We start from the raw sequence: 127,794 nt of genomic DNA on the forward strand, positions 1-127,794 counted from the left end.
TGGTGACCTTTGAGAGCGCAGTTTCCGTGGAATGAAGGGGACGGAAGCCAGACTGGAGGGGGTCGAGGAGAGAGTTGTTGTTGAGGAATTCGAGGCAGCGCGTGTAGACAACTCGTTCAAGAAGTTTGGAAAGGAATGGTAGGAGGGATATGGGGCGACAGTTAGAAGGTGAGGTGGGGTCAAGAGAGGGTTTTTTTAGGATGGGAGAGACATGGGCATGTTTGAAGGCAGAGGGGTTTGAAGGCAGAGGCAGTTGTCCCATGGGGGGGCTCACAGTCTTCATCCCCATTTTACAGATGAGGGAACTGAGGCTCAGAGAAGTGAAGTGACTTGCCCAAGGTCACACAGCTGACATGCGGCAGAGTCGGCATTCGAACCCCTGACCTCTGACTCCAAACCCCGGGCTCTTTCCACTGAGCCACGATGCTTCTCTGTGACTTCTACACTGTGAGCCCACTGTTGGGTAGGGACCGTCTCTAGATGTTGCCAACTTGGATTTCCCAAGCGCTTAGTCCAGTGCTCTGCACACGGTAATCGCTCAATAAATACGATTCCTTGTTTGAATAAACAGGCCGCCGCTTCAGGCCCGCCTGGTCAACAGGCCGCCGCGCATGCGCACTCTGCCACCGCCTCAGGCCCGCTTCATCGCAGGCCACCGCGCATGCGCACGCTGCCGCTGCCGGCCCGCCTCGGCAACAGGCCGCCGCGCATGCGCACTCCGCCTCCTCCTCCGGCCCGCTTCATCGACAGGCCGCCGCGCATGCGCACTCCGCCGCCGCCGCTTCAGGCCCACCTCCTCAACAGTCCTCTTCTACACTGTGAGCCCGCTGCTGGGTAGGGCCCGTCTCTATATGTTGCCAACTTGTACTTCCCAAACGCTTAGTCCAGTGCTCTGCATACGGTAAGCGCTCAATAAAGACGATTGAATGAATGAACAGGCCGACGCCGCTACAGGCCCGCCTCACCGACGGCCGCCGCGCATGCGCACTCCGCCTCCTCCTCAGGCCCGCTTCATCGACAGGCCGCCGCGCATGCGCGCTCCGCCGCCGCCCCTTCAGGCCCCCCTCCTCAACAGGCCTCTACACTGTAAGCCCGCTGTTGGGTAGGGACCGTCTCTATATGTTGCCAACTTGGACTTCCCAAGCGCTTGGTCCAGTGCTCTGCACACAGTAAGCGCTCAATAAAGACGATTGAATGAACATGCCGCCGCGCATGCGCGCTCTGCCGCCGCCGCCTCAGGCCCGCTTCGAAAGGCCGCCGCGCATGCGCACTCCGCCGCCGCCTCTTCAGGCCCCCCTCAACAGGCCTCTTCTAGACTGTGAGCCTGCTGTTGGGTAGGGCCCGTCTCTGTATGTTGCCAACTTGTACTTACTAAGCGCTTAGTACAGTGCTCTGCACACAGTAAGCGCTCAATAGATACGATTGAATGAATGCACAGGCCGTCGCCGCTACAGGCCCGCCTCATCGACGGCCACCGCGCATGCGCACGCCGCTGCCTCAGGCCAACTTCAGCGACGGGCCTCCGCGCATGCGCACGCCGCCGCCCCAGGCCCGCCTCAGCGACAGCTCGCCGCGCATGCGCACTCTGCCGCCTCCTCAGGCCCGCTTCACCGACAGGCCGCCGCTTCAGGCCCCCCTCCTCAACAGGCCTCTTCTACACTCTGAGCCCGCTGTTGGGTAGGGACTGTCTCTATATGTTGCCAATTTGTACTTCCCAAGCGCTTAGTACAGCGCTCTGCACATAGTAAGCGCTCAATGAATACGATTGATGATGATGACAAAGATGATTGAATGAATGAACAGGCCGCCGCGCATGCGCACTCTGCCGCCGCCGCCTCAGGCCCGCTTCATCGACAGCCCGCCGCGCATGCGCACTACGCCGCCGCCGCTTCAGGTCCCTCCTCAACAGGCCTCTTCTAGACTGTGAGCCCGCTGTTGGGTAGGGCCCGTCTCTATAGGTTGCCAACTTGGACTTCCCAAGCGCTTAGTCCGGTGCTCTGCACACAGTAAGCGCTCAATAGATACGACTGAATGAATGAACAGGCCGGCGCGCATGCGCACTCCGCCGCCGCTGCTTCAGGCCCGCTTCATCAGCAGGCCTCCGCGCATGCGCACTGCGCCCCCGCCGCCTCAGGCCCGCTTCCTCGACAGGCCTCCGCGCGTGCGCACTCTGCCGCTTCCGCTTCCGGCCCGCCTCGGCCACAGCCCGCCGCGCATGCGCGCTCCGCCGCCGCCGCTTCAGGCCCGCCTCCTCCACAGGCCTCTTCTACACTCTGAGCCCGCCGTTGGGTAGGGACCGTCTCTCTGTGTTGCCAACTTGTCCTTCCCAAGCGCTTAGTCCAGTGCTCCGCACGCGGTAAGCGCCCAATCGAGACGACCGAGCGAATCGGGGAGGGGGACCGGAAGTCGCCCCGCCCCGGCGCCCTACGTCACTTCCGCTCCCGCCCCCTCCGCCACTTCCGCTTCCGCCTCCGCTCCCTCCGCCTGCGGGGCCCCGCGCTCCGCTCCCGGGCCCCACCCGACCCCCCCCCCCGGCCGGAGAGGTGAGCGGTACGTATTTGCTATTCCGTTTATTTTATTTCGTTAATAGGTTTCGTTTCGTCGTCTGTCTCCCCTTTAATAATAATAATGACATTTATCGAGCCCTTACTCTGTGCAAAGCACTGTTCTAATAATATAATAATAATAATGGCATTTATTAAGCACTTACTATGTGCAAAGCACTGTTCTAAGCGCTGGGGAGGTTACAAGGCGATCAGGCGGTCCCACGGGGGGCTTACAGTCTTCACCCCCATTTTACAGACGAGGAAACTGAGGCCCAGAGAAGTGAAGCGGCTCGCCCAAAGTCACCCAGCTAGGTAGCAGAGCCGGGATTTGAACCCACGACCTCGGGCTCCAAAGCCCGGGCTCTTTCCACTGAGCCACGCTGTTGGGTCTCTAGGTGTTGCCGACTTGGACTTCCCAAGCGCTTAGGACAGTGCTCTGCACATAGTAGGCGCTCAGTAAATACGATTGAATGAATGAGTGAGTGGGAAACACAGTCCCTGGGGAGGAGAAATGGGATCCGGCAGGGGAAGAAGATTAGGTAAGAGGGAGGCCAGGGACAGGGATTGTCTCTCTCTGTTGCTGAATTGTACTTTATAAGCGCTTAGTACAGTGTTCGGCACACAGTAAGCGCTCAATAAATACGATTGAATGAATGGGAAACAGTTCCTGGGGAGGAGAAATGGGATCCCGCAGGGGAAGAAATTAAAGTAAAGAGGGAGGCCAGGGACACGGATTTGTCTCTCTCTGTTGCTGAATTGTACTTTCCAGGCGCTTAGTCCAGTGCTCGGCACACAGTAAGCGCTCAATAAATGCGAATGAATGAATGAATGAGTGGGAAACGCAGTCCCTGGGGAGGAGAAACGGGATCCCGCAGGGGAAGAAGGTAAAGTAAGAGGGAGGCCAGGGACAGGGATTGTCTCTCTGTGTTACTGAATTGTACTTTACAAGCGCTTGGTACAGTGCTCGGCACACAGTAAGCGCTCAATAAATATGATTGAATGATTGGGGGAAACAGTCCCTGGGGAGGAGAAATGGGATCCCGCAGGGGAAGAAGGTAAAGAGGGAGGCCAGGGACAGGGATTTGTCTCTCTCTGTTGCTGAATTGTACTTTCCAAGCGCTTAGTCCAGTGCTCGGCACACAGTAAGCGCTCAATAAATACGATTGAATGAATGGGAAACAGTTCCTGGGGAGGAGAAATGGGATCCCGCAGGGGAATAAATTAAAGTAAAGAGGGAGGCCAGGGACACGGATTTGTCTCTCTCTGTTGCTGAATTGTACTTTCCAGGCGCTTAGTCCAGTGCTCGGCACACAGTAAGCGCTCAATAAATGCGAATGAATGAATGAATGAGTGGGAAACGCAGTCCCTGGGGAGGAGAAATGGGATCCCGCAGGGGAAGAAGATAAGGTAAGAGGGAGGCCAGGGATAAGGATTGTCTCTCTCTGTTGCTGAATTATACTTTACAAGCGCTTAGTCCAGTGCTCGGCACACAGTAAGCGCTCAATAAATGCGATTGAATGAATGATTGGGAAACACAGTCCCTGGGGAGGAGAAATGGGATCCCGCAGGGGAAGAAGATAAAGTAAGAAGGAGGCCAGGGACAGGGATTGTCCCTCTCTGTTGCTGAATTGTACTTTTCAAGCGCTTGGTGCAGTGCTCGGCACGCAGTGAGCGCTCAGTAAATACGGTTGAATGAATGAATGAATGAAAGAGCAGGAAGAGGAGGAGGAGGAGGAGGAGGGCGGGCGGGGCGGGGCCTCCCGTCCGGGGAACCGGGCGGGGCCCCAACCCACGGCCGCCGCCCGCCGATCCTCGGGCCCCTCCCCTGGGCTGCCGCCGCCTCCAAGCGGACCCCTCTTCCTCTAACTTGAGGACTTGTACTTTCGTTCATTCGTTCAGTCGTATTTATTGAGCGCCTACTGTGTGCAGAGCCCTGGACTAAGTGCTTGGGACGTACAGTTCCGCAACGGATATAATCGTTCAGTCATTCAAGCGTATTTATTGAGCGCCTACTGTGTGCAGAGCACTGGACTATGCGCTTGGGAAGTCCAAGTCGGCAACAGATATAACCGTTCATTCATTCAGTCGTATTTGAGCGCCTGCTGTGTGCAGAGCACTGTGCTAAGCGCTTGGGAAGGACAAGTCGGCAACTGCCCCATGGCCTCCACCACCTCCCTCGATCCTGCATTCATCTTAAGCCATTTCCTCATTCATTCAGTCCAGTGCTCATTCATTCATCCTTATTTACTCTTACTGTGTGCAAAGCACTGGACTAAGCACTTGGGAAGGACCAGTCGGCAACTGCCCCATGGCCTCCACCACCTCCCTCGATCCTGCATTCGTCTTAAGCCATTTCCTCATTCATTCAGTCCAGTGCTCATTCATTCATTCTTATTTACTCTCACTGTGTGCGGAGCACTGGACTAAGCGCTTGGGAAGTCCAAGTTCGTATTTATTGAGCGCTGACTGTGTGCAGAGCACTGGACGAAGCGCTTGGGAAGTACAAGTCGGCAGCCTATAGAGACGGTCCCTACCCAACAGCAGGCTCACTCCCAAGCGCTAACTTGTACTTCCCAAGCGCTTAGTCCAGTGCTCTGCGCACAGTGAGTGCTCAATAAAGACGATTGGACGAATGAATGAGTAAACCGGCGCTGGGGCGGCCCCACCTTCTTCCCCTGCATCCTCCGATCGATCCCTCATTCTGCCCGGAGGCCTGGCACTCTTGTTCCAGAGAAACCCCTTGATGAGAGATCGTAAGCTTGTTGTGGGCAGAGAATGTGCCCGCCAATTATGTTGTGTTGTATTCTTCCAAGCGTTTAGCACAACGCTCTGCACGTACTAAATGCCCAGTAAATACCAGCGATGAGGAGGAGGAAGAGGAGGAGGATTGGGCTTGTCTGCGAAAGGACAGGTGTACAGGGAGTCGGGAGGGCCCTTTCTCCCGTAGTTAATAATAATAATAATTATTATGGCACTTATCAAGCGCTTACTATGTGCAAAGCATCATCATCATCATCAATCGTATTTATTGAGCGCTTACTATGTGCAGAGCACTGTACTAAGCGCTTGGGAAGTACAAATTGGCAATATATAGAGGCAGTCCCTACCCAGCAGTGGGCTCACAGTCTGAAAGGGGGGGACAGAGAACAAAACCAAACATACTAACAGAATAAAATAGAACAGATATGTACAAATAAAATAAATAAATAAATAGAGTAAAAAATATGTACAAACATATATACAGGTGCTGTGGGGACTGTTCTAAGCACTGGGGAGGTTACAAGGTGATCAGGTTGTCCCACGTGGGGCTCACAGTCTTAACCCCCATTTTACAGATGAGGTAACTGAGGCACAGAGAAGTGACGTGACTAGCCCAAAGTCACCCAGCTGACAATTGGCAGAGCCGGGATTCGAACCCATGACCTCTGACTCCAAAGCCCAGGCTCTTTCCACTGAGCCACGATGCTTCTCAGTAGTTGGGACAAGGAGCCAGAGGTACAGATTTGAGGGTGTCCCAGAGGGGTCCTTGAACTGCCTGGCCGGGGAGTAGGGCCCCGGGAACGAGGCTGGCGCGTTGTTGTGTCCTCCCACCGTTTCTGACTTGTTTTTCTATCCTCGGTTCCTCTAAGCAGTCTTCTATATGTATATATGTTTGTACATATTTATTACTCTATTTATTTATTTATTTTACTTGTTCCTATCTATTCTATTTATTTTATTTTGTCAGTATGTTTGGTTTTGTTCTCTGTCTCCCCCTTCTAGACTGTGAGCCCACCGTTGGGTAGGGACTGTCTCTAGATGTTGCCAGCATGTACTTCCCAAGCGCTTAGTCCAGTGCTCTGCACACAGTAAGCGCTCAATAAATACGATTGATTGATTGATTGATTGATTCTTCCCCTCCCCAGGGAGCTGGCCAGAGGCAGGGGGAACCTTGCCAGGGACAAGAAGGAGACGGGACAGCCGCATCTGGAGTGAGGCTTCCTCTGCGCCGGACGGACGATGGCCGCGGAGCCCGGGGGAGGCCTAGCACCTCAGGGCGAGGAGGGGAGCCCAAAGGTAAGAAACAACGAAGAGCCGGGTGATCTCTGGGATCTGGAGAAAGGCAGGGAACGAACAGAGCTCTTGAGAAGTGACTCTGGGCTGGTAGGGAGGGTCCGGGCTTCTGGAGGACTCTGGGCTTCAGGTAACATCATCATCATCAATCGTATTTATTGAGCGCTTGCTATGTGCAGAGCACTGGACTAAGCGCTTGGGAAGTACAAATTGGCAACATATAGAGACGGTCCCTACCCCACAGCGGGCTCACAGTCTAAAAGGGGGAGACAGAGAACAAAACCAAACATACTAACAAAATAAAATAAATAGACTAGATATGTACAAGTAAAATAAATAAATAGAGTAATAAATATGCACAAACATATGTACAGAGAGGCTGAGTTAGCAGTAGGCATGGGAGGGGTCATTCTTTATCATCATCATCATCAATCGTATTTATTGAGCGCTTACTATGTGCAGAGCACTGGACTAAGCGCTTGGGAAGTACAAATTGGCAACATCTGGAGACAGTCCCTACCCAGCAGCGGGCTCACAGTCTAAAAGGGGGAGACAGAGAACAAAACCAAACATATTAACAAAATAAATAGAATAGAAATGTACAAGTAAAATAGAGTAATAAATATGCACAAACATATATACAGAGAGGCTGAGTTAGCAGTAGGCATGGGAGGGGTCATTCTTTATCATCATCATCATCAATCGTATTTATTGAGCGCTTACTATGTGCAGAGCACTGGACTAAGCGCTTGGGAAGTACAAATTGGCAACATCTAGAGACAGTCCCTACCCAACAGCAGGCTCACAGTCTAAAAGGGGGAGACAGAGAACAAAACCAAACAGACTAACAAAATAAAATAAATAGAATAGATATGTACAAGTAAAATAAATAAATAGAGTAATAAATATGTACAAACATATATACAGAGAGGCTGAGGTAGCAGTAGGCATGGGAGGGGTCATTCCTTATGCAGGAGAGCACTTCATCAGGGCTATGTTGATCTGCTTGGAGGTTGAGGAGTTGCACGGGGGACCCTCGCAGGGCTCGCCCGCTAGGTGATTCGATGATTTGATCCTGGTTTATTAAACATATTAACTCTACCTTCACACTATCACTTTGGCTGTCTGGGGAGAGGAGCCCAATTAATCCAAAACAGACCCCCTGACTAGGTTTGGTGCTCAACGGACAGTGAGTCGGCACACTTGATGTTGAACGGGGCCGAAACCTGATATTTTCAAGAAACAAGCGGGTCTGCCATCTCTCTGTTGCTCTCACCTTGCGGTTTGGGTTTTTTAGACGCTCCCGAAAGATGGAGGCAGAGTGGGAGGAGGTGTGGAGTTCCGGTTCATTCTGCTTTGCGGGTCTTTCATTGTCCTGGCAAAGCAACCAGAGATGGCTTCCCAGAGGAGGCAGGCCGAACAGATAGGTTGAGAAGCAGCGTGGCTCGGTGGAAAGAGCACGGACTTCGGAGCCAGAGGTCACGGGTTCACATCCCGGCTCTGCCAATTGTCAGCTGTGTGACTTTGGGCAAGTCACTTAACTTCTCTGGGCCTCAGTTCCCTCATCTGTAAAATGGGGATGAAGACTGTGAGCCCCACGTGGGACAACCTGATTACCGTGCATCCCCCCGGTGCTTAGAACAGTGCTTTGCACATAGTAAGCGCTTAATAAATGCCATCATTATTATTATTATTATTATAGGTTAGACCAATAGTGGGTGGTGAGCAATACAGGCAAGGAAGCGTGGTTGAGCGAGGCGAGGAGGTTGTCCCGGGTGTTGGAGAGGGCAAGAGCGCGAAGGAGTTAAGCCAGAGTGACGGAGGAAACGTGTGCTGGACTGTAAGTACATTGTGGGCAGGGAATGTGTCTATTATATGCTACTCTCCCAAGTGCTTAGCGCAGTACTCTGCACAAAGTGCTCGGGAAATACGATGGACTGACTGGAGGAAGAATTCCTGACTTCAGACCCCTCCCGTGGACTTGAAGCTCAGCCATCACCTGGGTGACCGGGGCCCCTTTGACTGATCCGTCTGTGGGGAAAAGCAGCTTCCCAGTCCCTCTTGCCCCTGGGAGCCACTGGAAGGAGAGGCAGAAACGCCCGTGATGCAGCTCCCTCAGGAAAACCGGCTTTTGTCCCCCGCTACGGAAGACCCTGGGTTAGGAACAGAGCAGGGTCCCTGTGCTGGGGCAGGGGCAGCCCCCGGTTGCATCAGAGCGGGAGCCCTGAGAAAGAACACGTTCAGAAAGGGGAGGCGGCCGAGACTTCAAGGCGAGACGAGACGGTCTTGGGCCTAGGCAGGGAGGGAGGGGAGAGAAGGAAGAGGCTGCAGGAGTTGAGTTGGGAGACAAAAGGAAAGAATTTCCAAATGCCGTTGAGGCAGAACGGGAGGGGCCGAGCCGGGGTTGGGATGGGGACAAAGAGAAGAAGTTGAAGATGACGAGAAATAGCCCAGGGAGGTGGTAATGGGAGGTGGCTGTGGAGGGGAGAGAAGGAAGAGGCTGCAGGAGTCGAATTGGGAGAAAAAAGGAAAGAATTTCTAAATGCCATTGAGGCAGAACGGGAGGGGCCGAGCCGGGGTTGGGATGGGGAGAAAGAGAAGAAGTTGAAGATGAAGAGAAATAGCCCAGGGAGGTGGTAATGGGAGGTGCCCAGAGAATAAAAGATTTCTGTTTTCCAGACCGAGTTGGAGGTGGCCTGGTATCAAGTTCCAGCAACTTGGGTCGGTAGGACCCTTCAGGAGTCAACGGGTCCATTCCCCTGCCTCTGCCCGGCCAGTCGGGCCTCTCCTAATCTGAGCTCACCAGGGCAGGAGAGGTCTCTTTCTGGAGTTTTCTTGCTCGGAGAGTCAGGAAGTCCCGACCATCCTGCGGCCCCCTCGGCCTGCTGCCGTCCGGCCTTTTAGGAGAAGGACCGCGTCTTCCGCCGAATGTCTCTTGGAGACAAGAGGCTTGGGGATGGCTCTTAGGTCGGCCTCCCCCGCAGCCACCCACCCTCCCACTTCCAAGTAAAGGGTTCCCGGTCTATTTGTGCAGAGAGGCGGGATGGGACAAGGGGAGATAGGACCATCGGCCGGAGCAGAAGCTGCTAGAGGAGGAGAAGGTGACAGACGGGAAGGAGGGAGGGAGAACACCACCTGCCAGGCTGGAGATGAATCAGCAAAGATGAAGCAGTGAAGCAGTGTGGCCTGGTGGATACAGCCTGGGCCTGGGAAGCAGAAGGGCCTGGGTTCTAATCCCGGCTCTGCCCCTTGTCTGCTGTGTGACCTTAGGCAGGTCACTTCACTTCTCTGGGCCTCAGTCACCTCGTCTCTAAACTGGGGATGAAGACTACGAGCCCCATGTCCAACCTGATTGGCTTGTATCCACCCCGATGCTTAATCCAGTAACAAACACCACCATTATTAGATGGCAGAGCCCCAGACTCCCTCCGGAGCCTCCGTCATTCCACTTCCTGCCTCTTCCCCTCGTCCCCGGGGCTGTTTCCTAGAAATCCTGGCTGGGGCCTCCGCCCCATATCTCCCGGCGAGTTCCCCCCCGCCCCCACGGGGCCCTACAGTGACGGAAGTGGGATCATTCCCAGGTCCCAGACTACTTGCAGGCCCAGGAAGAGCAGGCGGAGGAGTCCGAGTTCCCGGACCCCGCAGAGCTCCAACCGGAGGAATCGATCCAGGAGCCGGGGATGGAGAGTCCTCTCCCAGCACCGCCGGAGCAGCTGACCTCGAGCCCTAGCAAGGAGCTTCAGGCCCCGGAGGATAACGGTGAGACCCACATTTCTCCCCGGGGAGGAGAAAGGGGGGGGCAAGAGAAAGCTCAGAGTCTCCTGGTGGGACAGGGGAGGCCGTGGGGGCCGGGCCTTCGCAAGCCACCTTCCTGTTGGACCTCACGGATGGCAAGTGGAGAGCCCCCGGGGACTCGGAGCCCCTTGCCAGGATGCACAGGAGAGGACAGGGCTGCTCCCACGTGCCCCGGTGTGGGGTTGAAGCCGTGTGACCTGAGCAGGGAGGGGAATGGTGGGCCGGGGGAGCCCCAAGGGCCGGGCCGGGCTCTCACAAGTGTCCTTTCTCCTCCATCAGCTCTGCCTGCCCCTTGGAGCCCGGGCTTCTCCCGGCCAGGAAGCACCAGAGATCGGGAAATGGCAGCCGCCCTCCTTAGCGCCTGGGCTCAGGTGAGCTGTCCGGGCCTCCCGCCCATCTCTGCTGTTCTTGGCCCTCTCTGCCAAAAGGAGGGGGCAGAATCTCTTCCAATTTGCTTTCTTTGGGGTACCCCTCTGCCCGGGCTGAGATAGGGAAGCGGAAAGATCGATGTGTTCTCTCTCCTGGGATTCTTGAGGCTGTTCTTGGGTCCTGTGCTCAGAGCATCCTCCCTAAGGCTTGGGCTGAGTGTCTGAGAATCAGTTCCTCTGAGATCCCAGATGCCTCCGTTAGGATCTCCGGTTCTGCCCAGCCCTGGGAGCTGGGCCCAGCCTGGCAGCACCAGTCGGCAGCGGGAGCCTGGGAAGCGACAGAGAGGTGTTGGGGAACCGTCCCCCAACCAGAGGCAACTCCTGAACTGCTCCCCACTGGCAGCCTCTCAGGGACTCCTGGGGACCTCCGGCCCCTAGGACAGGGAACGGTTCCCTCTGCCTCTGCCTGCTTTCCCTCCAGATCCCGTTTGCTCCTGCATGCCCCAGTGCATGCCGTCTGAATGAGTCTTGCCCCTAGACACATGACAGGGCTGCCCCGAGGCCGGGGGTGGGATCAGAGCCCCATCTTTTCAGTTCCCGGGACCCTGAAGTGGGGCTCATAGCTGGATCGTAGATGACCGTTCTTAGGTCATCATGTTCCTTCCCCCGTTTCAGGCTGCTGATCCTTAGACGGATGTCCCTGGTCCCGAAGGACCGCTAGATCTGAGAGTCTTAACTCCCTGTTTCCAGTGTCTCAGATCTCTCACCGTCAGGAAGTTCTTCCTGCGCTCTAACCTCCTCCCCTGCTGCTGTTGCTGCCGCTGTGGAAGTTCACGGTTTCAGGGCATCGACGGTGACCGCCCTTCCCCCGTAACCCTTCCGAGCCTTGAAGATCATTACTGAGACCTGCCTTGGGTGCCTCTAGACCCTCCCCCAGTTCTTCACATTTTGGAAATGCGGAGCCCTAGTTATTAGAATCCAGGGCCCTAGTGAGGGCCTGACCTGTACGGAAAGAGGAGGAGGGAGCGTCAAGCTTTCTGCGCTTCCTTCCAGATGCCGGTGATGTTTGAGGATGTGGCCATGTACCTGTCCCGAGAGGAGTGGGGGCAGCTGAACGCCACTCAGCGTGGCTTCTACAAGGATGTCCTGCAAAAGTGGAACGGGTTGTCCTGGGGTGAGCGGTCATTTTCTCAGGGGTGGGGGGCTGCTGAAAGCCTTCTCCGAAATGATGGTGAGGTTTCTTGACTCCCTCTCTCCTCTCCCCTTCTCTTGTGACGCCCCCTTTCCCTCTCCTCCACCCTCTGTCTCTCCACAACACCCCCATTCCTAAAATGGATTCCCACATCCTCCTCCTTCATGTTCCTCCACAGTCACCCTTCTGGAAAGCACCATTTAGGCCACATCTGAAGATGCGAATTCCTTGAAGTCCTTCCCGCCCCTCGAGCGTAATAATAATCGTGCGGTTGGTTTAGCGCTTTCTGTGTGCCAAGTACCGTACTTATCGCCGGGGTAGACACGAAATAATCCGGTCAGACATAATCCCCGTCCCATGTGGGTCTTTCGGTCTACGTAGAAAGGAGTAGGACTTAAACCCCATTTTTACAGATGAGGACACTGAAGCGCAGAGACGCAAAGTGACTTGCCCAAGGTCACCCAGCGTGCAAGTGGCAGAGCTGGTATTAAAACTGGCTGGCAAGTTGGGCGCTACTGCTTCAGCCATTTGGGCGTCAGATGCAGCTGGCTGAATTTACAGGTGGTTGGCAATCAGCCTAGTTTTCTTGCTTTTCAAGGAGCTCCCGGGGCGGGTAGAATGTGAGACTGTAGTTTTAAGTTTTAACTTACGTGCCCCCGCCTCGGATGGGCCGCGTGGAGACCTCACTGGTTGGATTGAGTTCAATCAATCAGTCAATCGTATTTATTGAGCGCTTAGTGTGTGCAGAGCACTGTACTAAGCGCTTGGGAAGTACAAGTTGGCAACATCTGGAGACGGTCCCTACCCAACAGCGGGCTCACAGTCTAAAAGGTGGGCTCACAGTCTAAAAGAGATGGGAAAGTGATAGGAAAGAGATGGGAGATTCCCCCTCTCCATCCCCCCCATCTTACCTCCTTCCCTTCCCCACAGCACCTGTATATATGTATATATGTTTGTACATATTTATTACTCAATTTATTTATTTTACTTGTACATATCTATTCTATTTATTTTATTTTGTTAGTAGGTTTGGTTTTGTTCTCTGTCTCCCCCTTTTAGACTGTGAGCCCACTGTTGGGTAGGGACTGTCTCTAGATGTTGCCAATTTGTACTTCCCAAGCGCTTAGTACAGTGCTCTGCACATAGTAAGCGCTCAATAAATACGATTGATGATGAAAGGAGGAGGGAAGGAGATGGGGAAGGAGATGGGAAAGGAGGAGGGAAGGAGATGGGAGAGGAGAAGGAAAGGAGGAGGGAAGGAGGTGGGAAAGGAGGAGGGAAGGAGATGGGAGAGGAGGAGGGAAGGAGATGGGGTTCACTTAGGTATTTCACAATCACTCTCTGGCCCCCACTTATTCTCAATCAGCACTCTGAGACAGGCAGAGAGGATTCAGTTCAGTCACCTAGGTATTTCACAGTGGCTCCGTGGCTCCCGCTTATTCTGAATCAGCACTGTGAGGCAGACAGACAGATGGCTAGACCCGCAGCCAGGCAAGCTAATCAACCGAACAGCGGGTCAAGCTCGCCGCAGTTCCCCAACCCCCAGAACTCTGACATTTGGTCCCTGATCTGCTGTGGCGAAGCAGCCATTTTCCTCATCTTCCCTCTTTCCCTGCATTCAGATCATGGTGTGTCAGGGGGACAAACGCCCCGGCTCACACATTTTACACTTCCGTGGCTGCCCTGCCTCCACACCTCTTCAACCCCTGCTTTCTCCTACATTCCCACCGAGAGTCTGTTTACTCCTAAAAACCGGCCTCTTCACTCTCAAAGACCCAAGGACGATTTAACCATCTCCACGGGGTATCATTGGGTTCAGTAGTTTTTTCTGTCTTTTACCTCAACTGCGATGCTTAAACTTCCCCAGCCCCACTGTGACCCTTCAGTCCCCTCATCTTCCCCGACCCGGGGTCCCAGTCAGCCCATCCCACCACCACCACCTTGCACGGCCTGCCAACTGTCTCCCATCTAATCCCTCCCCGCCCCTCATGCCATTCCCTCCATCATAGGGAAGACTTCCCTTCATTTCTGACCTGCTCCTGGCCCAGTCATTACTCCTCCTCGCCATCACAGCAACCTGGCTTCTTTAACCATTTTGATCCCTTTCTCACATTCCTTCTCTCCTCCTCCATGCCTACATTGATCCTTGGGGAGGTCAATATCCACACAGGTGTTCCTGAAGACCTTTGTGCTTCCCGCCTTCTATCAGCCCTCAGCTCCACTGACCTCCTGCTCCACCCCACTTGGCCCACTCACCAGCTTGGACACCCAGTCGATCTCCTCATCTCCAGCCACCGCACAAACTCTCCCCTCCCCAACTCTGAAATCTCTCTTATCTGACGACAGCCTCCTCACTTCCCTTCTCTCCCACACACCTCCGCCCTGTAAATCTGTACTTGTCCCCTCACACTCTGATTTTTAGACCCATCCAATTAACTCATCACACGTGCTTTATCCTTGCACGCTTTAACTCTGCCCTCTCCTCTGCCCGGCAAAATGTTCTCTCCACTCTTTTTGGAGAGATCTCTCTACTCTCTCCCCATGCCCATCACCCTTGCCAGTTGTTCCAGGCACTGAATGCCTTCCTCAGGTCCCCTGTCCCCCCACCTCCCCCATCGCTTGCCCCCAACTACCCGGCCACCTGTTTTATTAAGAAAATTGACACTCTCAGGTGTGATCTCCCTAAAATCTCCCCTGCCCCTCGTCGGGCCCTTCTCCCTCCTGCCCCCTCTTCAACTCTCCCATCTTTCCCAGCAGTTTCTCTAGAGGAAACCTCCTGCCTAAATCCACCCTTTCCACCCGCATAGCCGACCCTATCCCTTCACACCTTATCCAACACTTGTCTCCTCCCTAACAGCCGTCTTTAACTGTTAGCCCTCCAGTGGCTTCTTCCTCATTGCTTTTAAACATGCCCATGTCTCTCTTATCCTAAAAACCCCTCCCTTGACCCCACGACTCCCTCCTTCCTGGAAACGTTACCCAACCTTGGCTTCACTGACACTGTCCTCTCCTGCTTCTCCTGTTATCTCTCTAGCCGCTCATTCCCAGTCTCTTTCGCGGGCTCCTCCTCTGACCCCCCCAGCCCCAAACTTATGGGGGTCCCTCAAGGTTCAGTTCTGGGTCTCCTTCCGTTCTCCATCTACACCCACTCCCTTGGAGATTCGTTTGCTTCTGTGGCTTCAAATACCACTTCTATGTGGGTCCCACCCAAATCTACATCTCCAGCCCGGATCTCTCTCCCTCTCTGCAGTCTCACATTTCCTCCTGCCTTCAAGACAATCTCCTCTTGGACATCCCACTGACCCCTCAAACTAAACATGTCCAAAACAAATCCTTTACCTTACCACTCCAACCCTGTCCTCCCCATATCTTACCCGTCACTGTAGACGACACCACTATCCTCCCCATCTCCCAAGCCCTCAACTCATTTCTCTGCCGTCATAGTGTACTCTCCCAAGCGTTCAGTGCAGTGCTCTGCACAAAGTCAGCGCTCGGTAAATGCAGTTGATTGGATTGATGCAAACCACATATTCAGTCTGTCATCAGATCCTGTCGGTCCATCATCATCATCAATCGTATTTATTGAGCGCTTACTATGTGCAGAGCACTGTACTAAGCGCTTGGGAAGTACAAATTGGCGACATATAGAGACAGTCCCTACCCAACAGTGGGCTCACAGTCTAAAAGGGGGAGACAACCTTCACAACGTCACTAAAATCTGCCCCTTCCTCCCCATCCAAACCGCTGTCGCTCCGATCCAAGCGCTTATCCTTTCTCTCCGTAACTACCGTATCAGCCTCCTCGCCGGCCCCCCGTCTCTCCCCACCGGTCTGGTAATTGTCCGGACCGGACAAAGCACTACAGCTTGGGAAACCATCTTAGACCGAGGCCAGAGAGAGTAAGCAGTGGCAGAGGCAGTTGCTGAGGATGGAAAAATGTCATCTTCTGACTGACTCTTCCCCACCACGCTGGAACAGTGGTGCCGACTTGGCTCGGGGAACCGCCTGAGCGGCCCCCGACCCTCGGGTTCCTCGGGGCTCCCGGTGGGGTGTGCCCCGGGACGGGATGGAGACCATCCGGAGGTTGGGTAGTTCCAGGCCGGCCGTCGGCTGATCACGCCGTCATCTCGGCCCGAGCAGGTTTCCCCTTGAGCAGACCTTCCTGGATCGCCCAGCCGGAGGGAAGGGGAGAGCCGTCCGGCGCCCATCGGCGGAGCCCGGAGGAGAAAAGTGCCGCCTGCTCAGGTGAGTAGCAGGTTGTGCCGGCGGCACCCTCCGTGGGGTGGGGGGAAGGTTAGCCATCCATCTTGGGGCCCGGGCTCCCCCATTTCCTCGTCCCAGTCTGGGATCACGAGGCCAACGGGCCTACCTTCACCGAGGGGCTTTGGCTGCCCGCTCCTTCCTTCCCCGGTGCGGGAGGGGTGGGGAGAAAAGGCAGAATCGGGCGGCCTTCCTCCCCGTTGCGGTTGACGGCGCCCGGGGGCCCCCACCCAAGGACAGGCCCGTTGGGCTTCTAGCCGTCCTTCCTGGGCTCCGCTTTCTCCTCAGAACAGAGGCACCGCGCCGCCTCCGTCCCGGCCCACGATTCTCACGTCCCCGACCCGCCGCCGCCGCCGGGTCCCCTCGTTCTCCCCGGAGACAGCCCCCCTGCGGATGCCCTCTCCCCCACCAAAGCCGGCGGACTCGAGGGGGAGCGGCCCGCTCGGCCAGCGGGAGAGGCCGAGGAAGGGAAGCCGCCCGAGGCCGGAGCCGGGAAGGCCCGGGCCCCGGAGCCCGGCGCCGGCCCGGAACAGGCCAGGCCGGCGGGCCGGCGGCGGAGGCGGTCGGCCCCGCCCCAGGGGAAGCCCCCGCCGCCTCCCGTCCCCGAGAAGAGAGCCGAGCGCAGCCGCCGGGGCGGCCGAAGGGGAGCCGCAGCCACGGCCCCGGCCCCGGCCCCGGCCCCCGGCCCCCGCCCCGGCCGGGGCGCGGAGCCCGCGGCCCCCGGCCCCCCGGCCGCGCCCCCCAAGAAGACGTACCAGTGCGAGGAGTGCGGCAAGCGGTTCGGCTGGCACTCGCACCTGGTGACCCACCGGCGCATCCACACGGGCGAGAAGCCGTACACCTGCACGGGCTGCGGCAAGCGGTTCAGCCGCAGCTCCCACCTCGTCCAGCACCGGATCATCCACACCGGGGAGAAGCCCTACACCTGCCCCCACTGCTGGAAGAGCTTCAGCCACCACTCCACCCTCATCCAGCACCAGCGCATCCACACGGGCGAGAGGCCCCACACCTGCGACCGCTGCGGCAAGCGCTTCACCCGCCGCTCGGACCTGGTGACCCACCAGGGCACCCACACGGGCGCCAAGCCCCACAAGTGCCCCGAGTGCGACAAGGCCTTCACCCAGAGCTCCGCCCTGGCCACCCACCAGCGCACCCACACCGGGGTCAAGCCCTACCCCTGCCCCGACTGCGGCAAGGGCTTCAGCCAGCGCTCCAACCTCATCGCCCACCGCCGCACGCACACCGGCGAGAAGCCCTACGTCTGCGGCGACTGCGGCAAGAACTTCAGCCACAGCTCCCACCTGACGGCCCACCAGCGCACCCACCGCGGCGTCCGGCCCTACCCGTGCCCCGTCTGCGCCAAGAGCTTCAGCCGCCGCTCCAACCTGCTCCGCCACCAGAAGGTCCACGCCGGCCCGGAGGCCCTGGCCGTGCTGATGCTGGGGGCGGCCGCCGCCGCGGCCCTGGCTTCCCCGGCCACCCCCGCCCCGACCTGAGGCGGCCGGGGCCCGCGGGGGAGCCCGGGAGGGGCGGGCGGGCCCGGACCCCGCGCGAGGGGGCGAGGGGGCCGTGGCGGACGGGAGGATTGGAGCCCGGCGGGGGAGGGAGGAAGCCGGAGCTGGGGAGGGATGGGGTGGGGCGGGGCGGGGCGGGGGGAATGCAAGGCGAGCTGGAGGCTGTCCGGGGCGGGGGCTTCTGGGACCCAATAAAAACCCGTGAAACCAGGCCGCGGGTCCGAACTCACGTCTGTGCTGCCCGAGCGGTGGTAACCGTCTCCCCCCCCGCCCTCTGGGGCCGGTCTGGCCGGTGGGGCTCTGCCCCTTCCCGTCCGGCCACCGCGGCCGACGCCGGGACGACACGCTGGTCGGCTGAGTGGGAACGCTCCAAGTCCCTCGCGCCCGGTTCCCTCAGCCATCCCGTTTCCGCAGTTGGAGGACGAATCCTGGGGCCGGAGGGACGGGGCGGGCCGTCGGTCGGACCTGAGAGGGGCGGCGCGGTCAAGAGGCTAGAGCACGGGCCTGGGAATCAAAAGGATCTCGGCTCCGTCACCTTCTGCCTTGGTGACCTTGGGTGAGTCACTTAACTTCTCCAGACCTCAGTTACCTCCTCTGTAAAATGGGGAGGAAAACCGAGAGCCCCGTGTAGGACGGGGACTGCTTGTATCTGCCCCAGTGCTTGGGACAGCGCCTGACTGAGCGCTTAACAGGTAGCTTGGGCCCACCTGGACGGCACCCTTCCCTTGGAAGTGGGAGGTGGGGGTGGAGTCCCCACGGTGGTCACTCTTCCTTGATTCCCCGCATTGGAGGAATCAGCACGAGTTCCAGAGCAGTAGTCATAGGATATATCTAGCGCGTGGCAGAAACGTGACCCGTCCCCTTCCCACAGTGAGCTCAGACTTGATCAACCTCATTTTTAGAAATGGAGAAGGAAGGTTTCACATTTGGCTTTCCCTAATCATTCATTCATTCATTCAATCGTATTTATTGAGCGCTTACTCCTCGACCCCCTCCAGTCTGGCTTCCGTCCCCTTCATTCCACGGAAACTGCGCTCTCAAAGGTCACCAATGACCTCCTGCTTGCCAAATCCAACGGCTCATACTCTGTCCTAATCCTCCTCGACCTCTCAGCTGCCTTTGACACTGTGGACCACCCCCTTCTCCTCCACACGTTATCTGACCTTGGCTTCACAGACTCCGTCCTCTCCTGGTTCTCCTCTTATCTCTCCGGTCGTTCTTTCTCAGTCTCTTTTGCAGGCTCCTCCTCCCCCTCCCATCCTCTTACGGTGGGAGTTCCCCAAGGTTCAGTGCTTGGTCCCCTTCTGTTCTCAATATACACTCACTCCCTTGGTGACCTCATTCGCTCCCACGGCTTCAACTATCACCTCTACGCTGATGACACCCAGATCTACATCTCTGCCCCTGCTCTCTCCCCCTCCCTCCAGGCTCGCATCTCCTCCTGCCTTCAGGACATCTCCATCTGGATGTCCGCCCGCCACCTAAAGCTCAACATGTCGAAGACTGAGCTCCTTGTCTTCCCTCCCAAACCTTGTCCTCTCCCTGACTTTCCCATCTCTTGTTGACGGCACTACCATCCTTCCCGTCTCACAAGCCCGCAACCTTGGTGTCATCCTCGACTCCGCTCTCTCATTCACCCCTCACATCCAAGCCGTCACCAAAACCTGCCGGTCTCAGCTCCGCAACATTGCCAAGATCCGCCCTTTCCTCTCCATCCAAACCGCTACCCTGCTCACTCAAGCTCTCATCCTATCCCGTCTGGACTACTGCACTAGCCTTCTCTCTGATCTCCCATCCTCGTGTCTCTCTCCACTTCAATCCATACTTCATGCTGCTGCCCGGATTATCTTTGTCCAGAAACGCTCTGGACATATTACTCCCCTCCTCAAAAACCTCCAATGGCTACCGATCAATCTGCGCATCAGGCAGAAACTCCTCACCCTGGGCTTCAAGGCTGTCCATCCCCTCGCCCCCTCCTACCTCCCCTCCCTTCTCTCCTTCTACTGCCCAGCCCGCACCCTCCGCTCCTCCACCACTAATCTCTTCACTGTACCTCGCTCTCGCCTGTCCCGCCATCGACCCCCGGCCCACATCATCCCCCGGGCCTGGAATGCCCCCAATCCCTCTGCCCATCCGCCAAGCTAGCTCTCTCCCTCCCTTCAAGGCCCTGCTGAGAGCTCATCTCCTCCAGGAGGCCTTCCCAGACTGAGCCCCTTCTTTCCTCTCCCCCTCGTCCCCCTCTCCATCCCCCCGTCTTACCTCCTTCCCTTCCCCACAGCACCTGTATATATGTATATATGGTTGTACATATTTATTACTCTATTTATTTATTTTACTTGTACATTTCTATCCTACTTATTTTGTTGGTATGTTTGGTTCTGTTCTCTGTCTCCCCCTTTTAGACTGTGAGCCTACTGTTGGGTAGGGACTGTCTCTATGTGATGCCAATTTGTACTTCCCAAGCGCTTAGTACAGTGCTCTGCACATAGTAAGCGCTCAATAAATACGATTGACTGACTGACTGACTGCAGAGCACTGTACTAATCCCACTGTCTGGTTCCACCAAAGCCTCCCTCTACCCCCTCCACTCAAGAACATGGCAAACTGGGACCCGTCTCCTCCTCCTCGTCCTCTTGGGACTCTGCAGGTTGTCCTTTCCCTCTGATTTTTCCCAAAGAGGCCTTGGCACTGGCTCTTCCCTCCCCTTCCCCAGCCGGACCCCCAAACTCAGGGGTTCAGTGAAAGGGTCTGAGAAAACTGGGTTCCTTGCTGGATGGGGAAACCCTGATTTGTGATACTCTGTACCCCAGCCCCCCCCCCCCCGAACAACAGTGACCAGCTCAAGTTGACTTGGAGCCACCCTGGCTTATTTAGGCTCTTTCTCCTGGGGCAACAAAGAGAGTGGAACCCATTTTTGTTGTTTTTAATGGCATTTAAGCGCTTACTATATGTCAAACATTGTTGTAAGCACTAGGGTAGGTACAGTTAAGTTGGACACAGTCCCCGACCTGCATGGAGCTCACGGTCTAAGTAGGAAGGAGAACGGGTATTTCATCCTCATTTTAGGGTTGAGGAAACAGGCCCAGAGAAGTTAAGTGATTTGTCCAAGGTCACACAGCTGGCGGGATCCAAATTAGAACCCAGGTCCTTCTGACTCCCGGGCTGAGCGCTTTCCACTAGGCCACAGTTTCCCACCTGCAGGAGTCCGGAGGGGCCTTGGATGGAAGGGTTTGAGGGTCCAGAACTGTCCGGAGTAAGCATTCCCCCAATGTCCCTTGTTTCCTGCTTTGGGGTGTACTTCCCCACCATAGAGGAGGAAGAGCTGGGAGCACAATCTGGGCTCAGTGGGCAGCTGCCCTGGATTAGGGGGTCTCTGGGACCTGTTCCTGCCCCTCTCAGGCGGCCCGGGGGGTGAGGGGAGTAGCAGTCTTGCTTGGGGGATTATCCCTGGTCAGGGCTCACTCGGCTGGGGGCAAGGAGTCATTCATTTATTCATTCGATCGCATTTATTGAGCACTTTCCGGGGGCAAAGCACCGTACCGAGCGCTTGGGAGAGTCCCGAGGAGGCGTCTCCCCATCTCCTCGATGTCCCGCGGGCTCCAGAAACGGTGTGGAATTCACTGGACGTGGGTTTGGGGAGGGGAAGGAGGTTAGTTGGATTGGGTGGGAATTGTCTCTCGTTATTGCTGAACTGTGCTTTCCAAGCGCTTAGTACAGTGCTCAGCACACAGTAAGCGCCCAGTAGATATGATTGAATGAATTCCCCGTGGAGCGGAGACTCCGTGTCACGGCGGTTACTCCTGAAACAGCTGAGAGCCGGGGTGGGGCGGGAAAATGGCTTGGACGCTCAGAAGCTCCACAGAGCTGCCACCTCTCCAGCTGGTTGCTTCTCATCAAATCAATTAATCATCCATCAGTAATATTTATTGCGCGCTTAATCTGGGTAGAGCACTGAACTAGGCGCTTGGGCAGGTAATGAGAGAGTAAGTAGGTAGAGGTGATCCCTGCCCTCAGCGAGCTTTCATTCTAGCAGGGAAGGCAGGCACCAAAATAAATGGCGGGCTAGGGGAAAGGGAACGGTTTAGATATCCGGATCTGAGTGCTTTGGCATCGGGCGGGTGAACGCTCAAGTGCTCAGGTGTTGTGGAAGCGTTGAAGAGGCAGTGGGGAGTTGAGAGATCAATCAGGGAAGGCTTCCTGGAGATGTGATTTCAGAAAGGCTTTGGAAACTGGGAGAGCGCTCATGGAGCGCTCACGCTGTACTGAGCACTTGAGAGAGTACGATCCCTGCCCTCAGGGATCGTACAATGCTAGGACGGTAAGAGAAATTCTAGGCAGGTGGAAACAGCTTTTAAGGTATGATAAGGTAAGTGCCGCTGTAGGTCAGAGTGAGGGATGGGGCCAACACCTAAGTGCGTAGGGGGAGGACTCAAATCCCTAAGCAGTGGGAGCAGGGAGGGGGAAAAAGGGTGCGGGGCAGGGGGATCAAGAAAGGCCTCCTCCAGGAGATGTGATTTTAATAGAGCCTTGAAGATGGGGTCTGCCCGATATGAAAGGGAAGGGAACCCCGGTCAGGAGGGAGGGAGGGCACGAACAACACATTGACTGTGAGTGAGGCACAGCGAGTAGGTTGGCTTGAGAGGAGTGAAATGTGCTAGCAGGGATGTAGGGGGAGAGGAGCGAGGATAGGGGGAACTATTGGAGGCTTTTGAGAAGGGGAGAGATGGGTGGTAAACGACGTTTTAGAAAAGCGATCCAGGCAACGGGGAAATATATGGACTGGGGAGGGGAGAGAAGAGAAGCAGGGAGGTCGGCGACGAGGGCTTGGGTCAGCACGGCGGCTGTTTGGCTGGAGACGAAGGGGAGGATTCTGGAGATGTGAGGAAAGAACCGACAGAATCTAAGCGTCCCCCACCCGTGGGTCCACGTGGTGCCCGAAATCGCCGGGAATGTCTTGCCGTGGGCACGAGCCCCCTTCCCTCATCCCCGCCTGGTGTAAGGGACGCGCTGACCCCGGTGTCCGCCGCTGCCCTCAGCCCAGGGGCTTGGGGTCATTTTCTGCTTTTAACTTTGCATCTTCCCTTATGCGGTCTGCCTCCAGAGTGGGCGGATAGGACCGGGACAGAAGAGGAAGAGTCCCAACCTACCCGGGAATTTCACTCACGTTTATTAGCCGGTCCCTAGCACGGCCCTGCCGGGTGGGCCCGCAGGAGGCTGCTCTCCGTTTCCCGGGGCGGGGGAGAAACTGAGGGGCGCAACAGGGAGGGGATGGGCCTTGCCAGGTCACAGTGAACAAGTTAGTGGAGTTGGGCCGCCGAAGCCGAGTCCGGGGAGCAGGTGCCAGAGGCACCTGGCAAGATATACCTCTTGCCGGCTCCGAAGAGGTACAGTCACGGGGGGTGAGGGGCCGGGGGGAGGAGAGAGACAAGGGGGAGAGGGAAGAGGGGCGGGATGGCTCCACTCTCCAAAACATCCTCTCGGCCTGCTCCCGAGGAGGTTCTCTCTCCCCTCAGGGCCCTCCCCGTCCACCGCGCCCTGCTTCGGAGAGAGATCCCGCCCTTCCGCCTGGGAGCGGGAGAAGTACCGACCGACCTCGAGGCCACGAGAGTTTGTAGGAGGTGGGAGGGACGGGGAGAGAGGACGATCCAGGGCCTTCGGGAGAGGCCTGAGCTGACGCTGCGGGGGGGACCTGCCCTGGTCCCTCAGGGTCTCAGGGCCAGGCGGGACCCCCGACCGCAGAGCCAGAAGAGCGGGCGGACTCTCTCGGCGAACACGGCGGTGAAGGTGAAGAGAGGGACTTGGGTCTCGGCGTCGGAGAAAGACACCTGCCCCCTCTCGTAGTCCAGGGCCACCCCCACCCACCGGGGGCCCCTGGGGAGGTCCAGGGGCGTCATGGGGGAGGTGAGGGCCCAGGCCTGACCCTGGCAGAACTCCACGGCCCACACCCCTTCCCCGGGGTCGAAGCGGACACCCCCCTTCCTCTTCACGGACTCCCGGGCCACCCCGACAGCGCACCCGCCCTGGTCCCCGACCTCCACCTCCCAGTAGTGTCTCCCGGTGGCGAAGCCCTCCCGGCCCAGGACGCAGAACCAGGACGTGAACCGCTCGGGGTTGTCGGGCAGTTTCTGGTGGGCGTCACCCACGCTGGTGCGCTTTAGGTCCTCGGAGAGGATGAGGCAGGGGTGGGCGGTTCTGGGGTCCAGCGTCACTGCGGGGACAGGAGGCACACGCAGCCGGGCTCGAGCCCCGAAGGGAGGCCCACGACCCCCTCACCCCTCTGGCCGGCCTCTGGGACGGGGTGAGGGGGCCGTGGCACGTGGGGCAGCAGCCCCCCGGTGACGGTGGGACTCAGAGTCGTCACCGCTCCCGAAAACCCGAGAGTCGGGCCCAACGGAGACCCTCGACCCCCCGCCTCCGTACGCCAGCCCTCCCTCCCCCCCTCTAAGCCGGATGACGGGAGGAGGCGGGGGCAACGACGGCTTACCCGGAGTCAGCCCTTTCCTGTTCTCTTGCGCGCCGTCCTTGCTTCGGAAGCTCTGTCCGGGGTCCGGGTGGCCACGGTCTTCTCGGGCGAGGGATGTGGGCTTCTGAAACGACACGGAGCCCCGGGATCTCAGCCCCCGTGGCCGGGGGCGGAGCAGGTGGCCGGGAGAGAGGGAAGGGCGAAGGAGGGCTGGATAGAGGGGGGGAAAAAAGGGAGCGAGACGGAAGGGGAGGTTGGGAATGGCGCAGTCGGAGAGTCCCACTGCAGGGAGGAGCCGAAGGGCAGGGGCTAGATCACTGTAATCGTCATCAATCGTATTTATTGAGCGCTTACTATGTGCAGAGCACTGTACTAAGCGCCTGGGAAGTACAAATTGGCAACATATAGAGACAGTCCCTACCCAACAGTGGGCTCACAGTCTAAAAGGGGGAGACAGAGAACAAAACCAAACATACTAACAAAATAAAATACATAGCATAGATATGTACAAGTAAAATAGAGTAATAACTATGTACAAACATATATAAATATATACAGGTGCTGTGGGGAAGGGAAGGAGGTAAGATGGGGGGGATGGAGAGGGGGACGAGGGGGAGACGAAGGAAGGGGCTCAGTCTGGGAAGGCCTCCTGGAGGAGGTGAGCGCACTGCCAGGGAGATTTCCTCGGAGCCCACTATGACAGCTTTCATGGCTTCGACGGGGTCGGTAGCGGGAAGCCATTTCTTCTCCCGGAGGTCTGGGGACCGGGAAGCAGAAGGCAGATTCTCCTAGGGAGGCTTGCTGCCTGCCCTTGGGGCAAGAGGGCACGGGAAAGAGATGAAGTGAGGGAGGGGGGAAGTCTGAATCTCTGCAGCTTCCCTGATGTGCCAGGGACTCCATTTCCCTCTTTCCCCTGCCTCCTTCCTCACCGTGTACCTCAGCTCTCTTCTCCGCCACCACTGTCACTCCCCATTCAGGCAGGGTAGTTTGAGCGGGAACTCCCGGACCTGGGCTGCCGGGCCCCTCAGGAGCTCCCGAAGAGCACCGCGATCCCAAGGGACAAGGCCGCTTCCCGCCGGCACGGGGCCGGTCAGGCTGCGCCGTGCCGGTCGGGGGCAGGGGGAAAGACGGAAAGAGACAGCTGCAGCTCACCTCTGTGCTCCAGGCTCTCCCCTTCCGAAGCAAGACTGGAAGCTCGGAAGAAGGCCAAGCTGAAGGAGGAAAAAACCGTTAGAGACGGCGGCTCTGGGCCGGTCTCCCGCTCCTCGGGGGTGGCTCCCTCGTCCTCGGAACCACTGGGGTTCCGGCTCCTCTCTGAGCGGAGCTCCCTTCAGAGACGACATCTCCTTCTTTCCCCTCACAGACCCCAATTTAGCCTTCCCCCCTCCTCTCCCCGCCGCCAGGTCTCACCCCTCTGGAGGAGTCGCTCCTCGATGCTGAATCTCACGTGTCCCCGTTCCTCCTCCTCCTCCTCCTCCTCCTCGATCTCCCCATCGGACTTGATCTCGCCCGGCTCCAGCTGGAAGCTCGGTGACTCGCACGTGGCTCCCGAGAGGGCCGTCTCCTCCGAGTTCTCTTCCCGATCGTCCGGGTGCCCGGTGACCTGGGAACAGCCCCTCATTACCCGTCAGCCACGGGGCCCCTGAACTCGGTTCGATGGGCGGGTTGATGATCGTGGTACTCGTGGAGCCCTTACTGCATGCCGAGCAGTGGATTAAGCGTGGGAAAGATACGTTACGAGCAGAACGGACAGCCCCTGCCCACGTGGGGCTTACAGTCTAAGGGAGAGGAACAGCAGACATCAGAGGTGCATTTTTGGTGTGGAGGGAGGAAGAATACCTCCAGGGCTAGTGTACCGAGCAGAACAAAACAGATTTCTAGCCCCATGAGCTAACACTGAAATGCCACTGCCATTCCAGAGAAGCAGCGTGGCTCAGTGGAAGGAGCACGGGCTTTGGAGTCAGAGGGTTCAAATCCCAGCTCTGCCACTTCATTCATTCATTCAATCGCATTTATTGAGCGCTTACTGTGTGCACAGCACTGTACTAAGCGCTTGGGAAGTCCAAGTTGGCAACATCTAGAGACGGTCCCTACCCAACAGCGGGCTCACAGTCTAGAAGGGGGAGACGGACAACAAAACAAAACATATTAACAAAATAAAATAAATAGAATAAATATGTACAAATAGAATAGAGTAATAAACTCGTCAGCTGGGTGACTTTGGGCAAGTCACTTCACTTCTCTGGGCCTCAGTGACCTCGTCTGTAGAATGGGGATGAAGACTGTGAGCCCCACGTGGGACAACCTGATTACCTTGCATCTACCCCAGGGCTCAGAACAGTGCTTGGCACATAGTAAGCGCTTAGCAAATACCATCACTATTATTATTATTACTTCACTTCCCTATGCCTCAGTTCCGTCATCTGTAACATGGGGATTAAGACTGTGAGCTTGTATCTACTCCAGTGCTTAGCACAGTCCCTGGTACCTAGTAAGTGCTTAAAAAATACCATTTTTAAAAAACAAACAAAAAAACCAGCAGGCCCACCCTCTTTAGCCCCTCACTGCCCACTCCTCCAAATTGGGCCCTCCCTCTCCCGCTCAGTGGCGATTTTGTAGTCCTCGCAGGTCAGCCGCACCTCACTGGCAATCAAATCAGTTCTGCCGTCGGTCTCTATGATATTCTGGACTCCCTAAGCACCTACTACAGTGCACTACAACAAGGGGGCACTTGGTAATTATTGTTGCTCCTAATACTACTCCAACTACAACTTCTACTCCATCAAATTTAAGGCTACCTGTAGACTTCCTATAAATACAAGACTATATATTTATAGGTTTCCTTCTCTCCCATCACAGCCCGGACACTCCGTTTTAGTCAAACTAACCTGCGGTCCTTTAGGAGGGACAACTTTTTGTTCTCAGAGTCGGGGGGCAGAAAGGAGGCAGGGATTTTAGTGGTGGGATGGAGCCTGGGAAAGTCTGGCTTCATAATGCCAACAGGTCACCTTTTGGAGCTTCTCAGCCCTGACTGGAAATTCCCAGGAGCCTGGAATGAGTGGGACTGAGCATCTATCTTAAAAAGCCGTGTGTGAGTGTGGGCAGGATGTCATCATCATCATCATCATCATCAATCGTATTTATTGAGCGCTTACTGGGCTCACAGTCATCCCACATCTAGTCGTCATTCATTCATTAATTCATTCAATCGTATTTATTGAGCGCTTACTGTGTGCAGAGCACTGGACTAAGCGCTTGGAAGTACAAGTCGGCAACACATAGAGACGGTCCCTACCCAACAGCGGGCTCACAGTCGAGAAGGGGGAGACAGACAACAAAACATCCTAACAAAATAGAATAAATATGTACAAATAAAATAGAATAATAAATACATACAAACATACATACATATATACAGGTGCTGTGGGGAGGGGAAGGAGGTAAGGCCGGGGGGATGGGGAGGGGGAGAAAGGGGAGAGGAAGGAAGGGGCTCAGTCTGGGAAGGCCTCCTGGAGGAGGTGAGCTCTAAGTAGGGCCTTGAAGGGAGGAAGAGAGCTAGCTTGGCAGATGTGCATATGTTTGTACATATTTTTTTACTCTTTATTTAATTTATTTGTACATATCTATTCTATTTATTTTGTTAGTATGTTTGGTCTCTGTCTCCCCCTTTTAGACTGTGAGCCCACTGTTGGGTAGGGACTGTCTCTATATGTTGCCAATTTGTACTTCCCAAGCGCTTAGTACAGTGCTCTGCACATAGTAAGCGCTCAATAAATACGATTGATGATGATGATGATGATGATGATGTGCGGAGGGAGTTTTGTTAGTAGGTTTGGTTTTGTTCTCTGTCTCCCCCTTTTAGACTGTGAGCCCACTGCTGGGTAGGGACTGTCTCTATATGTTGCCAACTTGTACTTCCCAAGCGCTTAGTACAGTGCTCTGCACACAGTAAGCGCTCAATAAATACGATTGAAGATGATGATGATGATGATGGCATTCCAGGCCAGGGGCTGATGGCGGGACAGGCGAGAACGAGGCCCGGTGAGGAGATTAGCGGCAGAGGAGCGGAGGGTGGGCTGGGCCGGAGAAGGAGAGAAGGGAGGTGAGGTAGGAGGGGGCGAAGTGATGGACGGCCTTGAAGCCTTGAAGTCGCACACATTCCCTGGCTTCTCCTACTCTGACTAGGCCACTGGTCCAGCCGGGAACAGCTTTTCTGACCTTGTTTCCAAACCGTGCTTCTCCCTCCTTCCAAACCTCATCTTCTTCAAGTCCTGCCACCTGGCTGTAATCACTGCAGCCGGTCCAGTAATCATTCAGTCTTTCCATCCTCCATTCATCTCACCCGCCTATGCGTCTAACCTTTTGGGATAATGTGCACACGCCAGCCACTGAGCTCCTCATCCCTTAAGGCCAGGGACCCTATCTCCCACGGAATGCACCACGTACTGACGGACAATCCTTTCCCCTCGTCAATGCTGCTGATTGGCGGTCGAGTACTACCGTGACGGGGTGCCACGGCAGGAGGGCCACTTTATGTTATCTAGGAGTCAGTCAGATTCCCCCAGACTCCCTCTTCTCCAGCCCCAAGCTCTTCGCTCTCTTTCACTCATTCAATCATATTTATATCTCCCCCAGTGCTTAGAACAGTGCTTGGCACATAGTAAGCGCTTAACAAATACCATCGTTATTATTAATTATTATCATTCTCTGTGCCTCAGTTCCCTCATCTGTAAAATGGGGATTGAGACTGTGAGTCTCCCATGGGACAAATACCATCATTATTAGAATATTATTAATACCTTACATCTCCCCCAGTGCTTAGAACAGTGCTTGGCACATAGTAAACGCTTAACAAATACCATCGTTATTATTAATTATTATCATTCTCTGTGCCTCAGTTCCCTCATCTGTAAAATGGGGATTGAGACTGTGAGTCTCCCGTGGGACAAATACCATCATTATTAGAATATTATTATTACCTTGTATCTCCCCCAGCGCTTAGAACAGTGCTTGGCACATAGTAAGCGCTTAACAAATACCATCATTATTATTTATTATTATCATTCTCTGTGCCTCAGTTCCCTCATCTGTAAAATGGGGATTGAGACTGTGAGTCCCCCGTGGGACAAATACCATCATTATTATTATATTATTATTACCTTGTATCTCCCCCAGCACTTAGAACAGTGCTTGGCACATAGTAAGCGCTTAACAAATACCATCATTATTATTATTATTATTATTGAGCGCTTACTGTGTGCAGGGCACTGTACTAAGCCCTTGGGAAGTACAAGTTGGCAACATATAGAGACGGTCCCTACCCAACAACAGGCTCACAGTCTATATAACTGTATATACGTATATATGTTTGTACATATTTATTACTCTATTTATTTATTTTACTTGTACATATCTATCCTATTTATTTTATTTTGTTAGTATGTTTGGTTTTGTTCTCTGTCTCCCCCTTTTAGACTGTGAGCCCACTGTTGGGTAGGGACTGTCTCTATATGTTGCCAATTTGTACTTCCCAAGCGCTTAGTACAGTGCTCTGCACATAGTAAGCGCTCAATAAATTCGATTGACGATGATAGAAGGGGACTCTTCCCAGGTCTCCAAACCTCAGCCCCAGCCCTTTCCTCAGTCTGTCTCCCAGCTTACTGTTCTTCACCTGCTGTGCCCGCCATTTCAAGAAAAAACAAGCCACTAATTGGTTTTAATTTTTTTTTATTGTTTGAAGGCACAGGCTTTTTTCAAGGGTACCAGTGACACAATCTTAAGGCTGAAAGGCCTCCCAGAAGTCCTACCCCCTCACTCCAACTCGGGCCAGAAGCTCTTCCTCTGAGGGGGTCTGCCTCTGGGACAGGGCTGTCCTGGGCAGAGATGATGATAATAATAATAATAATTATAATAATGGCATTTATTAAGCACTTACTATGTGCAAAGCACTGTTCTAAGCGCTGGGGAGGATACAAGGTGATCAGGTTGTCCCACGTGGGGCTCACAGTCTTAATCCCCATGCCCATCCGCCAAGCTAGCTCTCTTCCTCCCTTCAAGGCCCTGCTGAGCTCACCTCCTCCAGGAGGCCTTCCCACACTGAGCCCCTTCCTTCCTCTCCCCCTCGTCCTCCTCTCCATCCCCGCCATCTTACCTCCTTCCCTTCCCCACAGCACCTGTATATATGTATACATGTTTGTACATATTACTCTATTTATTTATTTATTTATTTATTTATTTTACTTGTACATATCTATTCTATTCATTTTATTTTGTTAGTATGTTTGGTTTTGTTCTCTGTCTCCCCCTTTTAGACTGTGAGCCCACTGTTGGGTAGGGACTGTCTCTATATGTTGCCAATTTGTACTTCCCAAGCGCTTAGTACAGTGCTCTGCACATAGTAAGCACTCAATAAATACGATTGATGATGATGATGATGATGACAGATGAGGGAACTGAGGCCCAGAGAAGTGAAGTGACTTGCCGAAAGTCACACAGCTGACAAGTGGCTCCAAAGCCCGGGCTCTTTCCACTGAGCCACGCTGCTTCTCTTGCCAGGGAAGGCAACCTCCCTTCCTCTCCTGTTCCCAGGCTTAGCATCCTTCTTCCTGATATAGTTTACCCAAGTCCCAAGTCCCTCCTGCTGTAGTGGAAGACCTTTTTTTTTTTTTGATTCTGCCCTTAGTAGTGAAAACCATTTAGCTAACAACCTACCAGAAACATTTGGTTTTTTAAATTGTATTTGTTACGCACTCACACTACGTGCCAGGCACCGTACTAAGCCCTGGAGTAGATGCAAGATAATCAGGTTGGACACAGTCCATGTCCCACACGGGGCTCACAGTCTTACTGTCCATTTTACAGATAAGGTAACTGAGGCCCAGAGAAGTGAAGTGACTCGCCCAAAGTCACACAGCTGATAAGCGGCGGAGCCAGGACCTCTGACTCTCACGCCCGTGCTCTTTCCGCTAAGCCACGCTGCTTGGTGGCGACTTGCCCATGGGTCACACAGCAGGAAAGTGGTGGAGCCCGGATTAGAACCCGGGTCCTGGGGCTCCCGGACGTGTGTGGCACACCAACTGTGTGCTGAGAATTGCCCGGGCCTTGGGGGAGTCCCTGATCAGTCTCCCACTCCATTCCCCACGCTGCTCTCCCCTCAGAGTCCCCCCCGCTTCGCCCCAGTGACTACTCACCGGTGGCCCGGCGGGCCCAGATTGTCGCTGCAGATCTTCCACCAGGGCCACCGCCTCTTCCCCGCTTTCTGGGCAACGCTTGCACACTTGCGCCTGGATGTTCCCGGGCAGGGCGGTCAGGAACTGCTCCAGAACCAGCAGCTCCAGGATCTGCTCCTTGGTGCGCACCTCCGGCTTCAGCCACTGCCGGCACAGTTCCCGCAGCCGGCCGAGGGCCTCGTGGGGCCCGGCCGCTCCCTGGTAGCAGAACTGCCTGAACCGCTGGCGGCAGGTCTCGGGGCTGGGGTCCTCCCCCGACGGGGTGGATTCGGGTCCCCGGGGGGGGTCTTCCTCCCGCTGCCCGGCCGGGGCTCCCTCTTGTTTCCGAGGAGGGGGCACGTTGGGGCTCAGAGCTTCAGTCATCCCGGGTTCTGTAGCCATTGTCCAGGTCGGGGGGCGGGTGGTCGCTCTCCAAGCACGGCGCGGGGCCAGACCCCTGGTTCGGGACGTGGGAGAGGAGCTTGTCTCTGGAGGTACAGAAAGAAGTAGAGCATCAGTAGAGACCTGCTCTGGGACCCAGGAGCCTCAGCCCTCCTCCTAGAAATCCAGAAGAATTCCTGGCGACCCAGCATCCCGACTCGGTCCTAATCCTTCTTGACCTTCCAGCACTTCCCACAACGAAGACTACCCACTGCTGACCATCTGACCTTGGGGTCACATCTCGTTCTGACCATTTCTTCTCAGCCTCACTTGCTGGCTCTTCACCTCATTCTCCTTACTGAGAGCGTAATAAGAATAACGATGATGATGACATTTGTTGAGCATTTACTCCATACCAAGCACTGAACTACTGTATCTTCCTCGGCGTTTAGTACAGTGCCCGGCACATAGCTGTGTGTTTAACAAGTACCACTAAAACAAAGTGGCTAGCTTCACCACCCCTGGCTGGCTCTGGCAAATGCCTTCCACATCTATCTCCTCGGGTCTAACCTCTCATCTGCCTTATGATGCCACATTTCCTGTTGCCTCCAGGACAGCTCCATCAATCCATCGATCATATTTATTGAGCACCAACTTCCTGAAGAGCACCGAACCAACCATTTGGGAAAGTACAATAGAATTAGCATACCCAATTCCTGCCCTCGAGGAATTTACAATCTAGCTGAGGAGACAGAAATGTAATTAAATTAGGGCTATGAGGAAGTAATAAAGTATGTAAGATGAGCACATAAGAGCTGTAGGGGTTGTGAGCCCTTAAGTGCATAGGTGATATTCATTCATTCATTCATTCATTCAATCGTATTTATTGAGCGCTTACTGTGTGCAAAGCACTGTGCTAAGCGCTTGGGAAGTCCAAGTTGGCAACATATAGAGACGGTCCCTACCCAAAGGCGGGTTCACAGTCTAGAAGGGGGAGACAGACAACAAAAGAAAACATATTAACGAAACAAGATAGAATAAATATGTACAAGTAAAATAAATAAATCAATAGAGTAATAAATATGTACAAACTATATATATATGTGTATATACATACACACACACACACACACACACACACACACACACACAGAGGTACCTACCCAACAGCGGGTTCACAGTCTAGAAGGGGGAGACAGACAACAAAAGAAAACATATTAACAAAATGAGATGGAATAAATATGCACAAGTAAAATAAATAAATCAATAGAGTAATAAATATGTGCGAATATATATATATATATATATATATATATATATATATATATATACATACACACACACACACACACACACACACACACACACGTCCCTACCCAACAGCGGGTTCACAGTCTAGAACGGGGAGACAGACAACAAAAGAAAACATATTAACAAAATAAGATAGAATAAATATGTACAAGTAAAATAGAGTAATAAATATGTACAAATATATATATATACACACACACACACACACACACACAAACACACACACATATATAGGTCCCTACCCCAACAGCGGGTTCACAGTCTAGAAGGGGGAGACAGACAACAAAAGAAAACATATTAACAAAATAAGATAAATACAGAAGGTCTGAAGTTGCAGTTGGGGGATATACGGTGGGGAGGTGGAGAAATTAAGTGGGGAAGGTCTCTTAGAGGAAATGGGATTTCATAAAGGCTTTAGCTATGGGGAGAGATGGTCTGTGGGATTTGAAGAAGGAAGAAGTTTCGGGGGGCCGAAGCGGTGGTGAGAGTGTAAGCACCAAGTTGGCAGTGAGAGAGACAAGGATGAGACATTTACTGGGTCGGCCCACCAGTACACTTACCGTGATCGAGCCAGAACTCCCCGTCTTCCCTCCTAAACCCAGTCCTTCTCCCAACTTTTCCTACAGCAATGACAACACTAGCTACCTTCCTCTCTGTTCCAGACCCCACGACCTTGGTGTCATCTTCAACTCCCTGCTCTTTGAGCTCTTACATTTAACTTACTGCTACACCCTATCAGTTCTTCCTTCGCAACACCTGCCAGATCCACCCAGCCCTCTCCATGGAAATAGCCTTTACTCTGATTCAAGTTCTTGATATTTTGGGACGGGACTTTTGGGTCAGCCTCCCGGCCTCCGGCCTCCCCTCGCTTCAATCTATTCTCCACACTGCTCCCTGGATCATTCTCCTACCACATCACTTGGCACACATCTCCCCGCTCCTCTAAAACCTCCAGAGGTGACCTCTTTCCTTTGGCTTCAAGCAAAAATTCGGTACCAGTGGAGGCAAGGCTCTCCACTAGCATCCTTCTACCATCTTGTATCTACCCCAGCACTTAGTTCAGTGCTTGGCAAATAGCAAACGTTTAATGAATACTATTATTGTTATTAATATTAATAATAACAGAATTAATAATAAGCATCAGACCTCTTCATTTGCTACTCCTCGACTTGGACTCTCTGCTTCTCCCACTGCTGTAATCCTTTAACAGCTATTATTAGTAAATAATCAATCAATCAATCAATCGTATTTATTGAGCGCTTACTGTGTGCAGAGCACTGGACTAAGCGCTTGGGAAGTACAAGTTGGCAACACAAAGAGACAGTCCCTACCCAACAGTGGGCTCACAGTCTAAAAGGGGGAGACAGAGAACAAAACCAAACATGCTAACAAAATAAAATAAATAGAATAGATATGTACAAGTAAAATAAATAAATAGAGTAATAAATATGTACATACATATATACACCTGTATAAGGTAGTACGGTGAATCGGGGGAGGCTTCCTAAAGGAGGGGGGCTTTCAGAAGGGCTTTCAGTACTTTGCTTTTAATTCTCCCACCCTCCATCCTTTCTTCGTGCCTTTACCCCTCCCTGATATTCTCTGTCCTTTAAATCTGCCAGACCACAGTTCTTCCCGTCTTCACAGCTCTTCTGAAAGCCCCCCTCCTTTAGGAAGCCCCCCCCGATTCACCGTACTACCTTAATCACATCAACCCAAAGACCCCTTTATTTGATAATAGTAATAATAACTACGGTAATAATGATAGTGATGGTATTTTAAGCATTTACTATGTGCCAAGCACTTCACTAGGCACTGGAGCAGATGCAAGATAATAAGGTCAGACAGAGTTCCTGTCCCACATGGAGCCTGGATTCCCACCCATCTTCAGCACTTAATCAATTGTATTTATTGAGTGTTTACTGTGTACAGAGCACTGTACTAAGCGCTTAAGCAGTATATCAATTTAGAAACTCTTCTTATTTATTCAATCACTTCATCCTACCATACTCTCGCTACTGCCACCTGAAACTTTGCTCTTCCTTCTGGTTCCCTGATTTGTACATCACATTTGTACCAGTCTCTCTTTTAGACTGTAAGCTCCTTGAGGGCGGGAGACTTGTCATTTGATTCTGCTTCACTCCTCCAGGTGCACAGCAGAGTACTCTGCACATAGTAAACGCTCAATAAATGCTGTTGATGGATTAACTGGGTGGGTCATATGTCTGTAACTGCGTAGGTTGGGACCCTTGCTCCAGATTATCCCCTATCACAATTTTCCTTTGCTTATGTTGGTTTGTTTTCGTGCCAATATTTATTGAGTGAGTGTCCAAAACAGGGCCACAGAGGGGTTTATTTTCCTATTTTCTCAAGAAGAAAGTGGCGTACATTTCTCTTAAAAAAAACGGATGTCCGTGAGATGCAGTGTGGCTCGGTGGAAAGAGCCCGGGCTTGGGAGTCAAGAGGTCGTGGGTTCTAATCCCGGCTCCGCCACTTGCCTGCTGGGTGACTTTGGGCAAGTCACTTCTCTGGGCCTCAGTTTACCTCAACTGTAAATTGGGGGTGAAGCCTGTGAGCCTTACGTGGGACACCCTGATGACCTTGTATCTACCCCAGCGATTACAACAGTGCTTTGCACATAGTAAGCGCTTAACAAATGCCATCATTATCATTATTATGATGCTAGCTTTTAAGACTGAAGGGAAAAAAAGGGCTGGGGGTATCTGAGAAAACCAAAAAACACATCTTTGGACTGTGGCTCTGAAATGTACCTTCACTCCACAGATAAGTTTCCACACCTAAATCAAACACACGTGTGAATACCAGAAACCTCTGAGGGACCTGCTCACATTTCAGGGCATCTATTATCAACATTACACAGTAAGCGCTCAATAAATACGATTGATAAATACGATTGATTTTCCCCTCTAGTCTCCCTCCACTCACATTTCTCCATAATTAGAGTTTATTTAAAGGCCCGGGTAAGCACAGACGATGTTAGTAAACCCCTACAAACAGGGGTAGGCAGGGATTCAGGGAGGGCTGCTCCTCTCGAACAAGGCCTTCGTGGAGACGGGACTATCAAAGAGCCCGGGCTTGGGAGTCAATCAATCAATCAATCAATCATATTTATTGAGCGCTTACTTTGTGCAGAGCACTGTACTAAGCGCTTGGGAAGTCCAAGTTGGCAACATATACAGTCCCTACCCAACAGTGGGCTCACAGTCTAAAAGGGGGAGACAGAGAACAAAGCCAAACATACTGACAAAATAAAATAAATAGAATAGATATGTAGAAGTAAAATAAATAAATAAAAGAGTAATAAATATGTACAAAGATATATACATATACACAGGTGCTGTGGGGAAGGGAAGGAGGTAAGATGGGGGGGATGGAGAGGGGAACGAGTGATGAAGGGGAGCGAGAGAGTTGGGTTCATTAGAGTGGGTGGTTTTGAGAACGTCTATTTGGTCATCAAGGGTGGGTAATAATAATAATAATAATGATGATGGCATTTGTTAAGCGCTTACTATGTGCAAAGCACTGTTCTAGGCGCTGGGGAGGAGACAAGGTGATTAAGTTGTCCCACGTGGGGCTCACAGTCAATCCCCATTTTACAGATGAGGTAACTGGCTCAGAGAAGTGAAGTGACTTGCCCAAGGTCACACAAGTCGGAGGTCGTGGGTTCTAATCCCGGCTCTGCCACTTGTCAGCTGGGGGACTTTGGGCAAATCACTTTACGTCTCCGTGCCTCAGTTCCCTCATCTGTAAAATGGGGATGAAGACTGTGAGCCCCCCGTGGGACAACCTGATCACCTTGTATCTACCCCAGTGCTTAGAACAGTGCTTAGCACGTAGTAAGCACTTAACAAATACCAACATTCTTCTTCTTCTTCTCTGGGCCTCAGTTCCCTCATCTGTAAAATGGGGACAAAGACTGTGAGCCCCCCGTGGGACAACCTGATCACCTGTAGCCTCCCCCAGAGCTTAGAACAGTGCTTTACACATAGTAAGCACTTAATACCAAAATTATTACTATTATTATTCGCCCATTCTGGTTCCTTTATCCAGCGGGGACGAGACATCTGGTAGTGGGGTAAAATGAGGCGCTTAGAACAGTGCTTTGCACATAGTGAGCGCTTAACAGCGTAGCTCAGTGGAAAGAGCCCGGGCTTGGGAGCCAGAGGTCATGGGTTCTAATCCTGGCTCCACCACTTGTCAGCTGTGTGACTTTGGGCAAGTCACTTAACTTCTCAGTGCCTCAGTTACCTTATCTGTAAAATGGGGATGAAGACTGAGCCCCCCGTGGGACAACCTGATCACCCTGTACCTCCCCAGTGCTTGGCACATAGTAAGCACTTAATAAATGCCATTATTATTATTATTAACAAATACCATCATTATTATTATTATTCGCCCATTCCAGCTCCTTTATCCAGCGGGGACGAGACTTCTAGTAGTGGGGTAAAATGACACGCTTAGAACAGTGCTTTGCACATAGTGAGCGCTTAACAAATACCATCATCATTATTACTATTATTATTCGCCCATTCTGGCTCCTTTATCCAGCAGGGGCGAGTCTTTTGGTAGTGGGGTAAAATGAGGCACTTAGAACATTGCTTTGCACATAGTGAGCACTTAACAAATACCATCGTTATTATTATTACTATTCGCCCATTCCAGCTCCTTTATCCAGCGGGGACGAGACTTCTGGTAGTGGGGCAAAATGAGGCACTTAGAACAGTGCTTTGCACATAGTGAGCACTTAACAAATACCATTATTATTATTATTATTATTATAATTCGCCCATTCCAGCTCCTTTAACCAGCGGGGACGAGACATCTGGTAGCGGGGTAAAATGAGGCGCTTAGAACAGTGCTTTGCACATAGTGAGCGCTTAACAAATACCATTATTATTATTATTATTATTATTATTATAATTCACCCATTCAGGCTCCTTTATCCAGCGGGGACGAGACATCTGGTAGCGGGGTAAAATGAGGCGCTTAGAACAGTGCTTTGCACATAGTGAGTGCTTAACAAATACCATTATTATTATTATCATTATTTGCCCATTCCGGCTCTTTTATCCAGCGGGGACGAGACATCTGGTAGCAGGGTAAAATGAGGCGCTTAGAACAGTGCTTTGCACATAGTGAGCACTTAACAAATACTATTATTATTATTATTATTATAATTTGCCCATTCCGGCTCCTTCATCCAGCAGGGACGAAACATCTGGTAGCGGGGTAAAATGAGGCGCTTAGAACAGTGCTTTGCACATAGTAAGCGCTTAACAAATACCATTATTATTACTGTTATTACTATTATTATTATTCGCCCATTCCGGCTCCTTTACCCAGTGGGGACGAGACTTCTGGTGGTAGGGTAAAATGAGGCGCTTAGAACAGTGCTTTGCACCCTCCTCCCCCTCACCTTACCTCCTTCCCCTCCCCACAGCACCTGTATATATGTTTGGGCAGATTTATTACTCTATTTATTTATTTTATTTGTACATATTTATTCTATTTATTTTATTTGCTTGTCTCCCCCTTCTAGACTGTGAGCCCGCTGTTGGGTAGGGAACGTCTCTAGGTTGCCAACTTGTACTTCCCAAGCGCTTAGTCCAGTGCTCTGCACACAGTAAGCACTCAATAAATACGACTGAATTAATGAATCAACTCTATTTATTTTATTTCTACATATTTGCTAGTCTATTTTATTTTGTTACTATGTTTCGCTTTGTTGTCCGCCTCCCCTTCTAGCCTGTAAGCCCGATGTCAGGTAGGGACCGTCTCTAGCTGTTGCCGACTTGGACTCCCCAAGCGCTTAGTACAGTGCTCTGCACACAGTAAGCGCTCAATAAATACGATTGAATGAATGAACTCTATTTATTTTATTTCTACATATTTATTGTATTTATTTTATTTTGTTATTATGTTTTGCTTTGTCATCCGTCTCCCCCTTCTAGCCTGTGAGCCCGCTGTTGGGTAGGGACCGTCTCTAGATGTATGTTTGTACATATTTATTACTCGATTTTATCCATGTACATATTTATTACTCTATTTAATTTCTACATATTTACTCGTCTATTTATTTTATTTTGTTACTATGTATTGCTTTGTCGCCCTCCTAGCCTGTGAGCCTGCCGTCGGGTAGGGACCGTCTCTCGCTGTAGCCGACTTGGGCTCCCCAAGCGCTCAGTCCAGTGCTCTGCACACAGTAAGCGCTCAATAAATATGATTGAATGAACTCTATTTTATTTCTACATATGTACTAGTCTATTTATTTTATTTTGTTACTATGCATTGCTTTGTCGTCCGTCTCCCCCTTCTAGCCTGTGAGCCCGCTGTTGGGTAGGGACCGTCTCTATATGCATGTTTGTAGATATTTATTTATTTATCCATTTATTTATCCATGTACGTATTTATCACTCTATTTATCTTATTTCTACATATTTACTCGTCTATTTATTTTATTTTGTTACTATGCATTGCTTTGTCGTCCGTCTCCCCCTTCTAGCCTGTGAGCCCGCTGTTGGGTAGGGACCGTCTCTATATGCATGTTTGTAGATATTTATTTATTTATTTATCCATTTATTTATCCATGTACGTATTTATCACTCTATTTATTTATTTTATTTCTACATATTTACTCGTCTATTTATTTTATTTTGTTACTATGTATTGCTTTGTCGTCCTTCTCCCCCTTCTAGCCTGTGAGCCCGCTGTTGGGTAGGGACCGTCTCTAGATGTATGTTTGTACATATTTATTACTCTATCCATGTACATATTTACTACTCTATTTTATTTCTACATATTTACTATTCTATTTATTTTATTTTGTTACTATGTTTTGCTTTGTCGTCCGCCTCCCCCTTCTAGCCTGTGAGCCCGCTGTTGTGTAGGGACCGTCTCTATATGTATGTTTGTACATATTTATCACTGTTTATTTATCCATGTACATATTTATTACTCTATTTATTTATTTTATTTCTACATATTTACTCGTCTATTTATTTTATTTTGTTACTATGTATTGCTTTGTCGTCCTTCTAGCCTGTGAGCCCGCCGTTGGGTAGGGACCGTCTCCAGATGTATGTTTGTACATATTTATTACTCTATTTATTTTATCCATGTACTATTATTACTATTATTACTATTATTACTCTATTTATTTTACTTCTACATATTTACTATTATTACTATTATTACTCTATTTATTTATTTTACTTCTACATATTTACTCGTCTATTTATTTTATTTTGTTACTATGTATTGCTTTGTCGTCCTTCTAGCCTGTGAGCCCGCCGTCGGGTAGGGACCGTCTCTCGCTGTGGCCGACTTGGGCTTCCCAAGCGCTCAGCCCAGTGCTCTGCATACAGTAAGCACTTAATAAATACGACTGAATGAATGAATGAACTCTATTTATTTTATTTCTACATATCTACTATTCTTATTTTATTATTATGTTTTCCTTTGTTGTCCGTCTCCCCCTTCTAGCCTGTGAGCCCGCTGTTGGGTAGGGTCCATCTCTAGATGTATGTTTGTACACATTTATTACTCTATTTTATCCATGTACATATTTATTACTCTATTTATTTATCTTATTTCTACATATTTACTCGTCTATTTATTTTATTTTGTTACTATGTATTGCTTTGTCATCCGTCTCCCACTTCGAGCCTGTGAGCCCGCTGTTGTGTAGGGACCATCTCTATATGTATGTTTGTACATATTTATTACTGTTTATTTATCCATGTACATATTTATTACTCTATTTATTTTATGTCTACATATTTACTCATCTATTTATTTTATTTTGTTACTATGTATCGCTTTGTCATCCTTCTCCCCCTTCTAGCCTGTGAGCCCGCTGTTGTGTAGGGACCGTCTCTATATGTATGTTTGTACATATTTATTACTCTATTTATTTATCCATGTACATATTTATTACTCAATTCATTTATTTTATTTCTACATATTTACTCGTCTATTTATTTTATTTTGTTACTATGCATTGCTTTGTCGTCCCTCTAGCCCGTGAGCCCGCCGTTGGGTAGGGACCGTCTCTAGATGTATGTTTGTACATATTTATTACTCTATCCATGTACATATTTATTACTCTATTCATTTTAATTCTACATATTTACTCGTCTATTTATTTTATTTTGTTACTATGTACCGCTTTGTCGTCCTTCTAGCCTGTGAGCCCGCCGTTGGGTAGGGTCCATCTCTAGATGTACGTTTGTACATATTCATTACTCTATTTATTTTATCCATGTACATATTTATTACTCTATTTATTTATCTTATTTCTATATATTTACTCGTCTATTTATTTTATTTTGTTACTATGTATCGCTTTGTCGTCCTTCTAGCCTGTGAGCCCGCCATTGGGTAGGGTCCGTCTCTAGATGTACGTTTGTACATATTCATTACTCTATTTATTTTATCCATGTACATATTTATTACTCTATTTATTTATCTTATTTCTATATATTTACTCGTCTATTTATTTTAATTTGTTACTATGTATCGCTTTGTCGTCCTTCTAGCCGGTGAGCCCGCCGTTGGGTAGGGACCGTCTCTAGATGTACGTTTGTACATATTTATTACTCTATTTATTTCATCCATGTACATATTTATTACTCTATTCATTTAATTTCTACATATTTACTAGTCTATTTATTTTATTTTGTTACTATGCATTGCTTTGTCGTCCTTCTAGCCTGTGAGCCCGCCGTTGGGTAGGGACCGTCTCTCGCTGTAGCCGACTTGGGCTTCCCAAGCGCTCAGCCCAGTGCTCTGCATACAGTAAGCACCCAATAAATACGATTGAATGAATGAATGAACTCTATTTATTTTATTTCTACATATCTACCATTCTTATTTATTTTATTTTGTTATTATGTTTTGCTTTGTCGTCCATCTCCCCCTTCTAGCCTGTGAGCCCGCTGTTGGGTAGGGACCGTCTCTAGATGCATGTTTGTAGATATTTATTACTCCATTTATTTATCCATGTACGTATTTATTACTGTATTTATTTACTTTATTTCTACACATTTACTCGTCTATTTATTTTGTTACTTTGTATTGCTTTGTCGTCCGTCTCCCCCTTCTAGCCTGTGAGCCCGCTGTTGTGTATGGACCGTCTCTAGATGTATGTTTGTACATATTTATTACTCTATTTATTCATTTTATCCATGTACATATTTATCACTCTATATTTATTTTACTTCTACATATTTACTCGTCTATTTATTTTATTTTGTTACTATGTATCGCTTTGTCGTCCTTCTAGCCTGTGAGCCCGCCATTGGGTAGGGACCGTCTCTAGATGTATGTTTGTACATATTCATTACTCTATTCATTTCTCCATATACATATTTATTACTCTATTTATTTAATTTCTATATATTTACTCGTCTATTTATTTTATTTTGTTACTATGTATCGCTTTGTCGTCCTTCTAGCCTGTGAGCCCGCCGTTGGGTAGGGACCGTCTCTAGATGCATGTTTGTAGATATTTATTACTCCATTTATTTATCCATGTACATATTTATTACTCCATTCATTTATCTCATTTCTACATATTTACCAGTCTATTTATTTTATTTTGCTACTATGTACCGCTTTGTCGTCCTTCTAGCCTGTGAGCCCGCCGTTGGGTAGGGACCGTCTCTAGATGTACGTTTGTACATACTTATTACTCTGTTTATTTATCTTATTACTCTGTTTATTTATCCATGTACATATTTATTACTCTATTTATTTATCTTATTTCTACATATTTACACGCCTATTTATTTTATTTTGCTACTATGTACCGCTTTGTCGTCCTTCTAGCCTGTGAGCCCGCCGTTGGGTAGGGACCGTCTCTAGATGTACGTTTGTACATATTTATTACTCTGCTTATTTATCTTATTACTCTGTTTATTTATCCATGTACATATTCATTACTCTATTTATTTATCTTATTTCTACATATTTACTCGCCTATTTATTTTATTTTGTTACTATGTACCGCTTTGTCGTCCTTCTAGCCTGTGAGCCCGCCGTTGGGTAGGGACCGTCTCTAGATGTACGTTTGTACATATTTATTACTCTGCTTATTTATCTTATTACTCTGTTTATTTATCCATGTACATATTCATTACTCTATTTATTTATCTTATTTCTACATATTTACTCGCCTATTTATTTTATTTTGTTACTATGTACCGCTTTGTCGTCCTTCTAGCCTGTGAGCCCGCCGTTGGGTAGGGACCGTCTCTAGATGTACGTTTGTACATATTTATTACTCTGCTTATTTATCTTATTACTCTGTTTATTTATCCATGTACATATTCATTACTCTATTTATTTATCTTATTTCTACATATTTACTCGCCTATTTATTTTATTTTGTTACTATGTACCGCTTTGTCGTCCTTCTAGCCTGTGAGCCCGCCGTTGGGTAGGGACCGTCTCTAGATGTACGTTTGTACATATTTATTACTCTGCTTATTTATCTTATTACTCTGTTTATTTATCCATGTACATATTCATTACTCTATTTATTTATCTTATTTCTACATATTTACTCGCCTATTTATTTTATTTTGTTACTATGTACCGCATTGTCGTCCTTCTAGCCTGTGAGCCCGCCGTTGGGTAGGGACCGTCTCTAGATGTACGTTTGTACATACTTATTACTCTGTTTATTTATCTTATTACTCTGTTTATTTATCCATGTACATATTTATTACTCTATTTATTTATCTTATTTCTACATATTTACACGCCTATTTATTTTATTTTGTTACTATGTACCGCTTTGTCGTCCTTCCAGCCTGTGAGCCCGCCGTTGGGTAGGGACCGTCTCTAGATGTACGTTTGTACATATTTATTACTCTGTTTATTTATCTTATTACTCTGTTTATTTATCCATGTGCATATTTATTACTCTATTTATTTATCTTATTTCTACATATTTACTCGTCTATTTATTTTATTTTGCTACTATGTATCGCTTTGTCGTCCTTCTAGCCTGTGAGCCCGCCGTTGGGTAGGGGCCCTCTCTAGATGTACGTTTGTACATATTTATTACTCTGTTTATTTATCCATGTACATATTTATTACTCTATTTTATTTCTACATATTTACTCGTCTATTTATTTTATTTTGTTACTATGTATCGCTTTGTCGTCCTTCTAGCCTGTGAGCCCGCCGTTGGGTAGGGACCGTCTCTAGATGTACGTTTGTACATATTTATTACTGTTTATTTATCTTATTACTTTGTTTATTTATCCATGTGCATATTCATTACTCTATTTATTTATCTTGTTTCTACATATTTACTAATCTATTTATTTTATTTTGCTACTATGTACCGCTTTGTCGTCCTTCTAGCCTGTGAGCCCGCCGTTGGGTAGGGACCGTCTCTCACTGTGGCCGACTTGTCCTTCCCAAGCGCTCAGTACAGTGCTCTGCACGTAGTAAGCGCTCAATAAATACGACTGATGATGATGATGGTGACCGTCTGTCGCTGTGGCCGACCTGGTCTCCCCGAAGCGCTCAGCCCAGTGCTCTGCACACAGTAAGCGCTCAATCAATAGGACTGAATGAATGAAAGGGACGCAGCTGGGTCCCGCGGCCTCACCGGTGCGGGCGTGGGGAATGGGCGCGTCCTGGGTCCCTGGAGGCGGCGGAAAGGCCCGGGGCCGCGGAGCGACGCGGATCCTCCTCCTCACGGCGAGGCCCCTCGGGCCTTCACTGACGGCGCCTCAGGAGGCGGGAGACAACGAGCGACCAACCGGAAGTGCCCCTCTACCCGCTCGCCCCCCCGCACCCGACCACTTCCGGTGCCTCTCTAGGACGTCGGAGGTCGCCTCCGGCCGGCCGTCGCTGGTCGTCGTCGGGCCCTGAGTAGAGGCCTGCAGAATCAATCAATCAATCAATCGTATTTATTGAGCGCTTACTGTGGGCAGAGCACCGTACTAAGCGCTTGGGAAGCACAAGTAAATAGAATAGATATGTACAAGTAAAATAAATAAATAGAGTAATCAATATGTACAAACATCTATACATATAAGCGCTCAATAAATACGATTGATTGATTGATTATCCAGGGTGTCTGTCATCCCGAAAATCCGTCCTTCCCAAATCCTGCTTTCTTTTCAGGGGTAGGATGAAGGCTGGGGTGGGCCATCCCTGTATATATGTATATATGTTTGTACATATTTATTACTCTATTTATTTATTTATTTATTTTACTTGTACCTATCTATTCCATTTATTTTATTTTGTTAGTCGGTTTGGTTTTGTTCTCTGTCTCCCCCTTTTAGACTGTGAGCCCACTGTTGGGTAGGGACTGTCTCTCGATGTTGCCAATTTGTACTTCCCAAGCGCTTAGTGCAGTGCTCTGCACATAGTAAGCGCTCAATAAATACGATTGATGATGATGATATAGACAGGTGCTGTGGGGAGGGGAAGGAGGTAAGATGGGGGGATGGAGAGGGGGACGAGGAAGGAATCAATCAATCGTATTTATTGAGCGCTTACTGTGTGCGGAGCACCGTACTAAGCGCTTGGGAAGCACAAGCAAATAGGATATGTACAAGTAAAATAAATAAATAGAGTAATCAATATGTACAAACATATAGACAGGTGCTGTGGGGAAGGGAAGGAGGTAAGATGGGGGGATGGGGGGGAGGAAGGAATCAATCAATCAATCGTATTTATTGAGCGCTTACTGTGTGCAGAGCACCGTACTAAGCGCTTGGGAAGTACTAGTAAATAGAATAGATATGTACAAGTAAAGTAAATAGAGTAATCAATATGTACAAACATCTATACATATAGACAGGTGCTGTGGGGAAGGGAAGGAGGTAAGATGGGGGATGGAGAGGGGGATGAGGAAGGAATCAATCAATCAATCGTATTTATTGAGCGCTTACTGTGTGCGGAGCACCGTACTAAGCGCTTGGGAAGCACAAGTAAATAAGATATGTATAAGTAAAATAAATAGAGTAATAAATATGTACAAACATATATACAGGTGCTGTGGGGAAGGGAAGGAGGTAAGATGGGGCGGATGGAGGGGGGACGAGGAATCAATCGATCAATCGTATTTATTGAGCGCTTACTGTGTGCGGAGCACCGTACTAAGCGCTTGGGAAGCACAAGTAAATAAGATATGTACAAGTAAAATAGAGTAATAAATATGTACAAACATAAATACAGGTGCTGTGGGGAAGGGAAGGAGGTAAGATGGGGGGATGGAGAGGGGGACGAGGAAGGAATCAATCAATCGTATTTGTTGAGCGCTTACTGTGTGCAGAGCACCGTACTAAGCGCTTGGGAAGTACAAGTAAATAGAATAGATATGTACAAGTAAAATAAATAAATAGAGTAATAAATATGTACAAACATCTAAACATATATACAGGTGCTGTGGGGAAGGGAAGGAGGTAAGATGGGGGAATGGAGAGGGGGACGAGGAAGGAATCAATCAATCGTATTTATTGAGCGCTTACTGTGTGCGGAGCACCGTACTAAGCGCTTGGGAAGGACAAGTTGGCAACATATAAAGACGGTCCCTACCCAACAGTGGGCTCACAGTCTAGAAGATGATGTGCATAGAGCTCTAATTCTATTTGTTCTGACGATTTTGACACCTGTCTCCATGTTTGGTTTTGTCGTCTGTCTCCTGTCAGTAAACTCAATCATCAATCAATCAATCAATCGTATGTGAGCCCACTGTTGGGTAGGGACTGTCTCTATCTGTTGCCAAGTTGGACTTCCCAAGCGCTTACTCCAGTTCTCTGCACACAGTAAGCGCTCAATAAATACAATTGATTGATTGGGTGCTTACTGTGTGCAGAGCACTGTACTAAGCGTCTGGGAAGTACAACTTTTAGCAACATATAGAGACGGTCCCTACCCAACAGTGGGCTCACAGTCTAAAAGGGGGAGACAGAGAACAAAACCAAACATGCTAACAAAATAAAATAAATAGAATAGATATGTACAAGTAAAATAAATACATAAATAGAGTAATAAATATGTACAAACGTGTATCCATATATACAGGTGCTGTGGGGAAGGGAAGGAGGTAAGATGAGGGGGATAAAGAGGGGGATGGGGGGGAGAGGAAGGAAGGGGCTCAGTCTGGGAAGGCCTCCTGGAGGAGGTGAGCGCTCAGTAAGGCCTTGAAGGGAGGAAGGTCGTCGTTGGGCCCCGATTAGAGGCCCGCAGAAGTGTCATTGGACTTCCCCAGCGCTTAGTCCAGCGCTCTGCACAAAGTAAGCGCTCAATAAAGACGATTGAATGAATGAATCATCATCATTATTATTAGTATTACTAGTATTAGTATTAGTACTAGCATTAGTACTCAATCAATCATATTTATTGAGCACTCACTGTGTGCAGAGCACTGTACTAAGCGCTTGGGAAGGACAAGTTGGCAACATATAAAGACGGTCCCTACCCAACAGTGGGCTCACAGTCTAGAAGATGATGTGCATAGAGCTTTAATTCTACTTGTTCTGACGATTTTGACACCTGTCTCCATGCTTGGTTTTGTCAATCAGTCAATCAATCAGTCGTATTTATTGAGCGCTTACTGTGTGCAGAGCACTGGACTAAGCACTTGGGAAGCAGCATGGCTCAGTGGAGAGAGCCTGGGCTTTGGAGTCAAAGGTCATGAGTTCAAATCCCAGCTCTGCCAACTGTCAGCTGTGTGACTTTGGGCAAGTCACTTAACTCCTCTGGGCCTCAGTTCCCTCATCTGTAAAATGGGGGTGAAGACTGTGAGTCCCTGTGGGACAACCTGATCACCTTGTAACCTCCCCAGCGCTTAGAACAGTGTTTTGCACATAGTAAATGCTTGACAAATGCCATTATTAGTAGTAGTAGTAGTATTGAGAAGCAGCGTGGCTCAGTGGAAAGAGCCCAGGCTCGGGAGTCAGAGGTCACGGGTTCTAATCCCGGCTCCGCCCCCTGTCAGCTGTGTGACTTTGGGCAAGTCACTTCTCTGGGCCTCAGTTACCTCATCTGTAACATGGGGATTCATTCATTTATTCATTCAATTGTATTTATTGAGCGCTTACTTGTGTGCTAAGCACTTGGGAAGTACAAGTCGGCAACATATAGAGAGGGTCAGTACGATTAAGACTGTTAGCCCCATGTGGTACAACCTGATCACCTTGTATCCCCCAGCGCTTAGAACAGCGTCTACACTGTCTAGAATACCGGTCTCCATGTTTTGTTTTGTTGTCTGTCTCCCCCTTCAAGCCTGTGAGCCCGTTGTTGGGTAGGGACCGTCTCTATATGTTTCCGACTTATACTTCCCAAGCACAAGGAATATGTTGCCAACTTGGACTTCCCAAGCGCTTAGTCCAGTGCTCTGCACACAGTAAGCGCTCAATAAATACGATTGAATGAATGAATGAATGTGTCACACATTCAGGGAATGTCTACCAACTCTGTTGCATTGTACTTCCCAAGCGCTTAGTCCAGTGCTCTGCACACAGTAAGCGCTCAATAAATACGACTGAATGAATGAACAGTGCTTTGCACCTAGTAAGTGCTGAACAAATACCATTGTTGTTATTATGGTATTTAAGCGCTTACTGGTGCCAAGCACTGTTCTAAGCGCTGGGGTAGATACAAGGTAATCAGGTTGTCCCACTTGGGGCTCCCAGTTTTAATCCCCATTTTACAGATGAGGTAACCGTGGCACAGAGAAGTGGGGCTCACATAATAATAATAATAATAATAATAATGGCATTTATTAAGTGCTTACTATGTGCAAGGCACTGTTCTAAGCGCTGGGGTAGATACAAGGTAATCAGGTTGTCCCACTTGGGGCTCCCAGTTTTAATCCCCATTTTACAGATGAGGTAACCGTGGCACAGAGAAGTGGGGCTCACATAATAATAATAATAATAATGGCATTTATTAAGTGCTTACTATGTGCAAGGCACTGTTCTAAGCGCTGGGGTAGATACAAGGTAATCAGGTTGTCCCACTTGGGGCTCCCAGTTTTAATCCCCATTTTACAGATGAGGTAACCGTGGCACAGAGAAGTGGGGCTCACATAATAATAATAATAATAATGGCATTTATTAAGTGCTTACTATGTGCAAGGCACTGTTCTAAGCGCTGGGGTAGATACAAGGTAATCAGGTTGTCCCACTTGGGGCTCCCAGTTTTAATCCCCATTTTACAGATGAGGTAACCATGGCACAGAGAAGTGGGGCTCACATAATAATAATAATAATAATAATAATAATAATGGCATTTATTAAGTGCTTACTATGTGCAAGGCACTGTTCTAAGCGCTGGGGAGGTTACAAGGTGGGTCACGTTGTCCCACGTGGGGCTCACAGTCTTAATCCCCCCTTTACAGATGAGGTAACAGGCACAGAGAAGTTAAGTGACTTGCCCATGGACACTCAGCAGACAAGTGGAGGAGATGGGGTTAGAACCCAGTTTAAACATCTGATTAATCACTCTCAAATAACGAGAACTCTACTGACTGGATTCAGAATGATGAGTGAATAGGCTTTTTAGGGTGAAACAATCACACCTCCCCCTTCAAAGCCCTACTGAGGGCTCACCTCCTCCAGGAGGCCTTCCCAGTCCAAGCCCCCCTTTTCCTCGGCTCCCCATCAACCCGACTCCCTCCCTTTGCTCTACCCGCCCTCCCCACCCCACAGCACTTGTGTATAGATGCACATATCTATAATTCTATTTCTTTATATTAATGCCTGTTTACTTTGTTTTGAAGTGTATATGCATTTATAATTGTATTTATTTCTACTGATGCCTGTTTGTTTTGAAGTGTATATGCATTTATAATTGTATTTATTTCTATTGATGCCTGTTTACTTGTTTTGCTGTCCGTCTCCCCCCTCCTAGACTGTGAGCCCATTGTGGGCAAGGATTGTCTCTTTTTGTTGCTGAATTGTACTTCCCAAGCGCTTAGAACAGTGCTCTGCACACAGTAAGTGCTCAATGAAGACAATTGAATGAATGAATGAATGGACACGTTCCTCACCCACAACAAGCACTGTACTAAGCGCTTGGGAGGGTACAGTGCAACAGAGTTGGTAGACGCATTGCCTGACCATGACGTGCTTACACTGCAGAGTGGGGAACAGGTATTGATATAAATACTTTATCATATGTAATTGATAGATACATACACAGCGTGGCTCAGTGGAAAGAGCCCGGGCTTTGGAGTCAGAGGTCACGGGTTCAAATCCCAGCTCCGCCAATTGTTGGCTGTGTGACTCTGGGCAAGTCACTTAACTTCTCTGTGCCTCAGTTACCTCATCTGTAAAATGGGGATGAAGACTGTGAACCTCCCTTGGGACAACCTGATCACCTTGTAACCTCCCCAGCGCTTAGAACAGTGCTTTGCACATAGTAAGCGCTTAACAAATACCAACATTATTATTATTATACACAAGTGGTGTGGGGTTGGATAGCGTTATTTAGGATTCAAGTTCCTCAGGGAAAGAAAGTTGGGGCAGGTCGGGCTGAAGAAACAGGGGAGTCTCCCAGAGAGACCAGGCAAAGCTTTACACGAGGGTGCAGCTCCTCCCCTTGACACTCATCAATCAATCAATCAATCAATCAATCGTATTTATTGAGCGCTTACTGTGTGCAGAGCACTGTACTAAGCGCTTGGAAAGTACAAGTTGGCAACATATAGAGGCGGTCCCTACCCAACAGTGGGCTCGCAGTCTAAAAGGGGGAGACAGAGAACAAAACAAAACATACTAACAAAATAAAATAAATAGAATAGATACGTACAAGCAAAATAAATAGAGTAATAAATACGTACAAACATATATACACTCATACACTTTCAGTGTCCAGGAGAAGGTAAATTTGAGGCTGGCTGGAATAAAGGGATTTAGCAACGAAAAAGGCTCGGAAGGATTAGGGATTAGGGACAAGAGACGAACGTAGAACGGAGGTCCAGAGATAGGGAAGGCCTTGGCTGGTGGGAGGCAGTGATGGGATTGAGGCCTAGCATTCCCAATGAGCAGGGGACAAGGATCTGGTTACCAAATTCAATGGAATTTTGTGCCGATAAGGGAAGATGGGAAGGAATGAGCAACCAAGTGAGGTGGCAAGGAGCCTGAAGCCTCTCATGGGGGGAAAGAAGAGGCACTGAGCTGACCAATTATGGGAGTGGGGGCCACTCCCACCTCCATTTTCTATTATTAATTATTTTTATTATTATTGTGATATTTATTTCATACAATGTGCCAAGCACTGCTGTAGATTTATTACTCTATTTATTTTACTTGTACACATTTATTATTCTATTTATTTCATTTTGTTAATGATGCACATTATTATTATTATTATTATTAAAATGGGGATGGAGACTGTGAGCCCCACATGGGACAACTTGATCGCCTTGTAACCTCCCCAGCGCTTAGAACAGTGCTTTGCACAAAGTAAGCGCTTAACAAATGCCATCATTATTATTATGTGCATCTAGCTTTACTTCTATATATTCTGATGACTTGAAACCTGTTCACACGTTTTGTTTTGCTGTCTGTCTCCCCCTTCTAGACTGTAAGCCCCTTGTTGGGTAGGGACCGTCTCTATATGTTGCCAACTTGTACTTCCCAAGCGCTTAGTGCAGGGCTCTGCACACAGTAAGCGCTCAATCAATACGATTGATTGATTGATTACTAATGCTAGTACTAATACTAATACTAGTAATAAGTGCTCAATAGATATGATTGAATCAATCAATCAATCAATCGTGTTTATTGAGTGCTTACTATGTGCAGAGCACTGTACTAAGCGCTTGGGAAGTACAAATTGGCAACATATAGAGACAGTCCCTACCCAACAGTGGGCTCAATGATGAATGAATGGATGAATGAATCAATCAATCAATCGTATTTATTGAGCGCTTACTATGTGCAGAGCACTGTACTAAGCGCTTGGGAAGTACAAATTGGCAACATATAGAGACAGTCCCTACCCAACAGTGGGCTCACAGTCTAAAAGGGGGAGACAGAGAACAAAACCAAACATACTAACAAAATAAAATAGAATAGATATGTACAAATAAAATAAATAAATAGAGTAATAAATATGTACAAACATATATACATATATACAGGTGCTGTGGGGAAGGGAAGGAGGTAAGATGGGGGGGATGGAGAGGGGGACGAGGGGGAGAGGAAGGAAGGGGCTCAGTCTGGGAAGGCCTCCTGGAGGAGGTGAGCTCTCAGCAGAGCCTTGAAGGGAGGAAGAGAGAGGAATGAATGCTGTGAACTTAGCACTGTGCTAATTCATCGATCAGTTAATAAGTAAATGATATTTACTGAGCACTTACTGTGCGCACAACACGATACTAAGCATTTGGGAGACTACAATGGAATCAGTAGCTGCAATCCCTGCCCATAACGAGCACAGAGACTAAAGGGTGAGACAGACATTAGTATAAACTAAATAAATTACAATGCAATAGGATACAGTACAATTAGGATCAGACACAGTCCTTATCCCACGTAGGGCTCGCAGTCTATGAGGGAAGGAAAACTGGTATTGATTCTCCTTTTACAGATGAAGGAGAGGAAGGCACAGAAAAGCGATGTGCCCAAGGTCACCCAGCAGGCAAGTAGTGGGGCTGGAATTAGCAGCCAGGCCTTCCGACTCTCTCATTCCCTTCCAGGCCTTCTCTCATCTTCCCCCTCCCCAATTTCTCATCCTTCCTTCCTCTGGCCCGGGTCCCCGCTCCCTTGGACCAGTGGTTTCCCTGGCAACAACCTGACTCCATCCCCATCCCTTTGACGTGTCTCTTTCCCCAAATTTTTGCTGTCATGGAAACCTCTGAACCCACGCTTAGGGAGCTGGTGGGGAGGGCAGCGGAGCCCGCAGGGCGCTTACGTGAGAAGCAGCGTGGCTCAGTGGAAAGAGCGTGGGCTTTGGAGTCGGAGGTCATGGGTTCGAATCCCGACCCCACCACATGTCTGCTGTGTGACCCTGGGCAAGTCACTTAACTTCTCTGAGCCTCAGTTACCTCATCTGGAAAATGGGGATTAAGACTGCGAGCCCCGCGAGGGACAACTTGATCACCTTGTATTCCCCCCCCAGCGCTTAGAACAGTGCTCTGCACATAGTAAGCGCTTAACAAATGCCATTATTATTACGTGTAAAAATAGATCCCGGGAATTTCAGTCCAGAAACGGGAAGGGACCGTTCAGGTGAATTAGGGGTTGGTTTTGAAAGAGCAGAGGTGCAGCCTGGAAAATATCTCGGGTCGGGGAGAATGCCCTCCCTCCACACATCCACCAAGCTAGCTCTCTTCCTCCCTTCAAAGCCCTCCTGAAAGCTCACCTCCTCCAGGAGGCCTTCCCAGACTGAGCCCCTTTTTTCCTCTCCTCCTCCCCATCCCCCCCACCCTACCTCCTTCCCCTCCCCACATCACTTCTATATATATATTTGTACAGATTTATTACTCTACTTATTTTACTTGTACATATTTACTATTCCATTTATTTTGTTCATGATGTGTACATAGCTTTACTTCTATTTGTTCTGATGATTTTGACACCTGTCTCCATGTCTTGTTTTGTCGTCTGTCTCCCCCTTCTAGACTGTGACCCCGTTGGTGGGTAGGAACCGTCTCTATCTGTTGCTGACTTGGACTTCCCAAGAGCTTGGGACAGTGCTCTGCACACAGTAAGCGCTCAATAAATACGACTGAATGAATGAATGAGTGGGAAACACAGTCCCTGGGGAGGAGAAATGGGATCCCGCAGGGGAAGAAGATAAGGTAAGAGGGAGGCCAGGGATAGGGATTGTCTCTCTCTGTTGCTGAATTGTACTTTCCAAGCGCTTAATCCAGTGCTCTGCACACAGTAAGCGCTCAATAAATACGATTGAATGAATGGGAAACAGTTCCTGGGGAGGAGAAATGGGATCCCACAGGGGAAGAAGATAAAGTAAGAGGGAGGCCAGGGATAGGGATTGTCTCTCTCTCTTGCTGAATTGTACTTTCCAAGCGCTTAGTCCAGTGCTCGGCACACAGTAAGCGCTCAATAAATATGACTGAATGAATGAATGAGTGGGAAACACAGTCCCTGGGGAGGAGAAATGGGATCCCGCAGGGGAAGAAGATAAAGTAGGAGGGAGGCCAGGGACAGGGATTGTGTCTCTCTGTTGCTGAACTGTACTTTCCAGGCGCTTAGTACAGTGCTCAGCACACAGTAAGTGCTCAATAAATACAATTGGGTGAATGAATGAATGACTGGGAAACACAGTCCTTGAGGAGGAGAAATGGGATCCCGCAGGGGAAGAAGATAAAGTAAGAGGGAGGCCAGAGACAGGGATTCTCTCTCTCTGTTGCTGAATTGTACTTTCCAGGCGCTTAGTACAGTGCTCTGCACACAGTAAGCGCTCAATAAATACAATTGGGTGAATGAATGAATGAGTGGGAAACACAGTCCCTGAGGAGGAGAAATGGGATCCCGCAGGGGAAGAAGATAAAGTAAGAGGGAGGCCAGAGACAGGGATTGTCTCTCTCTGTTGCTGAATTGTACTTTCCAGGCGCTTAGTACAGTGTTCTGCACACAGTAAGCGCTCAATAAATACGATTGAATGAATTAATGAAAGTGCTAGGGGACTTCTCGCCTCATCCTCTATTCTATTATTACTATTCCATTTATTTTACTTGTACATATCTATTCTATTTATTTTATTTTGTTAGTATGTTTGGTTTTGTTCTCTGTCTCCCCCTTTTAGACTGTGAGCCCACTGTTGGGTAGGGACTGTCTCTATATGTTGCCAACTTGGACTTCCCAAGCGCTTAGTCCAGTGCTCTGCACACAGTAAGCGCTCAATAAATACGATTGATTGATTGATTAATGTGCATCCAGCTTTATTTTTATTTATTCTGATGTCCTGACACCTGTCCACGTGTTTTGTCTTGTCGTCTGTCTCCCCCTTTTAGACTGTGAGCCCACTGTTGGGTAGGGACTGTCTCTATATGTTGCCAACTTGTACTTCCCAAGCGCTTAGTCCAGTGCTCTGCACACAGTAAGCGCTCAATAAATACGATTGATTGATTGATTAATGTGCATCCAGCTTTATTTTTATTTATTCTGATGTCCTGACACCTGTCCACATGTTTTGTTTTGTCGTCTGTCTCCCCCTTTTAGACTGTGAGCCCACTGTTGGGTAGGGACTGTCTCTATATGTTGCCAACTTGGACTTCCCAAGCGCTTAGTCCAGTGCCCTGCACACAGTAAGCGCTCAATAAGGTCGATTGAATGAATGAATGAATGAATGCTGCCACTCCCACCGGCCGTTAAGGGGCACACCACCGAGTCGCGCAAACCTCCCAAATCCTAGAAGGGCCCCAGGGCTTGCGGGGCGGGACTAGATGGGGGCACTTCCGGTCCTCCGCCCGTCGGAGAATCGTGAGCGGATTCCGCGGCGGAGCAACGAGATCTGGCGGCCTAGAGCGGCCGGGCCTGCTCCCAGCTGGGCCTCGAGTCCTCCGAGCTCCAATCCTGGGCTCCCTGGCAGCGGTGAGCGACGGCTGGGCCGGGCAGGGAGTTCAATCCTAGTGATTGAGCACACACTTTGTGCAGAGCACTGCGCAGATTGCTTTTATCCCTTCCCCACAGCACCTGTATATATGTTTGTTCGTATTTATTACTCTGTTTATTCTACTTGTACATATCTATTCTATTTATTTTATCGTGTTAATATGTTTGGTTTTGTTGTCTGTCTCCCCCTTCTAGACTGTGAGCCCACTGTGGGCTAGGGACTGTCTCTATATGTTGCCAACTTGTACTTCCCAAGCGCTTAGTCCAGTGCTGTGCACACAGTAAGCGCTCAATAAATACGATTGATTGATTGTTGGGTAGGGACCGTCTCTATATGTTGCCAACTTGGATTTCCCAAGCGCTTAGTACAGTGCTCTGCACACAGTAAGCGCTCAATAAATACGATTGATTGATCGTTGAGTAGGGACTGTCTCTAGATGTTGCCAACTTGTACTTCCCAAGCGCTTAGTACAGTGCTCTGCACACAGTAAGCGCTCAATAAATACGATTGATTGATTGTTGGGTAGGGACCATCTCTAGATGTTGCCAACTTGGACTTCCCAAGTGCTTAGTATAGTGCTCTGCACACAGTAAGCGCTCAGTAAATACGATTGATTGATTGTTGGGTAGGGACTGTCTCTAGATGTTGCCAACTTGGACTTCCCAAGCGCTTAGTACAGTGCTCTGCACACAGTAAGCGCTCAATAAATACGATTGATTGATTGATTGTTGGGTAGGGACCATCTCCATATGTTGCCACCTTGGACTTCCCAAGCACTTAGTACAGTGCTCTGCACACAGTAAGCGCTCAATAAATACGATTGATTGCTTTTATCTAGCCGAGACAGTGATTTGTGATGCCCGTTTCAGATTTTGAGGGCAAAGGCCGGGAACATAATAACAATAATGGCGTTTATTAAGCGCTTACTATGTGCAAAGCACTGTTCTAAGCACTGGGGAGGTTACAAGGTGATCAGGTTGTCCCACGGGGGACTCACAGCCTTCATCCATTTTCCAGATGAGGGAACTGAGGCCCAGAGAAGTGAAGTGACTTGCCCAGAGTCACACAGCTGGCAATTGGCAGAGCCGGGATTTGAACCCCTGACCTCTGACTCCAAAGCCCGGGCTCTTTCCACTGAGCCACGCTGCTTCTCAGCGTGTGTGTCTCCTTGTCTTTGAGACAGTAGTGTATTCACTATTCGACTTATTTTGTTAATGATGTGCATAGAGCTTTAATTCTACTTGTTCTGACGATTTTGACACCTGTCTCCATGTTTGGTTTTGTCGTCTGTCTCCCCCTTCTAGCCTGTGAGCCCGTTGGTGGGTAGGGGCCGTCTCTATCTGTTGCCGACTTGGACTTCCCAAGCGCTTAGGACAGTGCTCTGCACACAGTAAGCGCTCAATAAATGCGACTGAGTGAATAGAAAATAGTCCCTGGGGAGGAGAAATGGGATCCCACGGGGGAAGAAGATAAAGTAAGAGGGAGGCCAGGGACAGGGATGATGATTATTATGATATTTTATTACTCCATTTTACTTGTACATATTTACTATTCTATTTATTTTGTTAATGATGTGCATAGAGCTTTAATTCTACTTGTTTTGACGATTTTGACACCTGTCTCCATGTTTTGTTTTGTCGTCTGTCTCCCACTTCTAGCCTGTGAGCCCGTTGGTGGGTAGGGACCGTCTCTATCTGTTGCCGACTTGGACTTCCCAAGCGCTTAGGACAGTGCTGTGCACACAGTAAGCGCTCAATAAATGCGATCGAAAGAATGGGAAACAGTCCCTGGGGAGGAGAAATGGGATCCCGCAGGGGAAGATAAGTAAGAGGGAGGCCAGGGACAGGGGTGATTATTATTATGGTATTTTATTACTCTTGTACATATTTACTATTCTATTTATTTTGTGAATGATATGCATAGAGCTTTAACTCTGCTTGTTCTGACGATTTTGACACCTGTCTCCATGTTTTGTTTTGTCGTCTGTCTCCCCCCTCTAGCCTGTGAGCCAACTGTTGGGTAGGGACCGTCTCTAACTGTTGCCGACTCGTACTTCCCAAGCGCTTAGACCATCATCAGTCGTATTTATTGAGCACTTACTGTGTGCAGAGCACTGTACTAAGCGCTTGGAAAGTACAAGTTGGCAACATGTAGAGACAGTCCCTACCCAACAGTGGGCTCACAGTCTAAAAGATAAATAAACAATAAACAAATAAATAAACAAATTAACAATAAATAAATAAATAATAAACAAATAAATAAACAATAAATACAATTGAATAAATTAATGAATGGGTCAATCGGGCAGAGCGGGCTGCTCTCTGCCTCCCCTGCTCCACCGAGACAACCTTCCTAACTCTCTGCTTATTCGGGGGGCGTCCTAAGATTTAACTCCGTCTCCCCAACCCACACATAAGTCTGAAGTTTCCCTGGTCCGAATCCTCTCAATTTCCCAGAGACCCAACTCCTGCTTTTGTAGGGGAGGGAATCAATCGATCAATCGTATTTATTGAGCGCTTACTGTGTGCAGAGCGCTGTACTGAACGCTTGGGAGAGCACCATAGAACAGAGTTCAATCAATCAATCGTATTTATTGAGCGCTTACTGTGTGCAGAGCACTGGACTAAGCGCTTGGGAAGTACAAGTTGGCAACATATAGAGACAGTCCCTACCCAACAGTGGGCTCACAGTCTAAAAGGGGGAGACAGAGAACAAAACCAAACATACTAACAAAATAAAATAAATAGAATAGATATGTACAAGTAAAATAAATTAATAAATAAATAGAGTAATAAATATGTACAAACATATATACATATATACAGGTATATATGTGTATACATATATACACCAGAGATGCACAAATCAATCAATCAATCGTATTTATTGAGCGCTTACTGTGTGCAGAGCACTGTACTAAGTGCTTGGGAAGTACAAGTTGGCAACATATAGAGCCAGTCCCTACCCAACAGTGGGCTCACAGTCTAAAAGAGTTGGTAGATACGTTCCCAGCCTACGAGGGGCTTACTTTCTAGAGCCAGTCCCTACCCAACAGTGGGCTCACAGTCTAAAAGAGTTGGTAGATACGTTCCCAGCCTACGAGGGGCTTACATTCTAGAGGGGGGGACAGACATTAATATAAATAAACTAATTACCTATAGTAAGTACACACATGCTGAGGGAGGGGTGCATAAAGGGTGCAAATCCTACTGCGAGGGCGATGCAGAAGGGAGTGGGAGAAGAAGAAATGAGGGCTTAGGCAGGGATATTTTCCTGAGAACAGCTGGAATTCAATTAATCAATCAATCATATTTATTGAGCGCTTACTGTGTGCAGAGCACTGTACTAAGCGCTTGGGAAGGACAAGTTGGCAACATATAGAGACAGTCCCTACCCAACAGTGGGCTCACAGTCTAAAAGGACTGGGTTGATTTCCCTAGGCATTGGTTTATCAATCAATCAGCGCTCAATAAATACAACTTACTGTGTGCAGAGCACTGTACTAAGCGCTTGGGAAGTACAAGTTGGCAACATATAGAGACAGTCCCTACCCAACAGTGGGCTCACAGTCTAAAAAGGGGGAGACAGATGACAAAACAAAGCATGGAGACAGGTGTCAAAATCGTCAGAACACGTGGAATTAAAGCTCCATGCACATCATTAACAAAATAAATAGAATAGTAAATATGTACAAGTAAAATGGAGTAATAAAATACCATAATAATAATCACCCCTGTCCCTGGCCTCCCTCTTTATCTTCTTCCCCCGTGGGATCCCATTTCTCCTCCCCAGGGACTGTTTCCCATTCATTCAGTCGCATTTATTGAGCGCTTACTGTGTGCAGAGCACTGTCCTAAGCGCTTGGGAAGTCCAAGTCCAGCCATCACTGAGGGCAGGCAGGTGGTAAGGATCATCGGTTTATGGCAATATCATCATCATCATCAATCGTATTTATTGAGCGCTTACTGTGTGCAGAGCACTGTCCTAAGCGCTTGGGAAGTCCAAGTCCAGCCATCACTGAGGGCAGGCAGGTGGTAAGGATCATCGGTTTACGGCAATATCATCATCATCATCAATCGTATTTATTGAGCACTTACTGTGTGCAGAGCACTGTACTAAGCGCTTGGAAAGTACAAATTGGCAACATATAGAGACAGTCCCTACCCAACAGTGGGCTCACAGTCTAAAAGATAGCTCTTCCGCTTCTGGCAGTTCCCTAGTATGAATATAATTACGGTGTGCACCGCTGATATTTATTCTGCTCTCGACCCATAGGGAGAAATTTAGTTGTTGCGGTTTTTTTTCTTTTGAAGGTATCCAGGCAGAACTCGACGCGGATTCTTCTGGAGACAACAGAGGGGAAAAAGATTGGAGCTCCAGGGCGCGGTAGTCGGGCGATGGCTACTGAACCGGAGGAGATTTTGGCTCCTAAGAAGCAAGAGGAGGCTCCGCTGGTGAAGCTGGGTGGGAATTCTGTCCGTGGGCCGGGATCCACCCTGGGGGATGGCGACGCCGGGCCGGAGAGCTTCCGCCGACGCTTCAGGATGTTCCGCTACCGAGAGGCGGATGGACCCCGGAAGGCCCACGGCCGGCTCTGGGAACTCTGCCGGTGGTGGCTGAGGCCCGAGGTCCACACCAAGGAGCAGATCCTGGACCTGCTGGTGCTGGAGCAGTTTCTGACCGTCCTGCCCGGGGACCTTCAGGCTCAAGTGAGGGAGCGACGTCCGGAGAGCGGCGAGGAGGCGGTGGCCGTGGTAGAGGACCTGAAGAAACGGCCGGGGACACCAAGACCGTGGGTAAGGAGGGGAGGAATGAGGGCTGGGTGGGGAAAAAAGCCTCTGTGCCCACTCGAATGGACTCTATTCTGCCTCCTCCTCCTCCTTGATGATAATAATACTGGCATTTATTAATCAATCAATCAATCAATCATATTTATTGAGCGCTTACTGATAATAATAATAATGGCTTTTATTAATCTATTAATCAATCAATCAATCATATTTATTGAGCTCTTACTGTGTGCTGAGCACTGGATTAAGCGCTTGGGAAGGACCAATCGGCAACATCTAGAGATGGCCCCGACCCAACAGCGGGCTCACAGGCTAGAAGGGGGAGGCAGACAACAAAACAAAACATATTAACAAAATAAAATAAATAGACTAAATATGTACAAATGAGAGTAATAAATACATACAAACATATATACATATATCAATCAATCAATGAATTGTATTTATTGAGCGCTTACTGTGTGCAGAGCACTGGACTGAGCGCTTGGGAAGTCCAAGTTGGCAACATCTAGAGACGGTCTCGACCCAACAGTGGGCTCACAGGCTAGAAGGGGGAGACAGACAACAAAACAAAACATATTAACAAAATAAAATAAATAGAATAAATATGTACAAATGAAATAGAGTAATAAATACATACAAACATATATGCATATATCAATCAATCGATCAGTCGTATTTATTGAGCGCTTACTGTGTGCAGAGCACTGGACTAAGCGCTTGGGAAGTCCAAGTTGGCAACATCTAGAGACGGTCTCGACCCAACAGTGGGCTCACAGGCTAGAAGGGGGAGACAGACAACAAAACAAAACATATTAACAAAATAAAATAAATAGAATAAATATGTACAAATGAAATAGAGTAATACATACAAACACATATACATATATCAATCAATCAATCAATCGTATTTACTGAGTGCTTACTGTGTGCAGAGCACTGTAGTAAGCTCTTGGGAAGTACAAGTTATATATCTCTTCAGCCCCCCCACGAAAACCTTACTTATTAAGCGCTTACTATGTGCAAAGCACTGTTCTAAGCACTGGGGAGGTTACAAGGTGATCATAGTCTTAATACCTATTTTACAGATGAGGTGACTGAGGCACAGAAAAGTGAAGTGACTTGCCCAAAGTCACACAGCTGACAATTGGCAGAGCCGGGATTTGAACCCCTGACCTCTGACTCCAAATAATAATGATAATAATGGCATTTATTAAGCGCTTACTATGTGCAAAGCACTGTTCTAAGCCTGGGCTCTTTCCACTGAGCCACGCTGCTTCCCCTGGCAGCTTTTGACACACACTGTGGACTACCTCCTATCTTACCACTGTTCCCTCCTGGTTCTCTTCCTACCTTTTTATTTGCTCCTCAGTCTCTTTTAACTTGTACTTCCCAAGCGCTTAGTACAGTGCTCTGCACACAGTAAGCGCTCAATAAATACAATTGAATGAATGAATGAATGAAGCAGGAACGCGCACCCGCCCCTTCGTGTAGCAGGAGCGCGCCCCCTCGTCTCTACATGTTGCCAACTTGTACTTCCCAAGCGCTTAGTACAGTGCTCTGCACACAGTAAGTGCTCAATAAGTACAATTGAATGAACGAATGAAGCAGGAGAGCGCGGGTCCCCCCCCCCCCCCCCCGCTTCGTGTATCAGGAGCGTGCCCCCTCGTCTCTATATGTTGCCACCTTGTACTTCCCAAGCGCTTAGTACAGTGCTCTGCACACAGTAAGTACTCAATAAATACGATTGAATGAATGAATGAATGAAGCAGGAGCACGCGCCCCCCCCCCCCCAACCCCTTACGTTCAGCAGGAGCATGCCCCCTCGTCTCTATATGTTGCCAACTTGTACTTCCCAAGCGCTTAGTACAGTGCTCTGCACACAGTAACTACTCAATAAATACGATTGGATGAATGAATGAATGAAGCATGAGCACGCACCCCCCCCCCCACCGTGTAGCAGGAGCGCGCCCCCTCATCTCTATATGTTGCCAACTTGTACTTCCCAAGCGCTTAGTACAGTGCTCTGCACACAGTAAGTACTCAATAAATATGATTGAATGAATGAATGAAGCAGGAGCACGGTCCTCCCCCCCCCTTCGTGTAGCAGGAGCACGCCTCCTCGTCTCTATATCAGAGAGGAGGCTAATACAGTAGTCCAGACGGGATAGGATGAGAGCTTGAACGAGCAGGGTAGCGGTGTGGATGGAGAGGAAAGGGCGGATCTCGGCAACGTTGCGGAGCGGAGACCGGCAGGTTTTGGTGACGGCTTGGATGTGAGCGGTGAACGAGAGAGCGGAGTCGAGGATGACACCAAGGTTGCGGGCCTGTGAGACGGGAAGGATGGTAGTGCCGTCTACAGTGATGGGAAAGTCAGGGAGAGGGCAGGGTTAATATCATAGAGCCCTCCGGTAACAGCTTACGGGTGCGGCTGTTCTTAGGTTTCAGGTCGGGACCGTGGACAGGCAGTGTCCTCAGAGGAGACAACCGACAAGGGAAAAGAGGAGCCACCTCCGAGCCTAATGCCGAAATCCACCGAGCCCCAGCCCTTCCTTGGCTCCCAGGAGGAACAGGACCAGCACCCGAAACTTCAGGCGCAGCCTAACTGTGATCCGAAAGGGGAACTTCAGTTCCTGACAGAGACAGGTGAGAAGCAGAGATTCCCTGGCGGGAGGGGACTTACCATGGCGGGACGATGGCTAGGGGAGTGGAGGGGCACAGGAGGGTCTCCCCCTTTTAGACTGTGAGCCCACTGTTGGGTAGGGACCGTCTCTATATGTTGCCAACTTGGACTTCCCAAGCGCTTAGTACAGTGCTCTGCACACAGTAAGCGCTCAATAAGTACGATTGATGATGATGAGGAGGAAGGAGTCTGTGGTAGTCATCATGGGTGAAAGCATCCCCCCTGGCCCTGCCTGGTGTGGTTACAATAATAATAATAATAATGATGGTATTTGTTAAGTGCTTACTATGTGCAAAGCACTGTTCTAAGCACTGGGGAGGTTACAAGGTGATCAGGTTGTCCCACGGGGGGCTCACGGTTTTAATCCCCATTTTGCAGGTGAGGTAACTGAGGCCCAGAGAAGCTAAGTGACTTGCCCGAAGTCACACAGGTGACAGTTGGAGGAGCCGGATTTGAACCCATGACCTCTGACTGTGAGCCCACTGTTGGGTAGGGACTGTCTCTATATGTTGCCAATTTGTACTTCCCAAGCGCTTAGTACAGTGCTCTCACATAGTAAGCGCTCAATAAATACGATTGATGATTATGATGACTCCAAAGCCCAGGCTCTTTCCGCTGAGCCACGCTGCTTCTCTAGAGAATGGCACCTGCTGGGGTCACCCTCTTTTCAGTCATCCCCCGTTCATTTTGCGTTGGGCACTGTACTTCTTGGCTGGAGGGGATAATAATAATAATAATAATGATGATGATGGCATTTATTAAGCGCTTACTATGTGCAAAGCACCATTCTAAGCGCTGGGGAGGTTACAAGGTGATCAGGTTGTCCCATGGTGCGCTCACAGTCTTAATCCCCATTTTACAGATGAGGTAACTGAGGCCCAGAGAAGCGAAGTGACTTGCCCGAAGTCACACAGCTGACAAGTGGCGGAGCTGGGATTCGAACCCACGACCTCTGACTCCAAAGCCCGGGTTCTTTCCACTGAGCCACGCTGGATAAGAAAGACTCGTCAGTCAATCGATAGTATTTATTGAGTGCTTACTGTGTGCAGAGCTCTGGACGAGGCACAAGGGAGAGTGAGAAGCAGCGTGGCTCAGTGGAAATAGCCGGGCTTGGGAGGAAGAGGGCGTGGGTTCTAATCATCATCGTCATCATCATCAATCGTATTTATTGAGCGCTTACTGTGTGCAGAGCACTGTACTAAGCGCTTGGGAAGTCCAAGTTGGCAACCTATAGAGATGGTCCCTACCCAACAGTGGGCTCACAGTCTAAAAGGGAACAAAACCAAGCTCCGCCACTTAGCTGTGTGACTTTGGGCAAGTTGCTTAACTTCTCTGGGCCTCAGTTCCCTCATCTGAAAAATGGGGATTAAGACTGTGAGCCCCACGTGGGACAACCCGATTACCTTGTATCTCCCCCAGCACTTAGAACAGTGCTCGGCACATAGTAAGCGCTTAACAAATGCCATCATTCTTAGTATTATTACAATACAACAGAGTTGGTTGACACACTCCCTGCCCTTAATGGCCGTGTCCACCCTAATTAATTTGTACTTAATTTGTGCGCTTAACAAATGCCATAAAGAAGAGCTTACAGTCTACCCTGTTGGATTCACTGAACTCTATATATGAGGACAAGAATGGAAGCAGTTAATGCCACAGGCAGTAGACTGTGAGCCCATTGTTGGGTAGGGACGGTCTCTATATGTCGCCAACTTATACTTCCCAAGGCTTAGTACAGTGCTCTGCACACGGTAAGCGTTCAATAAATACGATTGAATGAATGAATGAATAATGACCTGCCCAACAAGCACCTGTATATATGTATATATGTTTGTACATATTTGTTACTCTATTTTACTTGTACATATCTATTCTATTTATTTTATTTTGTTAGTAGGTTTGGTTTTGTTCTCTGTCTCCCCCTTTTAGACTGTGAGCCCACTGCTGGGTAGGGACTGTCTCTATATGTTGCCAACTTGGACTTCCCAAGCGCTTAGTACAGTGCTCTGCACACAGTAAGCGCTCAATAAATACGATTGGTGATGATAATGGCGCCTTTCTCTTCCCTCAGCTCTGTCTGCTCACGCGCTTGAGAGGAAATGCCGCAGGCAGTAGACTGTGAGCCCGTTGTTGGGTAGGGACGGTCCCTATATGTCGCCAACTTGTACTTCCCAAGTGCTTAGTACAGTGCCCTGCACACAGTAAGCACTCAATAAATATGATTGAATGAATGAATGAATAATGGCGCCTTTCTCTTCCCTCAGCTCTGTCTGCTCACGTGCTTGAGAGGAAATGCCGCAGGCAGTAGACTGCGAGCCCATTGTTGGGTAGGGACGGTCCCTATATGTCGCCCACTTGGACTTCCCAAGCGCTTAGTACAGTGCTCTGCACACAGTAAGCACTCAAGAAATACAATTGAATGAATGAATGAATAGATAATGGCACCTTTCTCTTCCCTCAGCTCTGTCTGCTCATGTGCTTGAGAGGAAATGCCTCAGGCAGTAGACTGTGAGCCCGTTGTTGGGTAGGGACGGTCCCTATGTGTCACCAACTTGTACTTCCCAAGAGCTTAGTACTGTGCTCTGCACACAGTAAGCACTCAATAAATACGATTGAATGAATGAATGAATAATGGCGCCTTTCTCTTCCCTCCGCTCTGTCTGCTCACGTGCTTGAGAGGAAATGCCGCAGGCAGTAGACTGCGAGCCCATTGTTGGGTAGGGACGGTCCCTATATGTCGCCAACTTGGACTTCCCAAGCGCTTAGTACAGTGCTCTGCACACAGTAAGCACTCAAGAAATACAATTGAATGAATGAATGAATAAATAATGGCACCTTTCTCTTCCCTCAGCTCTGTCTGCTCATGTGCTTGAGAGGAAATGCCTCAGGCAGTAGACTGTGAGCCCGTTGTTGGGTAGGGATGGTCCCTATATGTCACCAACTTGTACTTCCCAAGCGCTTAGTACAGTGCTCTGCACACAGTAAGCACTCAATAAATACGATTGAATGAATGAATGAATAATGGTGCCTTTCTCTTCCCTCAGCTCTGTCTGCTCACGTGCTTGAGAGGAAATGCCGCAGGCAGTAGACTGCGAGCCCATTGTTGGGTAGGGACGGTCCCTATATGTCGCCAACTTGTACTTCCCAAGCGCTTAGTACAGTGCTCTGCACACAGTAAGCACTCAAGAAATACAATTGAATGAATGAATGAATAAATAATGGCGCCTTTCTCTTCCCTCAGCTCTGTCTGCTCACGTGCTTGAGAGGAAATGCCGCAGGCAGTAGACTGCGAGCCCATTGTTGGGTAGGGACGGTCCCTATATGTCGCCCACTTGGACTTCCCAAGCGCTTAGTACAGTGCTCTGCACACAGTAAGCACTCAAGAAATACAATTGAATGAATGAATGAATAGATAATGGCACCTTTCTCTTCCCTCAGCTCTGTCTGCTCATGTGCTTGAGAGGAAATGCCTCAGGCAGTAGACTGTGAGCCCGTTGTTGGGTAGGGATGGTCCCTATATGTCACCAACTTGTACTTCCCAAGCGCTTAGTACAGTGCTCTGCACACAGTAAGCACTCAATAAATACGATTGAATGAATGAATGAATAATGGCGCCTTTCTCTTCCCTCAGCTCTGTCTGCTCACGTGCTTGAGAGGAAATGCCGCAGGCAGTAGACTGCGAGCCCATTGTTGGGTAGGGACGGTCCCTATATGTCGCCAACTTGGACTTCCCAAGCGCTTAGTACAGTGCTCTGCACACAGTAAGCACTCAAGAAATACAATTGAATGAATGAATGAATAAATAATGGCGCCTTTCTCTTCCCTCAGCTCTGTCTGCTCGTGTGCTTGAGAGGAAATGCCTCAGGCAGTAGACTGTGAGCCCGTTGTTGGGTAGGGATGGTCCCTATATGTCACCAACTTGTACTTCCCAAGCGCTTAGTACAGTGCTCTGCACACAGTAAGCACTCAATAAATACGATTGAATGAATGAATGAATAATGGTGCCTTTCTCTTCCCTCAGCTCTGTCTGCTCACGTGCTTGAGAGGAAATGCCGCAGGCAGTAGACTGCGAGCCCATTGTTGGGTAGGGACGGTCCCTATATGTCGCCAACTTGGACTTCCCAAGCGCTTAGTACAGTGCTCTGCACACAGTAAGCACTCAAGAAATACAATTGAATGAATGAATGAATAAATAATGGCGCCTTTCTCTTCCCTCAGCTCTGTCTGCTCGTGTGCTTGAGAGGAAATGCCTCAGGCAGTAGACTGTGAGCCCGTTGTTGGGTAGGGATGGTCCCTATATGTCACCAACTTGTACTTCCCAAGCGCTTAGTACAGTGCTCTGCACACAGTAAGCACTCAATAAATATGATTGAATGAATGAATGAATAATGGCGCCTTCCTCTTCCCTCAGCTCTGTCTGCTCGCGTGCTTGAGAGGAAATGCCGCAGGCAGTAGACTGTGAGCCCGTTGTTGGGTAGGGATGGTCCCTATATGTCGCCAACTGGTACTTCCCAAGCGCTTAGTACAGTGCCCTGCACACAGTAAGCACTCAATAAATACGATTGAATGAATGAATGAATGAATAATGGCGCCGTTCTCTTCCCTCAGCTCTGCCTGCTCGTGTGCTTGAGTGGAAATGCCGCAGGCAGTAGACTGTGAGCCCGTTGTTGGGTAGGGACGGTCCCTATATGTCGCCAACTTGGACTTCCCAAGCGCTTAGTACAGTGCCCTGCACACAGTAAACGCTCAATAAATACGATTGAATGAATGAATGAATAATGGCGCCTTTCTCTTCCCTCAGCTCTGTCTGCTCGCGCGCTTGAGAGGAAATGCCGCAGGCAGTAGACTGTAAGCCCGTTGTTGGGTAGGGACGGTCCCTATATGTCGCCAACTTGGACTTCCCAAGCGCTTAGTCCAGTGCTGTGCACACAGTAAGCACTCAATAAATACGATTGAATGAATGAATGAATAATGGCGCCTTTCTCTTCCCTCAGCTCTGTCTGTTCGCACGCTTGAGAGGAAATGCCGCAGGCAGTAGACTGCAAACCCGTTGTTGGGTAGGGACGGTCACTGTATGTTGCCAACTTGGACTTCCCAAGTGCTTAGTACAGTGCTCTGCACACAGTAAGCACTCAATATGATTGAATGAATGAATGAATAATGGCGCCTTTCTCTTCCCTCAGCTCTGTCTGCTCCCCAGGTGCCTGCCCTTCCCCGAGCGGCGGGTGCCAGAGATGGGGAGATGGCGGCTGCCCTCCTCTCAGCCTGGTCTCAGGTGTGTTTCGATTCAGCCGGTCCTTTCTGAGATATTGCCGCTCCCGCCTCCCTCTCCCCTTCTCCGAAACATCTCTGACCGGCGGGGCTGCCATCCTGGGAATTCATCCCCGTTTCCCCTCCTTGACGAGCCAACACCCGCTCCGTAAAATGATGAGCTTTCCCTGGGGTGGGAACTCCCGCATTTTATCATCAATCGTATTTATTGAGCGCTTAATGTGTGCAGAGCACTGTACTAAGCGCTTTTATGTGTTTTACTAAGCGCTTTTATGTGTTTCCTACTCCCCATTCCTCCCAGGTCGGCCTAATTCCACAAAACTCTCCACCCCACGGAGTCCCCTGGATTCTTCCCTGAATGCTGCTGGTTCTCAGCCCAGGCACATAAAGAGAAGCAGTGTGGCTCATTGGAAAAAGGCCGGGCTTTGGAGTCAGAGGTCATGGGTTCGAGTCCCGACTCCGCCACATGTCCGCTGTGTGACCTTGGGCAAGTCACTTAGCTTCTCTGAGCCTCAGTTCCCTCATCTGTAAAATGGGGATTAGGACTGTGAGCCCCACGTGGGACAACTTGATCACCTTGTATCCCCCCCAGTGCTTAGAACAGTGCTCTGCACATAGTAAGCGCTTAACAAATGCCATTATTATTATTATTATTATTATTATTATTATTATTATAAAGAGCCCACTTCCATGGAGCAAGTGCCATTAAATGGCAGATTGCTCTCTCCCTCAGTCCCTTGGACTGCTACAGCCAGTGAAGCAGTGTGGCTTAGTAGTTAGAGCACGGGCCTTGGAATCAGAAGGACTTGGGTTCTAATTCCGGCTCTGCCACCTGTCTGCTCTGTGATCTTGAGCAAGTCCCTTCATTTCTCCATGCTCGGTTCCTTCATCGGAAAAATGGGGATCAAGATTGTGAGCCTTATAATAATATTAATAATAATAATGGTATTTATTAAGCACTTACTATGTGCAAAGCACTGTTCTAAGCGCCGGGGAGGCTACAGAGTGATCAGGTGGTCCCAAAGGGGGCTCACAGTCAATCCTCATTTTACAGACGAGGTAACTGAGGCCCAGAGGAGTTAAGTGACTTGCCCAAAGTCACCCAGCTGATAGTTGGCGGAGCCGGGATTTGAACCCATCACCACTGACTCCAAAGCCCGGGATCTTTCCACTGAGCCACGCTCCTTCTCTGTGGGCCTTATGTGGGACAGTGGCCAACCCAGTTATCTTGTATGTACCCCAGCGCTTAGTAGTGTGCCTGACCCATAGTAAGCGCTTAACAAATTCCACCATTGTTGTTGTTATTCTTAAGGGGAGCTTTTGAACCCAACTCAAAACTGCTCCCGTCTCCCAAACTCTGACCCCTGCCACTTCAAGTCAGACATGAACCACCTATCTGATTAAGCCGTTCAAAAACCTTATTTTAGCATAAATTGCCCCCGGGTAAAATTCTCCTCTGAAAACACAGAGAAGGTTTGGGGTCCCCTTTAAGGGTCGGGAGCCAACCGCTGGGTGTTTTTCCTCATTCTAACTTGTGAGGAATTGAGAATAAATTTAGAGTCCTCGTGTAGAAGAATAAGACTATGTGAAATGAGTCTTATTGTAGCTCGGCCTGTTCCCAAGGTAGAGCAAACTGACTCGGGCCTCCTGGTTTTCCAGGTGCCGGTGACGTTGGAAGACGTGGCGGTGTATCTCTCTCGAGAACAGTGGGCACGGCTGGACCCGGGTCAGAGAGACCTCTGCCGGGATGGCGTGCAAGGGAACTATGGTAACGCCATCCTTTATGATAAGTCAAAAAGTGGTATTTATTGAGCACTTACTATGTGCAGAGCACTGTACTGAGCGCTTGGAAGAGTGCAGTACAACAGAATTGGCAGACACATTCCCTGCCCAGAATAAGCTTACAAGATTCCAGCCCTCCTTCCCGTTGCGAGTGACACGCTGGGACACCTGCTGCTCAGATCCCCGAATCTTGGAGCACGGCGGAAGGCCTATCCCTGTTATCTACCATTTTAATCATCATCATCAATCGTATTTATTGAGCGCTTACTATGTGCAGAGCACTGTACTAAGCGCTTGGGAAGTACAAATTGGCAACATATAGAGACAGTCCCTACCCAACAGTGGGCTCACAGGCTAAAAGGGGGAGACAGAGAACAAAACCAAACATACTAACAAAATAAAATAAATAGAATAGCTATGTACAAGTAAAATAAATAAATAAATAAATAAACGGATTCTTTTCTTCATAACCCTGGAATGGGTGACGCATGCCATTTTTTTTCCAGGTTTTGAAATCAGGAGCCAGAAGGAGGAAGGGAATTTTAAGGACACGGAAACCCAGCAAAGGATATCAAAGAAGTCCGAAGGGGCTGTTCCCCAGAACCCTGAATGGGGAGAAGTCTGCGAGAATGAGGGCAGGTCCGAAAAACGGCAGGAACGTCCTCAGGGAAAAGTAGCCCTCCTGGAAAGAGGCTTCAGGGATCTAGCAGACCTGATTGCCCACAAAAAAAGCCTGGCGGGGGAGAAGCCCCATAAATGTAGTGAGTGTGGGAGATGCTTTCACCAGAGCGCAGAGCTGTCCCGGCATCGCCGAACACACACCGGCGAAAAACCACACAGATGCAATGACTGTGGAAAAACTTTCAGCTGGAGCTCGCATCTTATTCAACACCGGCGAATCCACACGGGAGAGAAACCCTACGAATGCCGCGAGTGTGGGAAAACCTTCAGCTGGAGCTCCAATCTAATCCAGCACCAGAGGAATCACACGGGTGAGAAACCCCACAAATGCGACGAGTGCGGAAAGGGCTTCAGCCAGAATTCCGACCTCCGGAAACATCAGAGGACCCACACAGGCGACAGGCCCTACAAATGCAAAGAGTGCGGCAAGGGCTTCCACAAGAGCCTCGAACTTACTCAGCATCAGCGAATCCATATGGGGGAGAAACCGTACGAATGTCGGGAGTGCGGGAAGACTTTCAGCTGGAGCTCGCACCTCATTCAGCACCAGAGAATCCACACGGGCGAGAAGCCCTATGAATGTAGCGAGTGCGGGAAAACCTTCAGTTGGAGTTCCAACCTTATTCAGCACCAGAGGAACCACACGGGCGAGAAACCTCACAAGTGTAGTGACTGTGGGAAGAGCTTCAGCCAGAGCTCCGATCTCAGGAAGCACCAGCGAACCCACACGGGGGAAAAACCGCATAAATGCAGTGACTGTGGAAAGTGCTTTAGCAGGAGCTCCAGTCTCGTCATGCACCAGAGGACCCATACAGGAGAGAGGCCTTACGAGTGTAATGAGTGTGGGAAGAGCTTCAGCCGAAGTTCAAACCTAATTCAACACCAGAGAATTCACGCTGCCCGGGCCCCATACGTTGTTCTGAACTTGGACTCCTCAGGCACCGCGTTCCCCATCGTGTCCCCGACCAGTTAGATGAGGGAAGGAGAAATTCAATCGTATTTATGGTACTTAAATGAGAAATGAGTCCATCTACGTGTTTTGTCACCTGTCTCCATGTTTTGTTTTGTCGTCTGCCTCCCCCTTCTAGACTGCGAGCCCGTTGTTGGGTAGGGACCGTCTCTATAGGTGGCCGACTTGGACTTCCCAAGCGCTTAGTACGGTGCTCTGCACACTGTAAGCGCTCAAAAAATACGGTTGAATGAATGAGTGGGAAACACAGTCCCTGGGGAGGAGAAATGGGATCCCGCAGGGGAAGAAGATAAAGTAAGAGGGAAGTCAGGGACAGGGGTTGTCCCTCTCTGTTGCTGAATTGTGCTTTCCAGGCGCTTAGTACAGTGCGCTGCTCACAGTAAGTGCTCAATAAATAGGATTGATCAAATGGAGCAGTGCTCTGCACACAGCGCTCAATAAATATGATTGAATGAACGAATAAACGAACATGGTTGAGGGAATCGGTGAACAGGTCTGAAATGAAGGCGGCCGAAAGTAACGTTTACCTCTGGCCAAATGGTGCAGAGAAGTTCCTGTCATCACTACTTTAGTAAGTGGCTATACTTGGAATTTTCACTTCCAAGAGAAGTGAACAGCTTAATTTCTGGGTTGAGATCAAAGTTCAGAGCAAAGAATTCTTCAACTCTGCTGCATACATTGTGTTCAGAAGCACAAAAGCAGTGATTTAAATCCAAGTCATATTTTGAATTCGTATCGGATTAGGGTTAATGTCCAGAAGTCTTGGCTCCCATACCTCTTCCCAATCCTCTCAACCCTGCCCCTCTCTGTTGCAGTTTTCCCTACTGAGAAGTGAGAGATCCTGGCCTAACAGGTCAGTTGGATCTGCTGATCATTGGGAAATATGATGATTCTTAGTAGTAGTAGTTGTCAGATGCTCTACATGGTCATTTCTGGAAAACGAGAGAAACCAATATTGCTTTTGAAAGAGCACGTATTTGGAGATTCAGAAGCAACAGTAAAATGCACTTAGAAAAGCCATTGCCCCTTGCTTCTTTGGTATTCTCAAGTCCGAACCTGTGCTGGGTTTAACCACTTTAATCATAACTGTTTTGAGCATATGCTGTGCACAGTACTGTGCTGAACCCTGGATAGACTACATTAGAGGTAAAAAAAAAATCTGTCCTCTTTGAATTTACAATCTGACCTATTTACTACCAACCAGGCCCAAAATTTAAAAAAAAATAGATCATTGAAAAGTCATCAAGGTAAAAATAGGAAATGGAATGATTTGAGAGGTTCTGGAGAATTGACTCACCTACCCTATTAACATCTGTGTTTCTCCCGGCCAACTGAATACCTTCTTCGAATACCTGTACTTTCCCCCTATCACCTGCTCTTCCTCTACCATTTGGGTTTCCCTCAACCAACCATATTCTTTCCCTGATTGAAAAGTCATCAAGGTAAAAATTGGAAATGGAATAATTTGATAGGTTCTGGAGAATTGACTCACCTACCCTATTACCATCTGCGTTTCTCCCGGACCACTGTATACCTTCTTCGAATACCTGTACTTTTCCCCTATCACCTACTCTTCCTCTACCATTTGGGTTTCCCTCAACCGACCATATTCTTTCCCTGATTGTTCGTCGTTCCATCTGATTAACTGCGTCCTCTCCCTGAATGTCCTCCCGACTTGGATCGTAGGCACACCGGAGTGATAGCACTGCCATCGCTGGTTCATCTAGTCTGGGACTCTGTCTCCAATAGTAGCAATGAGAATCAATCAATCAATCAATCGTATTTATTGAGCGCTTACTATGTGCAGAGCACTGTACTAAGCGCTTGGGAAGTACAAATTGGCAACATTATAGAGACAGTCTCTACCCAACTGTGGGCTCACAGTCTAAAAGGGGGAGACAGAGAACAAAACCAAACATACTAACAAAATAAAATAGAGTAGATATGTACAAGTAAAATAAATAGAGTAATAAATATGTACAAACATGTATACAGGTGCTGTGGGGAAGGGAAGGAGGTAAGATGGGGGGATGGAGATGGGGGCGAGGGGGAGAGGAAGGAAGGGGCTCAGTCTGGGAAGGCCTCCTGGAGGAGGTGAGCGCTCAGTAGGGCAAGCTTAGAAGCAATCGTGTGATGATTGCCCTCCTTGATACCCAGCAATCAAGAAGTAGTAGTTATTGATCACTTTATGTAGGGTACTGCACTAAGCTCTTGGAGGAATACGATATACCAAGTCCCAGTCCTCAGGGAGTTTACAATCTGGAGGAGGAAACCAATAATGAAATAAGGGTAGGAGGAAGAAATAGCGTATCAGAATATGTATATCAAGTGCAACGGTGCTTGTGAGAACTCAAGTGCTTAGGTGATATGGAGGTACTGGAGGAACAGTTGGTAGGGGTAGATATAGGGGGAGGAGACGAGCTGAGAGGTTAATCAGGGAAGGAGGTTAATCTTTCTGGAGGATCTGTATTTTCAGAAAAGACTTGAAGATGGGAGAGTGTTGTTCTTGCCAGATGCGAAGCAGAAGGGAGTTCCCGACAGGAGGGAAGATGTGAGGTTAGCCTCAGGAGAGGCAAGAACCAGGTACGGTGAGTATGCTGGCAAGAGCAGAGCCAAGTGTGTGAACTGAGATGTAGTGGGAGAAGAGGGAGGATACACCGAGGGGAGGGAGAGGTGTTTGCCTTGAAATAATTGGTCAGGAGCAAGAGTTTCTTCTTGATGTGAAGAGGAAGAGAAGCAGCGTGGCTCAGTGGAAAGAGCCCGGGCTATGGAGCCAGAGGTCACGGGTTCAGATCCCTGCTCCACCAATTGTCCGCTGTGGGACTTTGGGCAAGTCACTTAACTTCTCTGTGCCTCAGTTCCCTCATCTCCTAAGCTCTTGGAGGAATACGGTAAGAGTTAGTATACCAAGTCCCAGTCCTCAGGGAGTTGACAATCTGGAGGAGGAAACCGATAATGAAATAAGGGTAGGAGGAAGAAATAGCGTATCAGAATATGTCTATCAAGTGCGATGGTACTTGTGAGAACTCAAGTGCTTAGGTGATATGGAGGTACTGAAGAAACAGTTGGTAGGGGTAGATATAGGGGGAGGAGATGAGATGAGGATAATAATAATAATAATAATGCTGGCATTTATTAAGTGCTTGCTATGTGCCAAGCACTGTTCTAATCGCTGGGGAGGATACCAGGTGATCAGGTTGTCCCACTTGGGGCTCACAGTCTTAATCCCCATTTTACAGATGAGGTAACTGGGGCTCAGAGAAGTGAAGTGACTCGCCCAAAGTCACCCAGCTGACAATTGGCGGAGCCGGGATTTGAACCCATGACCTCTGACTCCAAAGCCCGGGCTCTTTCCAACTGAGCCACGCTGCTTCTCTTAATTGATTGACTGTGAGCCCCCTCTGGGACAACCTGATCACCTTGTATCCTCCCCAGCGCTTAGAAGAGTGCTTTGCACATAGTAAGCGCTTAATAAATGCCATTATTATTATTATTATTACCATTGGAGACAGGATAATTGTCTTATTGCTTAGGTCTTTGCCACTTACATCCTTAATTTTCCCTTTAGTGACCCATTATGGATCTTTAATCCATGACTTGATTCAACAGGGTTTTTATTTTACTACTATACTTTTTGTTTAGCATTAGAATGCCTACTCACATTGTATTCCTATCATAAAAGTATAAAGCTCTGCTGCTTTGAGAGACTATTTTCATCCCTGACCCTGCTTCTCTTTAGATGGATTCCCCTCTAATAATGACATTCAACTCTAGATAAAATAGAAACATGTTATTTTAGCCCCTTGCATAGTTCTGAAATAGCCACGAGAAGCAGTGTGGCTAGTGGAAAGAGCCCGGGCTTTGGAGCCAGAGGTCACGGGTTCAAATCCCGGCTCCACCAATTGTCAGCTGTGGGACTTTGGGCAAGTCACTTCACTTCTCTGGGCCTCAGTTACCTCATCTGTAAAATGGGGATTAAAACTGTGGGCCCCCCGTGGGACAACCTGATCACCTTGTAACCTCCCCAGAGCTTAGAACAGTTCTTTGCACATAGTAAGTGCTTAATAAATGCCATTATTATTATTATTATTACCATTGGAGACAGGGTAATTGTCTTACTGCTTAGGTCTTTGCCACTTACATCCTTAATTTCCCTTTAGTGACCCACTCTGGATCTTTAATGCATGACTTGATTCAACAGGGTTTTTATTTTTCTACTATACTTTTTGTTTAGCATTAGATTGCCTACTCACATTGTATTGCTATCCTAAAAGTATAAAGCTTTGCAGCTTTGATAGACTGGGGGAAGTTGTAGATGTTTAAACTCTGGGTTTTAATCCTGGGCCGCACCTCGGGCCCTTTACGTTCCTAATTTTCCTATGAAAATTGAGACTGATGAGATATCCTAATATGCGGTTTTGTACCTACAAGGTGAAATCTGACTTTTGAAGCTGTGGCTTTCCCGTATTTCGCCATTTCATGTATTAACAGACAGAGATCTAACTTCTCATCCCAATTAAGAGTGCGAGCCCCATGTGAGAAGCAGCACGGCGCAGTGAGAAGCCGCAGGAGACTGGGCCCGGGACTCAGAAGGTCGTGGCTTCTCATCCCAGCTCTGCCATTTGTCTGCTGTGTGACGCTGGGCAAGTCACTTCACTTCTCTGTGCCTGTTACCATCTGTAAAATGAGGATTAAGACTGTAAGCCCCATGTGGGACGGGGACTTTGTCCATCCCAATTTGCTTGTATCCACCCCAGCACTTCAAGTGCCTGGCATACAGTAAGCATTTAACAAATACCACTATCATCATCATCAATCGTATTTATTGAGCGCTTACTATGTGCAGAGCACTGGACTAAGCGCTTGGGAAGTACAAATTGGCAACACACAGAGACAGTCCCTACCCAACAGTGGGCTCACAGTCTAAAAGGGGGAGACAGAGAACAGAACCAAACATACTAACAAAATAAAATAAATAGGATAGATATGTACAAGTAAAATAAATAAATAAATAGAGTAATAAATATGTACAACCATATATACATATATACAGGGGCTGTGGGGAAGGGAAGGAGGTAAGATGGGGGGGATGGAGAGGGGGACGAGGGGGAGAGGAAGGAAGGGGCTCAGTCTGGGAAGGCCTCCTATTATTATTATTATTATGTGGGACAGGGACTGAGTCCAACCTAATTAGCTTGGATCTACCCCGGTGCTTAGAACGGTGTTTGGCACATAGTAAGCGCTTAAAAAGTACTATTTTATTAATAGAATTATTAATAATTAGACCTCTGGCTAATTATTAAAAGTAATAATAATTCTTAGTGTAATAGTAATAATAATAATTCAGCAGCTAGTACAGTCCTAAGCATTTAGTCCAGGGCTCTGCACCTAGTAAATGCTCAATTAATACCACTGATTGAGTGAGAGGTCATGGGTTCAAATCCCGGCTCCACCACATCTGCTGTGTAACCTTGGGCGAGTCACTTAACTTCTCTGAGCCTCAGTTACCTCATCTGTAAAATGGGGATCAAGATTGTGAGCCCCACGTGGGACAACCTGATCACCTTCTATCCTCCCCAGCGCTTAGTACAGTGCTTTGCAGATAGTAAGCGCTTAACAAATGCCATTATTATTATTATTATTATTATTTGATTGATATAGAAGCGAATCCATCCAGACAATTCACGTTTTAGACAAATCCCGGCTCCACCACGTCTGCTGTGTAACCTTGGGCGAGTCAACTTCTCTGAGCCTCAGTTACCTCATCTGTAAAATGGGGATCAAGATTGTGAGCCCCACGTGGGACAACCTGATCACCACCTATCCTCCCCAGCGCTTAGTACAGTGTTTTGCACATAGTAAGCGCTTAACAAATGCCATTATTATTATTATTATTATTATTATTATTATTATTTGATTGATATAGAAGCGAATCCATCCAGGCAATTCACGTTTTAGACAATTCCCCCCTCCATCCCCCCCATCTTACCTCCTTCCCTTCCCCACAGCACCTGTATATATGTATATATGTTTGTACATATTTATTACTCTATTTATTTTACTTGTACCTATCCATTCTATATATTTTATTTTGTTAGTATGTTTGGTTTTGTTGTCTGTCTCCCCCTTTTAGACTGTGAGCCCACTGTTGGGTAGGGACTGTCTCTATATGTTGCCAACTTGGACTTCCCAAGCGCTTAGTACAGTGCTCTGCACACGGTAAGCGCTCAATAAATACGATTGATGATGATTTTGTCACTGCATGGGATGTAAGCCTGAAAATCCATTACGTTGGGGTTGGATCTCCTCCCTGTTTATATCGTATCCACGTATTTCTTTCTGAGCGCCTAGTACAGTGCTTTGCAAATAGTAAGCGGTTAATAAATGCTCTTAATACTCTAATTAGAGCCCAGCCAGTATGCCAGGGCAACTACACAGCTGCCGAACTGTACCAGGAGTCGGGGTAAATTGTGCAGTCAGGAGGAGATTGCTTGGAGAAGTGCAAGAGCTTTGAGTAGATATGAATCTTTATATGTTGCCAACTTGGACTTCCCAAGCGCTTAGTCCAGTGCTCTGCACACAGGAAGCGCTCAATAAATACGATTGATTGAATCTTTTGAGACTTTCTTAAGGGTTATAATTCCGTAGTTAGCCTCAGGTTGTTCACACCCCACCCCAGCCCCCCGCATCATGGGTGATGTGATTTTTAATAATAATAATAATAATAATAATAATAATGGCATTTATTAAGCGCTTACTACGTGCAAAGCACTGTTCTAAGCGCTGGGGAGACCCCACCCCAGCCCCCCGCATCATGGGTGATGTGATTTTTAATAATAATAATAATAATGGCAGAGAAGCCATAATAGGGAAGCAGCATAGCTCAGTGGAAAGAGCCCGGGCTTTGGAGTCAGAGGTCATGGGTTCAAATCCCTGCTCTGCCAATTGTCAGCTGGGTGACTTTGGGCAAGTCACTTCACTTCTCTGGGCCTCAGTTCCCTCATCTGTCAAATGGGGATAAAGACTGTGAGCCCCACGTGGGACAACCTGATTACCTTCTATCCCCCCAGTGCTTAGAACAGTGCTTTGCACATAGTAAGCACTTAACGAATACCATCATTATCATTATTATAATGGTATTTATTAAGCGCTTACTATGTGCAAAGCGCAGTTCTAAGCGCTGGGGAGGTTACAAAGTGATCAGGTGGTCCCACGGGGGGCTCACAGTCTTCATCCCCATTTGACAGATGAGGGAACTGAGGCACGGAGAAGTGAAGTGAGTTGCCCAAAGTCACACAGCTGGCTAGTGGAGGAGCCGGGATTTGAACCCAGGACCTCTGACTCCAAAGCCCGGGCTCTTTCCACTGACCTAATGGGAAGAACCTGAGACTGGGAGTCCAGAGACCCAGGTGCTCATCCCAACTCCACCACGTTCCTGCTATATACCTTGGGTAAGCCACTTTCTGTGCCTCAGTTTCCTTATCTATAAAGCGAGGGTAAAATTCCTGTTCTCCCTCCATCTCAGACTGAGCTGTGGGGCAGGGTCTGTATCCAATCTGCTTATCTTGAATCTACCCCAGCCCTGGGCCCAATGGTTGATACATCGATTTACGGCTTTAATAAACTGTAGAGAAGCAGCGTGGCTCAGTGGGAAGAGCCCGGGCTTTGGAGTCAGTGGTCATGGGTTCAAATCCCAGCTCCGGCAATTGTCTCAGCTGTTTGACTTTGGGCAAGTCACTTAAGTTCTCTGTGCCTCAGTTTCCTCATCTGTAAAATGGGGATGAAGACTGTGAGCCCCCCCGTGGGACAAGCTTAGCACCTTGTAACCTCCCCAGCGCTTAGAACAGTGCTTTGCACATAGTAAGCGCTTAATAAGTGCCATCATCATCACTACTATTATCAGGATGTGATTTTACTCCCTGAAGTGTATTTTGCTTCCAGGCAGTTTGAATCATCATCAATCGTATTTATTGAGTGCTTACTATGTGCAGAGCACTGTACTAAGGGCGTGGGAAGTACAAATTGGCAACATATAGAGACAGTCCCTACCAGTAAAAATGTCGTACAATTGCTCTGTGCTTTTATATTTCCTAAAGACTTTCATTCATTCAATCGTACTTATTGAATGCGTATTGTGTGCAGAACACTGTACTAAGCGCTTGGGAGAGTACAATACTACAATGAACTGATACATTCCCTGCCCACAAGGAGATTACAGTCTGGTGGGGGAGGGAAGACAGATATTTATTTCTCTGTTTTAATAATAATAATAATAATAATGATGGCATTTGTTAAGCGCTTACTATGTGCAAAGCACTGCACTAGAGAAGCAGCGTGGCTCAGTGGAAAGAGCCCGGGCTTGGGAGTCAGAGGTCATGGGTTCAAATCCCGGCTCTGCCACTTGTCAGCTGTGTGACTTTGGGCAAGTTACTTCACTTCTCTGTGCCTCAGTTACCTCATCTTTAAAATGGGGATGAAGACTGTTAGCCCCCTGTGGGACAACCTGATCACCTTGTAACCTCCCCAGTGCTTAGACCAGTGCTTTGCACATAGTAAGCGCTTAATTACCTAACTTCTCTGTACCTCAGTTCCCTCATCTGTAAAATGGGCATGAAGGCTGTGAGCCCCACGTGGGACAACCTGATCAACTTGTATATATGATCACCTGTATATATATGTATATATGTGTGTACATATTTATTACTCTATTTATTTTACTTGTACATATCTATTCTATTTATTTTATTTTGTTAATGTGTTTGGTTTTGTTCTCTGTCTCCCCCTTCTAGACTGTGAGCCCACTGTTGGGTAGGGACTATCTCTAGATGTTGCCGATTTGTACTTCCCAAGTGCTTAGTCCAGTGCTCTGCACACAGTAAGCACTCAATAAATACGATTGATTGATTGTATCCTCCCCAGCGCTTAAAACAGAGCTTTGCATATAGCATATAGTAGGTGCTTAATAAATGCCATCCTATTATTATCATTTTAAGGTGATCAGATTGTCCCACGTGGGGCTCACAGTCTTAATCCCCATTTTCCAGATGAGGGAACAGAGGCCCAGAGAAGCGAAGTGACTTGCCCAAAGTCACGCAGCTGACAATTGGTGGAGCCGGGATTTGAACCCATGACCTCTGACTCCTAAGCCCGGGCTCTTTCCGTTGAGCCACGCTGCTTCTTTTATTTTATTTTATTAATGATGTGCAGATATCTATAATTCTATTTATTTTTGATGGTATTGATGCCTGCCTCATTGTCTTGTTTTGTCGTCCATCTCCCCCTTCTAGACCGTGAGCCCGTTGTTGGGTAGGGACCGTCTCTGGATGTTGCCGACTTGAACGTCCCAAGCGCTTAGCACAGTGCTCTGCACACAGTAAGCGCTCAATAAATACGATTAGCATGGCTCAGTGGAAAGAGCCCGGGCTTTGGAGTCCGAGGTCATGGGTTCAAATCCCGCCTCCTCCGCTTGTCAGCTGTGTGACTTTGGGCAAGTCACTTCACTTCTCTGGGCCTCAGTTCCCTCATCTGAAAATGGGGATGGAGATTGTGAGCCCCCCGTGGGACAACCTGATCACCTTGTATTCATTCAATCGAATTTATTGAGCGCTTACTGTGTGCAGAGCACTGTACTAAGCGCTTGGGAAGTCCAAGTTGGCAACATATAGAGACGGTCCCTACCCAACAGCGGGCTCACAGTCTAGAAGGGGGAGACAGACAACAAAACAAAACATATTAACAAAACTAATAGAATATGTACAAATAAAATAGAGTAATAAATACGTACTAATCTATACAAAGAAATACGCACATGTCAGATATTAATTCATTCATTCAGTCGAATTTATTGAGCTCTTACTGTGTGCAGAGCACTGGACTAAGCGCTTGGGAAGTACAAGTTGGCAACATCTAGAGAGGGTCCCCAGCGCTTAGAACAGTGCTTTGCACATAGTAAGCGCTTAATAAATGTCATCATTATAATAAATACGATTGAATGAATGAATAGGTATAAATGACAGGTATGGACAGACTGAGCCCCTTCCTTCCTCTCCCCCTCGTCCCCCTCTCCATCCCCCCATCTTACCTCCTTCCCTTCCCCACAGCACCTGTATATATGGATATATGTTTGTACGTATTTATTACTCTATTGATTTATTTTACTTGTACCTATCTATTCTATTTATTTTATTTTGTTAGTATGTTTGGTTTTGTTCTCCGTCTCCCCCTTTCAGACTGTGAGCCCACTGTTGGGTAGGGACTGTCTCTAGATGTTGCCAATTTGGACTTCCCAAGCGCTTAGTACAGTGCTCTGCACATAGTAAGCGCTCAATAAATGCGATTGATGATGATGATGATGACTTCCACACCGATTGTTCGGCCGCAGCGGGGGGGGGGAGAGGGAAGCTAAGGCGCCGCTGAGGAGTAATAGTAATAATAATAACAATAACAATAATAATAATACTGAAAATAGCATTTATTAAGCGTTTACTATGTGCAAAAGACTAAGTAAGCTGCCCGGGCCCGTGGAGTGGAGGAGTTCGGCGCTGGGCACTGTGGGAGTTGTAGTTCCCCGCGGAGTCGAGGAGCTCGGCGCCAGGCACTGTGGGAGTTGTAGTTTCCCTCGGCGGGCCCGGGTCTGCGAGTCGAGGAGCTCGGCGCTGGGCACTGTGGGAGTCGTAGTTCCCCGCGTCGGGCCCGGCGCCTGCGCGTTATGGGGTGGGGGCCCGCGCGGACTTCCGGCCGGGGCGCTGGGCGGCGGCGTCCGGACACAGCGGGCCCAAGGCCGGCGGTGAGTGAGGACGGGGGGGGGTCCGCGGCGGCTGCCCCTCCCTCCTCCCCCTCCCTCCTCCCCCTCCCTCCTCCCCCTCCCTCCTCCCCCTCCCTCCTCCCCCTCCCTCCTCCCCCTCCCTCCTCCCCCTCCCTCCTCCCCCTCCCCCTCCCTCCTCCCCCTCCCTCCTCCCTCTCCCTCCTCCTCCTGCCTCCTCCCTCTCCCTCCTCCTCCCTCCTCCTCCCTTCTCCCACTCTCTCTTCCTCCTCCCTCTCCCTCCTCCCTCTCTTTCCTCCCTCCTCCTCCCTCCTCCCTCACCCTCCTCCTCCTCCCTTCTCCCACTCTCTCTTCCTCCTCCCTCTCCCTCCTCCCTCTCTTTCCTCCCTCCTCCTCCCTCCTCCCTCACCCTCCTCCTCCTCCCTTCTCCCACTCTCTCTTCCTCCTCCCTCTCCCTCCTCCCTCTCTTTCCTCCCTCCTCCTCCCTCCTCCCTCACCCTCCTCCTCCTCCCTTCTCCCACTCTCTCTTCCTCCTCCCTCTCCCTCCTCCCTCTCCCTCCTCCCTCTCTTTCCTCCCTCCTCCCTCTCCCTCCTCCTCCCTCCTCCTCCCTTCTCCCACTCTCTCCCCCTCCTCCCCCTCCTCCCTCCCCTCCCTCCTCCTCCTCCTCCTCCTCTCCTTCCTCCCTCCTCCTCCCTTCTCCCACTCCCTCCCCCTCCTCCCTCCTCCTCCTCCTCCCCCCCTCCCTCTACCTCCTCCTCCTTCCTCCTCCTCCTCCCCCCTCTACCACCTCCTCCTCCCTCTCCCTCTCCTCCCTCCTCCTCCCCCTCCCTCCTCCCCCTCCCTCCTCCCCCTCCCTCCTCCTCCCCCCTCCTCCCCTCCCTCCTCCTTCCTCTCCCTCCTCCATCTCCCCCTCCTCCCCCCTCCTCCTCTCCCTCCTCCTTCCCCCTCTCTCCCCCCTCCTCCCTCCTCCCTCTCTCCCCCCTCCTCCCTCCCCTCCTCCTCCTCCCCGGCCGGCGGGAGGGCGCCCAGGGCGGGGCGGGGACCCTCCCACCATCACATCCCTATAATAATGAATAATAATGCGGGCATCTTTTAAGCGCTTACCATGTGACAAGCACTGTTCCAAGCGTTGGGGCGGATACAAGGTAACCAGGCGTGGCTCAGTGGCAAGAGCCCGGGCTTTGGAGTCAGAGGCCATGGGTTCGAATCCCGGCTCCGCCAATTGTCAGCTGTGTGACTTTGGGCAAGTCACTTCACTTCTCTGGGCCTCAGTCCCCTCATATGGAAAATGGGGATGAAGACCGTGAGCCCCCCGTGGGACCACCTGATCACCTGTAACCTCCCCACCACTTAGAACAGTGCTTTGCACATAGGAAGCACTTAATAAACGCCATTAAAAAAAAAAGCTCTGGGACAAGCTAATCACGCTGTCCCACGTGGGGCCCGCAGTCTTCATCCCCATGTAACAGATGAGGTCGCTGGGGCCCAGAGAAGTTGAGTGACTTGCCCAAAGTCACACAGCTGACAAGTGTGACCGTGAGTCCCTCAAGGCCCTACTGAGAGCTCACCTCCTCCTGGAGGCCTTCCCAGACTGAGCCCCTTCCTTCCTCTCCCCCTCGTCCCCCTCTCCATCCCCACCGTCTTACCTCCTTCCCTTATATGTTACCAACTTGGACTTCCCAAGCGCTTAGTCCAGTGCTCTGCACACAGTAAGCGCTCAATAAATACGATTGATGATTGATTGATATGGGACAATCTGACTTCCTGGTATCCCCCTCAGCGCTTAGAACAGTGTTTGGCACATAGTAAGCGCTTAACAAATGCCATCATCTTCCTCCCTTCAAAGCCCTCCTGAGAGCTCACCTCCTCCAGGAGGCCTGCCAAGACTGAGCCCCCTTTTTCCTCTCCCCTTCCCCATCCCCCCACCCTACCTCCTTCCCCTCCCCACAGCACCTGTATATATGTTGGTACAGATTTATTACTCTATTCATTTTACTTGTACATATTTACTATTCTATTTATTTTGTTAATGATGTGCATCTAGCTTTACTTCTACTTATTCTGATGACTTGACACCTGTCCACATGTTTTGTCGTCCTTTTCCCCCTTCTAGCCTGTGAGCCCGCTGTTGGGTAGGGACCGTCTCTATCTGTTGCCAACTTGGACTTCCCAAGCGCTTAGTCCGGTGCTCTGCACACAGTAAGCGCTCAATAAATACGATTGAATGAATTATTAAGTGGTGGAACGGGATTAGAACTCATGATCCCTGACTCCCAAGCCCGGGCTCTTGCCACTGAGCCACGCTGCTTTTTTAATAATGGTGGCATTTTTTAAGCGCTTACTATGTGCCAAGCCCTGTTCTAAGCACTGGGGAGGATACAAGGTGATCAGGTTGTCCCACGGGGGGCTCCCAGTCTTCATCCCCATTTGACAAATGAGGGAACTGAGGTACAGAGAAGTTAGGTAATGATAGCATTTATTAAGCGCTTACTATGTGCTAAGCACTGGGGAGGATACAAGGTGATCAGGTTGTCCCACGGGGGGCTCACAGTCTTCATCCCCATTTTACAGATGAGGGAACGGAGGTACAGATAAGTTAGGTAATGATAGCGTGTATTAAGCGCTTACTATGTGCAAAGCACTGGTCTAAGCACTGGGGAGGTTACAAGGTGATCAGGTTGTCCCACGGGGGGCTCACAGTCTTCATCCCCATTTTACAGATGAGGGAACGGAGGTACAGAGAAGTTAGGTAATGATAGCGTGTATTAAGCGCTTACTATGTGCAAAGCACTAGTCTAAGCACTGGGGAGGTTACAAGGTGATCAGGTTGTCCCACGGGGGGCTCACAGTCTTCATCCCCATTTTCCAGATGAGGTAACTGAGGCCCAGAGAAGTGAAGTGTGGGCAGAACACTGTACTAAGCGCTTGGGAGAGTACAATACTACAAGGAACTGATACATTCCCTGCCCACAAGGAAATTACAGTCTGGTTAGGGGGACGACAGATATTTATTTCTCTATTTTAATAATAATAATAAAGATGGCATTTGTTAAGCGCTTACTGTGTGCAAAGCACTGCACTAGAGAAGCAGCGTGGCTCAGTGGAAAGAGCCCGGGCTTGGGAGTCAGAGGTCATGGGTTCAAATCCCGGCTCTGCCACTTGTCAGCTGGGTGACTTGGGGCAAGTCACTTCACTTCTCTGTGCCTCAGTTCCCTCATCTGTCAAATGGGGATGAAGACTGTGAGCCCCCCTTGGGGCAGCCCGATCACCTTGTAACCTCCCCAGAGCTTAGAACAGTGCTTTGCACATAGTAAGCGCTTAATAAATGCCATTATTATTATTATTATTATTACTATTACAGAGCATTGCCCTAAGCACTTGGGAAAATATACTGCAGCGGAGTTGGAAGACACTTTCTCTGCCCACAGTGAGATTGCAGTGTGAGGGCAGAGACGGACCTTAATGTTAAGCGCTTTTCCCAAGCGCTTAGTCCGATCAATCAATCAGTCATATTTATTGAGCGCTTACTGTGTGCAGAGCACTGGACTAAGCGCTTGGGAAGTCCAAGTTGGCAACATATAGAGATGGTCCCTACCCAACAGTGGGCTCACAGTCTAAAAGGGGGAGACAGAGAACAAAACCAAACACACTAACAAAATAAAATAAATAGAATAGATATGTACAGGCAAAATAAATAGAGTAATAAATATGTACAAACATATATACATATATAGAGGTGCTGTGGGGAAGGGAAGGAGGTAAGATGGGGGGATGGAGAGGGGGAGGAGGGGGCTCAGTGTGGGAAGGCCTCCTGGAGGAGGTGAGCTCTCAGTAGGGCCTGCACACTGTAAGTGCTCAATAAATATGACTGAATGAATGAATGGAAGAAGGTAAGTTGGGGGGATGGAGAGGAAGGAAGGGGCTCAGTGTGGGAAGGCCTCCTGGAGGAGGTGAGCTCTCAGTAGGGCCTGCACACGGTAAGCGCTCAATAAATACGACTGAATGAATGAATAATATAAAGAAATGCCCTGACTGTGATTTCCCTCTGCGTCCCCAGGAGTCGTTCTCCCGCCGGAGTCCCCATCCCAAAGCCAGAGACGTTTCCCCCCCGCCCCGGGGGACGCCCGGGACCGGAGATCGGAGCCCCGGCGCCCGAGCCGGAGGGATGGCCGCCACCTTGGGCCCCCGGGTCCACGCTCCCGTAGAGCAAGAAGGCCTTTTTATCGTGAAGGTGGAGGAGGAGTCCGCCTGGGAGCAGGAAGCCCCCGCCGAGAAGGGTGAGCCCAACCCGGAGACTTTCCGCCAGCGCTTCCGGCAGTTCCGCTACCGGGAAGCGGCCGGGCCCCACGAGGCCTTCAGTCACCTCTGGGAACTCTGCTGCCGGTGGCTGAGGCCCGAGCTCCGCACCAAGGAGCAGATCCTGGAGCTGCTGGTGCTGGAACAGTTCCTCGCCGTCCTGCCGGGGGGGATCCAGGCCTGGGTCCGGGAGCGGTGCCCGGGGAGCGGGGAGGAGGCGGTGGCTCTGGTCGAGGACTGGCAGAAGCGGCCCGGGAGACCCCGGCAGCAGGTGAGAGCGGCCGTCGGAGCTCGGCCGGCCTAGAACGGAAGGAGCAGCCGGTGAGGGTTGGAGGAGTTGTTCTCCCTCATTCCCAACCGCGAAGCCAGAGCCATTCCTACTTTAGGGAAAGCCTCCCCCAGCGAACCCCAAAACATTAGCAGCCCCCTCTCCCCCAGGGGCTAAGAGGGATCGTCGACCTCTCCCACCGGCCGGGTCGGCCGCAGATCAGTCAGTCCCTCCCGTTTTTCCCCTTGTTCTCCCTCATTCCCAATCACGAAGACAGAGCCGTTCCTACTTTAGGGAAAGCCTCCCCCGGCGAACCCCAAAACATCAGCAGCCCCCTCTCCCCCAGGGGCTAAGAGGGATCGTCGACCTCTCCCACCGGCCGGGTCGGCCGCAGATCAGTCAGTCCCTCCCGTTTTTCCCCTTGTTCTCCCTCATTCCCAATCACGAAGACAGAGCCGTTCCTACTTTAGGGAAAGCCTCCCCCGGCGAACCCCAAAACATTAGCAGCCCTCTCTCCCCCAGGGGCTAAGACTCTAAGATGGACCTCTCCCACCGGCCGGGTCGGCCGCGGATCAGTCAGTCCCTCCCGTTTCTCCCCCTCGTCGTTCAGCCGGAGTGAGTTTTCCGTCGGCTAGCGAGAAGGGTATCTGAATGAAACGGTTGGCCTGGGAGAGGGAGCTGGAATTATCGGAAGTCGGAACGCGGCCCCGGGAGGTGGTTTTCCCATTTCCACTTGCTCTCCTCCCGGGCAGCGCGGATCCAGCGCCGAACCCGACTTCTTCTTCCGTCCGGCGATCCCGTGCTCCCGAATGGCGGCCCAGTGTCCGTCGGCCGTCCCGACCGGTAGAGCCTTTTCGGATCCGTGTCCTGGAGCCAGCCGTTTCCTATCTTGACTATATGTCGTTAATCCGTCAATCGATCTGTGGGCTTTATTGAGCACTTACGGTGGGCGGAACACCTCGCCGAGCCTGTGGGAGAGTACGGTAGAACAGAACCGGCTGACGCGTTCCCTGCCCGTTATGAGCTTACGGTCTAAAGGAGCTGACGGTCAATGGCGTGCTCTTGATGATGGCTTCCTGGATGCCAAACCGCTCAGTTCTTTTAGACTGTGAGCCCACTGTTGGGTAGGGACTGTCTCTATGTGTTGCCAACTTGTACTTCCCAAGCACTTAGTCCAGTGCTCTGCACACAGTAAGCACTCAATAAATACGATTGATGATGATGATGATGCTGGGTTAGGGACAAGGTGATCAGATCAGACAGCCGACTGATTGATTGACAGTCCCTGTCCCGTGCGGGACTTTTCCTCCCTATTTGTCTCTATTTTGGTCCCTAATTGCACCCCATTCTGTTGACTGCTGCCTAATTCTCCAACCCGTGTTGCTCAATTCCAACCCTCTCGACTCAATGGGAGCTCAGGAGACGTTGGGCTAGCTCACCTGTCAGTCAAAAAGGGAGATGCCCTCTCGTCGTTTGTCCTGCTTACGTACGGTCTGCTCTCAACGCCTCTGTTTTTGCTGCCGGGCTGGCTCAGTTCAGCTAGGGACTAGGTCGAGGGCAGCCCCCCAACCTGACTCGCGTCGCCCGCCCGCTAGATAACGGTAGCCCTTGAGCCCCGCAAATGATCGCCGCCCGTGAACTCAGTGAGCTTGCCGTCCCGACTGATGAACTCCCCAGTTTCCATTCCGTGTGTGACACACTGATTTGTGTTCTTGGGCAGGAGAGGACCAGAGTGATAACAGCAGGGCAGGAGTGAGGGGCATTGGCAGAGGTATGTGGGAGAAGGTCGCTTAACTCACTGGTCTCGTCCATCCGGGGGCTGTTTGTCTCGCAGGGACCTCTAACCTGCCGATGACCGATCCGCTGCGGGTGTGGCGCTCCCCTAAGCCCCTCACCCTGCTTCCCGCCGCCCCGGATGGGATCCTGGTTCCTGGATCCTGGCGTCCCTGAGGGCTGCGTCCTGTCTTCCTTTGGGGTTTTTAGCCCCGATCCCCCCCGCCCGGCCCGGCCCAAGGACCTCCCCTACCCGAGCTCTGCGGTGACGGGGGAACTGTGTGTTGTGCGCGGACAGGACGTGCCCTCAGAGGAGATGGAGCCCCTGGGCGGAGCACGGGGGTCGGCAAGCTTCCAGCGAGGGGAACCCAAGGGAGTGTCCCAGGAAGAGGGGGCTCGGACTCCACACCCAGGGCCGCAGGAACAGCAGACCGGTGACTACTGTAAGTCCGAGGCTTCGTTTGCAGAGAGGAGCGTGAAGAGCGATGCCCCCGGGGAGATCGGGACCTCGCCGGGGTGGAAAAGGAGGGCGGGGAGGGGACTGGGCCGAGGAGTGGGAGAAGGGGAATGCCACGTGCCCGCAGAGTAAGAGCCGTTGCATGCGCGATGGAGCCCGAAGGGAGCTGGTGATGGATTCCCAGCTCTCCCCCTCCGCAAGTAGCGTCGGGACCCCGCAACTGAGGAGTCCTGCCGTCAGGCAGTGCGAGGGGTGCTCCCAGGACCCGTGGGGACTCGGGGATGGGAGAGTTGGGAAGTCCCAGGCCGCAGCTGACTTCCCTCACGGCTCTCTCCTCCATCAGCTCGGCGGGCTCCCCGGATTCCCGTCCTCCTCAAGGAGGGGAGCACCAGGGAGATGGTAGATGCTTTCTTCTCTGCGGGATCCCAGGTGAGTTCCGACTCATTCATTCATTCAATTGTATTTATTGAGCGCTTACTGTGTGCAGAGCACTGGACTAAGCGCTTGGAAAGTACAATTCGGCAACAGATAGAGACAATCTCTTCCCATCAACGGGCTCACGGTCTAGAAGGGGGAGACAGACAACAAAACAAAACACATCTCCAAGGGTCCACATCCCTCAGCGTCCTTCCGCCTCGCTTCTAGGACTCCTCAGCCCGGCTCCTTCCCAGGGAGCAAATTCATTTCCAGCTCTTCTCGGGAACACGGGGTCCATCCCCGGCTGTTGTCTCTGCTATTATCTTCCCTGAGTGTCTTTCCCCCATCCTACTCTCCCGCCGCTCGCCCTCTTTGCCCTGGCAAGTCCCACCTTCTAGAGCCTGCCCCCATCCCCTCCGTCGGCCACCCTGGGGTTATCTCAAGGGCCACGGGGACCAAGTTGAGGGCCTTCTCGTGTCGTTTCAGGGCCCGATGACGTTTGGGGACGTGCCCTTCTACCTCTCCCGAGAAGAGTGGGGGTGCCTGGACCCTGCCCAGAGGGATCTCTTCTGGGATATGAAGCGAGAAAACTTCCGGAATATCTCCTTGGGTGAGGATTCTCGTACTCCGACCGGTCGGCGGTAGTAATCATAGTGTTATATTACACACTTGCTGTGTGCAGAGCACTGTACTGAGTGCTTGGAAAGAGTACACAGGTGAGCAGTTTTGAGCACGCTCAGCTCCCTGATATCTCTGGGGACTAAGTGCTTGGAAAGAGTACACAGGTGAGCAGTTTTGAGTGTGCTCAGCTCCCTGAAATCTCTGGGGACTAAGTGCTTGGAAAGAGTACACAGGTGAGCAGTTTTGAGCACACTCAACTCCCCGAAATCTCTGGGGACTAAGCGCTTGGAAAGAGTACACAGGTGAGCAGTTTTGAGCACGCCCAACTCCCCGATATCTCTGGGGATGTCGGTCCCTCAGCGTCCCGGAACCCGTGAGGATCACTGACCCCCTCCGATTGCCGAGGAGGCCCAGAAATTTCCACTGTCTAATGTGGTCAAGGAACAAAACCTTCTCCCTCCCGCTGTGAGCCCCGGGTGGGACGGGGACCGTGTCTGACCTAATTAACTTGCACCTGCCCGGGGACTTAGAGCAGCGTTTGATACAGTAAGCGCTCTACAGATATTAAAGAAAATGTGAGGAAAACAGCTGGAGCATGCCCAACTCCCCGAAATCTGTGGGGATGTCGGTCCCTCAGCGCCCCAGAACCCGTGAGGATCACTGACCCCCTCCGATTGCCGAGGAGGCCCAGAAATTTCCACTGTCTAATGTGGTCAAGGAACAAAACCTCCCTCCTGCTGTGAGCCCCGGGTGGGACAGGGACCGTGTCCGACCTAATTAACTTGCACCTGCCCGGAGACTTAGAGCAGCGTGTGATACAGTAAGCGCTGTACAAATATTAAAGGAAATGTGAGGAAAACAGCTGGAGCATGCCCAACTCCCCGAAATCTCTGGGGATGTCGGTCCCTCAGCGCCCCAGAACCCGTGAGGATCACTGACCCCCTCCGATTGCCGAGGAGGCCCAGAAATTTCCACTGTCTAATGTGGTCAAGGAACAAAACCTTCTCCCTCCCGCTGTGAGCCCCGGGTGGGACAGGGACCGTGTCTGACCTAATTAACTTGCACCTGCCCGGGGACTTAGAGCAGCGTTTGATACAGTAAGCGCTGTACAAATATTAAAGGAAATGTGAGGAAAACAGCTGGAGCACGCCCAACTCCCCGCAATCTCTGGGGATGTCGATCCCTCAGCGCCCCAGAATCCATGAGGATCACTGACCCCCTCCGATTGCCGAGGAGGCCCAGAAATTTCCACTGTCTAATGTGGTCAAGGAACAAAACCTTCTCCCTCCTGCTGTGAGCCCCGGGTGGGACGGGGACCGTGTCCGACCTAATTCACTTGCACCTGCCCGGGGACTTAGAGCTGCGTGTGATACAGTAAGCGCTGTACAAATATTAAAGAAAATGTGAGGAAAACAGCTGGAGCACGCCCAACTCCCCGAAATCTGTGGGGATGTCGGTCCCTCAGCGCCCCAGAACCCGTGAGGATCACTGACCCCCTCCGATTGTTGAGGAGGCCCAGAAATTTCCACTGTCTAATGTGGTCAAGGAACAAAACCTTCTCCCTCCTGCTGTGAGCCCCGGGTGGGACAGGGACCGTGTCCGGCCTAATTAACTTGCACCTGCCCGGGGACTTAGAGCAGCGTTTGATACAGTAAGCGCTCTACAGATATTAAAGAAAATGTGAGGAAAACAGCTGCAGGGCCACCTTCTCAGCGCCCCCCGAACTTCCTTCAGGGCCATCATGTCACGTTCCAGCCTGATCTCCTTCGGCAGAGATCCGAACTGTCTCCTTCTCCCCTCAGGTTTGGGCCTCAAGAATCAGAACGAGAAAATTCCTTACCAGGCCAGCCCGGAGGATGTGGAATCGCCGCCGCCGCCGCCGCGTCAACTGGAAGGGAACACGCCCTGGAGCCCGGAGGAGGGAGACGGGTGGGAGAGCGAGAACAGGCCCGGGAGGCCGCCGGGGGTGCGGCGGGGGAGACCGCCCACCCGCCGGAGGGAATTCCGGGACCTGGCGGCGGAGAAGCCCCACAGCTGCGGGCAGTGCGGGAAGCGCTTCCGCTGGGGCTCGGACTTGGCGAGGCACCAGAGGACCCACACCGGGGAGAAGCCCCACAAGTGCCGGGAGTGCGAGAAAAGCTTCCGCAGCTCCTCGGACCTCGTCCGCCACCAGGGAGTCCACACGGGGGAAAAGCCCTTCACCTGCCACCAGTGCGGGAAGAGCTTCAGCCGGAGCGCCTACCTCACCGACCACCAGCGGATCCACACCGGGGAGAAACCCTACGAGTGCGGCGACTGCGGAAAGAGCTTCTCCCTCCGCTCCTACCTGCTGGACCACCGGAGAGTGCACACGGGAGAGAGGCCCTTTGGCTGCACCGAGTGTGACAAGAGCTTCAAGCAGCGGGCGCACTTAATAGCGCACCAGAGCCTCCACGCAAAGATGGGGGCTCAGTCCACGTGAGGCTGGGAGAGAGCGGACCCTTCGGGGACGGCTCCCGGAGGCCCAAGGCCTCTCTTCCTCCAGGGAAGGACACCTGGGGCGGGGGGACTCGGAGGGCTCCGGGGCCCCCGTCCCGTCCTCCCTCCTCTGCCTAAACATCCATAACTTATACAGCAGCCCGTGTCCTTCGAGATGCGGGAAATAATTTTGTTACTTTTTAAAGCGATTTGTGGCTTTGATTCTTTCCCTTCCCGTCTCTCTCCCTCTTAGTCCTTAGCGTCTCCCCCCGTAAGCCAGTTCTCCCCGTAAACCATCCTGGAGTCAAGTGGGCGGGTGGAGAGGGACGGAAACTGGCCTTTGTTGCTCCCCGCACCCATTTTCCCTCCTCCTCGCCTACAAACACTAAGGCCCAAGGGTCAGGACAGTCGCCGTGGTCTCTATTTCCATTTCTTTCTCCCTCCCCTGGTCTCCACAGTCTCGATGAGGCCCAAGACCCCGAGTAGGGGAGAAATTCTGCGTTGCATTTCTTTCCCTCCCTTGCCTCCCATTTTCCCCACACAGCTTTTTTTTAAAATGATATTTGTTAAGTATCATTTTGTGCCAGCCACCGTTCTAAGTGCCGGGGTATTCATTCATTCATTCATTCATTCATTCATTCATTCAATTCATTCATTCATTCATTCAATTCATTCAGTCGTATTTATTGAGCGCTTACTGTGTGCAGGGCACTGGACTTAGTGCTTGGGAAGTCCAAGTTGGCAACATTATGGAGACGGTCCCTACCCAACAGCGGGCTCACAGTCGAGAAGGGGGAGACAGACAAGACAAAACATATTAACAAAATAAAATAAATAGAATAAATATGTACAAATAAAATAGAGTAATAAAATAGAGTAATAATAATAATAATAGAGTAATAATAATAGGTAATCAGGTTGGACGTGGTCCCTGACCCACATGGGACTCGCAGTCTTAAGGCTGCTTTAGAGAAGCAGTGTGGCTTAGTGGAAAGAGCCCGGGCTTGGGAGCCAATCCCGCCTCTGCCACTTGTCTGCTGTGTGACTTTGGGCAAGTCACTTCACTTCTCTGGGCCTCAGTTCCCTCATCTGTAAAATGGGGATTAAGACTGAGCCCCACGTGGGACATCCGGATCACCTTGTATCTCCCCGGCGCTTAGAACGGTGCTTGACACATAGTAAGCGCTTAACAAATACCATCATTTATTTTTTTTTTAAATCCCCATTTTATACAGGAGGAAGCCGAAGCCCAGAGAAGTGAAGTGACTTGGCCATGGTCACACAGCGAAGTGGCAGAACCAGGATTAGAACCCAAGTCCTTCCGACTCCCTCGCCCATGCTCTATCCACGAAGGTCACGCTGCTTCTTTCTTCCTTTCCCAAAGTGCGCAATTGATGCCTACGTATCATTAAGCAGCGTGGCTCAGTGGAAAGAGCCCGGGCTTTGGAGTCAGAGGTCATGGGTTCAAATCCTGGCTCCGCCAACTGTCAGCTGTGTGACTTTGGGCAAGTCACTTCACTTCTCTGGGCCTCAGTTCCCTCATCTGTAAAATGGGGATTAAGACTGAGCCCCACGTGGGACATCCGGATCACCTTGTATCTCCCCGGCGCTTAGAACAGTGCTTGACACATAGTAAGTGCTTACCAAATACCATCATTTATTTTTTTTTTAAATCCCCATTTTATACAGGAGGAAGCCGAAGCCCAGAGAAGTGAAGTGACTTGGCCATGGTGTCACAGCGAAGTGGCAGAACCAGGATTAGAACCCAAGTCCTTCCAACTCCCTCACCCATGCTCTATCCACGAAGGTCACGCTGCTTCTTTCTTCCTTTCCCAAGGTGCGCAATTGATGCCTACGTGTCACTAAGCAGCGTGGCTCAGTGGAAAGAGCCCGGGCTTTGGAGTCAGAGGTCGTGGGTTCAAATCCTGGCTCCGCCAACTGTCAGGTGTGTGACTTTGGGCAAGTCACTTCACTTCTCTGGGCCTCAGTTCCCTCATCTGTAAAATGGGGATGAAGACTGTGAGCCCCATGTGGGACATCCGGATCACCTTGTATCTCCCCAGCGCTTAGAACGGTGCTTGACGCATAGTAAGCGCTTAACAAACACCATCATTTATTTTTTTTTAAAATCCCCATTTTACACAGGAGGAAGCTGAAGCCCAGAGAAGTGAAGTGACTTGGCCATGGGTCACACAGCGAAGTGGCAGAACCAGGATTAGAACCCAAGTCCTTCGCGAAGCTTATACAAGAGGGGACTCATTGAGTCGAGGGATGGCAGGAGGACCCAGCTGGACCCTTGAGGAACCTCCGGAAAAAAGAGAGGAGTTCAGATCTCCGTCCAGGATTAATGAGGAACAGCCCTTGCAGATTTCCCCTCCACCTTTCTGAACCCTACTGACCCAGGGTCAATCAATCAATCAATCAATCGTATTTATTGAGCGCTTACTATGTGCAGAGCACTGTACTAAGCGCTTAGTACTGAAATCATTTTGTGGGTCTGAAATCATTTTGTGCAAAAGAGCCCATCGTACAGCTTAGACACACATTAGTGCAGCTGATTTCACTTTGAACCTCCCAGGTTTAGGTGCCTTGTTCCTGGCGATTGAGAGCCAAGAAGAGCCAGATAATAATAACGAGGGCATTTATTAAGCGTTTACTATGAGCAAAGCATAGGGCTCCTTAGCCATAGGGCACAAGTCCCTCCAACAGACAGTCCATCTGCCTCCGCGGCTTTGTTCTCCCTGCTCTTTCCGCCCTATACTTTCATTCATTCATTCAATCAATTGTCTTTATTGAGCGCTTACTGTGTGCCGAGCCCTGCACTAAGCGCTTGGGAAGTACAAGCTGGCAACATTCATTCATTCAATCGTATTTATTGAGCGCTTACTGTGTGCGGAGCACTGTACTGAGCGCTTGGGAAGTCCAAGTTGGCAACATATAGAGGCGGTCCCTACCCAACAGCGGGCTCACGGTCTTGACGACTGTTACTTAATCCTCCTTCTGCCTTCCTTTATCCAGTTTAAATCAACCCAATTCCCCTACCCTTTTTCAATGTCCCGGCTTATCTGGTCCTTCCATGTCTCTCTGCAGAGTCAATATTCTCAATATTCTCCCAATATTCTCCCCCTGCTCCAACTCTGGAGCCCAGAACTGACCCCAGGACTCTTTCCGGATCTGGCCGTGAGAAGGGTAACCGAGGATGCCTGGCATTTGCGCGTCCCTGCCTTCCCTTTGCTTCCCCTCTATCCCTGATACAGCGTAGTCCTTGTAGGTCTGATTTTTGCGATTTTTAATTTTGTGTGAGCAGGGACTTTCCATTTAGAGAGGACCGTAGGGAACAGACTCGGGGTGCACTCAGGTCAGCCATACAAATGAACAGCACGGCTCGGTGGAAAGAGCCCGGGCTTCGGAGTCAGAGGTCATGGGTTCCAATCCAGGCTCCGCCAAACTGTCAGCTGTGTGACCTTGGGCAAGTCGCTTATCTTCTCTGGGCCTGTTATCTGTAAAATGGGGAGTAAGACTGTGAGCCCCCGCGTGGGACAACCTGATCACCTTGTAACCTCCCCAGTGCTTAGAACAGTGCTTTGCATCCATCAATCATATTTATTGAGCGCTTCCTGTGTGCAGAGCACTGTACTAAGCGCTTGGGAAGAACAAGTTGGCAACATATAGAGACAGTCCCTACCCAACAGTGGGCTCACAGTCTAGAAGACTGCACATAATTAGCACATAATAAGCACTTAATAAATGCCATCATCATCATCATCAAATGAGCCCCTGACCTAGGGCCAGAAAAGCAGTCTAGGGCCAGTCTAGAGAAGCAGCGTGGCTCAATGGAAAGAGCCCGGGCTTTGGAGTCGGAGGTCATGGGTTCGAATCCCAGCTCCGCCAGTTGTCAGCTGGGTGACTTTGGACAAGCCACTTCACTTCTCTGTTGCCTCCGTTCCCTCATTTGTAAAATGGGGATTAAGATCGTGAGCCCCCCGTGGGACCACCTGATCACCTTGTAACCTCCCCAGCGCTTAGAACAGTGCTTTGCACGTAGTAAGCGCTTAATAAATGCCATAATAATAATAATAATAATAACTTCTCTGTTGCCTCAGTTCCCTCATCTGTAAAATGGGGATTAAAATTGTGAGCCCCCCCGTAGGACCACCTGATCACCTTGTAACCTCCCCAGCGCTTAGAACAGTGCTTCGCATGTAGTAAGCGCTTAATAAATGCCACTATAATAATAATAATAATAATAATAATAACTTCACTTCTCTGTTGCCTCAGTTCCCTCATCTGTAAAATGGGGATTAAAATTGTGAGCCCCCTGTGGGACCACCTGATCACCTTGTAACCTCCCCAGCGCTTAGAACAGTGCTTTGCACGTAGTAAGCGCTTAATAAATGCCATTATAATAATAATAATTAATAAAAGCGAGAATGGATTAAAAAGAAATGGGGCTGGGCAGAGACAAAATTGAAATAAAAATGGATTAATTCCCCTTCTCCACACTGGTCTAGGGGCTGCTGCCGCCGTATCCTGCTAGTAGCCACACCTGTAACAGGTAAGTGTGAAGAGGGCCAGGGCCGAGCCCTGGTCCAGTCTGCCTGACTGACTTGACTAGGTTGAAATCTACTGGATTTATTCCTCTAAATTGAATCAATCAATCGTATTTATTGAGCGCTTACTGTGTGCAGAGCGCTGGACTAAGCGCTTGGGAAGTACAAGTTGGCAACATATGAATACAGAGGGAGGCCTGTCACTTGGTAGCACCAAACTCTTTACCAACCTGCCCGGCGGAGGTCTTTCCCTCCTGGGTTCTGAGCAGTCGCCTTCCGACCCAAGGGATTCATGGAAAGGGGCATTTGGGAAACCCCGTCACTAATAATAATAATAATAATTAATCACTAATTAATCACTAAGCAATTAATCACTAATAATGCCATCATTATTACCTTCACCCTTGCTCTGGCCCCCAAAGCTGTTCAATTGATCTCTTTCCTTAGTAGTGTGCTTTGCAGTCAATCAATCAATCGATCATGGGCACCGTACTAAGCTCTTGGGAGAGTACAACAACTAGGCGCATTTTCTGCCCATAACAAGCTTACAGTCTAGAGGGGAAGACAGATACTAGTATGAATGAATAATAATGATGGCATTTATTAAGCGCTTACTATGTGCAAAGCACTGTTCTAAGCGCTGGGGAGGTTACAAGGTGATCAGGTTGTCCCCCGGGGGGCTCACTGTCTTCATCCCCATTTTACAGATGAGGGAACTGAGGCCCAGAGAAGTGAAGTGACTTAATAGTAATAATAATAATGGCATTTATTAAGCGCGTACTATGTGCAAAGCACTGTTCTAAGCGCTGGGGAGGTTACAAGGTGATCAGGTTGTCCCACGGGGGGCTCACTGTCTTCATCCCTATTTTACAGATGAGGGAACTGAGGCCCAGAGAAGTGAAGTGACTTAATAGTAATAATGGCATTTATTAAGCGCTTACTATGTGCAAATCAATCAATCAATCAATTGTATTTATTGAGCGCTTACTGTGTGCAGAGCACTGTACTAAGCGCTTGGGAAGTACAAGTTGGCAACTCCCCATTTTACAGATGAGGGAACTGAGGCCCAGAGAAGTGAAGTGACTTGCCCAAAGTCACACAGCTGGCAACTGGCGGAGCTGGGGATTTGAACCCATGACCTCTGACTCCAAAACCCGGGCTCTTTCCACTGAGCCACGCTGCTTCTCAATAAGTAATTATAAGATATAATTCAAAGAAACGTACCTAAGTGAAGCATGGGGATGAAGACTGTGAACCGCACGTGGGACATCCTGATTACTCTGTATCTACCCCAGTGCTTAAAACAGTGCTTGGCACATAATAATAATAATAATAATAATAATAATAATAATAATAATGGTATTTGTTAAGCGCTTATTATGTGCAAAGCACTACATAGCCCTTAACGAATACCATCGTTATTATTATTAAGTGTGGTGGGGTTCAGGGTGTACCTCTCCATCCCCCATCTTACCTCCTTCCCTTCCCCACAGCACCTGTATATATGTATATATGTTTGTACGTATTTGTTACTCTATTTATTTATTTATTTTACTTGTACATATCTATTCTATTTATTTTATTTTGTTAGTATGTTTGGTTTTGTTCTCTGTCTCCCCCTTTTAGACTGTGAGCCCACTGTTGGGTAGGGACTGTCTCTCTATGTTGCCAACTTGGACTTCCCAAGCGCTTAGTCCAGTGCTCTGCACACAGTAAGCGCTCAATAAATACGATTGATGATGATGATGATGATGTTGAGAATATCAAGTGTCCAGAGGTCACAGAGGTGCGTAGATGAGGCAGAAGGGAGAGCAAGCCAGGGAAAAGAGGGCTTAATGGGGGAAGGCCTCTCGGAGGAGATGTGACCTTAGTAATGCTTTGAAGGTGAAGAAAGTGGTGGTCTGGCGTATATGGGTGGAGAGGGAGTTTCAGGTTAGGGGGATGAAGTGGGAAAAAAGTTGGCAAATACCATTGAATAAATAAGAAAATGGACTTCAGGTTGTAGGAGATTTGACCCTCGGGAAGATTTCCTGCAATGTTGGGTAGGGACTGTCTCTATATGTTGCCAATTTGTACTTCCCAAGCGCTTAGTACAGTGCTCTGCACATAGTAAGCGCTCAATAAATATGATTGATTGATTGATTGGAAAGGTCATGAGAGGTGGTATAGGGAGAAGGGGTGGGTGCCGCCGGGCTGAGAGGGGACAGAAACGAGGCTTGAGCTTGGGCTTGGCACTCAGAAGGACCTGGGTTTTAATCCTGACTCTGCCACTTAATCTGCCGTGTGACTCCGGGCAAGTCATTTCACTTCACTGGGCCTCAGTTACCTCATTTATAAAATGGGGATTAAGACTGCGAGCCCCAGGTGGGGCATGGATTGGGTCCAATCTGATTAGCTTGTTATAGATTATTTCCTGGAGTAGTAGTAAGAATGGAATTTCTTTTTCACTTATGTGCTAATCGCCAGTTAAGGAATCATCACCAATCGTATTTATTGAGCGCTTAGCGTGTGCAGAGCACTGTACTAAGTGCTTGGGAAGTACAAGTTGGCAACATATCGAGACAGTCCCTACACAACAGTGGGCTCACAGGCTAGAAGGGGGAGGCAGACAACAAAACAAAACATATTAACAAAATAAAATAAATAGAATAAATATGTACAAATTAAATAGAGTAGTACTGTAGATGGTCCCTGACCCCCAAAGGGGTCTTCCAGTCCAAGAATGAGGAGGAGGGAGTTGGATTTGTCCATCCAGGTCAGGCCCTTCTCTGAGGGGATGGGAGGAGAGGCTGTCCTGTTTATTTCTAATTAGAGTTCGAGGCGGACCAGCACTCAGAACAGTGCCCAGCGCTTAGAACAGTGCTTTGCACATAGTAAGCGCTTAACAAATGCCATCATTATTATGATGAAGCCATGAGTCAGTTAAAAATAATAATATTTCTGGCTTTAGTTAAGTACTTACTATGGGCCAAGCACTATTCTAAGCACTGGGGGGGATACAAGATAATCAGGTTGTCCCATGTGGGGCTCACAATCTTAATCCCCATTTCCCAGATGAGGGAACTGAGGCACAGAGAAGTGAAGCGGCTTGCCCAAGGTCACGCAGCAGACAAGTGGAGCTGGGATTAGAACCCACGTCCTCTAGTCCTGGTTTAATGCCCCACCATCTTAGATGCAGATTGAGCCCCCTTTTTCCTCTCCTCCTCCCCACCGCCCAACCTCCTTCCCCTCCCCACAGCACCTGTATATATGTTTGTACAGATTTATCACTCTATTTATTTTACTTGTACATATTTACTATCCTATTTATTTTCTTAATGATGTGCATTGAGCTTTAATTCTATTCTGTCGACACCTGTCTCCATGTTTTGTTTTGTCGTCCGTCTCCCCCTTCTAGACTGGGAGCCCGTTGTTGGGTAGGGACCGTCTCTATCTGTTGCCGACTTGGACTTCCCTTTAGTCCAGTGCTCTGCACACAGTAAGCGCTCAATAAATACGATTGAATGAATGAATGCAGCTACCTTGGAGCCCTACAATGAAGTCTTTGAGTTGGCCCATGTTGAGTTTGACACGCAGAAAGCAGTGCTACATCACAGGCTGATGCTTTTCCCCAACCCCGTCCCCAGCCAGGCAGGATGAGTCCTTGGCGCCTGAGCTCTCGTCTTCCGATGGACTTTTCCGATTTCACCCACCGGCTGAACTCCCCCGTGATGACTCTTAGAGACCTGGCGGATCCTGGGTTGGAAGGATTTGGGTTTTGGCATCAGTGAGAATCCTAAAATAGGACCAGGTTTTGCATTATTCATTCATGTATTCATTCATTCATTCATTCAATTGTATTTATTGAGCGCTTACTGTGTGCAGAGCACTGGACTAAGCGCTTGGGAAATCCAAGTCGGCAACATATGGAGACGGTCCCTACCCAACAACGGACTCACAGTCTAGAAGGGGGAGACCGACGGCAAAACAAAACAAGCAGGTGTCAAAACCATCAGAAGAAATAGAATTATAGCTATATTATTTTGATAGAGACCAGAGTTTCCTTCTAACGTGACATTATCTGTCAATCAGTGGTATTTCTTGAGTACCTTCAAAATACTGCCTGAAGTGCTTGGGAGAGTATAAACAAAGCAAAACACAACTTTACTTCCCACAAGGAGCTTAAAATCGAATGCGGGAGGCAGGCATGCAAAATTATTTACATCTGGTGGGAGCATTAGGAAGAATAAGGATCAGATAAATGCAGAGTAGATAAATGGATAAAATAAATCAGGATAATTTAATGAAGAACTTAATTTACATGTATACATAAATAATAATAATAATAATGGCATTTGTTAAGTGATTACTATATGCAAAGCACTGCTCTAAGTGCTGGTGTTATTATGGTATTTGTTTTAGAGCCTTTGGCCTGCTCTTTTTGCTCCCCGCACCCATTTTTCCCCTCCCGTGGTATTTCTTGAGTACATTCAAAGTACTGCCTGAAGTGCTTGGGAGAGTATAAACAAAGCAAAACACAACTTTACTTCCCACAAGGAGCTTAAAATCGAATGCGGGAGGCAGGCGTGCAAAATTATTTACATCTGGTGGGAGCGTCAGGAAGAATAAGGATCAGATAAATGCAGAGTAGATAAATGGATAAAATAAATCAGGATAATTTAATGAAGAACTTAATTTACATGTATACATAAATAATAATAATAATAATGGCATTTGTTAAGTGATTACTATATGCAAAGCACTGTTCTAAGTGCTGGTGTTCTTATGGTATTTGTTTTAGAGCCTTTGGCCTGCTCTTTTTGCTCCCCGCACCCATTTTTCCCCTCCCGTGGTATTTCTTGAGTACCTTCAAAATACTGCCTGAAGTGCTTGGGAGAGTATAAACAAAGCAAAACACAACTTTACTTCCCACAAGGAGCTTAAAATCGAATGCGGGAGGCAGGCGTACAAAATTATTTACATCTGGTGGAAGCGTTAGGAAGAATAAGGATCAGATAAATGCAGAGTAGATAAATGGATAAAATAAATCAGGATAATTTAATGAAGAACTTAATTTACATGTATACATAAATAATAATAATAATAATGGCATTTGTTAAGTGATTACTATATGCAAAGCACTGTTCTAAGTGCTGGTGTTCTTTTGGTATTTGTTTTAGAGCCTTTGGCCTGCTCTTTTTGCTCCCCGCACCCATTTTTCCCCTCCCGTGGTATTTCTTGAGTACCTTCAAAATACTGCCTGAAGTGCTTGGGAGAGTATAAACAAAGCAAAACACAACTTTACTTCCCACAAGGAGCTTAAAATCGAATGCGGGAGGCAGGCGTACAAAATTATTTACATCTGGTGGAAGCGTTAGGAAGAATAAGGATCAGATAAATGCAGAGTAGATAAATGGATAAAATAAATCAGGATAATTTAATGAAGAACTTAATTTACATGTATACATAAATAATAATAATAATGGCATTTGTTAAGTGATTACTATATGCAAAGCACTGTTCTAAGTGCTGGTGTTATTATGGTATTTGTTTTAGAGCCTTTGGCCTGCTCTTTTTGCTCCCCACACCCATTTTTCCCCTCCCGTGGTATTTCTTGAGTACCTTCAAAATACTGCCTGAAGTGCTTAGGAGAGTATAAACAAAGCAAAACACAACTTTACTTCCCACAAGGAGCTTAAAATCGAATGCGGGAGGCCGGCGTGCAAAATTATTTACATCTGGTGGGAGCGTTAGGAAGAATAAGGATCAGATAAATGCAGAGTAGATAAATGGATAAAATAAATCAGGATAATTTAATGAAGAACTTAATTTACATGTATACATAAATAATAATAATAATAATGGCATTTGTTAAGTGATTACTATATGCAAAGCACTGTTCTAAGTGCTGGTGTTCTTATGGTATTTGTTTTAGAGCCTTTGGCCTGCTCTTTTTGCTCCCCACACCCATTTTTCCCCTCCCGTGGTATTTCTTGAGTACCTTCAAAATACTGCCTGAAGTGCTTGGGAGAGTATAAACAAAGCAAAACACAACTTTACTTCCCACAAGGAGCTGAAAATCGAATGCGGGAGGCCGGCGTGCAAAATTATTTACATCTGGTGGGAGCGTTAGGAAGAATAAGGATCAGATAAATGCAGAGTAGATAAATGGATAAAATAAATCAGGATAATTTAATGAAGAACTTAATTTACATGTATACATAAATAATAATAATAATAATGGCATTTGTTAAGTGATTACTATATGCAAAGCACTGTTCTAAGTGCTGGTGTTCTTATGGTATTTGTTTTAGAGCCTTTGGCCTGCTCTTTTTGCTCCCCACACCCATTTTTCCCCTCCCGTGGTATTTCTTGAGTACCTTCAAAATACTGCCTGAAGTGCTTGGGAGAGTATAAACAAAGCAAAACACAACTTTACTTCCCACAAGGAGCTTAAAATCGAATGCGGGAGGCAGGCGTACAAAATTATTTACATCTGGTGGAAGCGTTAGGAAGAATAAGGATCAGATAAATGCAGAGTAGATAAATGGATAAAATAAATCAGGATAATTTAATGAAGAACTTAATTTACATGTATACATAAATAATAATAATAATAATGGCATTTGTTAAGTGATTACTATATGCAAAGCACTGTTCTAAGTGCTGGTGTTCTTATGGTATTTGTTTTAGAGCCTTTGGCCTGCTCTTTTTGCTCCCCGCACCCATTTTTCTCCTCCCGTGGTATTTCTTGAGTACCTTCAAAATACTGCCTGAAGTGCTTGGGAGAGTATAAACAAAGCAAAACACAACTTTACTTCCCACAAGGAGCTTAAAATCGAATGCGGGAGGCAGGCATACAAAATTATTTACATCTGGTGGGGGCATTAGGAAGAATAAGGATCAGATAAATGCAGAGTAAATAAATGGATAAAATAAATCAGGATAATTTAATGAACTTAATTTACATGTATACATAAATAATATTAATAATAATAATAATGGCATTTGTTAAGTGCTTACTATATGCAAAGCACTGTTCTAAGTGCTGGTGTTATTATGGTATTTGTTTTAGAGCTCTTTTTGCTCCCCGCACCCATTTTTCCCCTCCCGTGGTATTTCTTGAGTACCTTCAAAATACTGCCTGAAGTGCTTGGGAGAGTATAAACAAAGCAAAACACAACTTTACTTCCCACAAGGAGCTTAAAATCGAATGCGGGAGGCCGGCGTGCAAAATTATTTGCATCTGGTGGGAGCGTTAGGAAGAATAAGGATCAGATAAATGCAGAGTAGATAAATGGTAAAATAAATCAGGATAATTTAACGAAGAACTTAATTTACATGTATACATAAATAATATTAATAATCATAATGGCATTTGTTAAGTGCTTACTATATGCACTGGTGTTATTATGGTATTTGTTTTAGAGCCTTTGGCCTGCTTTTTATGCTCCCCGCACCCATTTTTCCCCTCGCAGGGTCGCACCGGGAGAGTTTCCGGTACTCTACCAGTCTCAACTACGGGAGGGAGCGTCAAGAAGAGGAATATCCATTCCATTCCTAGCGATTGGAAAGCAATCCGCTACAAGTCAAAACTCCCCTGTGCCGGGCAGCAGCGGCACGGGAAAAAAATCAAGGGCCAAGACGCAAGTTGACGGCGTGGAAGGAGGCCGTGGTAAACCATTTCTGTATTTTTACAAAGAAAACTCTATGGCTACACTACCAGAATGACTGCAGATGAGAGAGATCGTGGTGTCGCTATGTGTCGGAGATAATAATAATAATAATGATGGCATTTATTAAGCGATTACTATGTGCAAAGCACTGTTCTAAGCGCTGGGGAGGTTACAAGGTGATCAGGTTGTCCCACGGGGAGAAGCAGCGTGGCTCAGTGGAAAGAGCCCGGGCTTTGGAGTCACAGGTCATGGGTTCAAACCGCGGCTCCGCCAATTGTCAGCTGTGGGACTTTGGGCAAGTCACTTCACTTCTCTGGGCCTCAGTTACCCCATCTGTAAAAAGGGGGATTAAGACTGTGAGCCCCACGTGGGACCACCTGATCACCTTGTATCTACCCCAGCGCTTAGAACAGTGCTTTGCACATAGTAAGCGCTTAACAAATACCAACATTATTATTATTATTATCCCCATTTTACAGATGAGGTCACTGAGGCACAGAGAGGTGAAGTGACTTGCCCAAAGTCACCCAGTAATTCTATTTATTCTGATGACTTGACACCTGCCCACATGTTTTGTTTTGTCGTCTGTCTCCCCCCCCTAGACTGTGAGCCTGTCGTTGGGTAGGGACCGTCTCTATATGTCGCCAACTTTTACTTCCCAAGCGCTTAGTCCAGTGCTCTGCACACAGTAAGCGCTCAATAAATACGGTTGAATGAATGAATGAAAGTGGCGGAGCCGGGATTTGAACCCCTGACCTCTGACTCCAAAGCCCATTCTCTTTCCACTGAGCCACGCTACTTCTCTATGACAGCATCAGATAAGATGTTGCCTCAGTTCCCTCATCTGTAAAATGGGGATTAAGATTGTGAGCCCCCCGTGGGACCACCTGATCACCTTGTAACCTCCCCAGCGCTTAGAACAGTGCTTTGCACGTAGTAAGTGCTTAATAAATGCAATAATAATAATAATAAGACAAGTACTATGTGTCAGGCACTGTACTATGCTGGGTGAATATAATACATATGTGCTACAGATAGCTGTTATACTGATATGAAAAGTTGTTATTGAAAGCATTTAGTACAGTGCTCTGCACACAGTAAGCGCTCAGTAAATGCCATTGATTTGCAACTGGTCTGTGCTTGGAGAAGTAGCAACCGACCGCTAAGCCTAAGGGCCAACTTTTCATTTTTTTAATGGTATTTGTTAGGTGCTTACTACGTGCCAAGCACTGGGGTAGGTACAAACCAGGGTGGACACGGTCCCTGTCCCACCTGGGGCTCACACCCTTAATTCCCGTTCTACAGATGAGGGAACTGAGTCACGGAGAAGTGAAGCGACTTGCCCAAGGTCACGCAGCCGACGTATAGCGGAGCCGGGATTAGAACTCAGGTCCTTCTGACTCCCCGGGCCTGTAGTCTATCCACTAAGCCGCACTGCTTCTCAGTAGGAGTGTGTCACCTTGTGAGTGTGAGGTTAAAAGGGGTGCAGAGATTTTAACTTAAGTTCAAAGATTTAAAAGTTCAGCAATCAATTTTCATATGAATGTCCGTCTTTTATATTAATATCTGCCTCCCCCTCCAGACTGTAAGCTCATTATGAGCTGGGCACACTGTCTTATATTGTTCTCTCCCAAACGTTTGGAACAGTGGTCTGCACATAGTAAGCGTTTAATAAATACTATTGATTGATTGATTGATTGAAACAATAGTATTTACTGAGCCCCTACTGTGTTCAGAGAGCACTGTGCTAAGGACTTGGGGGAGTAGAACAAACACCTCTTTCCGGCTCCCAAGGAACTTAAAATCTAACGGAGGAGACAGGCAAAATTATTTAAATCGGATGTGAGCATTAGGAAGATTAAGCGCTTAGTACAGTGCTTTGCACATAGTAAGCGCTTAATAAATGCCATTATTATTATTATTGTTATTATTAATAAGGATCCATTAAGTAGTAGAGTGTTGGGATGAAGTATCGGAATAAATCGTTGTGGGCAGGAAATGTGTCTCTTATATTGTTATGCTGTACGCTCCCAAGCGCTTAGTAGAGTTAAGCGCTTAGTACAGTGCTCTGCACGCAGTAAGCGCTCAATAAATACGATTGATGATGATAGAGTGCTCTGCACACAGTAAGTGCTCAATCACTACAACTGATTGATTGATTGAAATCAGAATAATTGAATAAAGAACTGACTTGAAAGCTTAACAATCTTCTAACAGGAGAGACCGGGAATGTGTCTGCCAACTCAGTTGCATTGTACTCGCCGTGCACGTAAGTGCTCAATAAATACCATTGTTGATGTATTGTACTCTCCCAGGTGTTTAATACAGTGCCGTGCACGTAAGTGCTCAATAAATACCATTGCAAGATGAATGTATAGATAGGAGGGAAGAGACTGTGCCTGTCCTTTTCATCCAGCTCCCTTGGATCTTGGGCCTGTTACAGGGAGACAAGCAGCAAAAGGCTGTGCATGGATAAGCACTGGGCACCAAGCTGTGATTGGGCCCCGGAGAGGGAAACTTGAGATGGGAAGTGAGAATCTGGGAATGGGGAAGGGGATGGGGACCCCCCGATCCTGGGATTGGGGAGCTGGGAAGCCAAGGGCTTCGTGACCCGTCTTGCTTTACCAGCAGAATCTCTCGGGGAGGAGAGGGTAGAGTCCGTTGCGTGGGCCGGGTCGTAAATGGAGAACTGATAGAAGAGGAGTGGAGGTTCAAGGGGCAGGTCCAGTGGGAAAACGGGAAAACGGGGAGCGGGGGCAGATTTGGGATTGGTGCTGGAAGGAAGACGGGGGTTGAGCCCCGGCTGAGTGGAATAGGAGGATACTCATGGCCTTCCTGGTGGCCGGCTCCTTGCAGGTGGCGGTGGAGCGAGCCCGAGTCCACGACCGTCTCATGAGAAAGGTAGGAAGAGGCTCGGCCCCGACGTGTCGGTTTCCAGCTCGTGACCCCCATAACGCCTGCAGAAGCCTGGTGCCCCCCACCAGGTAGCCGTCCGTCTCTGTTTTATCCAGGGGACGTATGATACGACCGGGGCTCGGGTGGCCCTGACCCTGTGCGGAGCTCTAGCCGGGGCCGAGCCGGAGCCGGCTGCCCTGGATCGGTTGCACCGGGCCCTGGGCTTCCTCGGTCGGATGAGGACGAGGGCCACGGCCCAGGTGAGTGACCCCCTCGTCTTGCCCTCCTGTCTGTGACCCCAATCAGCTTCTTGGGCCTCCTGCTCTCCTCTCAGGGCCCACGCCTGGCCACCACCGACTCCTAAATCGTCCTCCCCTCTCTCCCGCCCCACCGCGACCAGGATTTCCGAGACGAGGTGGTCAAGTTCCGGGATCAGCTGGACTCCCTCGGGGCTCCCGTGAGCTGTGTCCTGGTCACCTTCTTGGCATCCTGGGGGCGACGGGGGCGACTGCTGGGGGCCGACGGGCGGGAGGTGGAACCGGAGGAGCTGATTAGAGAGCTGAGCTCCTGCCGGGCCCTGAGGGGCAAAGCCAAGGTGTTCCTGCTGCCGGGCTGCCGGGGCGGTGAGTGGGCCCGGACGCCTGGCCCTGAAAGGAGGATGGGGTCACGGGGATTTGGGTCTGAGGGAGGTGGAGCTGAAGGAGAGAATTCCCAGGAAAATCCAAGTCCCTGCTCCCAAGCCCCTGGCCCCTGGCCCACGTCATCCCCCGGGCCCGGAATGCCCTCCCTCTGCCCATCCGCCAAGCTAGCTCTCTTCCTCCCTTCAAGGCCCTGCTGAGAGCTCACCTCCTCCAGGAGGCCTTCCCAGACTGAGCCCCTTCCTTCCTCTCCCCTTCGTCCCCCTCTCCATCCCCCCCACCTTACCTCCTTCCCTTCCCCACAGCGCCTGTATATATGGATATATGTTTGTACATATTTATTACTCTATTTATTTATTTTACTTGTACCTATCTATTCTATTTATTTTATTTTGTTAGTCTGTTTGGTTCTGTTCTCTGTCTCCCCCTTTTAGACTGGGAGCCCACTGTTGGGTAGGGACTGTCTCTATATGTTGCCAGTTTGTACTTCCCAAGCGCTTAGTACAGTGCTCTGCACATAGTAAGCGCTCAATAAATATGATTGATGTTGATGATGATGATGATGAAGCCAGGGGCCCCTCTCGCCTCTCCCGCTCAGCGGATCCTGCCTGTCGTTGGCACAGGGGCCAGTGACTTTCTGCCAACCCTGGCTGAGCTCTGCACCCACTCTCCTCACCAGGCCCTGCTGGAGCTGCTTACCCAGGTCGGAGGCCCGTGCGGGCTGCTGGAGGTTGGGGTGGGATATAATAATAATAATAATAATAATAATAATAATAATGGCATTTATTAAGCACTTACTATGTGCAAAGCGCTGTTCTAAGCGCTGGGAAGGTTACAAGGTGATCAGGTTGTCCCACGGGGGGCTCACCGTCTTAATCCCCATTTTACAGATGAGGTAACTGAGGCCCAGAGATGTTACCAGTAAGCGCTCAATAAAGACGATTGAATGAATGAATGAATGGTCCAACTTCAACCAATCCCAACTGGTCAGAAGACGGAACTTATGATGTCAATCGAACAATCCATGGGCTTTATTGAGCGCTTACTGCATGCAGAACACTGAACTAAGCACTCAGGAGAGTACAAAACGTTGGGGAAGCAGCGTGGCTCAGTGGAAAGAGCCCGGGCTTTGGAGGCAGAGGTCATGGGTTCAAATCCCGGCTCCGCCAATTGTCAGCTGTGTGACTTTGGGCAAGTCACTTCACTTCTCTGGGCCTCAGTGACCTCATCTGTAAAATGGGGATGAAGACTGTGAGCCCCCCGTGGGACAACCTGGTCACCTTGTAACCTCCCCAGCGCTTAGAACAGTGCTTTGCACATAGTAAGTGCTTAATAAATGCCATTATTGTTATTATTGTTATTCATTCATTCATTCAATCGTATTTATTGAGCCCACTGTTGGGTAGGGACCGTCTCTATGTAATCAATCGTATTTATTGAGCGCTTACTGTGTGCAGAGCACTGTACTAAGCGCTTGGGAAGTACAAGTTGGCAACACATAGAGACTGTCTATAGACTGTCTCTATGTGTTGCCAACTTGTACTTCCCAAGCGCTTAGTACAGTGCTCTGCACACAGTAAATACGATTGAATGAATGAATCAATGAATTGATTGAGCGCTTACTGTGTGCAGAGCACTGTACCAAGTGCTTGGGAAGAACAAGTTGGCAAAATATAGAGACGGTCCCTACCCAACAGCGGGCTCACAGTCTAGAAATTATTATTATTAATAAAGTTGGTAGACGCGTTCCCTGCCCACAAGGAGCTTACAGACCACAGGAGTCACAGTACAACTTCCTGTTCCCTGGCTTCCTTAGTCCTCATCCCTTTCATCCCAACTCTCGGTCCAGTGCCGGTTTAGTCCGGTGGCCGAGATTCCTGGGTTTCCGCGAAGCAGTATCCCTTCTGAGATTGCCCACCCCCGGCTTTTGAACTTCCCAGGCCGTCGGCGGTGTGATTGGAGAGACCGCTCCCCCCGGGAAGAGCTGTCCGGCCTTTCGGAGTTCCCTGCGGGGGATGCTGTGCCTGGGGAGGAGGGACGTGGAGGTGACCGGAGGTGACAGTGAGCCATGCACGTCCAACCGGGGAGGAGGCCCAGGTAGGACCCGGGCCTAGCCGGGGACGGCTGGGAGGAGCGGGCCGTCAGCGGGCGAGGGGATTCGGGGGCTGGGACGGGAGAAAGGGAAGTCAGGAGGGGCGAGTTAGGCCCCCCCTCTCATCTATCTCCTCCTGTCTCTCAGCCCCCCAAGAAGAGTACGACATGTCCGGGGCTCGGGTGGCCCTGACCCTCTGCGTCTTTCGGGACCGGGCTGGAGCCGAGCGGGACGTGGAGGCCCTGGAGAGATTGTGCCGGACTCTGGGCTTCGAGAGCAGCGTGAGGAGGGATCCCACCGCCCAGGTGAGGGGTCTCTACAGCTGCTGCTCCCCAAGGCCATTTCCGTTCTTCCTGTCAAGCAACAGCTGAGCCCCTGGGTGGGAGTTGCAGGAAGGCTGGGATCAGGTGGGTGGCTCCCTTGAAGCCACAATAGGTTAAGTCCCTGAACTTCATTCATTCGTTCATTCAATCGTATTTATTGAGCGCTTACTGTGTGCAGAGCACTGGACTGAGCGCTTGGGAAGTCCAAGTTGGCAACATCTAGAGACGGTCCCTACCCAACAGTGGGCTCACAGTCTAGGAGGGGGAGACAGACAACAAAACCAAACATATTAACAAAATAAAATAAGTAGAATAAATATGTACAAGTAAAATAAATGAAAGAATAGGGTAATAAATACGTACAAACATATATACAGGTGCTGTGGGGAAGGGAAGGAGGTAAGGCAGAGGGGATGGAGAGGGGGAGGAGGGGGAGAGGAAGGAGGGGGCTCAGTGTGGGAAGGCCTCCTGGAGTAGGTGAGCTCTCAGTAGGGCCTTGAAGGAAGGAAGAGAGCGTGCTTGGCGGATGGGCAGAGGGATTGGGGGCATTCCAGGCCCGGGGGGATGACGTGGGCTGGGGGTCGATGGCGGGACAGGCGAGAACGAGGCACGGTGAGGAGGTTAGCGGCAGAGGAGCGGAGGGTGCAGGGTGGGCTGGAGAAGGAGAGAAGGGAAGTGAGGTAGGAGGGGGCGAGGGGATGGACAGCCTTGAATGCGAGGGTGAGGAGTTTCTGCCTGATGCATAGGTTGATTGGTAGCTACTGGAGATTTTTGAGGAGGGCAGTAACATGCCCAGAGCATTTCTGGACAAAGACAATCCGGGCAGCGGCGTGAAGTATGGATTGAAGTGGGGAGAGACAGGAGGATGGGAGATCAGGGAGGAGGCTGATACAGTAATCCAGACGGGATAGGACGAGAGCTTGAACGAGCAGGGTAGCGGTTTGGATGGAGTGGAAAGGGCGGATCTTGGCGATGTCGCGGAGGTGAGACCGGCAGGTTTTGGTGACGGCTTGGACGTGAGTGAGGGGTGAACGAGAGGGCGGAGTCGAGGATGACACCAAGGTTGCGGGCTTGTGAGACGGGAAGGATGGTAGTGCCGTCAACAGTGAACTTCCAGGTGGACTAGCTCAGGCCAGGGTCATGTCAATCCACAGTCACATATGGTCATCGTTTCTGGGGCTCCACAACTCTCACCACCCCGAAGTTCTTTCCAGGTATAAAGTCAGCCCCGTTTCCATACAAGAAGCTGAAGCGGCCTCAGTGCCCCTCTCCCGGCTGTCGCCCGCCCCTACCATCGCCTCAGGGCCCACCCTCTTTGGTCAGGACGGGCTTGGCTAGACATGGTCCCGGGTGCTTGTAGGCTCGGAGAGGGTTCACAGCCCCCGGGGGATCGGGTCTCGCTTGAAGATCTCAGGAAGAGAAGTGTCCCTTTGAGGATGAGCAACAGCTTCCTTTCTCAAATCCCCCGACTTCACTGACCTAATTTCCCTCCCCATCACCTAGAACCTCATTGACTCTTTCTAGTGTGCGTCCGCTTTAGTAATCCATACTGAAAGGCCCAGGGCCCAAGCCGGGATGAAAGATAACACGAATTGGACAGAGAGAAGTCTTCAGCTAGCAACAGATTATTTGGCAGCAGGAGGGATGGAGGTTAGACAAGAGGGAGAACTTTCCAGGAGATTGTGAGAACCTAGTATTGGTGATGACGGGAGGCCCACGGACTCGTTCTCCCACCGTCTAATTCGCCCCAACTGAATTAGGTGCTTGTCGCGTCTCCTTTCTCCTCCCCCTCCAGGATTTTCGGGATGAGATGGCCCAGTTCCGGGCCAAGTTGGATGGCCGTGGGGCCCCGGTGAGCTGTGCCCTGGTCACCTTCATGGCCCACGGTGGGCGAGGGGGGAGGCTGCTAGGGGCCGACGGGCAGGAGGTAGAGCCAGAAGATCTGATTGCAGAGCTGCTACCTTGCCGGGCCCTAAGTGGCGGCGTCAAGCTGTTCCTGCTTCAGAGCTGCCGGGGCGGTGAGTGTGGGATGAACACCCCCAATTCTCACCTTTTGGGATGAGAAGCGGCGTGGCTCGGTGGAAAGAGCCCGCGCTTTGGAGTCAGAGGTCAGGGGTTCGAATCCCGGCTCCGCCAACTGTCAGCTGTGGGACTTTCACCTTGTATCCTTCCAGTGCTTAGAACGGTGCTTTGCGCATAGTAAGTGCTTAACAAATACCGTCATTATTTTTATTATTATTAATAATAATAATTGGCATTTGTTAAGCGCTCGCTATGTGCACTGTTCTAAGCGCTGGGGGGGGATACAGGGTGATCAGGTTGTCCCAGGTGGGGCTCACGGTCCTAATCCCCATTTTACAGATGAGGTAACTGAGGCCCAGAGAAGTTAAGTGACTTGCCCAAGATCACACAGCAGGCATGTGGCGGAGTCGGGATTCGAACCCATGGCCTCTGAGTCCAAAGCCCGCACTCTTTTCACTGAGCCACGCTGCTTCTCTATTATTATTCTCCATGCCTCAGTCAGTTCCCTCACCTGTAAAATGGGGATTAAAACTGTGAGCCCCCCGTGGGACAACCTGATCACCTTGGAACCTCCCCAGTGCTTAGAACGGTTCTTTCCACATAGGAAGTGCTTAACAAATACCATCATTATCATTATTATTATTCTGCCTCTCCACCTCCAGCTCTCCATTTTTCTTGGCTGGGCTTGTTGCGTGTTTCCAGCAGGCTCTTTCTCCTTAGGGCAGAGAGATTCGGGAGCTGGAGCTCCAGGTTTCCCCTGGCTGAGGCGCTGGCTGCGAGGGCCCCCAGCCATCCCCTCCCACGCGGACATCCTTCGAGTCTACGGCGACGTCAGGGGTAGGTCTTCGATGCCAGCACCCTCGGTCCCAGGGCCCTGAGATTTCTCCTGCTAGGAAGCCCTCTTGTCATTTCCCCCCTCCCCAGCCCAGAGGGTCAGGGTTCGCTCCTGTTCTCAGATCTCTCTGGGGAAAGGGAGGCCTCTGGACCCGCTACTGCCCATCTCAGCCCCCTCTCCCCCAAATCCTTCCAGGCCCATCTCAGCCTCCACATGTCCGATCCCATCCCTCCTGCCCCACTCTCCGCGGAGGTAGAGAACAGCCATCCCTCCTTATGTTCTGGAAGCAGACCCTTGTTGCCCCATGGTGTGTTATTTCAGCCTGTTTCCATCTGCTCTGGACTCCTGGGGGCTCCTCTGTCCCCCTTTTCAGCTCTTTCACCTCTGTCCATCACATTCCCTCCCTCTCCCCAAGAATCCCCAGAGCCTCAAACCTCCATCACATCCCCTCCCTCTCCCCAAGAACCCCCAGAGCCTCAAACCAGAGGAGACCCTTGTCCCCCCACCCCAGAAATGTATTTTATTCCTGTAGGCCGGGACCCCATCCTCCCATTTCTAGGGCAGGGCAGGCTCTTGGTGGATGTGGGCTTAAAAGGTGGAAGGGAGAGAGGTTGAGGAAGGGACTGGAGTGATGGTGGGGAACAGGAGAAGGAGAAGGCCAGTGTGAGTGGAGGGAGCAGGCTCGGCAATGCTGGGGAGATGGGGGCCGCTGGAAAGACAGACGGGAGTGGGTTGCCATGGCGACGGTAACCTCAGCAAGCACTCCATCCTCAGACGTCTCCCCCAAGATGAGGCTTCTCAAGGGCCTGGACCAAGCGGACACACTGAGAGTCTACGCCGCCGCCGATGGTATGATGGGTGTTGCCAATTTGTACTTCCCAAGCGCTTAGTACAGTGTTCTGCACATAGTAAGTGCTCAATAAATACGATTGATGATGATGATGAGGGGGCCTCCGTCCTTAAACCTGGGCCTATGGGGGGGCCGGGAGAGGGGCAAAGGCTTCCTGTGGTGACCTTCCAGGGGTCTCCCCTGCCCCTTCCCTAGGGGATGGGCATCCTTGGTAAGGGGTGGCTCAAGGGCTCGAAGAAGACTCCTGTGACTGGACAGTCATCCCCCACCCAGGGCTCCGAGGCACCCCCAGATTAGCGGGGCCTCTGGGGCAGGTCTGGCCACGCAGGGTGGTCCCAACCTCACGAGGAGGGGAGGACGAAGAGCCGGCGTGATGCCTGAGCGGATCAGCGTGGCTCAGTGGAAAGAGCCCGGGCTTTGGAGTCAGAGGTCATGGGTTCAAATCCCGGCTCCGCCACCTGTCAGCCGTGTGACTTCGGGCAAGTCGCTTCACTTCTCTGGGCCTCATCTGTCAAATGGGGATGAAGACTGGGAGCCCCCCGTGGGACAACCTGATCACCTTGTAACCTCCCCAGCGCTGAGAACGGTGCTTTGTACATAGTAAGCGCTTAATAAATGCCATCATTCTTCTTCTTATTATTTTATTATTATCCTTGCCTGCTCCCTCCTCGGGTCCTGCCCCCTCCCCAGAACCCAGGAATCCCTCTTCCCAGCCCATGGCACCTTCCCGCCGACCGGCCTCTTGTTTGTGGTGCAGGCTGCGTGGCGTACAGGGACGAGCAGGGGTCGGACTTCATCCAGACTGTGGTGGAGGTGCTCCTGGCTGCGCCGCCTCACCGCGACCTCCTGGACCTCCTCACCGAGGTGGGTGTCAAGGGGAAGGCGGCCCCCTCCCACCCGGCCTTCCACATCCATTCAATCGTATTTATTGAGCGCTTACTGTGTGCAGAGGACTCTATTTTGTTAGTATGTTTGGTTCTGTTCTGTGTCTCATCATCATCATCATCATCATCATCATCATCAATTGTATTTATTGAGCGCTTACTATGTGCAGAGCACTGTACTAAGCGCTTGGGAAGTCCAAATTGGCGACATCTAGAGACAGTCCCTACCCAACAGTGGGCTCACAGTCTAAAAGGGGGAGACAGAGAACAAAACCAAACATACTAACAAAATAAAATAAATAGAATAGATAGGTACAAATAAATCAATAGAGTAAAAAAAAAAAAGTCCAGTGCTCTGCACACAGTAAGCGCTCAATAAATACTATTGATTGATTGATTGATTGATTGATTGACTAAGCACTTGGGAAGTCCAAGTCGGCAACATCTAGAGACGGTCCCTACCCAACGGCGGGCTCACAGTCTAGAAGGGGGGGGACGGACGACAAAATATATTAACAAAATAAGCGGCCCCCGGCTCCGAGAACTAGGAGGCCGCCCCTCGGCCCACAGCTCCCGGACCTCCCTCTCAGGTAAACAGAAAGATGTGTGAGGCGGACGTGCTCGGGCCGAACTCCGACGACATCTGCAAGATGAACTTGGAGATCCAGAGTTCCCTGAGGAAGCGACTCTGCCTGCAGGTAACGGTCCTGGCGGGGAGGAGAGAGATAATAATTAATAATAATAATAATAATGGCATTTATTAAGCGCTTACTATGTGCAAAGCACTGTTCTAAGTGCTGGGAAGGTTACAAGGTGATAAGGTCGGTGTCCTCCAACTCCAGCGGCCCCATCCCGGAAATCCTTCACAGCTTCCCGGTACGGTACTGTGGAATCCCTCGGGAGCTGTATCAATCGACGGTATTTCCTGAGCGCTTACTGTGGGCAGAGCACTGTGCGGCACAATAGAGTGGGTAGATATGTTTCCTGCCCACAGTGTGCTTACAGCAAAGAGAAGCGGCGTGGCTCAGTGGAAGGAGCCCGGGCTTTGGAGTCAGAGGTCGTGGGTTCAAATTCCGGCACTGCCAATTGTCAGCTGTGTGACTTTGGGCAAGTCACTTCACTTCTCTGGGCCTCAGTTCCCTCATCTGTAAAATAGCAATGAAGACTGTGAGCCCCCCGTGGGACAACCTGTTCACCTTGTAACCTCCCCAGAGCTTAGAACAGTGCTTTGCACATAGTAAGCGCTTAATAAATGCCATTATTATTATTAACTTTACAGTTACCTCATCTGTAAAATGGGGATGAAGACTGCAAGCCCCCCGTGGGACAACCTGATCACCTTAGAACCTCTCCAGCTCCTCTCCTCTCCAGGCTCTAAGGCGAGGGGATTAGCAGGAAATGAGTCTCTTTTCATTTTTAATAACTTTTATTAAGTGTATGCTAAGTGCTGGAGTAAACATGAGATACAGTGGGCATTGGCCCTGTTTCACAAGGGACTCACACTCTAAGAAGTGAAGAGGCAGGTATTTTTAACCCCATTTTACAGATGAGGAAACTGAGGCCCAGAGTGCTTATAACCTGCCCAAGGTCACACAGCCTCCTGGTTCTATGCTCTTTCCGCTTGGCCACGATGGCTCCGTGACTCCATAACTGGCAGGAGCTACAAATTTTTTTTTTTTTTTAAAATAATAATAATGGCATTTATTAAGCGCTTACTATGTGCAAAGCACTGTTCTAAGCGCTGGGGAGGTTACAAGGTGATCAGGTTGTCCCACGGAGGGCTCACAGTCTTAATCCCCATTTTACAGATGAGGGAACTGAGGCCCAGAGAAGTTAAGTGACTTGCCCAAAGTCACACAGCTGACCGTTGGCAGAGCCGGGATTTGAACCCATGACCTCTGACTCCAAAGCCCGGGCTCTTTCCAGTGAACCACACTGCTTCCCCTTAAATGGTATTTGTTAAGCACTTACGACGAGAAGCAGCGTGGCTCGATGGTAAGAGCACAGGCCCTGGAGTCAGACAACCAGCTGGCTGACTGCTAAAGCCCTTTCTACTGGCCAGAATTCATTCAATCGTATTTATTGAGCGCTTACCGTGTGCAGAGCACTGGACTAAGCGCTTGGGAAGTACAAATCGGCAACGTATAGAGACGGTCCCTCCCCAACAACGGGCTCACAGTCTAGAAGGGGGAGACAGACCCCAAAACACGGCAGACCGGGAGACGGCATTCCCCCGGCCACAAGGAGCTAGGGGTTTGGAGCCACTCAGGGCCAAATTGGCTTTATGATTTCAAATTACTCTGTCAATCTGTGTTAAAATCACTCATTCATTCATTCAATTGTATTTATTGAGCGCTTACTGTGTGCAGAGCACTGGACTAAGCGCTTGGGAAGTCCAAGTTGGCAACATAGAGAGACAGTCATCATCATCAATCGTATTTATTGAGCGCTTACTGTGTGCAGAGCACTGGACTAAGCGCTTGGGAAGTCCAAGTTGGCAACATAGAGAGACGGTCATCATCATCAATCGTATTTATTGAGCGCTTACTGTGTGCAGAGCACTGGACTAAGCGCTTGGGAAGTCCAAGTTGGCAACATAGAGAGACAGTCCCTACCCAACAGTGGGCTCCCAGTCTAAAAGGGGGAGACAGAGAACAAAACCAAACATACTAACAAAACGAAATAAATAGAATAGATATGTACAAGTAAAATAAATAGAGTAATAAATATGTACAAACATATATACATATATACAGGTGCTCTGCACCCAGTAAATGCTCAATAAATACCATAGATTGATTGATTGATTACCAACTTCAGCTGGCCCTGTCCTACGGTCAGGATCTGCCTTTGATCTCTAAAACTACAAAAAAAGATTTCCACTCGAGCGGCGGAGGGTGTAGGAGATGTGCCCCAGATGGGGTTTATTCACTTAAATATTCTAATGATTGAGATTTTCAACATGACATTAGCCCACTGTTGGGTAGGGACCGTCTCTATATGTTGCCAACTTGGCCTTCCCAAGCGCTTAGTGCAGTGCTCTGCACACAGTAAGCGCTCAATAAAGACGACTGATTGATTTATGGAAATATTGCTTGAAAAACCACATCATCATCATCATCATCAATCGTATTTATTGAGCGCTTACTACGTGCAGAGCACTGTACTAAGCGCTTGGGAAGTACAAATTGGCAACATATAGAGACAGTCCCTACCCAACAGTGGGCTCACAGTCTAAAAGGGGGAGACAGAGAACAAAACCAAACATACTAACAAAATAAAATAAATAGAATAGATATGTACAAATAAAATAAATAAATAAATAAATAGAGGAAAAAAATTACTCATGAGTAATTACTCATGAGTACTCATTACACATGAGTGCGATTGATGATGATGATGATGATGATGAGTGAGGCAGCAGGCCCAGAGAAGTCAAGCAACTTGCCCGAAGTCACACTGCAGACGTGGAAGAGGCGGGATTCGAATCCAATTCCTTCCGACAACCAGGCTCTATCCACCAAGTCGCGCTGCTGGAGGGAGCCTTGGCATTTCCTGAGCATCTTAAGGATTGAATTAAGTCACGACTTCAGGCCAGAGAGTTTCCCAGCCTGTGATCTTCAACAGGCTAAATCTAAAGTCAACCAGCACTTGGGATTAGCTGAGTGAACCAGGACGGGAAAAGTATCCCTTCATACCATCTTCCCAGCATGGGCAGGTGAGGACGGCGGTGATCCCAAAGCCAGAATCCCAGGCATGCTCATCCCAGCCCTCTCACCAGGCAGATTTGGTCGGAAAAGACCCCACTTGGCTCTCTGCCCTTTTTCACTCTTTTACGTTTGTCCCAATCCCCATCCCCTTTAAAATCCTCGTCCCTTTTGGATCCCCGTGCTCACGGTGAAAAGCTGGCCCTGTTGCTTTTTAGAAAACTTGACGCTGCTTGGTTCCGTTCGCAGGCTCCCCTCAGACTGATCACCGGAAAAGGAGAGTCTCCAAGAGGAAGGACCCCCACTCAGTGAGGAAAACTTTACCTCGCCTTCTCCCAGGGCAAGATGCCACTCCCCTTCCGCTGATGCCATCTTGTTATCCCGTTCCAGGGATGAACTTTGAGGTGGGATTCTGTCTGCCTTGGCCCCCGTCTGCAAGGGGTGAACCTGCCAACTGAAAGGATAAAAAGAAGGACTGCAGATTTCTCCCTCTTCGCTGCACTTCTGTCAACAGCCTGGATTTCTACTAGTTCGTTTTCTTTCATTTTTGAACAGTTCTGCCCATTCCGCAGGCAAATTAATCCTAGAACAGATGAACTGTGGAATTGTTGATTATTATTACGATATGCAATAAGAATAATAGTATTTGTTTAGCTCTCACTCTGTGCCAAGCACTGTACCAAACACCGTGGTAGATATAATAACAATGGTGGCATTTGTTAAGCGCTTACTATGTGCAAAGCACTGTTCTAAGCGCTGGGGAGGTAACAAGGTGATCAGGTTGTCCCACGGGAGGCTCACAGTCCTCATCCCCATTTTCCAGATGAGGGAACTGAGGCCCAGAGAAGTGAAGCGACTTGCCCCGAGTCACACAGCTGACAATTGGGGGAGCCGGGATTTGAACCCATGACCTCTGACTCCCAAGCCACTGAGCCACGTTGTTTCTCTGAAACAGATATGAAATAACCAGGTCAGTCACTGGCCATACGGAGCTGACATTATGTAGGAGGGAGAACAGGTAATCCCCATTTTACAGCTGAGGAAACAAGCCCAGAGAAACTGAGTCACTTCTCCGATGTCACACAGCAGGCCAGGATAAGAACCCAAAGCCTCCGACTCTCAGGCCTCCGCATGCTTTCTGCATTAGGCCGTGCTGCCAGGGGCAACTATCAATCAATCAATCAATCGTATTTATTGAGCGCTTACTGTGTGCAGAGCACTGTACTAAGCGCTTGGGAAGTCCAAGTTGGCAACATATAGAGACAGTCCCTACCCAACAGTGGGCTCACAGTCTAGAAGGGGGAGACAGAGAACAAAACCAAATATACTAACAGAATAAAATAAATAGAATAGATATGTACAAGTAAGATAAATACATAAATAAATAGAGTAATAAATATGTACAAACATATATATATATATGTATATATACAACTAGAGACTCAAGCTCCCCTTTCTCACCACCTCCGTACTGCTTAAAATCCGGAGGATTTCCCTGAAGCTACTTGAGTTGGTTTGGTTAAAAGGTTTAGACTAGAGAGGGAGAAATTTGTGTTTTCCATCCATCCATCTAGGCCTCGTATGTCACCAGGATTACTGAGGTGGACTCAGGAAACGTGAGTGGCGTACAATTTGGAATTTAACATCAAGCAAAAAGCAACGTAGCCTAGTGGAAAGAGCGTGGGCCTGGAAATCAGAGGGCCTGGCTTCTAACCCCAGATCCACCACTTAATAATAATAATAATAATAATAATAATAATAATGGCATTTATTAAGCACTTACTACGTGGAAAGCGCTGTCCTTAGCGCAGGGGAGGTTACAAGGTGATCAGGTTGTCCCTCGGCGGGCTCACAGTCTTCACCCGTATATATATGGGTATATATATACCCATATATCTATCTATCTATCTATCTATCTCTATATATATAGATAGATATATATAGATATATATAGATATATATATATATGGGTATATATATATATATACCCATATATATATGTATATATAAAATAAATAGAGTAATAAATATGTACAAACATATATACATATATACAGGTGGATGGTCTTATATGGTATATATATACACACATATATATATGGGTATGTATATATACATATATATAAATAAATAATAAATATGTACAAACATATATACATATATACAGGTGGATGGTCTTATATGGTATATATATACATACATACATACATATATATATATACATATATACATATATATATATATATATGGGTATATATATCATATAAGACCATCCACGTGTATATATGTTTGTACATATTTATTACTCTATTTATTTATTTATTTATTTTACTTGTACATATCTATTCTATTTATTTTATTTTGTTAGTATGTTTTTGGTTTTGTTCTCTGTCTCCCCCCTTTTAGACTGTGAGCCCACTGTTGGGTAGGAACTGTCTCTATATGTTGCCAACTTGGACTTCCCAAGCGCTTAGTACAGTGCTCTGCACACAGGAAGCGCTCAATATATACGATTGATTGATTGACCCCCATGTTACAGATGAGGGAACTGAGGCGAAGTGAAGTGACTTGCCCAAAGTCACACAGCCGACAATTGGCGGAGCCGGGGTTTGAACCCATGATGCTGCTTCAGCGGGGCTCAGTGGAAAGAGCCCGGGCTTCGGAGTCAGAGGTCATGGGTTCAAATCACGGCTCCGCCAATTCTCAGCTGTGTGACTCTGGGCAAGTCACTTCACTTCTCTGGGCCTCAGTTCCCTCATCTGTAAAATGGGGATTAAGACTGTGAGCCCCACGTGGGACAACCTGATCACCTTGTATCCTCCCCTAGTGCTTAGAACAGTGCTTTGCACATAGTAAGCGCTTAACAAATACCATTATTATTATTATTATCGTAACAAAAATTAATGACAGTTGTGAAGCCTATGCTGTGTGTCAGGCGCTGTTCGTAGCGCTGGGCAAAATAATCAGGTCAGACGCAGTTCCCGTCACACATAGGGCTCAAAAATCTACGTAAGAGGGAGAACGTTCATTCATTTAATTGTATTTATTGAGTGCTTGCTGTGCACAAAGGACTGTACTAAGCACTAAGAACAGGTATTGAATCCCTATTTTCAGGTTAGGCATCTGAGACACATAGAAATTAAGTGGCCCGCCCAAAGTCACACAGCAGGCACCCGGTGGAGCCGGGATTAGAACCTAGATCCTTTAACTCCCAGAACCGGATTCTTTCAGTCAGTCAATCAATCAATCAATCGTATTTATTGAGCGCTTACTATGTGCAGAGCACTGTACTAAGCGCTTGAAAGTACAAATTGACTTTCCATTAAGTCGCATACCTGCTGGGTGACCTTGGTGACTTAATTTCTCTGCGCCTCCATTTCCCCATCTGTAAAATGGGGAGTAAATACCTGCTCTCCCTCCTACTTCGGCTACGTAGTCCCATTTGGGACAGGAACTGTATCTAACCTGATTTATCTTGTACTTACCCCCAACACTCTGTACTGCGCTTGGCACATTGTAAGCACTTAAATACCATCATCGTCAAGTTCGTCTTGAACGGATTTATGGCAGGAAATATACTTTCAGCTGATCTTGAACAGATTTATGGCGGGAAATATACTTTCAGCTGGAAAAACGGAAAAATCCTCTGCCTAAATTGTGGTCGTCTGAAACGGACACGCCCTCGGGCGCTCATCCGAAGACTGGAAATTCCTTGTCCCACACACCTGCTTGATGAAATTGCGGACAAATTAATTGGATGTAAGCCACCGCATCCAACCAACCCCTTAGTATGTCCAACCCGACTTGTCGGGCCCTGTCATAGGGATTGGGGAGGGAGAGACGCAACAGGGAAAAATCGCAGTGAACAGAAGCGGCAGCAGCAATGAACCGTACCGCAGTAATTCGGATAGTGCACTGAATCGGTTCCATGAATGAAGGGTTAATCAATCAATCAATCAATCAATCAATCAGTCGTATTTATTGAGCACTTACTGTGTGCAGAGCAGAGCTTGGGAAGTCCAAGTTGGCAACGTATAGAGACGGTCCCTCCCCAACAGTGGGCTCACAGTCTAGAGGTGGGCTCACCGTCTGAAATTGAGTATAATTTCCTAAAGGAAATGCTGCAAAGTACATTCATGCAGACTCGAGATCCCCCAACTTGACCGAAAGAATAGAACTAGATTGAAAAGCGATTTAAAAATCAGGCCACATGATCAAACCGAAAAGTAAATCTATGCCGATAATGAAAAATGTTTAAATTAAAAAAGCAGCCCCGCCTAATGGAAAGGACGCGGGCCTTAAATCCTGACTCCGTCAATTGCCTGCTGTGGGACCTGGAGCAAGTCACTTGACTTCTCTGTGCTTCAGTTTCCTCATCGGTAAAATGAGGATTAAATACCTGTTCTCCCTCTTGCTTAGATCATGAGCCCCGTGGTCTGGAAGGACCTGTGCCCGGCCTGATAATAGCTTTACCATCCCCTCATTTAATACAGTGCTTGGCATTGAGGAAGCACCGAAAATATACCACAGTTATAATTATTGTTATTTGGAGTCAATTTTAAAATTAAATACAGGTGAACTGTGAACACGCTACATCTGTGATATGTTCCTCAAAAATGTGGCTTTGTGATATATGACGGTATTGTGGGGTATGGTTTCCCACAGATTTCCATGCAGTTTTTTAGGTTCCATTCCAGAGGCAGGCCCAACATGACTACTGAACCCTATAGGTAAGTTAAAAATTACAATGTAATCCCTCCCTGCTACCCTGCTTCCCACATTTAATAATAATGATGGCATTTAAGCGCTTGCTGTTCGTTCACTTCAAGTTTATCCTTTCCTGCCTTAACTCAGCCCTCTCCTCTGCCAGACAAAACTATTTCTCCTCCCTTATTGACACCCATGCCCATCACCCGCACCAGCTCTTCCGTACATTCAACTCCCTTCTCAGGCCCCCGGTTCCACCCCCTCCTCCTTCCCTCACCCACAACGATCTGGCCTCCTACTTCATTAACAAAATTAAATCCATCAGGTCCGACCTCCCCAAAGTCACTTCCCCCCTTCTCCAACCCCCGGCTCTCAACACTCTCTGCTACTCTCCCATCCTTCCCAGCAGTGTCCTCAGAGGAGCTCTCCTCCCTCCTCTCAAGTGCTACTCCGGCCACCTGTGCTTCTGACCCCATTCCCTCTCATCTCATGAAATCTGTCGCTCCATCCCTTCTCCCCTCCTTAACTTCCATCTTCAACCGCTCACTCTCCACTGGTTCCTTCCCCTCTGCCTTCAAACATGCCCATGTCTCTCCCATCCTAAAAAAACCCTCTCTTGACCCCACCTCACCTTCTAGTTATCGCCCCATATCCCTCCTACCATTCCTTTCCAAACTCCTTGAACGAGTTGTCTACACGCGCTGCCTCGAATTCCTCAACAACACTCTCCTCGACCCCCTCCAGTCTGGCTTCCGTCCCCTACATTCCACGGAAACTGCCCTCTCAAAAGTCACCAATGACCTCCTGCTTGCCAGATCCGACGGCTCCTACTCTATCCTAATCCTCCTCGACCTCTCAGCTGCCTTCGACACTGTGGACCACCCCCTTCTCCTCAACACGCTATCCGACCTTGGCTTCACAGACTCCGTCCTCTCCTGGTTCTCCTCTTATCTCTCCGGCCGTTCATTCTCGGTCTCTTTTGCGGGCTCCTCCTCCCCCTCCCATTCTCTCACTGTGGGGGTTCCCCAAGGTTCAGTGCTTGGTCCCCTTCTGTTCTCCATCAACACTCACTCTCTTGGTGACCTCATTCGCTCCCACGGCTTCAACTATCATCTCTACGCTGATGACACCCAGATCTACATCTCTGCCCCTGCTCTCTCCCCCTCTCTCCAGGCTCACATCTCCTCCTGCCTCCAGGACATCTCCATCTGGATGTCTGCCCGCCACCTAAAACTCAACATGTCCAAGACTGAACTCCTTGTCTTCCCTCCCAAACCCTGCCCTCTCCCTGACTTTCCCATCTCTGTTGACGGCACTACCATCCTTCCCGTCTCACAAGCCCGCAACCTTGGTGTCATCCTCGACTCCGCTCTCTCGTTCACCCCTCACACCTAATCTGTCACCAAAACCTGCCGGTCTCACCTCCGCAACATTGCCAAGATCCACCCTTTCCTCTCCATCCACACCGCTACCCTTCTCGTTCAAGCTCTCATCCTATCCCGTCTGGACTACTGCATCGGCCTTCTCTCTGATCTCTTCTCCTCGTGTCTCTCCCCACTTCAATCTATACTTCACGCTGCTGCCCGGATTGTCTTTGTCCGGAAACGCTCTGGGCGTGTTACTCCCCTCCTCAAAAATCTCCAGCAGCTACCAATCAATCTGCGCATCAGGCAGAAACTCCTCACCCTGGGCTTCCAGGCTGTCCATCCATCCCCTCGCCCCCTCCTACCTCACCTCCCTTCTGTCCTTCTCCAGCCCAGCCCGCACCCTCCGCTCCTCTGCCGCTAATCTCCTCACCGTGCCTTGTTCTCGCCTGTCCCGCCGTCTACCCCCGGCCCACGTCCTCCCCCGGGCCTGGAACGCCCCCAATCCCTCTGCCCACCCACCAAGCTAGCTTTCTTCCTCCCTTCAAGGCCCTACTGAGAGCTCACCTCTTCCAGGAGGCCTTCCCAGACTGAGCCCCTTCCTTCCTCTCCCCCTCGTCCCCCTCTCCATCCCCCCATCTTACCTCCTTCCCTTCCCCACAGCACCTGTATATATGGATATATGTTTGTACATATTTGTTACTCTATTTATTTATTTATTTTACTTGTACATATCTATTCTATTTTATTTTGTTAGTATGTTTGGTTTTGTTCTCTGTCTCCCCCTTTTAGACTGTGAGCCCACTGTTGGGTAGGGACTGTCTCTATATGTTGCCAACTTGTACTTCCCAAGCACTTAGTACAGTGCTTTGCACACAGTAAGCGCTCAATAAATACGATTGATGATGATGAAGCGGCAGAGGCGGGATTTGAACCCATGACCTCTGACTCCAAAGCCCGGACTCTTTCCACTGAGCCACACTGCTTCTCATATAGAGACGGTCCCCACCCAACAGTGGGCTCACTTACCAGTGTGTGATATCCAGTTCTTGGAACAGTGCTTTGTACATAGTAAGCGCTTAAATACCATCATTATCATTATTATTATTATTATACATACGACGTACAGCAGAAAGCAGCTGGCAAGTATTTGTGGAGAAGTGAAAATTCCCTTTTTCTCGATTTCTCGGTGGGTCTCCTCTGTCTCTGTCTTGGTCCTGCGATGGCCCCTCATCCTAGGGCAACTTTTCCGCCCGCTGCGAACTTTTTCCGGCCATGGTTTTCCCAATTTCATTCAGTCCAGGGCTGGAACAGGACTCGACTGCTCACGTGGAGCCAATCAAACCCTCAGTGGCTCACCATCATCATCATCAATCGTATTTATTGAGCGCTTACTATGTGCAGAGCACTGTACTAAGCGCTTGGGAAGTACAAATTGGCAACATAGAGAGACAGTCCCTACCCAACAGTGGGCTCACTCCACTATTTGAAGCAGGGTGGGGATCTTTAGGGTTTTATCCACTTGCTCTTCCCCAAATCATTTAAAAAAAAACAAACCACCCGATGGGCTAAACCTGAAAAGATTTTAAGTCTTTCTAAAATGCTTTCACTCCCCAGATGAATTTAAAGTTAATTTCAAGAACCCCTCCTAATTCTGCCCGTTGAATTAAGTCGATTTTGTGCATTTGCATAATGAATGGTGAATATCTCTGCTGTCGAGGATAGAATGAGCCATAGTCGGGAATGTGTTTCCTGGAAGAACTAGTCATTTTAAAAGGCACCGTAATTTTAATTTTTTTTTCTCTGTCTCCCCCTTTTAGACTGTGAGCTTAACCTGTCTACTTGTCCTTAACCTGTCCACTTGTTATACCTGTATATATGTTTGTACATATTTATTACTCTATTTATTTATTTTACTTGTACATATCTATTTATTTTATTTTGTTAATATGTTCGGTTTTGTTCTGTCTCCCCCTTCTAGACTGTGAGCCCGCTGTTGGGTAGGGACTGTCTCTATATGTTGCCAACTTGGACTTCCCAAGCGCTTAGTCCAGTGCTCTGCACACAGTAAGCGCTCAATAAATACAATTGATTGATTGATTGATTGATTTTTTGCATGATTTCCCCTCTCTCTGGCTCTGTAGAATGGTGACGCTTGTGTAATTGGCCAGTTTTTGCACATTTCCTTGTGACATCATTCATCTCTCTCCAAAACGGAGCCCTCACCTCCAAACCAAGATACGGGCATTGTGAAATTTTGGATTAATGTTGGAACCCAATCCCCTAAATTAAATAGTTACCTGACCATTGCTTTGAATGTTGAAAGATAGCTGTAATGTTGTGATTTTTTTTTACGCCATTCACTTGATCTG

General features: G+C 49.2%; 5 protein-coding genes across 9 annotated transcripts; 4 read left to right on the plus strand and 1 right to left on the minus strand.

Moving 5' to 3' along the window:
* Positions 1-2,355: 2,355 nt before the first annotated feature.
* On the plus strand, positions 2,356-17,739 carry ZNF205 (zinc finger protein 205). Its single transcript, XM_038754312.1, has 7 exons — positions 2,356-2,550; positions 6,452-6,602; positions 10,181-10,358; positions 10,674-10,765; positions 11,816-11,936; positions 16,094-16,198; positions 16,502-17,739. Exons 2-7 carry the CDS (start codon positions 6,546-6,548, stop codon positions 17,707-17,709), a joined length of 1,761 nt encoding a protein of 586 aa, XP_038610240.1. The 5' UTR covers positions 2,356-2,550; positions 6,452-6,545; the 3' UTR covers positions 17,710-17,739.
* Positions 17,740-23,142: 5,403 nt separating this feature from the next.
* LOC119934021 (zinc finger protein 263-like) lies at positions 23,143-44,842 on the minus strand. Its single transcript, XM_038753367.1, has 6 exons — positions 44,735-44,842; positions 31,381-31,886; positions 25,601-25,793; positions 25,343-25,401; positions 24,212-24,314; positions 23,143-23,935 (listed from the first exon to the last, which is right to left on the minus strand). Exons 2-6 carry the CDS (start codon positions 31,798-31,800, stop codon positions 23,430-23,432), a joined length of 1,281 nt encoding a protein of 426 aa, XP_038609295.1. The 5' UTR covers positions 31,801-31,886; positions 44,735-44,842; the 3' UTR covers positions 23,143-23,429.
* A 15,148-nt stretch (positions 44,843-59,990) lies between these two features.
* LOC119934771 (zinc finger protein 436-like) lies at positions 59,991-93,056 on the plus strand. The gene is made up of 6 exons (XM_038754313.1): positions 59,991-60,467; positions 62,903-63,107; positions 68,328-68,419; positions 70,039-70,183; positions 70,704-71,782; positions 92,467-93,056. The coding sequence occupies exons 1-6, from the start codon at positions 60,069-60,071 to the stop codon at positions 92,902-92,904; spliced, it is 2,358 nt and encodes a 785-aa protein (XP_038610241.1). The 5' UTR covers positions 59,991-60,068; the 3' UTR covers positions 92,905-93,056.
* On the plus strand, positions 86,696-89,325 carry LOC119934023 (zinc finger protein 213-like). 5 transcript variants are annotated; one of them, XR_005452843.1, is made up of 3 exons: positions 86,696-87,228; positions 88,896-88,946; positions 89,247-89,275. XR_005452843.1 is itself a non-coding variant. In XM_038753370.1 (3 exons), exons 1-2 carry the CDS (start codon positions 86,777-86,779, stop codon positions 88,929-88,931), a joined length of 438 nt encoding a protein of 145 aa, XP_038609298.1. In that variant the 5' UTR covers positions 86,696-86,776; the 3' UTR covers positions 88,932-88,946; positions 89,247-89,325. The 5 variants fall into 5 exon arrangements, 4 of the variants coding, with proteins under 4 accessions (XP_038609298.1, XP_038609299.1, XP_038609300.1 ...); XM_038753370.1 differs by having other exon boundaries at positions 86,696-87,178; positions 89,247-89,325; XM_038753371.1 differs by lacking the exon at positions 88,896-88,946 and having other exon boundaries at positions 89,247-89,318.
* Positions 93,057-108,187: 15,131 nt separating the features above from the next.
* LOC119934022 (putative caspase-16) lies at positions 108,188-120,024 on the plus strand. The gene is made up of 10 exons (XM_038753368.1): positions 108,188-108,260; positions 110,579-110,735; positions 110,878-111,035; positions 112,849-113,071; positions 113,796-113,938; positions 114,714-114,759; positions 115,518-115,624; positions 116,235-116,342; positions 119,601-119,659; positions 119,742-120,024. Exons 1-10 carry the CDS (start codon positions 108,237-108,239, stop codon positions 119,752-119,754), a joined length of 1,038 nt encoding a protein of 345 aa, XP_038609296.1. The 5' UTR covers positions 108,188-108,236; the 3' UTR covers positions 119,755-120,024.
* Positions 120,025-127,794: the final 7,770 nt, after the last annotated feature.

Source organism: Tachyglossus aculeatus, chromosome 11, assembly GCF_015852505.1.
Source record: "Tachyglossus aculeatus isolate mTacAcu1 chromosome 11, mTacAcu1.pri, whole genome shotgun sequence".
NCBI lineage: Eukaryota > Metazoa > Chordata > Mammalia > Monotremata > Tachyglossidae > Tachyglossus > Tachyglossus aculeatus.

What these genes read in the sequence shown, in the direction of transcription:
- ZNF205 (XM_038754312.1), top strand. Translation starts at nt 6,546, where the DNA reads ATGGCCGCGGAGCCCGGGGGAGGCCTAGCACCTCAGGGCGAGGAGGGG. An exon ending in GCGAGGAGGGGAGCCCAAAG is followed by an intron (nt 6,603 to 10,180) that starts GTAAGAAACAAC and finishes GATCATTCCCAG; the next exon opens with GTCCCAGACTACTTGCAGGC. An exon ending in TCCTTAGCGCCTGGGCTCAG is followed by an intron (nt 10,766 to 11,815) that starts GTGAGCTGTCCG and finishes GCTTCCTTCCAG; the next exon opens with ATGCCGGTGATGTTTGAGGA.
- LOC119934021 (XM_038753367.1), bottom strand. Translation starts at nt 31,800, where the DNA reads ATGGCTACAGAACCCGGGATGACTGAAGCTCTGAGCCCCAACGTGCCC. An exon ending in GGAGCGACTCCTCCAGAGGG is followed by an intron (nt 25,402 to 25,600) that starts GTGAGACCTGGC and finishes TTCCTCCTTCAG; the next exon opens with CTTGGCCTTCTTCCGAGCTT. An exon ending in GGAGAGCCTGGAGCACAGAG is followed by an intron (nt 24,315 to 25,342) that starts GTGAGCTGCAGC and finishes GTGTCGTTTCAG; the next exon opens with AAGCCCACATCCCTCGCCCG.
- LOC119934771 (XM_038754313.1), top strand. Translation starts at nt 60,069, where the DNA reads ATGGCTACTGAACCGGAGGAGATTTTGGCTCCTAAGAAGCAAGAGGAG. An exon ending in TGGCGTGCAAGGGAACTATG is followed by an intron (nt 70,184 to 70,703) that starts GTAACGCCATCC and finishes TTTTTTTTCCAG; the next exon opens with GTTTTGAAATCAGGAGCCAG. An exon ending in AGAGAATTCACGCTGCCCGG is followed by an intron (nt 71,783 to 92,466) that starts GCCCCATACGTT and finishes CTGGCGGCGGAG; the next exon opens with AAGCCCCACAGCTGCGGGCA.
- LOC119934023 (XM_038753370.1), top strand. Translation starts at nt 86,777, where the DNA reads ATGGCCGCCACCTTGGGCCCCCGGGTCCACGCTCCCGTAGAGCAAGAA. An exon ending in CCGGGAGACCCCGGCAGCAG is followed by an intron (nt 87,179 to 88,895) that starts GTGAGAGCGGCC and finishes GTTCTTGGGCAG; the next exon opens with GAGAGGACCAGAGTGATAAC.
- LOC119934022 (XM_038753368.1), top strand. Translation starts at nt 108,237, where the DNA reads ATGAGGACGAGGGCCACGGCCCAG. An exon ending in GCTTCAGAGCTGCCGGGGCG is followed by an intron (nt 113,072 to 113,795) that starts GTGAGTGTGGGA and finishes CTTTCTCCTTAG; the next exon opens with GGCAGAGAGATTCGGGAGCT. An exon ending in GGAAGCGACTCTGCCTGCAG is followed by an intron (nt 116,343 to 119,600) that starts GTAACGGTCCTG and finishes TTCCGTTCGCAG; the next exon opens with GCTCCCCTCAGACTGATCAC.